Source organism: Primulina tabacum, chromosome 1 (assembly GCF_025594145.1).
Source record: "Primulina tabacum isolate GXHZ01 chromosome 1, ASM2559414v2, whole genome shotgun sequence".
NCBI lineage: Eukaryota > Viridiplantae > Streptophyta > Magnoliopsida > Lamiales > Gesneriaceae > Primulina > Primulina tabacum.
In genome coordinates this window covers 49,788,598-49,910,493 of record NC_134550.1, presented here as the reverse complement: position 1 = coordinate 49,910,493, position 121,896 = coordinate 49,788,598, and the positions used below count along the sequence as shown (strand labels likewise).

Here is a 121,896-nt window from a genome sequence, read left to right as displayed (position 1 = left end):
TTAAATAAAATAATAACTAAATTTATCAAAGAAAGGAAAATAATAAATTAAAATGATAATTAATCAACTAGAATAAAATGAAGAATTTATTATGAGAAAGATCCGATTCAAGGGAGTTCTACTATTTAATTATATCACTGTTTATCGGCAAACAAATAATTTATTCAAGTTGTTCCAAGCAGTTAACCTTAGAATTATAGGGATAGCTGCTAAATTTCTTGTGTTTTCCTAAAATAATTGACTGAACCCAACATCCAGTCAAAATTTATTAATAATCAACTGAGCACGATAGCGTTCTATATTAATTAAAAATAGCATTTCTGTTTTGTGAAAACAGTTAATCCTATAATCTAGCAATCGAGATAGCTGCAATTGATAGATCGAGTTTCGTTGATTTATTTAGATTAAATATATTATGATAGCACAACACATCTCATCTATGCTACTCGTGTATCAATCGTTCATGACAATTACGGATCACTTAATTCATGGTTAGCAGTAGAAAATTCTTATATCGAATTAAATTGTCAGATTAATCGATATACAATATTCATAGAATTAAATCATAAATCAGCAAATACTTGGAATAACAAGAATATTAAATCTAAGAACGAATAACTCATAATGATAAATTAAACAGTAAAAACAACCCTTAAAATGAAATAAAACTCAGCCTAGAGTTGTGGAGAAAATCCTTGCGCCTTTCTTTTCTGCTCTTCACGTGAGTTTTCTTTGGAGAAGGTTGAGAGAATTTTTTCTTCTGAATCTAATCTTGCCGCCTCACTCTTTTCGTGAATGGTATTCAAAGCAACAAAAGAACAAAAAAATATGCCATGTACGTGAGGTAAGTAGTGGCAACAAAGAAATATTGGGTCCAACACGTATGAAAGCCCAATAATCTAAAATAATAACATAATAACTAAAATTAAAAGATACTTAAAAAATATCCTCCAAGAATGTAGAGTTTTTTCCATAAAAAATTATATCTTATATTTATTATCTTGATAAGAAAATTCATCATTTCTCACTAAGCAGCAGATGAGCAGTCACAAGATGTGATCACGCCTTATCCAAAAACCACTTCTGAATTTTTCTGTTTAAGTTTTCCACTAAAGTCATATCGGAAACTTTAATTGTGACATAAAATCACCATTTTTCGCCCAGATTTATCGCATGAATAGATAACTTTACCATACAACAAAATCACACAAAAATGTGTCAATTAAGCACGTTGGAAGTGGTAACAATGAGAGATATGACAACAAGTTTTAAGGCTTGAACCGTGGGTTAAGCAGGGGCGAATCATGGTTCATGAGGGTAAATTAAATATAAAAAGTCTATATTTAAAGCTTGGGAATTTTATGTTAAAGTTCGAATTTAATTCAGGATTAAAACACATTACGAATTTATAATTAAAGAATAAATAAAAGTCATGGATTTAAGTTAAATAAAAATATGAGAAATTTAATTTAAGCTTAAATAATTATTTGGGATGGTCTAGAGTCAACTGAAATAAGAAAAAGTCAAAATCGTGAAATTTTACGTCTAGGGGTAAAACAGTCATTTTATACCTAAAAATGTTAGCCGTAATGGCAGTGCCATGAATGTTGTAAAATATTTTAATATGTTAATTTTAAATGTTTATGAAATTTTATGATGAAACGTTAACGCTAAAAGATATGTTGCATGCTTGGTTTAAAAGAAAAATGATTATTATATGCATGAATTTTATAAAGTGATGAAAATATGAAATGTTGAAGGAAGTGAAGTAATTGTGACTAATACAATGATATGTAAGGCCAAGGCTCAGTTCACGGGTGAGAGTATCGTTGATGTCCCCGGCGCCCAGTACTATGGTTACATGTAGGTGAATCCACCGACCTTCAATACGAATACAAAAGTCACAATTAACGATCTGAATTCAACGAAAAAGAAAACGTATATGTATATGGCGATATGGGATATGTTTATGATGATATGAAAATGTTTATGTTTATGCATGTTCATGAAATGTATATGTTAAGTAAAAGTATTTTCACTGTTGCATGTAATTGTATACATATTATTTGTTATCAAGATTATGGTTTGCTGAGTCATTAGACTCACAAGGTGTGATGGATGTAGGTGAACATGATAATAATGAAAATGGAGGTTTTGATGGTTGATCTTGCTGGACTGAAGGTGCACATAACCCGAGGACCAGCGCTAGTTTTCCGCATTTAGGATTAAAAGTTTATGTTAAAGATTTTTACGACTTTTATTATGTTTGTGAGTGGTTTTTGAGAGGTCGTTAGTATTGGCTTTATTTTAAAATATTGCTAAGTTAGGATTGGCAAATGTTTGACGATTTTATGTTTTGGATTCTTGCTTTTGAATTTTCAAATGTAGTTGGTTGTTTTATTTTAAAAATGGTGCATAATATTTTAAGTATATGTATACATATATCGGACGAATCATGAGGGTTTTAAGAAAAAAAATTTCTAGTACTTTTTAAAAAAAACGAGTAGTGGACGTTTCAAATTCGATCAGAGATAATTCTCTCATCGGCTTGTTGTAGCCTACCTGTAACTTCTGCATTTAGGACAAATTTATTGAACTCGTTTAGAAACATTTCAAGGTGTTTCCTCAAATGTCTCTGCATTTTTATGATGACATCGATATCAACAATGTCCATCTCTTGTTAAAAAAATCTGCAAGAATATTTTTATATGATTTAATAATCACAATATCAAAAATATAATTTTGACATAACGCTTGTCATCTTAATAATCTGGCCTTCTCGGGTTTAGATTTTATTCTATTCTTGAAGAAAGCTTTTACCTGTGTGTTATCAACTTTTAAAGTAAATTTCTTTGCAAGTAAAAATAATGGTCATTTTTCAAAAGCCCTTTTTACTGCATAATTTTTTTTCGTTGATATGTCATCTTATGGCTTCTGCATCTGAGAAGAGTCCACTGCAATATCTGCATGGATGTTCTCCTTCTGGTGTGAGCTTGGTTAAGACTGCCGCCCATCAATGATCACTGACATCTGTATATAATATCAGATTATCTTCATCCTGGGGAATAGTCATTTTTTGAAGATTTTTACAAAACTCCTTGAGTTATCTAAGTCCATGTGTGTGTTTATTCGTCCACATAAATTTCTCATCTTTTATCAGTAATGGATTGAACATTTTCTTGTGTTTTGCTAGGTTTTTAATGAACATCCCAGCAAAATTAACAACTCCTAGAAAACTTTGAAGTTGTTTCTTTATTTTTAGCTCGTTTGGAAAATTTTACACATTTTCTACTATATGATCCTGTAAAATTATTCTACACTCATCGATTTATTTTCCGAGGAATTTTATCTTTCTTGTGGCAATGACTGCTGCTTTCTTTTCAGATAAAACCAGTCATTATTTTTTACAAACATTAGATAAAATCTCTAAATGTTTAATATGTTCTTCCATATTTTTAGATGCGATTAAAAGATCATTAACATAGACAAACATAAATTTGAAATAATCTTTAAAGAGATTATTCATTCTCCTTTGGAATACTTGGGATGAATTAGCTAATCTCATTGGTAATACTTCTCAGATACAGTGTTTTTGTGGTGTGGAGAAAGTTATGAATTTCTTGCTTTCTTCTGCATCCGAATCTGATAAAAACCAGACTTACAATCAAATTTAGAGAATATCTTCGCATTGTGTATGCAACTAATTATATGTTTTCTATTAGGTTTAAAATACCCATACAGAATCTAATTAATTTCTTGGTAATTAATAAATAGTTTGGGCTTGTTCTTTTTTCTCACCATGATTTCTTACAAGAAATCCTAGGCCGCTGTATGGCGAAATTCCTGCTTTAATTAAACCAAGGTCCAGATGTTCCTTGATTATAATCTGCATAGCCTTTTGATCAATTATGGTCATTGGGATAGGCTTTAATCGGACAAATTCGTACTATTTTCCTTCCTTGTTTTTAAGGCAGACTTTTAATTGATTTTTATCTCACCATGTCAAGGGATCTTCATTGTAATTTTCTTTGATCCTGTTCTTAACATCTTCTAATGATACCTTAAATTCAAAATCTACCTCATTCTGATGTAGAGCTATCTTGAGGCATTCTATTTCTTTTGGTTGGAGCTGTTTATCTGCTATTAATTGAAGAATTGTTTCTTCAAGCTATCTAGAATCCTTCATTTTTGGGTTCATAAGTTTTCCCTTGTCACCACACTTGCTGCGAAACTGAAGTGGTAATTTTCTGTAAAACGCCTCTCTTAGTCTCTAGACTATGATTTTGTGACCACAAGGTGTTGTGAACACTAATCGTCTAGTCTCATTTTCTTGTGTGTAGAACTTAAAAATTTGTAGGAAATTATTTCTCAGTAGAATGTCAGCTCATGTATCATGAAAATAAATCGGTGGTGTTTTTACCTTATACTAAGGCATTTGTCCAGCACCTCCGATCATGATTTCGTCATTTTAATCCCTTTACATAAGATTAAAGTACTTTTGAAAAACTATTCCAGCAATCTTAGGTAAATCTTCTTCTAAATTATTTGGAAAAACTCCTCTTTTTACTGTACAGATTTCAGCGACTGAATCAATATAAGCAGCAAAATATTCTGTCTTATATTGTTCGTATAATATTCCTACTGAAATGTATATCGATAATGGTCTTGTGGTCATTGGATTTTCCACATTTTATCTTCAGCCGTAAACTTCATTCAATGTTCTAGATGTTTTCAAGGTTTATGTTCCTCAAGAAACTCTAGCTCAAGAACCAATCGATCTGGTTCTTTTCTTGCAATTCCTTTGATATGAACTTCCAATTCTCCGATATTGATCATTCCTTGGTAGTTTCCTATCATATGTTGTTCTAATAGTATATGGTACTACAAAGAAATTGATTCATTTGTTTCGTAATATCAAATATTATTCTATTTCCTTCCACCCTTCTGGAATATCAAAGCTTTCCTATTTTCAAAAATCTTTTTAGTGCATGTTGGGTTTTTTGGATAGGTGTTTTTTCCCACCTGTAGCTCGTAATTCTATCTCCTTGAAAATACAGTCTTCTTGATTCCAATATAAGACTTAGATTTCTCTGTAGAATCGGTTTTTCTTGTATTTGGATATATGTTTCCTGTATTAAGGGAAACTCAACTCTTTCTGGATAAATTGTCTGAGCCACTTTTCCAAATATCTCAGGTATTTCAATAAATTCATTTCTAATAAAAAATTCTGATAATGTGTATTAGATAGAGCATATGAATTCTGATAGGTAATAGAATACGATTTATTACCCTATTTCATCGGTCTTTTCTTCTTTGAAGTTCTGATGCAACTTCAAAGCTCGGATGAAATTTCGATATGCCAGGTTATAGGCGATTCTTGAATAGATTACTCCTACAATTTTTCCTACACATAGATTTCTTCATATTGTTCCCAATAATGAATCTTGAATGTTACCCATTCGTTTATCTCATATCGTAATATCAATGGGTGAATCTATTCCTTCTTTAAAATTAGCTTTTATCATAATCTGGATTGCTCCAATATGAATCTAAGACATGGTTCGTGCTACTTCTATCTTGAATTTTTGCAATTCTCCTTAATTTCTTCAGAAGGAATTAGCTACATCTACATTATATTTCCTAGTAAGTTCCATAGGAATTGTCATTTCCCTTATGAAAACTTTATAGAGTAGATGATACTTTATGTTTCTAAGGCCAAGACTTCCTAAGAATTTTTCTACATGTCCTGCAGAGGATCCTTGATGTATCTGAAGACTAGAATTTTCTTTCATGATCCTTTGGACCATGTTATGGTTTATAGTTGTCTGGCTAAAGAAATCAGACAAATCTTCATGTGTTTTGCGATGAAACACCTCTTCTTCAGTCAGATTCCGAATCAGTTCAATCATATTCTTCCTGACTTAAAACTTCTTCTTCTTCATATATACTTTCGTCTGAGGCAATATCCTCAAACCGGTATACTTGAATAAGATCCTTTTAATAAACTGCTTCTTCAATATCCGGGGTCGGATCGAAGTGTTTAATACATTTTTTTCATTTTCTGGACAGTTGGTTGAGATATGACATCTTGCTCCACATGTCTAACAGTTACAATCCTTAAAACTTTCATCAGCTCGAGTGTGAGCTCTTCTGAAAGTTTTCTTTGTAGGTGTTGTTGGTCCACTTCTTTGCCCAGATTTATAAGATCTGGCTTTTTTTCTGGACCAAACTGTTCTTGGTTTCCAAGAACTTCTTCCACTTCTCGCATAAGGATGAGTTCTAAAACTTTTCTTTTTGTCTTTGTGGTTTACTTCCAATAATTTTTTGAAGATTTTTTTCCTTACAACACAACTGAGTACGTTTGTTAATACCCTTTAAATGTTTGTAATTCTTTTGTAATGCTGTTAGATGACATCATTCTACCAATTTTCTTTTGAGGAAAGAGGCTCTTCGTGCCAAAGTATCTGGATTACTCGGGACATATACCCTTATTAGCATTTCTCTTCAGGGACTTGACATCTTGGCGAAGAAAAGTTGAATTGTTATATCTTCTTCAACCCCTGAATTCCATATAAATTCAGTGAATAACATAATATAGTCATCCACTAAACATATATCATGTAATTCAAGACTATACAAAGCTTGAGTGTATTTCTTTTTCTTATATGTGCCCCGACTATTAAAATAGTATATCCCTATAAATTCTGCTTTAAAAAGGATAGCCATTCTTCCGGTTATCTCGTTAAGAGATTCTCCGGCTAGGACTGATTATTTGGTTTCTACCGAAGTCATATCCCAAGAAATTTTAACTGATCTCATAAGACTCATTTTTATAAGTTTAATGAATCCTTCTCTATTGAGATCGAGTGTGCCTACTGCGATTCTCATAGTGGATGTCCAATCATCTATGAGATCCTCTCTGTTTCGAAATCTAATACATCTAGATTAAGCATAACCTCATAAGGATATATATGTTCTAAAACATATTTCTCATAGGGTATTTGATGAAAAGGAATTTGATTCTTCCTTGACCTTGTTCCCGCTGGGTGTGATTCTCCACCAGTGTAAAAGTCTAATTGGGATTCTCTCATGTTTATATTATGAGATCTCACACTTTCTCTTGGTGATTATTGTAAAGATGACCAGGTTATGGTGGGTTGTTCACCTCCAGTTGTGTTCACCTTTAGATCTACAACCTTGATATTTGCAAAAGATTCTGCAAGGTCTTGGAGATCTTCTAGACCAATCCTTTCTAAAGTTGTCATCAGATTAATTTCTTTTCTGAAACTGTTTTGATTAGATTGATCATTTTCTTCTTCAGTTAAAGGTTTTGGCATCAATTTGGACTTCTCTTTTTTATGTAATAAGGGTTCAATACCAAATGATGGTGGTAACCTTCCTTCTGAAGTTCTTCTACTAGAACTTGGTTGTTGTTCTAGGTTTTGAATTCTTGTTCGAATATCCTTTAATATTCCAAGAATTTTCTCTTGGTTTTCAAGGATTTTCTCTACATTTTGTGGTATATAGTACAACGTATTGTCATAATTCTGTATTTTTTTTTGAATTTCTCTGAGATATCCAGAAAGTTTAGAGGAATCCAGGTACTATTTCTAGGAACCTGTTATTTTGAATCATAAGTTTACCTTAGGACTCTGATAAGTTTCCTGGTTTTCTTGATATCTAACCTCGGTTAGATCTTCTTGCTTCAAATATTCCAAAGATTTGAAATAAATCATGTAAATAATTAATCTCGAACATGGGTTCGGATTCATATTATTTCAGTAAATTCTCCTTCCTCAAACATTTAGTTACATAATAATAATAAAGTTATATATTTGAAATAATTATACCTCGGCTCTGATACCATTTCTGGCCCAGGAAAATCAATCATTTATTTTAACATATCTAAAGGTATTTTTGTCATTTTTATTATATTATGGAGTTTAAAGAAAGTTTTTTAAGTATAAAAAATTAAAATAAAGTTAAATTTGGATTTAGGGATTTGTTGCAAACCCATGTTTTAACTTTTAATGATATGATAAAAAAATTATTGGAATCAATAAACCTAGGAGTATATAAAAAAATGAGATACTAAATATTATTAAATATTGATATTTGATTATATTGGAATAAGTGAAAAAAAAAAGTCTATATATATCCGATGGGATATAAATGCTTTTTATTGATACAAAAACTCTTATGAAATCATTTCACGATTCAAATTTGTGAGACGGATATCCGATATAACCTATGAAAAATATTACTCTTTATGTCCGAAATATCATTTTTCACTTCAAAGTTATCATATTTTGCATTTGATTCAAAATTATAATGAAGGATTTAAAATCTCTTATGTTAGCTACGTATATTTTTTGATTTAGTTTCAAATTCATTTATCAACAACGTCATTTCAATTCCATGATTTCAAATGATTTGATTTAAAATCATCTCAAAAATCCAAATCCATCAATCCAAATTCAATGCAACCTTTGTGTTTTGAAATTCAAATTTGTTAGGAGATCTACTTAAAAAATAATATAAGCTCCCTTTATATAACTACTCTGCCTACGCAATTTATCGAAAAATATTGAAGATGAGGCAGTTGAAATGGTCGTCTAGATCATGCGATTATCATGAATATGTATTAAAATTTTGAATTATAAATCGAAAGAGAAATTAGTTTAGGGCATACACAACACAACTTACTTTTAATAAAAACAACCTAAAACTCAATATTGTTCTCGAAGTTAGTTGACTACACAAGGTTTCGTAGCTTGTGTGCTCATATCGCATGATTCTTGTCGCCAAAAAATTGGTGCATTTCATACTAAAATGGAAGAAAACGATTGTTAACACATATTTGGTTGTGTAGATTTTATGTTATTTTGCATCGTACATTAAAAAAAAGATAATAATTTTTATTTGAATAGGTATCATGTGAGACGATTTCACATATTGAGTGCAACAATTTTCTCTGCTTGGTAAATCAATTGAAACGTAGTGCTTGACTTGTTGTACTATTTTAAATATTTGAGTTGCATCATTACTACTAATTATAGTTTTTAGTAAATCGGCAAGATTTCGGTCATACAATTTGTATCATAACTAACGTCACGAGTTTGATTCTCATTGATTGAAATGAGTGCAATTATTGAGAGGAAGATTGTTAGGTGCGATAATTTTCAATGTTGTGCAGAGCAATCGAAACGTGATATTTGAGTTGTTGTACATTCAAAAGATTTGAGTTGTAATGTTTCAATTAGTTATAACTTTGGTAAAACGACAAACACTCGTTTCTACATTACATATCAAAATCTGTTTGACGAATCGACTCGATCCATACATGTAGTGAAAGTAATAATTTTGACATAAGAATAATTCTATTTTCATGGTTTCCGATGGTCGAGTATGAGATCTGTCTCATAAAGTGATTAGTGAAACGATCTCACATAATTTTTTATGATTATTTTTTAGGTTTTACATAATAAATAATTTATGCTCATGACTATATATCCAAGGGCCTAAAAAAAATGTAGTTATTAATATATATTAAAAGTATAAAAAATAATTATGAGAAATATTATTCGCCCACCAAAAAATTTTATGTTGTCATTCACAACCGGATTATTAAATCTTAGGTCCATACCTGTATATCTAAGATGTGCGTCAACCTAGCTAGCGTATAATTTAACTTATACTTAATAATAACAATTTTTAAAACACCTCTTCTTCACGTATTTAACATATTATATTATTTTTTTAATAAAAATATGAGTGTTAAATAGAATAAATACAGAAGAGATGAACACAACAATCTCGTTATCTTTAATAAGTGTTTGAGTCGAACTTAAGAATCTATATTCATGAGATGTGTCGATCGATCCATATTTAAAAGAAAAAGTAATATTTTATATTTAATAAAATAATTTTTTTCAGTGATCGTATCAACTAGAAAATTCGTCACAAAAGTTTTTTCTTGAAACCATTTCGTAAAAGTTTTTGCATGTTTTATAAGTGAGTTTAATAAGGATAAGTTAAGTTGCATACTCGTTCATTTCAAAGAAAATTATAAGCTCATCATCCACTCGCCTCTCGTTAAAAAGAAAAATAATTAAAAATTAATAAATGTTGAAAATAAAAATTGAAATTATTGAATGTTGAAAATAAGAGTGTTAAATATTGAAAATTTGTGTGTGCTGATAGACGTAATGATGTATTTATTTTTAGATTACTTTCAAAGAAATTTTATAAATAGAGCTTGATAAAATTTTATAAAATGTGTAGTTTAATATATTTTGTGAGTTTGAGATTTTTATTTTTTACCGTAAATTTTTTTTAACAATAAAATATGTATTTAAATATATCTTGTGAGTCTGAGATTTTACTTTTTACCCTAAATTTGTATTTTAACAAATTTTTTTTTTGTTTTATAAAAATAAATAAATTCCACCGAAACTTCAAATACTCGTTTGCACGCCAGGCTGGATTTAGCTTTTAGGCTTTGAAATTCAAATAAAAGGATCCAACTTGAATCAACTCCCTAAACACCCTACGCTACGCGTTTGATTTGGTTGTCATTCACAGCCAGTTAGTAAGCAATATCTGACTTCAATCTTACATTTCTTTGCATTATCAAAATAACCAAATTATGCTTTCAAAATAATAACATAAAAAATTCTAATTTTGATTTTTATATTTAAAAATTTGCAATCTAAACTAACATCTGTTGTCAAAATTATATCTCAATAAATTTTTTTAAAAACATTGGACAACTTTACTTATTTTATAAAGATTGTTCATAAAATACTACACTACGTTGATATTATGTTAACGCTACATCAATATCACGTCAGTCTCATGTCGAAAATTGTAAACGGAATAAGATTGAAATTTACCGAAAAACAGCATAAAAAAATAAAATTGTAATTCTCCATTGCAATAACGAGGATAACCAAATTATAAATAGGCCTCTACAAATGAAAACTTTTCAAATTTGACATAGAATTATTATTATTCAGCCTATAATAACGCTTCTACACCAAGAACCACACGCTTAACTTTCGCAATAAAACATCAAAAAACCTTTCAAAAACCAAAAGCGAGAGGAACCCGAGTCCCTGAAAAAAAGGGAAAACTCCTCTCTGTCTCCATTTTTCTCGAAAGAGTCTCGAAAAGAATGGAAGAAGATGGTGATGGGGGAGAGGACTTGACCCCATTCTGGCTTCAAAGCAACGCCAATCTCCCCCGAGCACACCAGCTGCGCCTCCGCGCCTCCTCCGTCTTCTTGAGCTCGGGGTTGGTGGTTTTCCTTCTGCTAGTAACGGCTGTTATCTTCTTGGTTTTTGTTGTACCTTCCACTTTATCTTTAAGTTCTCAGATCTTTAAACCAAATAGTGTAAAAAAGAGTTGGGATTCTTTGAATGTTTTGCTTGTTCTAGTTGCTGTGGTGTTTGGATTTCTGAGCAAAAACAAGGATGAAGATAGGTATTCTTTTTCGTATTATGGTGAAAATCAAGAATCTATCGACAGCAAAAAAAATGAAACCCAGAAATCAAATCCATCAACTCCTCACCACTGGTATAATTCCAACACAATCCAAGGAGAAAAATCGAATCTTTCAAGTTCAGATCGATGGTATGATTATCCAGATTTTGAGAGTAAAGTGGAGTACAAAAATCCAATCTTGAGGAAAAATAGCAGCTCTTACCCGGATCTGCGTGAATTTTCATCGACCCGTTGGGCTCATGAGGATTTTCATAGGAGATTTGAGGATGATATGAATGTGGGTACTAGTAGGGTTGTGGATCCAGGTCAACTCCACCGCCGCCACCGGAGCTTGGAGGAGGTGGACTATCTGAGAGTTCCGTCACAAACCAAGACTGTTTTCGTCGACACATTGGTGAATAAGTCTACGTTAGCCGGAGGTTTTCCACGTTCATCCCATCCCCCGCCGTATCAACCGGTACTACCATCATCGCAGTCGCTGGGGTTACAGGAGAAGCCGAATCGTGCGCAAGAAACTTCAGTGGCACGTAAGGAGAGATCACGCAGGAAGATCGAGAAAGAAATGGAAACCCTTCATACTGTTTCAGCTGAAAGGACTCCTCCGCCACCCCCTCCGCCACCTCCGCCTCAGCAAAACCGCAGCAAAAGTGACAGGAAAAGAGGAGGCTCAGGTGGAAACTCCAGCGCCACTAAAGATTTTCTGAACTCTCTTTACCACAAGAAGAAGAAGAAGCAAAGGCAAAAGAGCGTTGATAATTTGGATTTTCTTCTTCACCAAACTGAAGCTCCGCTAAGCTTCCAGCTTCCACCATCATCGCCGCCGTCCCCACAGCCTCCCTCGGTATTCCAAAACCTGTTCTCATCCAAGAAGCACAAGAGAAAGCGGACAATTACGGTCACAGTCAAATCACCTTCTCCAGCGCCACCCCCAACCCCTCCAGAGCCTCCGACGCCACGAAATGCTGAACCGGAGCAAAATGCCAGTTCCCGAGAAGCACCATTCGCCATCCATAAGCCGGAAAATTTCGAGAATTTGGCGGAAAATTCGAACGGCGGCGGAGAATCTCCTTTAAATCGTGTGCCCCCTCCACCGCCGCTACCGCCGTTCTTAAAAAAACCGGCATGGAAGTTCGTAGTTCAAGGTGATTACGTCAGGCTAGACAGTGTTAACAGCTCCCGAAGTGGGTCTTCGGACCTGGATGAATTGGATTCTGACAACGCCTCCGAAACCGGCAATGTGACGGCGCCGACGCATCCGGCGTCGTTGTTCTGCCCGAGTCCGGATGTGAACTCAAAAGCCGAAAGTTTCATCACAAATTTCCGGGCCAAATTGAAGCTTGAGAGACACCATTCCGTCAACAAGTCGAGAGAATTGGGCTTATCTAGTTTGGGCCCGGGTCCTGGCCCAAGTCAGATTTAATTACCTTTAGTTTTATTGTCTTATTTGTTATATATTTTATATTTACACTCCATTTCCATTTCTTGTTATTTACACTCTATTTGTGAACAAATTTGACACATGAAATAAAGTATAGATAAGACAAATTAGAATGTAAATATCATCAACTTCCATATTTGTAATAATTTTGGTTCTTGCTTTTGCAATAAAAATTTAAAATTGGTTGTTGAATGTACATGCAGCATATTTTATATATTATTAATGGGAAAAAAAGAAAAAACAAATGGTTTTTTGTCTGTTTTTTCTTTTGTTTTTGTTGTTATTGTTAATAATTAAGTTTGATAGATACATGTATATCAATATATATATATATATATATATATATATGAATGCCAAATATATGTGGAGTAAGTCTCTTGTGAGACGGTCTCACGAATCTTTATCTGTGAGACGGGTCAACTCTACCGATATTCACAATAAAAAGTAATACTCTTAGCATAAAAAGTAATATTTTTTCATGCATGACCCAAATAAGATATATGTCTCACAAAATACGATCCGTGAGACCGTCTCACAAGTTTTTGCCATATATGTGAGTACGTTTTTGAATATGGAATATGTTATTTGGATATTATTGAATTTATGATTTACAAAAAGCAATTTTATAAGATTTGATGATATTTATATTAACATATAGGACTAATCTTGGATTATATGTTTGGCAACTGGCCCACCCAAACATACAAATTCAGGAAAATAATTATTATTTGTTTGCATATAATATACAATAACTAAAAAAATAAATAGAACACTTAAAAATAATATTAGTATATTACTAAAAAAAGTAGGTCTATTGTGAAACGGTCTCACGAATCTTTATTTTTGAAATAGGTCAACTTAAAAATAATATTAGTATATTACTAACATTAAGCAATATTCGTGTATGATGCACTAACCATCTTAATTAGGTCTGCCAATTTTCTCAAGTGAGAACTCTAACGCATATCAGCAGCTCCTGGAAAAGTACTTATGCTTAAGTCCACGCCCTATGTGCAATATCACTCGCATGAGGATTATTCAATTCATTGTTGCGTTTACATGAATAACCAACAATATTAACTATAAAAGAGCCATCAATTTCACATAATCCCCCTAAGTTTTGTGAAGTTTGTGACACTATATGAAGATAATGATGCATGTATTGCTCAAATGAAAAAATGATACATAAAAAACGACGGAACTAAATATATTATCCCTATGTTATTCGCATTCACCCAAGAGCTTAAAAGAATAAAGATATTGATATTCGTTACCTTCAATCAAGTGAAAACTCATCAGATCTCTTCACAAAGACATTTTATACGATAATATTCAGAAATCATATATATAATATTGGGATGCACAATCTACGAAATTTGTGAAGAATCGTTCGTGTTAACATGAGGGAGAGTTTACGTGACTGCACTTTTTTTCCCTTACAATGATTTTTATCCCAATGAGTTTTTCCTTAGTAAGATTTTTAACGATGCAGTATAAAAACACATAATGAAGACAATCATTATATCATGATCATCATTACAAGGGAGAGTATTGAAATTATTGAATATTGAAAATAAGAGTTGTAAATAAATATTGAAAATTATTGTGTGATGATATATGTAACGATATATTTATTTTTGGATTATTTTCAAAAAAATTCAATAAATAGGTGTCTCAATTTGTGAAGAAAACACACAGCTTAAGTATTCCAATGAGAGAAGGGAATCACCCGAACCGCTCTTTCTCGGCGAGAGTTTGGATAAGGTTAGCACGTCAGTAAAAACGACGACTTGTCCTCTCACGTGGGATTTTATTATTATATTTATTTTATTGGTTTTATTTATGTTATATTTATTTAATTTTGAAAAAAAAATTAGGCATTTCAATTTTTTTTTATAAAAAATCGATATAGTCTTTAATAAATTATAAAAAATATATAATTTCCTTTATTACTAAATAAATATATATCTAGATAAATCGAACACCATTAATATTTATAACGAGAGTTATATTGAGATTATATTATTGAAATTAAAGTGTATTTAATATAATTTTATAATATCGAAAACAATATATAAAATAACTCTAAATTTCATATCGAGCAAATTGAACCAAAATTTTTGTGGACGAGTAAACGTATTATTATATAAAAAATTAAATTTTAATGAACATTTTGGAGTATTAATTATATTTTTGCCTTTATATATATTTTGGTGTTTATTAACAAAAAGATTAATTAAAAATAATTATGATCATGATTAACAATTAATTATTTAATTTTCGCCTAAAAGACGAATCCACCAACAGATTCAGTGGAGAAGGCTCTCTCTTCCCCCTCTTGTGCCAAACTACATTGACGAACTCTCTCTCTCTCTCTCGATCTCTGTCGCTTGTTCGCATAGATTCCTCGACTTACACCCCATGAAAAACGCCTCTTGGCCGGTGAAATAGATCTCTCCCGGAGAAATATCCCTATCCATGACGTTAAAATGATCGATTATGCGGTAAGAAGATTCAAGGAATGCTAAGCTTGTTTCCTGAAGCGAGAAAGATTCCATTTCTGGTGTACCCGTGAAAGATATATAATCCCATCTCTCAGTAAAGGGATTGGCTTCTGTTTGATTTTGGATGATTTTTACTCTACATATATGCAGATATTTTTCGCGGTTATAGATGTTTTCTTGATATAGAGGCGGAGAGTGGGTGAGGGGTTTCGATTCTTCTTGGGAATTGGAAAGAACTGAACATAGTGGAGAAAATGAATTTGAGAGGTGCTGAGGAAGAATCCACGGCACAAGAAATTCACATTCCAGCGGATATTGAGTGGCAAAAGCTTGACAAAGCGAAGTTTTTCTTCCTGGGTGCGGCTTTATTTTCTGGTCTTTCCGCAGCCCTGTATCCGGCTGTGGTACTGAAAACCCGACAGCAGGTCGCTCACTCGCAGGTTTCTTGTATAAGAACCTCGATTTGGATATTGAAACACGAAGGATTTCGGGGATTTTATCGAGGATTTGGGACCTCTTTGACGGGAACAATACCTGCTCGAGCTCTGTACATGACCGCACTTGAGGTTACCAAAAGTAACGTGGGCACTGCTGCCACTAGGCTAGGATTTCCCGAGACTACTGCATCAGCGATCGCCAATGCTGCAGCTGGATTGAGCGCTGCCATGACGGCCCAAGTGGTTTGGACGCCAGTTGATGTGATAAGCCAGAGACTAATGGCGCAAGGCGGTTGTGGAGGAGCGAGTAAGAGTGTTTCGAACCCATTACCACCTTGTAAATACCTAAATGGGATTGATGCATTCAAGAAGATTGTTAATACAGATGGGATAAGAGGATTGTATAGAGGATTCGGTATATCAATCTTGACTTATGCACCATCTAATGCTGTGTGGTGGGCGTCTTACTCGGTGGCTCAGCGGCTCGTTTGGGGTGGAATGGGGTGTTTTCTTTGCAAGAAAAATGAACATGGGCTTGAAAACAAAATCTTGAATGTTAATACTAATAATTCCACTGATAACAGGCTAAAGCCGGATGCTAAAGCCGTGATGGCAGTACAAGGGCTAAGTGCAGCCATGGCTGGTGGTGTATCGGCTTTAATAACTATGCCTCTAGACACGATCAAGACACGGCTGCAAGTTCTAGACGGTGATGAGAATGGGCGGAAGGGGCCGAGTGTGGGTCAAACGGTGAGGAATTTGGTGAGAGAGGGTGGGTGGATGGCTTGTTACAGAGGGTTGGGTCCGAGATGGGCTTCCATGTCCATGTCTGCGACCACGATGATCACTACATACGAGTTCTTGAAACGTCTGTCGGCTAAGAACCACGAGGTCTTAACATGATCGATCAATGATGCATTCCAAGAACACAAGACTAGCGTAAAGGAATAAGTTTCATTCCTCTTCTTGGTTATTCTAAGCTCACTACCTAACTTTAGTATTGTTTGATCCTTGTTAAAAGTTCCTAGCACGTTTTGCCAGTGAAGATTCCAATCACTTGTGTAGCTATTAGAGAAATATTTCATAAATTTTGCATTTCATGATCTTGAGAATTAGGTGTGCCATCCACTTCTTCTATTACTTAATAATGAAGTGGAATTCTTCAAGTCTTGATCGTGGGATTTAATTGGGGTTCTTTATCGTTTCCTAATTCACAGTAAAGTAGTTTTTCATATAATAATTCTTCAGTCTTTGTATGGATCTCTCTGCCACCAATCTTATTGGAGTCAAGCTGATGAGTAATTATTTTTAAGGGATTTAAAAAGGTTTAAAGGATCATTGATTTTGATGACAATCAGGGATTGTTTATTGGTTGGAACATTAATCTAAATCTTGGCCAATCATAATAGATGACGATGTCCTTTAAGCATAGCGGTGGTGGGTGCAAGAAGATATTGCATTAAATAATTATCGATGGGGCCTATGTGTGCCTGCAAGTTGCAACTTGAGCTCTACTTTCCAAGACACTGATTAAAATTATATTATCCAAACCTTATCTTAATGTCAATTATTATATGTAGAGAAATAACAATATAATTTTAAGTGGATCAATGACGTAGGGATATTTGAATAAGTGTATTGGTTATTAGCATGTCGTTCATGGCTGCCACCTCGAGAATCAAGAATTATCATGATAGCATGGCTAAAAATACAAATATGCAATATGTTGAAACAATCGCCCTTAAATTGAGAGATTAAAGTTCACAGTCGAAAAGTTATAATGGGCTCGATGACCATATTGATATTATTATCCTTATCCTTGAGTCATGAAAAGCCCGGCAAAAGCACCTACATTCGTTGGTCAACCACGTTGGAATAAAATATGCCAAGAAAGATCCAGAAAAAACAGAAATCCTAACTTAATAAAGACATGATAGTTCCACAAAATGGACTGATTCAGCCTACATGGAAATAATACTGTACTACCAAGAGTTGAATCCCCTCTACCCACACGTACTCGTGCATAAGCTGACACTAATTTTAACAATTAAACAAGAGAAGTAGGCAGAGGCAGCCGTTGAAGTTTCAAAAGAGTAGAGAGAAAGAGTACTACAAGTAGAATATGTTTGACAATCTCTAAGGTCGAGATCTCTTGTTGCTGCATGAAGGGCATTTGTATTGCTTGATATGCTCGGCTCGCGCAGGTGTAATCTTCACACACTTACCATGGAACCACTTCTCACATAAGTCGCAGCATATCCAGAATTCATCCGATGCATAGTTCTCCCCACAAGCTCCGCAGAGGGTGTCTCCATGCTCGTCTTCTTCTTCATCATCCAATCCCTCTTCTTCGTCTTTTGTCTGCAACTTTAAAACTTTTTCCGAGGCATCAGACGCACGCTGCAAGCAAACGTAAAAAGTGACAGCGCCACAATGAAGAGCATTGCATTGTCAAACAGATTAAACCTGTTCAGTGTACTGAGCTCAAATCATGCTCAAAACTGCAGTAAATTGAAGGAAAAATAAAAAAATCTAACTCAACAGAGCGTATGCCCAATCCTTTTCTCACCATTTTAGGGTTTGATTTGGATTTGTTGCTACTGTGATTAGATACTGAAGATTTCTCTTTCTGTTGTTTCTTTGCAGCGCCAGTAACGACTTCGAATACAGTTGGGAGCTCATTGATCATGTTGAAGAGTCGCTTCCTGAATGAAGAAATACAGTGAGATTATACATGATAAACAAAGGAAACAGACGATTTAATGAAACTACAGAACAAATCTTGATAAGAATATAAATCAACTGAAATTGAAAAAATTTCTCTCCGACAAATTACTAAATTTAGCCAGAGGAACTATGAATCAACATTGACCTTCAAAACAAGTGGAAACATGAAAAAATTTGACATCAGAGCCAATTATGAACGTAGTTCAAAAATCAACATGTATTAAACATGGAAATGAGCATCCACCTGTCAGATTTATCAAATCCAAATCTAGCACCAAAATAAAAAGCAACGGCAAGCAACCAAGCATCACTGTGGACAGCAACAAGGGATAACCAGTCTTTTTCTTGCATCCCATCTCTAGCAAAGTTGATGCCCAGAGCGGGCTCAGGAAGTTCAGGAGGCACTTCTTCAGCAGGCAAATTGACCTCCCATTGTTCACTAGGAAATCCGTACAAGCACAAGTTCTCCTTCTCTGTAAAGCCAAACATGAAATGATCAATACTGGATGAATTATATACAAAGGAGAAGTAAATAAACAAATTAATTTTAGAACAATAAGGAGCATCACACACATTAGGTATCAAAACACTGTAGAATTGAAAGTTTTTACTAACCAAACTAATATACCATGCTTAACAGTCATTTATAATAGTCCTACAGCAGATTACCCAAAACCAAGAAACTTAAAAAACAGAAACCGCTGTTAGGAACAACAAACAGAAAATAGAAGGAGAAAACAGAAAAATAATATATCAAGATTTATGCAGAAAACATCGTCAAATAGAATAGGGAAAAACCATGGCAGCAATAGAAATTGTATGCATCTTTTATGACAGCTTTGGTACAATTACAAGAGATATTTATTACATAAATACTAAATCCTCAGGCTACATAAAATGTAACGAAAATACTAACATACCCTTCAATAATATTCACTAGGCAGCAGTCCTTCAAATAGATTCCCCAAATTCTATCAACCACTTGATTTATGATTGAAGGTTTCAAAAGAGAAAAACTTCTAATCCATTACTCAAATTGCTCGGCTAAATATACTCGTGTGTTCCTTTCAAATTCTTAAACCATTTATTTTAAGTTTTTCTTTCAAACCTAACATCACATTTCAAAACCTCGAAAATTGAATTGGTTTGAAATCCATACATCCAAATAAGTTTTCATATTAAATCCTTGCATCTAAATGCAGGATCCAAGAATTTTTTAAAAAATTTCAACATCAACATGGAGCCAGGCACCACTATTACGCTCAGATAATATTAAACTGATAATGAAATGGATCCATTCCACCCTCAACATCAAGAGGAACACATCAATCACCTAGAGCAACCAGACTACAAAAAACACCCGAAAATAATTAAGCAAAATGCATATCCCAATGCCAATGCCAATATTTTCACAACTAAATTCATGAAAACAAGAGTGTTTTGTTTTCTTCAGAAAAGTATATGGTAAACACATGACAGGCACTTATAAATCAATAAGAAAAGTACAACAAAACTAATTTAAGACCACAACGAAAGTAACATCTCGTTAAAAATAACCGCAGACCAGGATCACACTGCTGATAAAATTCTTCAACATCTGCAAAAACCAAAGGAAAAAAAAAATCCCACATCAAAAATAGAACAACAAATCGAACAAAAAGAAGTGCACAACAAAAACTTACCAGTAGTGAGAGCTTTGATAAGGCCACCCCGTCGACCCTTAAAATCCCGAAAGACTTCTTCAACAGTACGTGGATTGTACCCTGCCTCCATTGCTTTTCCTCTGTTCTTCGTTCAAGTCCAGCTCAACCAAATTAAGGGAAAAAAAAACAGCTGAAATAAGCCAATATAACAGAAATCTGAGCTTGTAAACAGAAAGAGAGGTGCAAAAATTCGTGGGGTTTGAGCGTAGTGGATAAAAAATAAATATTTGAAAGAGAGAATCGAAGGAGAAGGGGGAAGAAAAGGACGCGAGGAGCGAGAGATGAGGCGGATTTGAATCTGGCCGAGGAGGAGGGGTTTAACTACATTTGAGAGTGCGGTGATGAGTCCGAAAACCACAACATTTATAGAAGGTGAATTTCCTATATTGCCCCTTGCCAATTGTGTTAATTTTTTTTTAAAAAAAATAAATTGTCTTCAAATTTTAAGACAAACATTGGAATTTAAAATTATATATATGTTTTCCCGAAATTAAATTGCCTGTAAATTGGTCCATGATTCGTGCCATTTTTATTACAAAATAAAAATATAATATAAATTTTTACCCACAAAATACTAATGCTATAGATCGAACATAACAAAAATAAAAAGAATTAGGGATTTTTTATTCAAATAAATTAGCTGAAAATTAGAAGCGAGTAGTATGCCAAACTTTTTCAAAATTAATTTAAGCAAAAGTTTGTGTGAGACGGTCTCACAGGTCGTATTTTGTGAGACATGTATCTTATTTGGGTCATCCATGAAAAAATATTACTTTTTATGCTAAGATTATTATTTTTTATTGTGAATATCGGTAGGATTGACCCGTGTCACAGATAAAGATTTGTGAGACCGTCTCACAAGAGACCTACTCATTAATTTATAACATATCGGAAAAAAAATTTAAGAAGAACTAAAAAAATTGAATCTTTTATAATTGCAAGGCAACTAATTAGTAGACGTGTGGAATTTAAAATTAGAAAGAGCATATAAAAGAAATTTCTTTCACTTTAAATTCGTCAATAATTGAGTAAATACTATAAATTTGAGTAATCTTTTTTTTTTTAAATAAAAATTAGTAGCGAATCTAGCAAAAAGTTCATCTTCCACAATTCACACCGACCCACCGCATAACACACATTGTGATAAATAAAAAATAAACAAAGATTTTAAGGCAAGAAGTACGATTCAATGTGTAATTCTTGTAGTGTTATTTTTTCTGAGCTCAATAAAAACTTTTTTTATTATTCATGTGTCTTTTGATAAATTTATTATTCCTATGCGTTTTGTAAATTTTTTTCTCAATATAAAGTTATTTTTATTAGGCATAGTATAAACAAAAACTTTTTGTATTTACTAAATTTATTATATAGTATTGTAAATTGGACAAATATAAAACATATTATCTAACTCATAAGAGTTATTGATGTGATCCGAGTAAATCAGGTGAGCAAAGTCGGGGCGATCTGCCGGACAATGATATTAGTGTTTAAGGAAAATGAGTAAGGAAAGAATATATCTTGTGAGGAAAATATATCCCTGTAACCTTGGGCTTCTACCGTGACCTGCAAACAATGAAATGAACTCGTGAATGGGCGTCGGAGGAGTGTCTGGCGTATCCACTCTGATGCTTAAGTCAGCAGGTGAAGAAGAAAATTAAAATGGCTTATATATGTGTAAATATACATAAGTGCTTGAGAATTCAAAGTTCCAGAATTTGTAAATGGGATTGATACCTGCTATTTATAGGATGAAATCTCATGATTACCTTGTTTTCAGTATCCACCTGCTAAGTATGGCAAGGGGGCTGCCAATACCTGTTTCTGATGACTTCTCTGACACGCCAAATTCATGTTGTTCTGACAGAAACGATTGCCAAGCATAAGGTAGCTCATACTGGTACATTCGAGTGTGACGCACTTCTCGAGGTAGCCCGGGTAGAAGGTTCCCGTGAGTTTGTATGAGAGTCCGGGCTCTTGATTGGCTGGGGAGAAAATATCCCGGGTAATCCCATGCTCGGCTGCCGAAGAAAGTGATCTGCATATTGATTCTGCTTTGGGTTATCCATTTAGTTTCCCGGATCATCCATGACCCGGGCTCCTATGGAGTATCAGTTATATTAAAGAGGAAGATTTATTTTGAGTTCGACATTTTTGAGGTGTTCATTTTCAAGAGAAGCAAGATCAACAACTGATTTAAGCTGAAGAAAATAGATGAATATTTCTCAAATGCTCACATTGGTTGTAAAATCTTGTTGATCATTACAGTTACAATATTAAATATGGAAAGAAGTTTCTTAAAGTTAAAGTTCATCAATTTTTTAAAAAAATTTGAGAGAGAAATTATTGACCAACTTAATGAATTTTTTTAGTTCTAAAAATGTAAAACACATTGTTTTTTAGTGATCATTCTCAATTTGTTTGATTTTATTTTTCAATTATAATATAAATATTTTGACTGTTGCCTATTGTTTGACTTATTATATTATCTGTAGTGTATTGATTTAACTTGAAAATGTTATCGTAAAATTAAAAGAATATGAATTACATTATAATTTATAGATTTTTAAAAAAAAATGCAGACATATACCCAAATTTTTTTTATGTAGTGAAAGACATTGCATTCCAATATTATGTTTTTTAAATAATTGTGATTTGAAATTTAGCTCTAACTTTCGTAATTTCAACAGAAAAATCAAAATCTGGAGATACTAAGAAGTTGGACAGAACCAACCTCGGATCAAAGCGTTCATTTTAAAAGGGTATCGACCAATATCTATGTACACAATAAACCATAGCAGGGGGACATGCCGGTGGATTACAAGGACATCAGAAGGAAGACAAAGTTGATTCTTGAAACTGAGAGATCTTACATTGCCCAAAAAACGAAGTGTAACTACCCGAAACAAAGGGATAGATATACCAAATTCTTCCATGATTTAATCAAGAGGAATAATAAGAGGAACGCCATAGTTGCATTACATGTCGGCAGGAGCAGTTATTGCATGTTGGGTGAATTGGCTGAATTCGTTGAATAAAAAACGTGGGATGCAAATATTGGCTTATAATTGTCAAAATAAGGCACATGGATTTCAGACAGAAATAACGCGTTTTTAATGCGTTTTCACACTGACAGAGGCTCTATAAATAGATATTCCCCCTTCATTCTGAAATCATCACTTTTTCGAGTTTTCTCTCATCCTATTAGTTCTATAATATTTGTGAGGGGTTTGTTCTCCTGTATTAAGAGAGTGTGTGTTCTCTTTAGAAACACATTGAGTGAGTTGTACAACACAAAATATTATAGTGAAATTCTTTTCATATTGCCCGTGATTTTTACCCAAATAATTTTTAAGGGTTTTCCACGTAAATCTCGGTGTCCAATTTATTTTTTATTTTCAGGTTTATTATCTCAAATTACCACAAGTGGGACCAACAAGTGGTATCAGAGCCTTGATTTAAAATTCTTAAAATTCTGAGTATGCTATGTGGTTGCATGCCTAAACTGATTTTCCACATCAGAAAAGATTTTTTGAGATTTTTTTATTAAGACGAGATTATTTTGTTCAGTCTACTAAATTGTTGTAGACATAATGGCAGGCAGGTACGAGATAGCAAAGTTCAACGGAATCAATTTTATACTGTGAAAAATAAAGATACAAGCAATTTTAAGAAATGAGAATTGCTTGGCGGCTATTGGAGATAGACAGTTGAAATTACGGACGATGGAAAGTGGAATGATATGAATGACAATGATGTTGCCAATTTACACTTGGCTATAGCAGACGAAGAATTGTCAAGTATCTCTTAGATAAAAATAGCCAAAGTTATCTGGGATACTCTGACAAAGATGTACGTGGTCAAGTCGCTACACAACATGATTTTCCTAAAGAGAAGGCTTTGTACTCTTCGGATGACCGACCATATCAACACACTAAATACTCTATTTGCCCAACTCAATTCCATGGGGCATAAAATAGGGGAAAATGAACGTGCGGAGCTTCTACTTCAAAGTCTGCCAGATTCATATCATCAACATAACTAACAATATTCTCATGGGCTTTCTAAAATTCGACGATGTCTTAACTGCGGCTCTCGGAGAAAAAAACCGGCGCAAGAATAAGGAAGACATGTTGGTAACTTCGAAGCAGGCAGAGGCTTTAACGATGATAAGAGGAAGATTTATGGACCGTGACTCCAGTGGGAGCCAAATACGGGGTAGATCAAAGTCGAGAAGTAAGAAAAAAATATTTACTGCTTTAAATGTGGCGGTAAAGGGCACTTCAAGAAAGAGTGTACGAGTATCGAGAAGAATTCTCAAGGAAATGTGGCCAGTACTTCAGGCAGTGGTGAAATATTATTCAGTGAAGCAGCAACAGTTGTAGAAGGCAGACACAAATTTTGTGACACATGGATTATGGATTCAGGAGCGATGTGGCACATGATGTCTCGGAGAGAATGGTTTGATCATTATGAACTAGTCTCAGGATGATCTGTATTCATGGGAAATGATCATGCCTTGGAAATTGCTAGGGTCAGTACTATTAGAATAAAAATATTTGATGGCATCATTCGCACCATACAAGAGGTACGACATGTGAAAGGACTGACGAAGAATCTTTTGTCCTTGGGGCAATTGGATGACATCGGGTGTAAAACCCGTATCGAGAACAGGATCATGAAAATTGTGAACGGTGCGCTTGTGGTTATGAAGGCGGAAAAAGTTACTGCAAATTTATATGTACTTTTGGGAGAGGCACACAAAGAGATGGAACTAGCTGTTGCATCAATTGGTTCAAGAGAAGAATTAACAGTGTTATGGCATAGAAAGCTCGAGCATATGTCAGAACGAGGGTTGAAAATTCTCTCAGAACGGAAGCTGCTGCCGGGACTTACAAAAGTGTCACTACTTTTTTGTGAGCACTGTGTTACCAGTAAACAACACAGATTAAAGTTTGACACTTCTACTGCCAGGAGCAAAAGCATACTGGAGCTGATTCATTCGGATGTTTGGCAAGCACAAGTTGTATCCCTAGGAGGAGCGAGATATTTTGTCTCGTTCATTAATGATTTCTCTAGGAGATGTTGGGTGTATCCAATCAAAAAAAAATCAGATGTTTTCCAGATCTTCAAAGATTTCAAAGCGCGGGTTGAACTTGATTGTAAAAAGAAAATCAAGTGTCTGAGGACTTGACAATGGAGGAGAATATACCAGTGACGAGTTTGATGCATTTTGTCAACATGAGGGCATCAAAAGACAGTTCACGACGGCTTACACACCTCAGCAGAATGGAGTGGCGGAGCGGATGAATAGAACCTTTTTGGACAAAACAAGAGTTATGTTGAGGACTGCGGGTCTAGACAAGTCATTTTGGGCGGAAGCAGTCAAAACCGCTTGTTATATTATCAATCGTTCTCCTTCAGTGGCGATTGATCTGAAGACTCCGATGGAGATGTGGACCGGGAAGCCGACAGATTATTCTCATTTGCATACATTTGGAAGTCCTGTGTACGTTCTGTACAATGAACAAGAAAGATCGAAGTTGGATTCGAAATCCAGAAAATGTATCTTCTTGGGTTATGCTGATGGAATAAAGGGGTTTCGTTTGTGGGATCCTACTATTAACAAGCTTGTCATCAGCAGGGATGTTATCTTCGAGGAAGATAAAGTAAAGGGAGACAAAGGCACATTGAATTCAGAAACTACTATATTTCAGGTGGAAAATAAGACGGACAAATGTCAAGTTTCTTGTGAAGCAGTACTAGAGCATGAAGAACAAGAACATATTGAGTCTGAGGTTTCCAATGTGAGGCAGTCAACTCGAGACAGAAGACCACCAGGTTGGCTTTCAGATTATGTCACTGAAAGCAATATTGCATATTGTCTATTATCAGAGGATGGTGAGCAATCGAGTTTCCACGAGGCTACTCAAAGCTCGGATGTATCCTTGTGGATGATAGCAATGCAAGAAGAGTTGAAGGCATTAGACATGAATAAAACTTGGGATCTTATTACACTACCACAAGGGAGAAAATCCATTGGAAACAGATGGGTCTATAAGACCAATCATGATGGTAATAACCAAGTGGAGCGGTATCGTGCTAGATTGGTGGTAAAAGGGTATGCTCAGAAAGAAGGCATTGACTTCAATGAGATTTTTTCTCCTGTGATTCGACTTACAACAGTCAGAGTAGTGTTGGCATTGTGTGCGGTGTTTGACCTACATCTAAAACAGCTAGATGTGAAAACGGCATTTCTTCATGGAGATCTTGAAGAAGAAATCTATATTCTCTAGCCAGAAGGTTTTGCGGAAAAAGACAAAGAGAACTTGGTTTGCAGGTTGAATAAATCTCTGTACGGTCTCAAACAGGCGCCGATGTATTGGTACAAGAGATTTAATTCCTATATCATGAGTCTTGGATACAACAAATTGAGTGCAGACCCTTGTACATATTTCAAGAGGTCTGGTGATGATTATATTATTTTGCTGTTGTATGTAGACGACATGTTGGTAGCAGGCCCCAACAAAGATCAGGTCCAAGGATTGAAGGCACAATTGGTTAGAGAATTTGATATGAAGGACTTGGGACCAGCAAACAAGATTCTAGGGATGCAAGTTCACCGAGATAGAAGTAACAGAAAGATTTGGCTTTCCCCAAAAAATTATTTGAAGAAAGTCTTGCAACGCTTCAACATGCAAGATAGTAAGCCAATATCGACCCCTCTTTCCTGTTAACTTCAAGTTATCCTCCGAGATGTGTCCTAGCAGTGAAGCAGAGAGGATGGAGATGTCTCGAGTATCATATGCATCAGCAGTGAGAAGTTTGATGTTCGCCATGATCTGTACAAGACCAGACATTGCTCAAGCTGTGGGAGCAGTTAGTCGGTATATGGCGAATCCTGTACGAGATCATTGGATCACTGTTAAGAGGATCCTTAGATACATTAAGGGTACCTCAAGTGCTGCATTATGTTATGGAGGATCAGATTTTACACTCAAGAGCTATGTCGATTCAGATTATGCAGGTGATCCTGATAAGAGAAAATCTACTACTGGTTATTTGTTTACACTTGCAGGGGGAGCAGTAAGCTGTGTTTCAAAACTGCAAACAGTTGTGACGTTATCTAGAACAGAGGCAGAATATATGGCAGCTACTCAAGCTTACAAGGAGGCAATATGGATTAAAAGGTTATTGGAGGAAATCAGACACAAACAAGATAATGTTTCTTTGTTTGGTGACAGTCAGAGTGTCTTGCACATGGCAAGGAATCCAGCTTTTCATTCCAGGACGAAACACATTGGAGTCCAATTTCACTTTGTACGGGAAGTAGTAGCAGAAGGAAGCGTGGATATGCAGAAGATCCATACGAAAGACACCATAGCTGATGTTCTGACCAAGCCAGTGAACATTGAAAAGTTTGAGTGCTGTAGATCCTCAAGTGGCCTAGCAGAAATGTAAGCAGCAGGTAATGGCAATAATGAAAGGATGTGTATATATGTGTTTGATTCGCAATCAAATCTCCAAGTGGGAGAAATGTCGGCAGGAGCATTTATTGCATGTTGGGTGAATTGGCTGAATTCGTTGAATAAAAAACGTGGGATGCAAATGTTGGCTTATAATTGTCAAAATAAGACATAGGGATTTCAGAAAGAAATAACGCGTTTTCACACTGACAGAGTCTCTATAAATAGATCTTCCCCATTCATTTTGAAATCATCACTTTTTCGAGTTTTTTCTCATCCTATTAGTTCTATAATATTTGTGAGGTGTTTCTTCTCTTGTATTAAGAGAGTGTGTGCTCTTTGGAAACACAATGAGTGAGTTGTACACCACAAAATATTATAGTGAAATTTTTTTCATCTTGCCCGTGGTTTTTACCCTAAATTATTTAGGGGTTTTTCACGTAAATATCGGTGTCCAATTTATTCTTTATTTTCGGGTTTTATTATCTCAAATTATCGCAAATTGGACCAACGTTACAGAGACAAGATGGTACTAACACAACTGATTCGAAGGAAATTTATTGCCAATTCTTGGAGTTCTATAAAGGTCTTTTAGGGTACAAAGAAGATAGAGTCTCGGTGCAAAGAGACATTTTAGCAGGTGGCCCATGTGTTGCTGTTAGTGATCGGGAGAGATTGACAAAATCTATTACATTGGAGGAAGTTCGAGGAGCACTGTTTGAAATTGATGAAGACAAAGCTCCAGGTTCAGACGGGTATGGTTCTCAATTCTTTAAAGCTTCTTGGAATCTCATTGGTTCTGATGTTTTTGCAGCTGTCCAAGAATTATATTTGAACGGATGTCTATTGAAGCAGTGGAACCATTCTATCATTACATTAGTACCGAAATCGACTGAAGCTACATCTGTTAATGACTATCGGCCCATCACTTGTTGTGCGGTATTCTACAAAATTATCTCTAAAGTGCTAGTCGATAGATTGAAGCAGATGACTAGAGGTCAGATTGATGAGGCTCAAGCTGCATTTATCCAAGGCCGATCAATTGTTGATAACATCCATTTGGCACAAGAGCTTCTTCGGAAGTATGCTCGCAAATGTGGCTTGCCTAGATGTGCTCTTAAAGTGGATATTCAGAAAGCTTATGATACAATAGATTGGGGTTTCTTGAAAGAGGTATTCAACTTCCTTAATTTCTCGTACAGATTTATAGGATGGATCATAGAATGTGTTTCTACTACATCATATTTCATTGCATTGAATGGACAATACCATGGACATTTTGAAGGTAAAAGAGGGCTTAGACAAGGAGACCCTCTTTCCCCTTTCTTATTTACACGTTGTCTTGAGGTGTTATCTCGATCACTCAAAACAATGTCACGATCTCCAATGTTCGGTTCTCACACGAAGTGTCTTAATACTCATATCACACATATGGCTTATGTGGATGACTTGCTTCTTTTCTCTCGTAATGATGTACAAAGTGTCTCTATGGTTATGAGTTGTCTCACAAATTTTGAGAATATGGTGGGATTGAAAATTAATTTCTTGAAATCTAGTATCTATATGGCTAGTTTAGACACGGAGGTGCGACATGAAATTCTTGACATCACAGGCTTCCACCTCGGCGATCTACCATTCAGATATCTTGGTATCATGTTGGCTTCGAAAAAACTAAGAACTTCTGATTATAGCATCTTGGTGGATAACATTGCTGCCAAAATTAGATCATGGCCCCGTCAATCTCTCTCCTCCGCTGGGAAGTTGGAGCTTATCAGGTCGGTGGTACAAGGGTATGGATTGTTTCTGGTTATCGGTCCTTCCACTCCCAATTAATATTATAGATGCTATCTATGCTTTATGCCAGAAATTTGTTTGGCATACCAAGCGTCCGCCTGTTGCTTGGAGCTTGGTGTGTCGACCTGTTGAGGATGGGGGAATGAGACTGAAGAATTTGAAATCTTGGAATTATGCGTTGTTAGCCAAAACATTGTGGAAAATACATTTTAAAAAAGATTGTCTCTGGATTAAATGGTTGAACCACACTTATAGCCACTTTGGTAATATCTGGGAATGGAATGGGCTTAAAGAAGATTCCCCTCTAATTAAGCAAATCCTTCATATTCGAGACATAATAATTTCAAAGGTAGGATCGACGAATGATGCTATCTTGTGCTTGAACAAATGGTTCAGGGGATATCAAGAGCATATGAATTCTTTGTTCAAAAAGTTGGTAGATGGCCTTGGAAACCACTGCTGCAAAAACCGTTCATTCTTCCCAAACACAGATTCATTCTCTGGTTGTTTGCTCACTCAAAATTCCTCACTCGGGACAGACTTGATTTTATCACAGATAAATCGTGCATGTTGTGCCAAGCAGACAATGAATCGGTAAGCCACATTTACTTAAAATGCAAAATCTCGACAGAGGTGTGGTGGGTTTCTTCGATGCTTAGCATGAACTAGTAAATGGGTTCTTCGAATGCGCTATCGAAGGCGCTCCGAGGAGTGTATCGAGGTAACTCAATTATTAACAAGATGAGACATATTGCTCTTGTTGCTACTATTTATCTACTTTGGAATCCAAGAAATAGAGCAATGTTCGAAAATGAGAAACACGATGTTGATGCTATGATTAAGAAGATAAAGATACTGTCCTCTCGTTGTATCCCTAGTGCCATAGGTTTGTTTAAGCAGGATTGTATGTGAGTCTATGTTGTTTCTTATTGTGTGCATGCTCCTGGGGAGACTCAGTGTAATTTTGTTGCTTTACTTTGATGTTACTTTGATGTGTGCTATGTCCTGAGAATGCTCAGTCTACTTTTATAATTACTCACATTTTTACCAATTTTAATGGAATCCTTTCACTAAAAAAAATTTAGATAAATAAACCATAGCAGGGTAATGGAAGTTATCATTACTGCTCAAATAAACCATACGAGAGTCACATTTGAAAGGAAAATCACATTATTTATTGGGAATTCAAATGTAAAATTTGAAATGTTCCCAACAAAAGATGAGTTTTTCCATTGATAAATATAAATTTCCAACAGTTAGCAAGAGTGAATCATACATGGTTGTGCTTGGATAGCACAACCTAAGTGTAAGCCATCGTAACTTTCGGCATGTGTGCGTTTGTCTATACTTATATGCGAATATGTGTCTAAGAAGAAATAGAGAACATCCTCAAAATTTCCAAGGAATCCAGCTATACCACAAAGTCCAAAAAGACCTTTTAATTATCCCTAACCAAACATTTTTGTTGTATCAAAAGGAGTTGAAAGGTCTTTGCTGGGAATATCCCTACAGCTCATCATCTGACAACCATCAAAGAGAGAATAGTTTCGAAGGAAAGAATGTTTTCAAGTAGCATAACTGAACAAGGATTAATTTGAAGGCAAACTGAAAAACAAAATAAAGACGAATTAACTTAGGAATAGTAAAAAGTGCATAATAAAATAGAATACGCCAATACATGATATTACAACAATTTGTTCCTCATTGCTTCATTTATAACTATATCACAAAACCTCGACATTAGAAACATTAAAGTAAAACACATGTACACTTGATAATATAACTCGGGCCACCATGTTTGAATGAATTTTCTACCATCCTTTATTAAGACAACTCCCACAATTACCAAACAGTAAAAACGTCACAATAAAGCCTTGGTGCTGATTACACCTGCATCATAAAAAACATAAAAAGATCATCCAACAAGCCGTAATGTTCTTGTCCCGATCTAGTTTAAGGAGTAAGTGAAGGAGAAAAAAGGCCAAAATAGTAAACAAATCTGAGAGTGTCCAAAAATGTACATGAAAAAGGTGAAAAAAGGATATAAAATCATATCAAAACATATCTTGAAATCGAATAAACCTAGTGGAAGTACAATAGCAGAGTACACTTCACAGAATTAAGCTTTCGTGCCGCTAAGTATTAAATTAGCTTTGATACAAACCTAGTCTCTGCACCTGACAAGTAAGCCTCCGGAGTCATCGTGTGTATGATGTGATGCTTTAAGCCATGGGATATTTAATTGTCTCTTCATCTTTAGGGCGCCACATGGATTTTTGGGCACACAACATTCCTTCCTTATCTTTAGAGTACGTCATGCGAATATCCCACTGCAGTGACTTGAACAAGTTCTCGAGTTCATTAATTATGTCGATGGTGTCCCTGATTATAATATTTCCACCAGGTCTCAAAATCCGATCGACCTCAGAAACCAAAGCCATGAAATTACACCTGTCACCCGAATGATTAGAACAACCCTACAACACAAGTATCTAAATCAAAACATTGAGTCTCACTCGTACTTTGCTTTGATCTTCGAGAAAAGATGATCAGCATGGAGAAGATCGTAAGATCTTGGGTAAGTACTAAATGATTCACACCAGTCATGATAAATTCCGAATAGACCTCGTTCATATATAATGGGTAGTGTATCAGGAGCATCTACAGAGATGATATTCATAACCCACAAATTCAACTCTTTCAGAGCGGCAGCAAATCTGCATAGTGAAGTCATCATTAGTACAAGCTATGTGATAGTGTGTGAATTGTGATAGGAGAATGAAATAGATTTATGCAACTGAAACAAATCAGTAAAAACCTGAATGATGAACAAACACTCACGGAATGTTCTGGCACATCAAGTAAAATGGAAAGACTGAAATTATTGAATCTAAATATGTTCAAAATAGCAAACATACTGCTATAATTGAGCAATCCTCAATATGCTAATAGTGGTTCTCCAGGAAGAAAAAGCTCAATTACAAAGAAAGAAACATACTATGGGGTCACAAGTTTGAACACGAAGAGAATATGGTAAAAAGAACATCAAGAACCTGTTGATTCCTTTAAACTTAAATTATATGTGATAGGGTGTGATTGTCGTTCCTGGCTAAACAATGAACTCGAGAGGTAATGAATGAAACTTTCCTTGAAGTATACATTACGAACCAGCTGGTTCTTTGGTATATTATTCTACTTACCCTCCATAGACAGCTCGCATGTCCATGACATTTCTCACAGTAGACCACTTTATTCCCAATCCACTTAGATATGATTTACTCACTACACGTTTCCAGTGTTTTATATCAGCTGCAAAATCTTCTGGAGCTGGCTTCCCATACACTCCAACCTGGGAAGACAACAACCAATAGGGTGTTTTCCCCAACCTGGCAGGCCACAGGTCTGGCCATTGAGATCCGCGTTCTGATGAAGCAACTGGCACCTTGTGCAAACATGCTTGTAAAGGTACATTCCTGAACGTATAAAATAAGCTAGCATTTGAGATTATCATAAAAAAATAACTAATAGAAAACAGATGTATATATACAGCACTGTAACACATTTTAATGAAATTGATAGGAGGTGTCAATATTACTTGTCGTATCACGTTGTTTTAAGTCCGTTGTTACATGGTTTTGTTGTGTCAAGTCCTTATTTCGGTTCATTTATTTGACAGTTTGTGTATACGAGCCACTATTCACTTGAATTGGTTGTTTTCTAGGCAAAAGTGGCAAAAAAAGGTGGTGGAGCGAAATGTTTGGCAGCAGAGGTTGTGCTAGGTCCGTAATCGATGAAAAGTTTGGTTGTCGACAGAACAGATCGTGCCAGGGCCTGCAAAATTGAACGCCCCAGCGCCACCTGAAGGAAGAGAAAAGAAAATTTCAGAGCAACGCGAGCTGGGGCCTGTAAAAATGACGACCCAGCTGATTTTTGGCCAAGAAGGAAATAAAAGGTGGACTCTTGGGACATAGAGATCCGGTACAAGCAGCAGCAGCAGAAGAGAAGAGGGAGAAGAGCACAAGCCAAGAACTCACACAACTTTTTCTCCTTTTCTATTTGTTGGGATTAAGGGGTTTGATTTATGTGAAAACCACGATTTTTTTTCATGTAACTATTTATTTAATTATAGACATATATAAGATTGTATTTTCGAAATTTCGATATTATTGTGAATAATAATAAATTCAAAAATATTAAATAATACACGGTGTTCGAAATTTTCAAGCCAATAAATGCATTAAATTCGAAAATCCAGTACACAATAATCAATAATTTTGAAATTTAGCTTAAAATGTCAATCAAATTTGGAAGAAAAGATTACATGCTTGACAACTTTTGCCCAACAAGTAAGTTAGTTAATTCAATAAAGTACAGGTACGTCATGAATCTGCACAAGAAAGCAGTCCACGTTCAACCACCAAAGCCCATACATAATTTCGAAAATTGCATATACTTGGGGACCAAGTTTTCGACATTGGCAAGGTAATATGTATGGAAGAAATATCAACCGAATTATCGTAAGCTTTGCACCTCACCACCTATAAATATCACACCCGTGTCATTCAAAATTTACACCATTCCATCACTCTATATTTTCGAAATTCTCTCCTCAAGTGCTGTCAAATTTTTCGAGTCAAAAGTTCTTTCAAGTATCGAAGTGTTGTCCATGTTAGGAAAATTATTTCCATCGCTTTAGTGCTTACAATCTAATCTTCACCGTTCAGAATACGCTATCGTATATTCTGAATAACATATCCAAACTTCAGTAAAATCCAACGGTTATTTTTTTGTATATAGCTTCCGCAAGAAAACTGCTCCGATTCTAGGCTAGAATAACATAACTACTGTTTTTCATCCTTAAACAGGTCAAAAAACCTTCCAAACCCGATCTCCACCGTTCACGATTTATTTGACTTACTTTTGGACGCATTGTGCAAGTTTAAGTCCGATCTCAAGATTCAATAAGTTGCAAAGGATTCTGCAAGATGACTGATTTTCGGCCGAAGTGCGGCTGCGTGTTCAAAATGCCGTTTGCGTGATTCTTCTGTGGTTTTCGAATTCTTCAAGCGATACTAAGGTAAGTGGGCTTGCTTTAGAACTATAAATTTCATTTACGGCTTATTTTGTTTTCTAAAGTTTCGGTCGAACATTATTCTTTCCCTTCTTGTGATACGATACACCATGTTTTGGTACTGTGAGGGATCAATTAGATATAGGTGGGAATCCCAACATGCGATAAGATTATAGCCCTTACACGATGAGATTATAACCGATAAATGGGCTAGCCTCTTAGAGGAGTAAAAATTAGGAACTGATAAAAGTAGACTATGGAAAGTAGAAAAATCTCAGTGTCTAGGCCAATTTTATGTTTACGTTTATGCTCATGTTATATTTATATGAACTATGTTATGCATGATATGATATTTTTCGAAGATCATGTCTATTTGTTATGTTTGTGCTCGATCAGCCCCCACTTGCTGAGTGACAACCATCAATCATCCTTTGCTTTCCTTCCCCGGAGAAGTCTGAAGAACAAATCGAAGAAGAAGAAGAACAAGCTTAGTTTTTGGGCTGATAATAGAGAGAAATCGAGAAGTCCATGTTAGTCATGTTTCATTTTAAGTTCTTATTTAATTCAAGTTGTACAATGCTTTCGGAAGTTTATTTATGCTTTCAAACTTTTACGTTGTAAAGAAAGTGTCGATTATGATTTATAAATTGGTTCGCTAGACTTTGATATACGAGACTAATCGTTTTCAATTGTATGGTTGTTAAATAGCGCCGGTGTCGACTAACGACGACTTAGGGCATGTCATTTAAGTGATATCAGAACCTCCAGGTTGGAAAAAAAATTGTCAGATTTTGGCAAAGGGCCGAGGCAGTCTCGTCCAAAACGGCCCAACGAGTAATAATCACAACCTTGTGTGTTCTTTCATCTAGACATCCGAAATCGCGTTTTTGCCGTTTTAAGAAAGTTCCGTAGAGCTAATTTTCGTAGGGAATTCCGAATTCGATTCCTTCGGTTGTTTTGGACCACTCTTGGCGTATGTTTTCAATCAATATGTCAATCCTTGAACTTTCTGTTTTTGAAAAATTTCTCAAAAAATCCCGTTCTATGTGTTTCTTGACTATTTGTCGAATTTTTATGGAATTGTATTAGAGATACAATTATTATTTGTCTATATTGTTGGGAATATACTTATCAGAGATGAGTTGGCTTAAACTTCCGACTTAAGATGAAATATTTGATTCGGGAATGATAAATTATTTATGAAAAATTAATATGAGAAAATCTGATATAAGAATTATATAATAAATTTTGGATTAAGTTTGGGTTCTTAAAAATGCTAAACACTAACTTTAAATATATAGAATCTTGAATATCTTATTTAAAATGAATGTGAAAAACAATAAACTTAGGTTAAGAGATTTATATTATTTTGGGATAACTAGTAGGCTATGACCTTATGTAAATAAAGTAAGTAATATCTTGTATATCGAGAAAGTATAACACAATAAGTTTTTACCTTTTTATGGTAAGAAGAATGATTCAAGGAGAATGACATTCAATAAACTCCTTTGTATTAGAGTACGCTATGCTCGTGGTCTTGATGAAAACAAGATTTAGTAAAAGAATAATTATTTGAGGATTAGTTTCTTTCGTACAATGTTAAATGAAATTTTATTTCATAACGACTAGGTTATAATTTTCGAGATTTAAGTCTAACATGCTATAAATTGAAAATGAGTTAAGTTCAAGAATTCATATGAGTTTTAAGTTTTGAGATATTAATCGTGATAATTTCAAGATATAATAAAATCGATATCGATTCGCATATATTCAGTGCCGGTTTGATTCAACTCACTTTGGTAGATTTTGACGTCATTCAAAAGGATGGATTGGTTATCTAAAAGCAATGCAATAATAGATTGTCGGACTAAGAATGTCAAACTCCGAACCCCAAACCAAGAAGAAATCATGTGCCATGACAATGCCAAGAAACATAAATATATTTTCCGCTTCCCAGACTTGTAAAGACATGAAATCGGGCAAAGAATTTTACCTAGCAATGATGAACGAAGTGCAGGAAGGAGTTAAGCTGAAGTTGGAAGATATTCCAGTAGTACGAAAACTTTCGGGCGCATTTCCAGAAGGGCTGCCTAGAATGGTATTGGTCCGTGAATTAGAGTTCGAGATAAATTTAGTACATGATGTTGTACCAATCTCCGAGTCACCCTACCGAGTGGCTCTATCTTAACTCAAAAAGCTAAAAGAATAACCCCAAGAGTTGTTAGACAAAAAGAAGATTCGACCAAGTGCATCCTCTAGGGGAGCTCCAGTCCTATTTGTAAAGAATAAGAATGAAAGCATGGGATTTTGAAGTATGAGAATTTGTATCGATTATAGAGAACTCAATAAGATCACAATCAGTAATAAATATCTTATTCCAATGATAGACGATCTTTTCGATCAACTTAAAGTAGCTACTGGCTTCTTCAAGCTCGACCTGAGGACATGCTATCATCAGCTAAAGATCAGAGCAGAAGACATCCCGAAGATAGCCTTCAGAACAAAGTACGAGTATTACGAGTTCACGATAATACCATTTGGATTGACAAATGCTCCAATAGCTTTCATGGACCTCATAAATAGAATTTTCAAGCCATTAATTGACAAATTCATAGTGATATTTATCAATGATATCCATGTCTATTCTCCCAGCAAGGAATACCACAAAAAGCTCCTCCACCTAGCTCTACAAACATTACCGGAGAAAGAGCTCTATGTCAAATTCAAGAAATGTGAATTCTAGCTAAGAAGTATGACTTTCTTAAGTCATTTGATATCGGAATCAGGAGTATCCGTTGACTCAAAGAAAGTAGAGGCAATTCTAGATTGGCCAAGCCTTAAGAATGCGACCAAAGTGAGAAGCTTCCTTGGTTTAGCAGGCTATTACCGGCAGTTCGTCGAGAGCTTCTCTTCAATAACCGTATCACTGACAAAACTAACACAGAAGAACACAAAATTCTATTGGAGCGAAAGATGTGAAAAGAGATTTCAAACATTAAATGAGAATCTTGCACACAGCGTCAGTGTTGGTATTGCCTATGAAGGACAAAGATTTTACCATCTACAATGACGCATCAAAGGAAGGTCTATAATGCGTGTTTATGCAAGAAGGGAGGGTCATTGCTTATGCATCGAGACAGTTGCAGCCGCATGAGCAAAACTACCTTACTCAATATCTCGAGTTGGCAGCAATGGTCTTTGCTTTGAAATTTTGGAGACACTACCTTGATGGTACCAAGTCTGAAATCTTCACAAACCACCAAAGCCTCAATTATTTGTTCGCTCAAAAGGAATTGAATATGAGATGAAGACAGTAGATAAAGTTACTCAAGGGACAATGACTTGAGACAATTAGCTACCACCCCGGCAAGGCAAATAAGGTAGCCGATGCTTTAAGTCGGAAAAACATGAGTAATATAAACCTATCATCACTCTCCACGCAATCATGCTTTCGGGAAACAGTCAAGTTAAATCAGAATTGAGACATGACACCAGAGAAGTTCAAAGAACAAGCCAATGACGGAAAGACATTGGTTTTTCAAGTGAACCCAGACGAATTCCTATGGATGAGATGACGATTGTGTGTGTGTGCCAGACATCGACAATCTTCGACAAGAAATGATGTCAGAGGTGCATGAGTCAAAATTTTCGGTTCATCCCGAAAAAGGATTAGAAAAGCTCGATAAAAAATGCACTTGTCAAAATTTTTAAAAAGAAAACTAATAATGTAGACACTTGGTTGAGAATATAAACTATCATCTCACCAGGCAGCATTTGGATCATCTGAATCTGGGCAAAGTGGTGGATCATTTTCCAACCTTTGTTCATAACATTCATTTGAAATAGGCTTGCGATATACTGCAATCCCCACTCCATTAACCATGTCCTTGGAAATTGATACAACATCCCAGCACATTGCTTTGGTGAGTTTCTTCATGGCTGTCAATATTTTGCAGATAAATGTATATAAGGTTAAAAAACCACATCAGCTTCAAGGGATAGCAAATAGCACATGTACCTTCCCAAATTCCAACATCTTCAGGAAGTGTCTGGTAAATGGGAGTCGCTGACCAAACAAAGAAACCTCCAGGCCTTAGTAAACGGTTCAGCTCCAACAGAAGCTTACCACCTGAACATTGTTATATGTCATTGATGTCCCGTGAGAACCAAATGAAGTTAATCGAGTATTAGCTAACAAAGTAGTAACATATACAACCGAAGAAAGAATGAAATTTTTTATGCCCAAAAAATAATCCTTTTATATCAAATATTAAGCTCAAACACTCGTGCAATAGTCAAAAAATATTTCTCAAGTACAGAAAAAATTACCTTCAATATGCCAAGGTACCCTACAACGTGCACAATGTACAACATCAAAAACTCCTCCTGGGTATGTAAGTCTTTTTGTACCCATAACAGCACAAATAGCAGGTATTCCTCTTTCAAGTGCAAATTGAACCTGAGCTTCATGCTCATCTTTCGGAGCCAATGACATGGTTAGCACATCTCTGTCAAAAAGAAACCCCCCGAAGCTAGCAACTCCACATCCGACATCCAAAACAACTCGGGAGCGCTTTCCCCAGGCAATATCAGGCACAGACTACATAACAGTCAATAATAGAGAACTAAATGTCAAAACAACTTTGAGCAGAAAAGCCACACCATAAGAATTTCTTTTGGGATGCACCTATGAGTATCAACGAGGTCATTTATAACTAAAAATTATACCACATGAATATATCACATAATTCAAATATTTCTATGCACATGCCTCATATCATACCTGACATTGTCAACAAAAGCAGTAAATTATTTATCATGATTCAGAAAAGAAAATAAAAATGTCTAATGGTCACTAAACCAAATACAAGCCATATGACAAATATTTGCTATTGTGAGATAAACTGACCAGCTAATTTCCTCGTGTGCTGTAAATTAAGTAAAATGAAGAGAGATACATTACATATTCAGGCACTTACAACATTTTACCTCTTGTATGACATCAATGTAATGAAGAGCACCATGTTTAAATTGGGTGCCACCACCAGGGAAGGTAAGGTGTTCACCAGTAACTTTAACCCAATTTTGGTGTCCTTTAACTAGTGCAAGCTTGATATGAGGGACATTACGGTACCAAATCTATCAAACCAAGCAAAAGAAGTCGATGTAAATGAACCAAAAAATACGGGCACCATAATAATCTCTTTCTTAAGCACTTTACCTTTTCCCGGCTAGTAGCCCATTCGATTGGGTATTGGTATCCATCTGGAAGTGGAACAAGGCACGTCGGAGGATCATCTGGGCAATGCCTCTCCCTGTGTTCGTAGTGCTTAGTTGATGGAAGCTGTCTGATCACAGCCCAGTTGTCAAGGCATGGAATGTAATCTGTCCCCGCAGAAGTGTTGCAAAGCTTCCAGTGGTAATATTTTTTATTCTCCAACTCTGATGATTTTTGGGCTTCATTCTCATTCTTTGATTCCAACGCCTGAGTTGAAAAGACTCCATTTTGAGTTTTAGATTCTTCCAAAACCTCTGCTTCAGACTCCTTATCTTTCTTGTCTACCAACCGCATCTCCCCATCTTTTGTCTCTCCAGAACTTTTACCCGATTTTTCCTCTGTGTCAACAGCATTGGTCTCATCAGTCTCTACAGGTTCTGATTTTGACACCTTAGATTCCCCATTTTCTTTCATTTCTTTTTTATTTTCTAATTCAATTTCTGATCCTCCTTCTCTATTTCCATCTTCAGACTTCTCTTCAGATTGATCTTCCAGCTTTTCCTCAGTGTTCACATTGATCTCTTCAAAGTTCTCATTCTTTTCCTCCTGATTTGAGTTCCCATTGGTGTCGCCTTTGGTTGCATCCTCAGGCAAATCACCTGGGTTATCCTCAAACTGCTTAGACTTTCCATCATCAGTCATATCATTATTATCACTTGCACTATCACTACTCCTCTTCGTTCCTGGCATCATCAATACTGTCGCTACCACTCTCTAAAACATGGGTTTTCACATCCTTCTTGTTCTCCACAGAAACATCAGTGTCTTCAACAGGAACCACAGTATATGACATCATCATCCACACTCCAATTAAAAGAAGGGCTACGGAAACCACAATTGCAACTGTTGAACAGTATCCAGATGACGGTTTTCTCCCATCAACTCTGGAGTATTTTCCTGATGCCATATTTCTGTTTGAATACTTCAATTAGTCAAGGAACAAATTATTCATACACATACAATGTAACCACATTATACGACTGATTCTCAAATTTAAGAGGAGAATGTCAACTAACATTTAGGAAGAGCAAGGCACAAGCAAAGAGAGTTTTTTTTAGGACAACAAATAGGAAAAAAATCAATTCAAAATTAGTTCTTAGTAGGGTTAAAATAAATTGAGCCAGCTCATTAACATATTTTTTGAATTCGAGCCGAGGTAGAGTTGCGCCGTAATTTTTCTTGAGTTGAACTCAGGCATAGTTCACTTTGTTTAATTGCTCACGAGACTTGATAAAGATATGTATATACTTGTATATGTAAACAATAGTATCCTTTCACAGCAGTCTTGCCACATCCATTGCATTTAGCAACATTCATCTCCATTACCTTCTGTATTTCAACTTATCTCTTTAAAATAATATGGTGCTTCTCCTTCTATCTATATTCACCCTCATCGTCACCCCATTATGCAGCTTCAGAAAACAAAAATGTCATGACAATTATCTCAGCAGCCTCTCTCCCACCACACTTTTGGCCTGGCAGTGTAGTATATTAAAGGCCGATGGAATAAAAAACGGAAAAACGAAGAGGCATAAACGCCTTCAATAAAATATTTATTCAAAGCTTCAAAAGCTGAATTAATCGGTAAAAATTGATTACAATCTCAAAGTTTCTGCAGAATATATAGAATAGCTCACACCTAATGATAAGATATCAATCTAATTTAAATAACAAGATAAAAACAAACTTTTTATTTATCCTAACAACCTTATCAACCTAATATTCTTATCAACACTTATCAACACTCTCCCTCAAGCTGGAATGTACAAGTTGTACATTCCTAGCTTGTCAACCATTTTTTCGAACAATGGCCTAAAAAGGCCTTTTGTTAGGATATCGGCAGTTTGTTCCGAAGTTGGGGTATATGCTATGCTGATAGTTCCTTCATCTATCTTCTCTTTAATAAAGTGTCGATCAACTTCAACGTGTTTAGTTCGATCATAGAGCACTGGGTTGTGACATATGCTTATCGCAGCCTTGTTGTCGCAAAATAGTTTTAATGGCATACTTGCATTCATTTTCAGTTCTTCAAGTAACATTTTCCACCATAAAGCTTCACATATACCATGAGCCACTGATCTTAACTCGGCTTTTGCGCTGCTCCTTGCTACTACTGATTGTTTTTTACTCTTCCAAGTTACCAAATTTCCCCAGACAAAAAAAAAATACCCTGATGTGGATCTTCTATCACCCACTGATCCGGCCCAATCTGCATCAGTGAATATTTCAACATTTCTTGCTTCTGTTTTCTTGAAGAGAAGTCCTTTTCCCAGAGTCCTCTTAAGGTACCTTAAGATTCGATAGACGGCTGTCATGTGTTCTTAAGACGGGGCATGCATAAACTGGCTTACACAACTCACTGAAAAAGCTATGTCTGGTCTAGTATGAGCAAGATAAATTAGTTTCCCTACTAGGCGTTGATATCTTCCTTTCTCCACAGGGGAACCATTTTCTCTCAATTTCTGATTTGGATCCATAGGTGTGTCAGCTGGTTTACATCCTAGCATTCCTGTCTCATTCAAAAGATCAATCACATATTTCCGTTGAGATACCGAGATTCCAGATTTGTTTCTTGCCACTTCCATGCCAAGGAAGTACCTCAATTTTCCCAAATCTTTCATTTCAAACTCAGCTGCAAGTTTCAGTTTCAGCCTTTCCATTTCATGTAGATCAACTCCGGTAAGAACAATGTCATCCACGTAAACAATAAGAATCGTTATTTTTCCATCTTTGTGTCTGTAAAATAGAGTATGATCAGTATGAGCCTGTAGAAATTCAAGTTTTATAATCACTTTGGTGAACTTATCAAACCAGGCTCGTGGAGATTGCTTCAGACCATAGAGTGACTTTTTTAACCTGCAAACTTTACCACTCTTCCTTTCTTCATCAAACCCAGGAGGTAGATCCATGTATACCTCTTCTTCTAGATCCCCATTCAAAAAAGCATTCTTTACATCCAGTTGATATAGAGGCCAATCTAGATTTGTTGCCAAGGATAATAGAACTCGTATTGTATTGATTTTTGCAACTGGTGCAAAGGTTTCTTGATAATCTACACCATAGGTTTGTGTGTATCCCTTCGCAACCAATCTTGCTTTGTAACGTTCAACTGAGCCATTAGCCTTGTATTTAATCGTGAAGACCCACCTACAACCAACAGGGATTTTGTCCTTGGGTTGTTGAACAATGTCCCAAGTTTCATTCATTTCCAATGCCCGCATTTCTTCGAGGACAGCTTGTTTCCATCTGAAATCGTTTCAAGCCTCTTGGATTGTGGATGTAACCTTTGCACTTGACAGATTAGAGATTAATGCCTGAACCGAAGCTGATAGATGTTCATATGCCACATACTTAGCCACTGGATATTGTGTGCAAGATCTGGTTCCCTTTCGTAATGCAATAGGGACATCTAAATCTGGACATGAGACATCATGCTGTGGATCATCTAAAGTATCAGGGACATCTAAATATGGACATGAGACATCATGCTGTGGATCATCTAAAGTATCAGGGACATCTAAATCTGGACATGAGACATCATGCCGTGGATCATCTAAAGTATCAACCGACCGAACCTCCGAGTTGGAGACTTGGCTGCCAAGAATCTTTGGTTCTACCACGGTATCTGGATGTTTCTTTCGTGAGAAGTGTAAAGGAAACGGCTGTAGTAATTCTCCCCCTGCCGTTGACAGATTTGGAGTAGGAAGATTCCAATGATACTCCAAAGTATTGGGAAGGACTGGTTCTGAATTTGTGTTCTCTGTATTATGGAAAGTGGTAGATTGTGTTTTTGGAAAGAATGCTTGTGTCTCGAAGAAGGTAACATCCCGAGAAATAAAATATCGTTTTGTATCAACTGAATAACACCGATAACCTTTTTGGGTCGAAGAGTATCCTAGAAATATGCATTTATGAGATCGAGGATCTAATTTACTCCTATTTTGATCGTGGATATGTACAAAGGCAGTGCATCCAAATACTCTAAGTTCTAAGGAAGATGACAGCCTATGTTCTGGATAGGATTGATGAAGACGATCAAGAGGAGATTGAAACTCTAAGACACGGGAAGGCATTATATTTATCAAATAACATGCTGTTAGAATGGCATCCCCCCAAAAATATTTAGGGACATGTGATGTGAATAAGAGAGCACGCGCTACTTCCAATAAGTGACGATTTTTCCTTTCTGAAATTCCGTTCTGTTGAGGTGTATTAACACAAGAACTTTGGTGAATGAGACCATTCTCACTTAAAAATTTGTTAAGCACGGAGTTGAAAAATTCAGTTCCATTATCTGTACGCAATATATGAATAGTAGCATCAAATTGCGTTTTGATCATGGAATAAAAGTTTCGAAAGGTTTGTTCAACCTCCGATTTTTCCCTTAAAAGATACACCTAACAGACACGAGTATGATCATCAGTAAAAGTAATAAACCATCGCCGATTGGAAGTAGTAGATACTCGAGAAGGTCCCCAAATATCACTATGAATTAGAGCAAACGGTTTAGATGATTTATATGAATTAGGAGGAAAAGGAACACATGTATGTTTTGCCAATTGACAAATTTCACATTGAAATGAGTCATTATTTCGAAATAAATAAGGAAATAACCGTCTTAAATACAAGAAATTTGGATGTCCTAATCTGGAATGCAACAATAATATGTATTGTTTGCGAGAAAGAGGAGAATTCCCAACTGCTGTTTGAACATGGTGACTCACGATAGATTCATCCCGAAAATAGTAGAGACCTGAGTTTGCATTAGCACTGCCAATCCTCTTCCCCGAGGTCAGGTCCTGAAAAATACAAGTAGATTATGTGAAATTAACAGTACAATTCAAATCCTTTGTAAGTTTGCTGATGGACAACAAATTGCAGGACAAATTAGGAACATGCAAAACATCCTTAAGAACAATCGAATGGTTGAGTAAAATAGTTCCTACACCATGCACAGGAGTATATGATCCATCGGCAATTTTAACCTTTTGGTGACTTGTACTGGGAATATATGATAAAAACAAACTCTTACTGGAAGACATATGATCCGACGCCCCAGAATCTATGATCCAAGTCTCACTTTTTGTAGTTAGGTCACTGAGGGCTGTGAATTTGGTACCTTTCTTAGCCAAGTTGGAACATCCATTAGCATCAGAGAAGAATTTACAGAGTTGCTCCATTTGCGTCTTCGAGAAGCCTGCTGCAGATTGGTTTTCATCTACATCCGAGTTGGCTGAAGCTTGAAGTCCCCTTTTTTCTCGGTTTTTGAATTTGTTTGGGACCCAATTCGCCGGTTTACCGTGTATTTTCCAGCAAGTTTCAACAATATGATACGGTTTTTCACAATGTTCACACCAAGGTTTACCATTCTTCATATTAGGATCAATACGATTTTCTGAAGTGCGTGTGGCGAGGGCCGAATTTTCAGTGAAAGGTAATGTGTGAAGCATCACCCTTTTCCGGTTCTCCTCTCTACGAACCTCTGCAAAAACCTCATCGATTGATGGTAACGGCTTCATCCCTAAAATACGCCCACGAACCTCGTCTAAACTTCGATCCAGCCCAGCGAGAAGGTCATAAACTCGTTCCTTTGCCACCATCTCGCGATACAAGATCCCATCGGCTGGATCTTTCCATTCACAGACAGTGAATAGATCCATTTCATGCCACAATTTTTTGAGTGTGTTGAAGTATTGAGTGACAGCACCATCTCCTTGCTTCAAGTTTCGAATCTGATTACGTATTTCAAACACTTGAGAGGAGTCTTCAAGGTCAGAGTACGCCAAAGTCACAGCATCCCAAATATCCTTAGCAGTGAGATGGAAGAGGTATATTTCACTGATACTTTCTTCCATCGAATTGATAAGCCACGTCATCACCATTGAATTTTGAGTATCCCTATTTTGATAGGTGGGATCCGTGGCAGAAGGTGGTGAAATGGACCCATCAAGATACCCAATTCTCCCTTTGCCTCGAATCACCAATTGAATGGAACGAGACCATTGAAGAAAGTTTTTTCCGTTTAGTTTGTGATTCGTAATTTGAAGAGGTGCAGATTCAAAGGTATGAGGGGAAGGAATTGCGTTTGGTCCAGAGATCGTGGAAGAATTTTCCGATCTGGAGGCGTTATGGCTCCCGGAATATGCCGTTTTAACCATCGGTAGAAGCCTTCAATTGTGCTCTGATACCATAAAGGCCGATGGAATAAAAAACGGAAAAACGAAGAGGCATATACGCCTTCAATAAAATATTTATTCAAAGCTTCAAAAGCTGAATTAATCGGTAAAAATTGATTACAATCTCAAAGTTTCTGCAGAATATATAGAATAGCTCACATCTAATGATAAGATACCAATCTAATTTAAATAACAAGATAAAAACAAACTTTTTATTTATTCTAACAACCTTATCAACCTAATATTCTTATCAACACTTATCAACATATATATAAAAAAATAGGTCCTTTATTTTGTATTTTGGTGGAAAACAAATATCCAACTAATAAAGATTTTTACACTTCTTGTCTATTCAAGTGATAATAGCATGTACTTTTGGTTCGAGTTTTAGTGAATAATTAAAAAAATGATATCCATGTTCATAGTTTCAAACAACAAAGCTTCGATCCAAACATTGGAATATTCAGGGGAAAAAAAGGCTTCAATCGAAGACTGTAATGTTAAAAAAAGGTGGCCTTTGAAAAGGCCTTGAATGTGTTTCGATAAGAACGAGCCGAACTTGAACTCGAACTCAAAATATCTGTCTTTTCAAGCTTCGGAATCAAGCTCAAATATGCTCTAATCAATTCGAGTTCGAACTTGACCCCAAATTTTATGAAATATTCAACTCAGTTAGATTAGTTGTATCCCTAATTCTAAGTCTCAATACAAGTTCAAACCAGGTTCCATGTCTGGAAATGTAGGCGAAACAAACACTAGTAATCATTTCAAAATCATAGAGCAGTAAGGTAATTGCAAAAATGATAAACAGAAAGAGAACTAGTAAAGGGGCCTGAATCTAAGTTTGATGGAGGTATCGCATAGAAAACATTTCTCTGCATTTATGTTCCACGTCAAGGGAAAATAGATATTTTATTACGTGGCCAAAAACTTGAATGAACAGAAAGAAATCGCCGATGCAAGCCCCAGAAAAAATATGCAAATCTCTAGCTACGGACTCATATGATGGTGAAATGTCATTGTTTATACTAATTGCTCAAATAAAACGATGAAAGTACACAACCGGCTATATGAGTGAACTAGGAAAATATCCTGTAAGAGTCTCAATGAATTTTCCGCTGATTCACAGAGTAAATCGTAAGTCCAAAATTTATTACCACATTTTAGACTAGCCTAGATGTTTCGTAACAAAGTGAGTTGTCACTACAAGAACTCATGTTTCGTAACAATAGAAATTGTCAACAAAAATCCCAGTTCAGAAAGGACACAATTCAAGATCAATTAAACTCAAATGTCAAGAAATTTAAGCTAGCAACTTGAATCTAACTTGGGAACACACAGACCCCAAAAAAACACAAGATACCTTGCTGCTCAAATAAATCTAAGAACAGAGCTTATAAAAGCACAAAGCAGCAAACATCAACGGACCAACAAAATCAAACTGAATAAAAAAGACGACTTCCCTATCAAGATCGCTTCAGAAATCACTCACCAAACCAGAACGGCGACTCTAATAAGGTAGCTCAACGGTAGTCTACGGCACAACCGTGGTAACGGAGTTCGTATCGCTACGTTAAAACGGTGCTAGCACCTATGCAAGAAGTGATTCAAGTCCCAGATTTGATTATTCAGGTGTCCAAAACAAGTACTGGATCCGCCACCGCGGCGGCGGAGCTGACGGCGGTGATAAGTGGCTCGAAATTCGATTGATCAAGAGCTGAGACCATGGAGAAGAGCGGAGGAGCGTTGAAAGATGTATGAGCGAGCGGCTTAGGATATTTTTCCAAATGTGAACACTCTTTAATTAGTTGTCAATACAGTTACCGACACAGTTCTTCTGCTGTTTTATTAAAATTTATTAAATAAACAAATTATATATTAAATTAAATTTGGACATAATTCTTTTCAAGTACTATTTAAATTCTTAGAATGAGTATTTTTTGGAATTTGAAAATTTAGTATTTTTATATAAATGATTAGGATAATGAAATTTTAAATTAAAATTACTATCATTGTCTATAAAGTAAAACGAGGTGTTTTGAAAATCTCGGTTTAAAATGAATGACATTTTTCTAGTTTAATTCTAAATATAACGTTTCAGGTTTTGTCCTAAATATTTCAAAAAAACTTCCGAAGTTAATTTTTATGTCTATTTGATAGTTAAAACTAACATGAATAACTCACATGACACTTCCACTCCGTAAAAGCCTAAACCCCAAATCAGATGTCCTAATTTCCATTTCAATTTCGAGTATGGAGCTGCAATAAAATAAAATGATTAAGATCTTCAATTATTTTTCGGTGTGAATTTAATAGCATATAATGAGACATTTACCTTAACCTATGTGACTAGTAGAACTGTTGGGATAGGCTATTAATTTGCTCGTTTTGGTATACGGTGTATTCAAAGGCATGATCAACCGATCATTCTGACTGGTTTCTCTGCACTGAACAAGCTTATGAAACAGGAAGTATATAGCTCAAACATGCAACTTGGAGGACCCAAAATTATGGTCACAAATGGAATAGTTCATCTCACTGTTTCTGATAATGTTAAGGGTATATCACAAATTTGAAGTGGTTAACATTTGTTCCACTATACTCTGGTAGTCCACTCCCCTATTTGACTTCCTCGGATCCTCCTGAGAGACCTGTTCAATATCTACCTGAGACCTAATGCGATCTCTCTTCAGCTATACGCGGTACTATGGATGCTAATGGGAAATGGCTTGGAGGCATATTCAATAAGGATAATTTCATTGAGACACTCGAGGTTTGGGCAAGAACTATTGTGACCAGCCAATGTCAACTTGGTGAAATACTCGTAGGAATTACTCTTGTCGAGGCTCAAACTTAGATGCCAGTAATTCTTGTTGGTCCTAGACAACTAGATTCTTGTGAAAGGGTCATCCCACAAGCAGGTCAGTTGTGGCATCCTAATTCTGTCGCTAAGGCCGCTCAAGCAATATTGAACTTTAATCAAGAAGGAATGCCACTGATCTTCATGCTCGCCAACTAAAGATGCTTCTCAGATGAGCAAATGGATCTCTTCGAATGTGTCATCCAGACTGGATAAGAAATAGTGGAGAACTTTCAGAGTTACCGACAATCCATTTTCATATACATTCCTATAATGAGAGAGCTTCGGGGTGGTGGTTGACAGTAATATTAATCTAGACCATATGTTGAGGAAACAACTAATTAAGGAAATATTCTTGAGCTAGAAGGTATGATTGAGATCAAATTTCGATCTAAGGATCTGTTAGAATGCATGGGTAGGTTTGATCATGATCCAATGAAACTGAAGCTAAAATGCTTGGAAGATGGAAGCTCTGGAACACGTGAAACCATGGAAGACCTACAAAAAGCAAATAAAATCTCGCGAGAATCAACTTTTGTCAGTTTACACTCGAGTAACTTTAAAAATAAATATATAAATTTGTATTATATATACTATTTTATTATTTATTTTTATGTTTTTCGAGTATAAGTATTATCATATTTAGGGAAAAAACAAACGAGATAATGTTTTGATATAATTGCCCTATCATTATACCCACTTATATAAATACCATTGACGCACACTCATATATTGTGGTCTTTTACCTACTTGCTTGAAAACCAAACGTGGGATTAAAAAAAAAAAAGAATTTGAATAGTTGAACCCGGGCTGTGGCCCGGCCCTTTAAGCGCAACAAATGGACGAGGAGAAATGGAAAGATAACTTCACAATCCAACAGTGCAATGGCTGGTTCTGCTTCCACTCTCTCCGCCTTCTGCTTCGCTCAACTATCTCCGACCCTTGGCGCTTTCAAGAACAAACAGTTCGGTTTTCAATCACTGGAAAAGAGCTTTTCATTCACTTGTTTTTTTTCCAAGAAGAAACGGCTGGGTTTCATGGACCAAATTCTTGATTATATTGAAGGTGTTCCACTTTGACTGCCTTTGGAATTTGAAGATTTTCAACTTCCATTCAACGAGTTTTTGCTTATCGAGTAAATTACTGGGTTATATGTGTATTTTTGGGGATCTTGTCGATATTCACTCTTTTGTTTTTTTTGATTGATAAAGGGGGTCCAAAGTTGAGAAAATGGTATGGGGCGCCTGATCTCATGTCAAAGGATGAAAATGCATTAGAAGAAGATACCCCAGGTTCTTTTTCTCTTCTCCCATATTATATTTGTATCTTGTAAACAACAATTGTATTCCTTTCCATGTATGTGAACGAGACAGTGGCGGAGCTTGAACCTTATTTAGGACGCGCAACTAAAATCATAAAGTTTATGGGCAGTACATGCATTTTTATGGTAAATAGTATACAAAGATTATACAATAGCTAAAAGAAAATCGGAGACTGTCATGGGGTGAGCCCTCCCCTGGTTTATGGGCAGTATGCTGATTACAGTTTCAACCCCAGTCCCAGTTTATGGGCAGTACACGTGCTTATTATTATTTTATTGAGATTGACTCGTATCCATTTCTTTATATTGGACGCAGAAGAAGAGGAAATCAGAGATGCTGTATTAGTAACTGATGGAGACAATGAGATTGGTCAGGTGATGCTATGTATGCTATGCAGTAAAAGATTTGCTTAGTTGCGAGCATTTGATCCGAGCAACCTAATTATAGTTTCTTGAATCTAAGGTTCGTGTTTCTTACTTCTACAGATGGTCATACTGTCACTCATAGTCAAAAGAGTTCAAGTAAAAACTCTAGTGAAGGATAAGCGAGTTTCCATGGAAGCATTTGGCACTTACGTTGAGGTTCATGCCTCCACATCATTCAAACAATATTTAGATGGCTTCTGACATTTCTATTGTTATGCTCGATTTTCCCTGATTCTTATGTATTGTTCTGAAGCCCATGGCTGGAGATGCAAAGGACAAGACATTTCTGAAAAAAGCTCTAAGAGGTGTTCGTGCATTGATATGTCCGAATGTATGTATCAGACTCTATGTTCGAGAACTGTGTTGATTCTTTAACATAAATCTTTACCGTCCATCTCTATTTAGGAAGGATTCTTATGTAACATAGAGAGCTGGAAAGGTGTAGAGCATGTGATATTGTTATCTCAGGTATCTTCATATCATTATCAAATAATTCACGCAGCAACGTAAGTTAACATATCCTGGATGTTAAGTGCTTGAAATTTTCAGTTGCCTCTCTATAGGGATACGACTGGAATTCTAGCAGCCATGAATAGCAATGCAAAAAAACTAGCTGAGCAAGATGAAAGTGTTGCAAAGGCATGTGGAGTCCCCTACACAATAATCAGAACTGGTGCCCTAAAGAATACTCCTGGAGGAAAGCAAGGTTTCAGCTTTGAAGAGGTACAGTAGAGGTTTCGTAAAAAAATCTTGAACAAAGCAGGTCTAAAAAACCATCTCCTGTACATGATTCTTGATTGATCAAGATTTTTTTGTCACAAGGTATAACTACTGTTCATCTTTTGAATTTCACGAGTTTTTTCTCCCAGTACAGCTGATGATAATCGTTGTGTTAGACGATTTGTTTGGCTGAACTTGAGCCTTTTGTGAACGGTTAATCTTTTTGAACGGTTAATCTGTTTTCACAAGATTTAAAACTATGACTTCTGAAAGGATCTTGGCAATTTATTATTTTCAAAAAAGAAAAAGAAAAAAGAAAAGAGCTTTTTCACGATTCTCTAAATTTATATGTCAGGGCAGTGCAGTGAAAGGATCCCTGAGCAAAGAAGATGCCGCATTCATATGTGTAGAAGCCCTCGATAATGTCCCACAAAGAGGATTGATTTTTGAGGTTTAATAATTATATTTTCTTAAACTTTGTGGTTTCTCTTATCTAGGACTGATACTGCTATAACAAAAACTATTATTGTTGCAATTGATGAAACTTGCACTTGAATTTCTTCGGTTCTATTTGTGTAAGTTTAATCAATATGTCTTTTCTCGTATACGCAGGTGGTTAATGGCACAGAGAGCGTTTCCAGTTGGAAAAATTGCTTTGCTACGTTGATGAACAAGTCACAGGAGTAAATGTATATTCTTACAAGGTTGGAGACCAAATGAAGATTAGGGTCGATTCTAAATATGACCTCGGTTTACAGAACAAGTACACTCTTCAGATGACAGCAGATTTATTTTGGGATAACTTTGGATACGAATCCGAGGAGCATGTCCGAAAAATGTTCTCCAAATGAATCTAGATATGTATCGTTCATTCTGATTAATACCCGACTTTTGAAGTCTTTCTTGAGCAGTGTTGCTATTCTAAACAATCTCTGTTACGCATGACCAAGTAGAAGTGCAAATACATGTATATACCTGGGCTGTGGAAAATATAAATTGTGATATTACTAAACCATAGAAAATGGCTTATCCTCACGTAAAAATCCAGGGCCACCACAAATTTGATACGGAATATGTGGGTTTATAAAGATACTCCACCTAGAGATGGATTCAGGATTTTTTTCGGAGGAGGGAAACAGACAGCATGGGGTAATTTATCATAATTGATGGATGAAACGTAGATTTTAAGAAGATTATAATATAATATTTGAAATGTTGAATCTTCATATCCTGATTCCAATCTGGGGACAGAGGAATGCTATGTTCCAGTACAAAGATAGTTGCATAAACTACAAAGGCAAACTGTATTAATTATTCTCTGTAACCATCAAGATTCTGCAATTTTCACCAAGAAATTGAGTTTTAACATCCAAGAATATACCAGAACCAAGAACTCTGAATCAATTGCTGGACCAAATCCTCTTCTGCCCGACTCTTCCATCCGATCTAGTCATCCCAGCCGATTCTCCTTCCGAAGAAACATCCATCGATTTAGTGAATGAGTTTGAAAGATCGGCATAAAGATCAACCACCCGTCTTATATTGTTGTTGAGCTCTCTGATCAATTCCACATTTCGTGTCAAATCATCCGGGATTTTGGCTTCTTGATTCTGGTTGATCTCGTTAATTAACAGCCGGTTTTGGTCCAAAATGTTCTGGACCTGCACGAAATTCTTCTGAAACGTTTGAAGAACCTTGCCCTCGATCTGTACACCATCGTTAGCAATGCCTGAAAATAGATCGTCTGCCATCACCGATAGGCCACTCTTTCCGCTGTAATGTAATTCAAATCACTGCAAGAAAAGCTTTAAAAATGTTCCATTTAGTTCTGTAAAACAACTAAAAGTACAATGGCTCAGAGTATCATTTTTCACATAGCTCACCTAAAGAATCAAGAAAATGTTCAATTTTTTTTTAAAGAACACCCAAAGAAAAGACCATCAATAAGATTCTTCCGAAATCCAAAGTACCACTCAATCTCGGGTAAATATTAAATAAAAGAACTGTTTGATTCAAAGAAGCAAAATAAAGGGAAAAAATTATGCAAACTAAAACATCTTCAAGTTTTACGCATTTATTAGATTTTCAGAAATTTGTAAGCTTCGCGACTAAATACAATAATCAGCCGACACTAATTCGTATTGCAATTTGAATCAGATGAATTGGAGGAATACAGTCAAAACCTCGAAAATCAACCAGAATAATGAATAAATACCAAGAATTCAGAAACCCCACGTGCCTTCGAGATTCATAATTAAAAGAACAGCAACAGTACCAAGCACCCAACAGCTTGAGGACAGATGGAAACCAAGTTAATTCCCATGAAATTCTCTATATTTTACTTTAAATTCAACTCTCTCTTTTTTTGGGATTTTCCAAGCAAGTGCATAGAATCAAAACTCAACCACCGTGGGATTTAACATAGGCACTGAAATCATGATGAACAAAACGGAAAGAATACAGAGAATATAATTAATTTGACAATTAAAAATAATAATAATGGAAGAAGACCCTCCGTGTGTGTGCACGCGTGCGCGTGCGCGTGTGTTTGTGTTCTATTTCATCCGCGGAATTTGTCCTCCTTTCATTCATTGCCTCTCCCAATCTTGTGTGTACGTGGTGCAATTGATATATAATTAATTTTTCTCGATAAAAAAGAAAACGATATATTTAAAATTCAAGTATAAAAAATGATCCATCTGAGACTTGGAACTTATAAATTAATAAAAAGAGACATTTAAATTTTGGAATAATAACTAATACCTAAGAAACATAAATTCATAAAAAATCGTCCAAAAATGCCATAGACGTCATTTCTCGACTAAATAGGCTAAAGAGCTACAAATGAATTTATAATTTCATGGTTAAACTTGAACTTTATGTTTATCATCTCCTGGTTCATCTCTTACCTTATGTTTTAACCAAAAAAGTTATATTATATAATAAAAGTTTCAAAACTTGAACAAATCTTTTGTTATCTCATGTAATTTCAAGTTACAAACAAATATAGAACATATCATAGTAAAGTCATGATCTAACAAAAATAACTTAATCTGTCATTCGGACTGATAAGAAATTGACAAAACTTGTTTGAGACGGTCTCACGGATCGTATTTTGTGAGACATATATCTTATTTGGGTCATCCATGAAAAAATATTACTTTTTATTGTGAATATCGATAGAGTTGATTCGTCTCACATATAAAAATTCGTTAGACCGTCTCACGAGAGCCCTACTTTAAGAAATATTGTAAAAATTGAAATTTAAAACTAAAAATTAAAAACAGAAATTAAACTTAAAAGTTGTACAAATAATCAATTATATTATTAATTAAAATAACTATTTATTCAAAAAGTAAAATGATCAAGACCCAAATTAATTATGAGAGGTTTATACTAAGTAATTTGGGTAGACCCGATGTCTGCATTCACATTCCGTATATTTAATACATATGGTATTTACCTTGCATTTTGTATATGAAGTGTCGAATGCATTAAATTTTAAATACAAAGAATATGAATGTCTATTATTTGTGTGTTTTGAGTAGATTGATACGAGAATTAGATAAATTATCGTTGTATTACCGATTTACATTGATTGTACTTTATCAGCCTATCGAGAATCAATATCAATACTCATATGCATCAATGATTAAATTTAAAACTATTTGAATTGAGATTCAATCTTGTGTTTTGTGACTAGATTGATATGAGAATTATGTTTGAATTCAATGTCCAAACATCAAATCTTACTTGGTTTGTGAGTACTCAATTTCTATTCGATAATGATTAATTTCTTAGAAATAAAGAGCAACTATTTTAAAATCGTAATCAATTGGTTTTTTATTTTTTATTTGGATGCATCGTACTCAATTGGTGTTTAACTTCAATAGCCAAATTATATCACTTGATTTGAGAGTCGGTGGGGACCCGGACGCTAATCATCTTATTAATCGTCATTGGGACTAATTTAATAAATTATAATAAATAGGGTCTAAATTTTTTTTTAAAATGCGGAACGTAATGGCATACATCTTAACATACACGTCAGTATTAAAAGTACAAATCTTGCACTATATACAATCAGTCTCAACTAAGGTTTAACAACTATATAACAAGTGTTTAAACCCTAACTCTAGTCCAAGTCCGTAGTCTCCACTCTAACTCGATCTTTCTTCACCTCTGTGACCCTGAACCTGTCCCACCTGTTGCCATGCACACATACAGACAAGACAACAGCCGGATAACTCCGGTGAGATATAAATATCCCAGTATAAACGATGTATCAATGCAATCATATAAAACATATATAAAAGCATAAACAATCATTAAAACATGTATCCAATCTGACTACATGAACCAATACGAATATGTATTTAAGTCAATGACTTATTATCTTCTCTCAACTTATTTCTAATTTAGGGATCCCGATCTAATTTAGACTTTGGTATGCTGTATCGAGTGTCTACAATAGACGTCGATCTACATCTAAGCTCATCGATACACCGTAAGTCTAGAGTCTACGCGGTTCTGACAAAGACTCGGCGGTTCTGCCCTAGCTAGGCTGATCTGCCCTAGACTCAAACTCTGGCTCTGCTATAATTCAATAGACTAAACATATCAATCTGCTAATCTGCAAATATCAATGCAATAAAATAAAGTATGTGATTTTGGGAAACTCAAGTCAAACCTAACTCGAGTTGTGCAATCCCGAATCAACATTTATTTATACCTTTCTTTCTGTCGCTCTGATACAATCGAAGTCTCGACTCAAAGCCTGTCAATGTTCAATCTGACAATGACAATATCAATATTCTGTATCAATATTCTAATCAAATCGCAACATCTCTGTTTTATCAAATTCTGACGGTACAACAGTACAATCTTGCGATACTGATAATACTATATCAGTCTATACCAATTCCAATCATTTACAATCAACCACCGTACAAAACTAATATCAATTCTAGTCAATCTCCTTCTGAAATTCATAACAATTCCATATTCAGTCCGTTTCTTAATCTGACTTTGATTCTACGCTTGTCTAACATGTCAAGAACCACATATATGACGTGTATTCAATTCTAACAACATCATAATTTCAAAACATGTCAAAACGTAGTAAAACTTACGTCCTGTAGTAGCCTGCGTTGATAGGAACACAGTTCCGAAGTCGGATTTAAAATCTAACGGACGGATTGATCGCAAATCGAATTCTAAAATTCAAAAGCTATTTTCCCTCGAAGCTTCCGTTTCTCCTTTCTTCTGAGGATTCACGTTTGTATATATATATATATATACAACCAACGTTGCATAATTCTCCACATGTCGATTTTTCCTTTTGCATGTCTCGCGCATATGCGCGACATTACTGGCGCATATACGCGAGACCTACTGGTCTCGGCCTTAGCAGCTCGCGCATATGCGCGACATTACTGGCGCATATGCGCGATGTCTTCTGGACCTCACTTACATAGGCTCGCGCATATGCGCGACATCTTCCGCGCATATGCGCGAGGTCTTCTGCCTGTTTGGCGCATGTGCGCGCATCCGGTCGCACGTGTGCGCCGATGCTACTGTCCTCGCACACCAATTTTCACACGCGATCTCATTTCGTGCCTTGGTTAGCCCTTTCATAATTATCTCGATTAAAAATCAATAATCGTAATTTAGCACGATATAAAATCTCGGGCATTACATTTCTCCCCCCCTAAGATACGATTTCGTCCTCGAAATCACAGGCATTCAATCGTATCAATAAGGAGTATATATACAAAACTGTATAATAAAATTTACATTATCGAAATAACTCTGGGAACTCTTGTCTCATATCTGATTCAGTTTCCCAAGTGGCTTCTTCAATGCCATGACGAGTCCATTGAACTTTTACAAGTGGAATGGTCTTTGTTCTGAGCTGTTTTTCTTTACGATCAATAATGTGAATCGGTTTTTCAACATAGCTCAACGTCTCATCCAGTTCGGTCTCGTCTGGCTGAATAGCATGTGAAGCATCAGGAAGGTATTTCCTTAATAACGATACATGAAAGACATCATGTATCCCGGATAATGAAGGCGGTAATGCGAGTCGATAGGCACGATCTCCTATCTTTTCGAGAATCTCATAAGGCCCAATATATCATGGAGACAGTTTTCCTTTCTTGCCAAATCTGACAACTCCTCTGAAAGGTGAAATCTTTAAAAATACTCGGTCTCCTGCCTCAAATACCAACGGTCTACGTCGAACATTGGCATATTTGGCCTGTCTGTCTTGTGCTGCCTTCATATTCTTTTGAATTAGCTTCACTTTTTCTGTCATATCTCTGATCATATAAGGTCCAATCTCAGGCACTTCAGAGATATCATCCCAATAGAGAGGGGATTGACACTTCTTTCCGTACAACGCTTCGAATGGTGCCATCTCAATACTCGTCTTATAGCTGTTGTCTTACGAAAACTCACAAAGTGGCAATGCATCTTGCCAATTAGTGCTAAAATCAAGCACCACTGCTCTCAGCATATCCTCCAATGTCTGGATAGTCCGCTCTGACTGTCCGTCAGTCTGTGGATGATATACGGTACTTAGATGTAACTTCGTACCGAGAGCCTGCTGCAAGCTCTGCCAGAAGTGCGAAGTAAATCGAGGATCACGGTCTGATACAATTGACTTCGGCACTCCGTGCAATCTGACCACTTCTCTGACATAGATATCTGCCATCTGGTCAAATCTGTACGTCATCTTGTACGGAATAAAACATGCGGATTTGGTCAATCTGTCAATCACGACCCAAATCGCATCACAACCTCGGAAGGAACGCGGTAGCTGCGTCACAAAATCCATGGAAATGTGATTCCATTTCCATTCAGGAATGGACAAACTCTGTAATAAACCTCCTGGTTTCTCTCTTTCTGCTTTCACCTGCTGGCAATTCAGACATTTGGAAACAAATTCGGCAATGTCAGTCTTCATTTGTTTCCACCAGAACTGTCTTTTCAAATCATTATACATCTTTCTGCCACCAGGATGAATATTGAATCGACTGTTGTGCGCTTCTGACAATATCTATCGTTTCAAATCTGAAACATTCGGCACAACCAAACGATTATTTACATACAAGACGTTATCACGTACCTGATATTCCGATCGATGTCCTGTTCTGACCATTACTATTGATCTCTGTACATTCTGATCAACTTTCTGAGCCGCTTTAATCCTCATAATCAGCTCTGGTTCTACTTGCACCGTATAAAATTTCAACGGTCTATAATCTGTTTCAAATGCTAATCCAGACAAACAACAGTCTTCTATCAAATTTGAAACACCGATCGTCGACAAGGATAAAGAACATACCTTTCGACTTAGTGCATCAGCTGCTGCGTTAGACTTTCCTGGATAGTATTTGATTTCACAATCAAAATCCTTAAGCAAATCAAGCCATCTTCGTTGTCTCATATTCAATTCAGACTGTGAAAACAGATATTTCAAACTCTTATGATCAGAATATATCTCAAACTTTTCTCCATAAAGATAATGTCGCCATATCTTTAATGCAAAGACAATGGCTGCCAATTCAAGATCATGGATTGGATAACGAGTCTCATGTGGTTTAAGTTGTCTTGAGGCATAAGCAATAACATGCCCTCGCTGCATCAGAACAGATCCCAACCCTCTGTGAGAGGCGTCGCAATAAACCACAAAATCACCAGTACCGGAGGGGATAGTCAACACCGGAGCACTGGTCAATCTCTTTTTCAACTCCAGAAAACTGGTCTCGCATTCTTCAGACCAAACAAATGGAGCATTCTTCTGAGTCAGCTGAGTAATTGGTTTAGCAATACTTGAGAAATCTTTAATAAAACGACGGTAATATCCCGCTAAACCCATGAAACTGCGAATTTCGGGCACTGACGTCGGTCTTGGCCAAGAAATCACGGCTTCCACTTTACTGGGATCCACTGATATCCCATCTCCGGATATAATATGACCCAGAAATACTACATGTCTTAACCAAAACTGACATTTCGACAGTTTAGCATATAATTTCTCAGTCCTTAAAATTCGCAACACAGTTCTTAGATGCTCAGCATGCTCACTCATATTCTTTGAATAAATCAAAATATCATCGATGAAAATAATCACAAAATCATCGAGATATTTCTGGAATATACGGTTCATCAATCCCATAAATACAGCTGGAGCATTCGTCAAACCAAATGGCATGTCAATAAATTCATAGTGTCCATACCTGGTTCTGAATGTTGTCTTTGAGATATCAGAATCTCTGACTCTCAGCTGATGATATCCAGATCTCAAATCGATCTTGGAATATACTGAAGAACCCTGCAACTGATCAAACAAATCATCAATACGAGGCAAAGGATATTTATTCTTTATCGTTGCCTTGTTCAGTTGCCGATAGTCGATGCAGAGTCTCATCGAACCGTCCTTCTTTCTTACAAACAGTACTGGAGCACCCCAAGGAGAAACACTCGGTCTGATGTACCCCTTGGCCAGTAAGTCTTCCAGTTGATCCTTTAATTCTTTCAACTCAATTGGTGCCATTCTGTACGGGGCTCTAGAAATTGGCACTGTACCTGGCATCAATTCAATGCTGAAGTCTATCTCTCGAACTGGAGGTAATCCCGGGATCTCATCTGGGAAGACGTCAGCAAACTCACGTACCACTGGCAGGTCTGCCAATGATGGACTCGACTTCAGTACATCTACTGAATAGACAAGGAATCCCTCTGCTCCTTTCTGTAATAATCGATTCATAGATAATACGGATATTAAGGGAATTCTCGATCTAGAACCCTTACCGTAGAATTTCCACTCTTCAGCCATATTTGTTCTGAATCTCACTATCTTGTGGAAACAATCCACAGTCGCCCTGTACTTGGTCAGCATATCAATACCGATAATACAATCAAAATCTGACAAGCCAAGTACGATGCAATCTAATTCAATCTCATGCCCGTCATACTGTAGTACACAATGTTTTACAGAATTTACTGATATCAAACCTGTCCCCAAAGGAGAAGAGACAGATACTACAGTAGCTAAAGACTCTACAGGCAATGCATGACTCAATGCAAATTGTTCAGAAATAAATGTATGTGAAGCATCGGTATCAATCAATACATAAGCAGGGTAACCACATAAAGAACAGTTACCTGCCACAACGACATCTGGTGCTTCCTGGGCCTGCTCCTCGGTCAAAGCGAATACTCTGGCCTGCTGTCTAGGAGGCTGGCTAACAGTCTGGCTACCTCCTGGCCTCTGCTGTGACTGAGCTAGCGCTGGCTGGAATGTATGAACGGCAGCTGATCGTCTCTCAGTCTGTGCTGCTAATCCCGATGACTCGGCTCCCTGAGATCTTTGGGACCCTCTCTGTGGACACACTTTAGCAAAGTGTCCCGGCTGTTTACAGATGTTGCAACTACCAGTTACTCCCTGGCATTGCTCAGTTGCATGTCTTCCTCCGCAAGTCTTACAATAAACTCCAGTGTAACTCTGGCTCTGTCTGGAACCACCGGAGCTAGAAGAACTACTGCCAGATTTCTTAAATTGCTTTCCTCTGGCTTTCAAAAATTCTTTCTTCCCTCCACTGCTGCCGCCAACCTCGAATCTATGAGGTGGTTGATGTGGTCTCGGTGCTGGATGCACAAATGAAGCCCCTTTCTGTCTCATCAGACCGGCTTCTGCTCCCTTAGCTCTGTTCAGGGCGTCAGTAAAGTTATTCGGTCACCTTGTGTTCACCAATGTGAAAATATCTGGGTTCAAGCCATTGATGAACTGATCAGCAGTAGCTTCCTCGCTGTCAGCCACATGTGAAGCAAATTTCAACAAGGTGGAGAACTTGGACACATATTCTTCTATGTTCATCTGTCCCTCCCTTAGATTAGCAAACTCTGCCCCTTTGTCCTTCCGGTACGATACTGGAAAGAATCGTTGGTAAAATTCAGTTCTAAATATATTCCAGGTAATAGTCGTACCTCTATGCTCCATGGCTCTCTTTCTAGTAATCCACCAGTCCTTAGCAACATCGTGTAACTGGTGTCCAATCAATCGAACTCGCCGCTCATCTGTATATTCCAATGAATCAAAAAGCATTTCAATATCATCAAGCCAACTCTCGCATTCCACAGCGTTCTCAGTTCCTTTCAAAGTTGGCGGGTGAAATGACTGAAATCGTTTCAGTAACGTTTCCGTTGGAGTCGGTGTTACATCCATTGGAGGATTTGATGTACTACCCTGTTTTGGAATTCGTCTGGGAGGCATATCTGGTTATCAACAGAATTAGTAACGCAAACACAACAACCAACTTCAGTCCTCCTCTGATCATCTTACTGCTGATCTAGAATCGGTGCTGATCCATTCTCAATAAAACATATTACTATATCAAATCAGATAAGCAAGTAACATGTATTAAAGCAGTAAGACATGCTAGCATTCAAAAGCAGGAAAGAAACACTCAATCTACCCCGCTCACTAGCCTCTTCTATCTTAATCTAAATGATCTATCGCTCTGATACCACCTGTTGTGGGGACCCGGACGCTAATCATCTTATTAATCGTCATTGGGACTAATTTAATAAATTATAATAAACAGGGTCTAAATTTTTTTTTAAAATGCGGAACGTAATGGCATACATCTTAACATACACGTCAGTATTAAAAGTACAAATCTTGCACTATATACAATCAGTCTCAACTAAGGTTTAACAACTATATAACAAGTGTTTAAACCCTAACTCTAGTCCAAGTCCGTAGTCTCCACTCTAACTCGATCTTTCTTCACCTCTGTGACCCTGAACCTGTCACACCTGTTGCCATGCACACATACAGACAAGACAACAGCCGGATAACTCCGGTGAGATATAAATATCCCAGTATAAACGATGTATCAATGCAATCATATAAAACATATATAAAAGCATAAACAATCATTAAAACATGTATCCAATCTGACTACATGAACCAATACGAATCTGTATTTAAGTCAATGACTTATTATCTTCTCTCAACTTATTTCTAATTTAGGGATCCCGATCTAATTTAGACTTTGGTATGCTGTATCGAGTGTCTACAATAGACGTCGATCTACATCTAAGCTCATCGATACACCGTAAGTCTAGAGTCTACGCGGTTCTGACAAAGACTCGGCGGTTCTGCCCTAGCTAGGCTGATCTGCCCTAGACTCAAACTCTGGCTCTGCTATAATTCAATAGACTAAACATATCAATCTGCTAATCTGCAAATATCAATGCAATAAAATAAAGTATGTGATTTTGGGAAACTCAAGTCAAACCTAACTCGAGTTGTGCAATCCCGAATCAACATTTATTTATACCTTTCTTTCTGTCGCTCTGATACAATCGAAGTCTCGACTCAAAGCCTGTCAATGTTCAATCTGGCAATGACAATATCAATATTCTGTATCAATATTCTAATCAAATCGCAACATCTCTGTTTTATCAAATTCTGACGGTACAACAGTACAATCTTGCGATACTGATAATACTATATCAGTCTATACCAATTCCAATCATTTACAATCAACCACCGTACAAAACTAATATCAATTCTAGTCAATCTCCTTCTGAAATTCATAACAATTCCATATTCAGTCCGTTTCTTAATCTGACTTTGATTCTACGCTTGTCTAACATGTCAAGAACCACATATATGACGTGTATTCAATTCTAACAACATCATAATTTCAAAACATGTCAAAACGTAGTAAAACTTACGTCCTGTAGTAGCCTGCGTTGATAGGAACACAGTTCCGAAGTCGGATTTAAAATCTAACGGACGGATTGATCGCAAATCGAATTCTAAAATTCAAAAGCTATTTTCCCTCGAAGCTTCCGTTTCTCCTTTCTTCTGAGGATTCACGTTTGTATATATATATATATATATACAACCAACGTTGCATAATTCTCCACATGTCGATTTTTCCTTTTGCATGTCTCGCGCATATGCGCGACATTACTGGCGCATATGCGCGAGACCTACTGGTCTCGGCCTTAGCAGCTCGCGCATATGCGCGACATTACTGGCGCATATGCGCGATGTCTTCTGGACCTCACTTGCATAGGCTCGCGCATATGCGCGACATCTTCCGCGCATATGCGCGAGGTCTTCTGCCTGTTTGGCGCATGTGCGCGCATCCGGTCGCACGTGTGCGCCGATGCTACTGTCCTCGCACACCAATTTTCACACGCGATCTCATTTCGTGCCTTGGTTAGCCCTTTCATAATTATCTCGATTAAAAATCAATAATCGTAATTTAGCACGATATAAAATCTCGGGCATTACATTTCTCCCCCCCTAAGATACGATTTCGTCCTCGAAATCACAGGCATTCAATCGTATCAATAAGGAGTATATATACAAAACTGTATAATAAAATTTACATTATCGAAATAACTCTGGGAACTCTTGTCTCATATCTGATTCAGTTTCCCAAGTGGCTTCTTCAATGCCATGACGAGTCCATTGAACTTTTACAAGTGGAATGGTCTTTGTTCTGAGCTGTTTTTCTTTACGATCAATAATGTGAATCGGTTTTTCAACATAGCTCAACGTCTCATCCAGTTCGGTCTCGTCTGGCTGAATAGCATGTGAAGCATCAGGAAGGTATTTCCTTAATAACGATACATGAAAGACATCATGTATCCCGGATAATGAAGGCGGTAATGCGAGTCGATAGGCACGATCTCCTATCTTTTCGAGAATCTCATAAGGCCCAATATATCATGGAGACAGTTTTCCTTTCTTGCCAAATCTGACAACTCCTCTGAAAGGTGAAATCTTTAAAAATACTCGGTCTCCTGCCTCAAATACCAACGGTCTACGTCGAACATTGGCATATTTGGCCTGTCTGTCTTGTGCTGCCTTCATATTCTTTTGAATTAGCTTCACTTTTTCTGTCATATCTCTGATCATATAAGGTCCAATCTCAGGCACTTCAGAGATATCATCCCAATAGAGAGGGGATCGACACTTCTTTCCGTACAACGCTTCGAATGGTGCCATCTCAATACTCGTCTTATAGCTGTTGTCTTACGAAAACTCACAAAGTGGCAATGCATCTTGCCAATTAGTGCTAAAATCAAGCATCACTGCTCTCAGCATATCCTCCAATGTCTGGATAGTCCGCTCTGACTGTCCGTCAGTCTGTGGATGATATACGGTACTTAGATGTAACTTCGTACCGAGAGCCTGCTGCAAGCTCTGCCAGAAGTGCGAAGTAAATCGAGGATCACGGTCTGATACAATTGACTTCGGCACTCCGTGCAATCTGACCACTTCTCTGACATAGATCTCTGCCATCTGGTCAAATCTGTACGTCATCTTGTACGGAATAAAACATGCGGATTTGGTCAATCTGTCAATCACGACCCAAATCGCATCACAACCTCGGAAGGAACGCGGTAGCTGCGTCACAAAATCCATGGAAATGTGATTCCATTTCCATTCAGGAATGGACAAACTCTGTAATAAACCTCCTGGTTTCTCTCTTTCTGCTTTCACCTGCTGGCAATTCAGACATTTGGAAACAAATTCGGCAATGTCAGTCTTCATTTGTTTCCACCAGAACTGTCTTTTCAAATCATTATACATCTTTCTGCCACCAGGATGAATATTGAATCGACTGTTGTGCGCTTCTGACAATATCTATCGTTTCAAATCTGAAACATTCGGCACAACCAAACGATTATTTACATACAAGACGTTATCACGTACCTGATATTCCGATCGATGTCCTGTTCTGACCATTACTATTGATCTCTGTACATTCTGATCAACTTTCTGAGCCGCTTTAATCCTCATAATCAGCTCTGGTTCTACTTGCACCGTATAAAATTTCAACGGTCTATAATCTGTTTCAAATGCTAATCCAGACAAACAACAGTCTTCTATCAAATTTGAAACACCGATCGTCGACAAGGATAAAGAACATACCTTTCGACTTAGTGCATCAGCTGCTGCGTTAGACTTTCCTGGATAGTATTTGATTTCACAATCAAAATCCTTAAGCAAATCAAGCCATCTTCGTTGTCTCATATTCAATTCAGACTGTGAAAACATATATTTCAAACTCTTATGATCAGAATATATCTCAAACTTTTCTCCATAAAGATAATGTCGCCATATCTTTAATGCAAAGACAATGGCTGCCAATTCAAGATCATGGATTGGATAACGAGTCTCATGTGGTTTAAGTTGTCTTGAGGCATAAGCAATAACATGCCCTCGCTGCATCAGAACAGATCCCAACCCTCTGTGAGAGGCGTCGCAATAAACCACAAAATCACCAGTACCGGAGGGGATAGTCAACACCGGAGCACTGGTCAATCTCTTTTTCAACTCCAGAAAACTGGTCTCGCATTCTTCAGACCAAACAAATGGAGCATTCTTCTGAGTCAGCTGAGTAATTGGTTTAGCAATACTTGAGAAATCTTTAATAAAACGACGGTAATATCCCGCTAAACCCATGAAACTGCGAATTTCGGGCACTGACGTCGGTCTTGGCCAAGAAATCACGGCTTCCACTTTACTGGGATCCACTGATATCCCATCTCCGGATATAATATGACCCAGAAATACTACATGTCTTAACCAAAACTGACATTTCGACAGTTTAGCATATAATTTCTCAGTCCTTAAAATTCGCAACACAGTTCTTAGATGCTCAGCATGCTCACTCATATTCTTTGAATAAATCAAAATATCATCGATGAAAATAATCACAAAATCATCGAGATATTTCTGGAATATACGGTTCATCAATCCCATAAATACAGCTGGAGCATTCGTCAAACCAAATGGCATGACAATAAATTCATAGTGTCCATACCTGGTTCTGAATGTTGTCTTTGAGATATCAGAATCTCTGACTCTCAGCTGATGATATCCAGATCTCAAATCGATCTTGGAATATACTGAAGAACCCTGCAACTGATCAAACAAATCATCAATACGAGGCAAAGGATATTTATTCTTTATCGTTGCCTTGTTCAGTTGCCGATAGTCGATGCAGAGTCTCATCGAACCGTCCTTCTTTCTTACAAACAGTACTGGAGCACCCCAAGGAGAAACACTCGGTCTGATGTACCCCTTGGCCAGTAAGTCTTCCAGTTGATCCTTTAATTCTTTCAACTCAATTGGTGCCATTCTGTACGGGGCTCTAGAAATTGGCACTGTACCTGGCATCAATTCAATGCTGAAGTCTATCTCTCGAACTGGAGGTAATCCCGGGATCTCATCTGGGAAGACGTCAGCAAACTCACGTACCACTGGCAGGTCTGCCAATGATGGACTCGACTTCAGTACATCTACTGAATAGACAAGGAATCCCTCTGCTCCTTTCTGTAATAATCGATTCATAGATAATACGGATATTAAAGGAATTCTCGATCTAGAACCCTTACCGTAGAATTTCCACTCTTCAGCCATATTTGTTCTGAATCTCACTATCTTGTGGAAACAATCCACAGTCGCCCTGTACTTGGTCAGCATATCAATACCGATAATACAATCAAAATCTGACAAGCCAAGTACGATGCAATCTAATTCAATCTCATGCCCGTCATACTGTAGTACACAATGTTTTACAGAATTTACTGATATCAAACCTGTCCCCAAAGGAGAAGAGACAGACACTACAGTAGCTAAAGACTCTACAGGCAATGCATGACTCAATGCAAATTGTTCAGAAATAAATGTATGTGAAGCATCGGTATCAATCAATACATAAGCAGGGTAACCACATAAAGAACAGTTACCTGCCACAACGACATCTGGTGCTTCCTGGGCCTGCTCCTCGGTCAAAGCGAATACTCTGGCCTGCTGTCTAGGAGGCTGGCTAACAGTCTGGCTACCTCCTGGCCTCTGCTGTGACTGAGCTAGCGCTGGCTGGAATGTATGAACGGCAGCTGATCGTCTCTCAGTCTGTGCTGCTAATCCCGATGACTCGGCTCCCTGAGATCTTTGGGACCCTCTCTGTGGACACACTTTAGCAAAGTGTCCCGGCTGTTTACAGATGTTGCAACTACCAGTTACTCCCTGGCATTGCTCAGTTGCATGTCTTCCTCCGCAAGTCTTACAATAAACTCCAGTGTAACTCTGGCTCTGTCTGGAACCACCGGAGCTAGAAGAACTACTGCCAGATTTCTTAAATTGCTTTCCTCTGGCTTTCAAAAATTCTTTCTTCCCTCCACTGCTGCCGCCACCCTCGAATCTATGAGGTGGTTGATGTGGTCTCGGTGCTGGATGCACAAATGAAGCCCCTTTCTGTCTCATCAGACCGGCTTCTGCTCCCTTAGCTCTGTTCAGGGCGTCAGTAAAGTTATTCGGTCACCTTGTGTTCACCAATGTGAAAATATCTGGGTTCAAGCCATTGATGAACTGATCAGCAGTAGCTTCCTCGCTGTCAGCCACATGTGAAGCAAATTTCAACAAGGTGGAGAACTTGGACACATATTCTTCTATGTTCATCTGTCCCTCCCTTAGATTAGCAAACTCTGCCCCTTTGTCCTTCCGGTACGATACTGGAAAGAATCGTTGGTAAAATTCAGTTCTAAATATATTCCAGGTAATAGTCGTACCTCTATGCTCCATGGCTCTCTTTCTAGTAATCCACCAGTCCTTAGCAACATCGTGTAACTGGTGTCCAATCAATCGAACTCGCCGCTCATCTGTATATTCCAATGAATCAAAAAGCATTTCAATATCATCAAGCCAACTCTCGCATTCCACAGCGTTCTCAGTTCCTTTCAAAGTTGGCGGGTGAAATGACTGAAATCGTTTCAGTAACGTTTCCGTTGGAGTCGGTGTTACATCCATTGGAGGATTTGATGTACTACCCTGTTTTGGAATTCGTCTGGGAGGCATATCTGGTTATCAACAGAATTAGTAACGCAAACACAACAACCAACTTCAGTCCTCCTCTGATCATCTTACTGCTGATCTAGAATCGGTGCTGATCCATTCTCAATAAAACATATTACTATATCAAATCAGATAAGCAAGTAACATGTATTAAAGCAGTAAGACATGCTAGCATTCAAAAGCAGGAAAGAAACACTCAATCTACCCCGCTCACTAGCCTCTTCTATCTTAATCTAAATGATCTATCGCTCTGATACCACCTGTTGTGGGGACCCGGACGCTAATCATCTTATTAATCGTCATTGGGACTAATTTAATAAATTATAATAAACAGGGTCTAAATTTTTTTTTAAAATGCGGAACGTAATGGCATACATCTTAACATACACGTCAGTATTAAAAGTACAAATCTTGCACTATATACAATCAGTCTCAACTAAGGTTTAACAACTATATAACAAGTGTTTAAACCCTAACTCTAGTCCAAGTCCGTAGTCTCCACTCTAACTCGATCTTTCTTCACCTCTGTGACCCTGAACCTGTCACACCTGTTGCCATGCACACATACAGACAAGACAACAGCCGGATAACTCCGGTGAGATATAAATATCCCAGTATAAACGATGTATCAATGCAATCATATAAAACATATATAAAAGCATAAACAATCATTAAAACATGTATCCAATCTGACTACATGAACCAATACGAATCTGTATTTAAGTCAATGACTTATTATCTTCTCTCAACTTATTTCTAATTTAGGGATCCCGATCTAATTTAGACTTTGGTATGCTGTATCGAGTGTCTACAATAGACGTCGATCTACATCTAAGCTCATCGATACACCGTAAGTCTAGAGTCTACGCGGTTCTGACAAAGACTCGGCGGTTCTGCCCTAGCTAGGCTGATCTGCCCTAGACTCAAACTCTGGCTCTGCTATAATTCAATAGACTAAACATATCAATCTGCTAATCTGCAAATATCAATGCAATAAAATAAAGTATGTGATTTTGGGAAACTCAAGTCAAACCTAACTCGAGTTGTGCAATCCCGAATCAACATTTATTTATACCTTTCTTTCTGTCGCTCTGATACAATCGAAGTCTCGACTCAAAGCCTGTCAATGTTCAATCTGGCAATGACAATATCAATATTCTGTATCAATATTCTAATCAAATCGCAACATCTCTGTTTTATCAAATTCTGACGGTACAACAGTACAATCTTGCGATACTGATAATACTATATCAGTCTATACCAATTCCAATCATTTACAATCAACCACCGTACAAAACTAATATCAATTCTAGTCAATCTCCTTCTGAAATTCATAACAATTCCATATTCAGTCCGTTTCTTAATCTGACTTTGATTCTACGCTTGTCTAACATGTCAAGAACCACATATATGACGTGTATTCAATTCTAACAACATCATAATTTCAAAACATGTCAAAACGTAGTAAAACTTACGTCCTGTAGTAGCCTGCGTTGATAGGAACACAGTTCCGAAGTCGGATTTAAAATCTAACGGACGGATTGATCGCAAATCGAATTCTAAAATTCAAAAGCTATTTTCCCTCGAAGCTTCCGTTTCTCCTTTCTTCTGAGGATTCACGTTTGTATATATATATATATATACAACCAACGTTGCATAATTCTCCACATGTCGATTTTTCCTTTTGCATGTCTCGCGCATATGCGCGACATTACTGGCGCATATGCGCGAGACCTACTGGTCTCGGCCTTAGCAGCTCGCGCATATGCGCGACATTACTGGCGCATATGCGCGATGTCTTCTGGACCTCACTTGCATAGGCTCGCGCATATGCGCGACATCTTCCGCGCAGATGCGCGAGGTCTTCTGCCTGTTTGGCGCATGTGCGCGCATCCGATCGCGCGTGTGCGCCGATGCTACTGTCCTCGCACACCAATTTTCACACGCGATCTCATTTCGTGTCTCGGTTAGCCCTTTCATAATTATCTCGATTAAAAATCAATAATCGTAATTTAGCACGATATAAAATCTCGGGAATTACAGAGTCCCTAACATCTTCCCAATAATACCTAATTGGTACAAAAGAATCGACAAATATTATTGAATTGTATCCAAATCGGGTATAAATTTAATAGCCCAACACAGTCCGATCCACTAGCACACAAGTAGGTTCATTATGCACTATCATAAGTATAACGAAATATAGTTGCCTCTAAACTAATATATATAACTTTTACCCTAGTAGTAAGCGTTTGATCCAAACAGAACGCAAAAACAAAAGTTAATCAGATTGGGATCAAATTTGGGTATCAAAAAACCTAAATGAAAAATGTGTTGATCATGCTTCTGTCGCCGGTGGTTCCTACAAGGGTTCTATTTGGTGGCTTTGGATAAAAGGTTATCTTGTTCTCACCTTCTCTATTTCTTTCGTCCTTGTGAAGTTTTCAGAGGATGGTTTTTCTTCATCTTCTCTACTATGGCCATTCAAAATGTGGGGAAGAAATAATATAAATTTCTTTTTTATTTCAATAACATAATATATAAGTAGGGACGGACCGATGCTTGACCCGTCCTAGGCTGCAGCCCAGCCCAATTTTTTTTTTACAAGGAGTTATAGAGATTCGAGCCAATTTTAATTTTTTTTTTGTAAATATATATAGAGATTTAATCACAGTCTAATTTTTTAAAAGATATCACGATGCAAATAACTCATAAAATTTAATATCTAGAATACCTATTTAACTTTCACAGTGAATAAATATAGATTTTCGATATTTCAAAAGGAGTTTGGTGCAAATAACTCATAAAAGTGATAAATTTATTTTATCAATTCTTTTATTTAATAGAATTTAATTTAGAAAGTACATTTAAAATATATTAAAAATAGTTTTAAAATGTAAATTTTGAATCTAAGTGAAACTTGTCTTATATTACACGGGTTACATAATAATTTAAATAATATATAAATTTTGAAAAATGATATTGATTAAACTTCTTTTTTGAAAATTAACTCTTCTATTTCGAATACGCTAGGAACATTAGGCTTTTTTTTAAAAAAAATACCAATATCATTTTGCTAACTATTTTCATATTAATATCTCATATTTGATATAATATATATATATATATATATATATATATATATATATATAAATATATAAATTAACTTATTATATTAAGTTCAAGCCCACCTCAACTTTAATTTCTGGATCCGTCCCTGTATATAAGGGTAGAATAGGTCTCTTGTGAGACGGTCTCACTAATCTTTATCAGTAAGACGGGTCAACCCTATCGATATTCACAATAAAAAGTAATACTCTTAGCATAAAAAGTAATATTTTTTTATGGATGACCCAAATAAGAGATGCGTCTCACTAAATACGACCCGTAAGATCGTTTCAGACAAATTTTTGACATAAGGATATTATTGAGTTTTAAAATATTTTCAAGTTAATATGGTATTTTTGGATCCAAGAAGGAGCTAAAACAAAGAAAAATAGAGAGTATGACCTGAAATTTTTTAATCTGATATAGAGACTAAAGAACAAGTAAAACACGTCCTTGAAGATTTAACTCGATATTACTGTCAACAAAGTTAATATGAAAATTTTACAATCCAAAAATCTCTACAACATTCCAAATTTATCATTTATTAATATTACTCATACAAATAAAATTTTTTATTGTTTCCGTATTTATTTTCTCGAGAAGTTTTCATAATTTTTAGATTAAATATAATTTTTTAGTATTCCACAAATTTGATTTCAAATTACTATCAAATTTGATTACACCATAAATATTTTTATTCGTTTAATAATAATGTGAAACAACATTTTAATTTAAAATTAAATAATATGCTATTAAATTTGATAGCAATTTAAAATCAAATCTGTCAAATAGTAAAATTTTCTATTTAATCTAATAATTATTATCAAATTATATATGTAATAAAATTAAAATAATATTAAAATATTAAATTTTCATATTTTAATCTAAATAAAACATTAATGGACTAAATGTATTTAAGGTGAATATTTCTAATAATAATTTTGAAAATATTAAAAATTAAAATGTATATAAATAATACAATAAAATAGTATATTTTGAATGTTTTAGAAGTTTTTGGATTAAATATATTTTTAGTAAATAATGTTTTCGAATATTAAAAATACGAAAACTTTTGAAGGAAATATTTAAATCTATAATTTTTATAAGTAACGGTAATATGAGTAGGTTTTGTTGTGAGATTGTTTCACGAATATTTATTTTTGAGACGAGCCAATCTTGACCATATTTACAATAAAAATTAATAATTTTGGCATAAAAGTAATATTTTTTTTATGAGTGGTATAAATAGAATATTTATTTCACAAAATTTATACGTGATACTGTATCACATGAGTTTTTGTGTATTAATAAAAGTAAATTTGGAATGTTGTAGATAATTTTTTTAATTAAAAAACCTTTTTAATTAATATTTTAATGAAATATGTAAGATACGTTCAATCGTTAGGCTGTTACTTTCACATTTATGTGGGGTTTCTGTAATTGTGATAAAATTGTCAACATAATTAATCATAAGAAATCTACAAATATTTTTAAAAGAAAGAAAATATTTAAAGAATAGGTCTCTTGTGATATGGTCTCACGAATCTTTATCTGTGAGACGGGTCAACCCTATCGATATTCACGATAAAAAGTAATACTCTTAGCATAAAAAATAATATTTTTTCATGGATGACCCAAAAAGTAATCTGCCTCACAAAATACAACACGTGAGACTGTCTTACATAAGTTTTTGTCATCATTAAATTCATAAATCATTACATCAACCTATATAATATACTTTGGAGTCTATCTAAATCATTTTCGATTATTTATATCGAAATTATCTGAGGCTAATACATTTTATCACCTAACTTGATGCTACATTGTCTCAACCTTAATAATCAAATATCTTCAGTGCTAGAAAACTTCTGGAAAAGATTGAATTATTATTCGAGTATTTTGTATTCTCCAAAAAATTTAATCAAACAACATCAATCATTTGAGCCAGCTAAAGCTCATCTAGCGTATTTTGAAATTCTTCTCTTCGTATAATTTTTTTCTATCGATTTCTATCAATATTACTTATTCTTTATATAGTGATAAAGTTGAGGTATTACTCTGTTCGTATGAGTTGAGACTTTGCGCTGAGTTGTTGGAGGTCTCATTATCGTATCCTGGGAAATAATTATTCTCGTGAATCTCAGTTGGAAGGAAGAATATGTTCTAAGAAAACTATAACATATTACATGTTTCGTTTTGGTTTCGATTTTTCCCTCAAATTTTATATTTGCATGATCCTTGTACATAAATTTCAATATCTCATGCCGTTTTTCTTTCTATTTTATTCATTAAGTTATATAATAAAATCTTAATGTATTAATCAGACCATATTCAAGATTTCGCATAAATATATTTGACAAAAACTTGTGTGAGACGATCTCACAGGTCGTATTTTGTGAGACGGATCTCTTATTTGGATAATCCATGAAAAAGTATTACTTTTTATTGTGAATATCGGTACAAGAGACATGCTCAATATATTTTGGCTAACATCACTGATAAATATGCGACAACCAAAAACATTTTCAATAAACATAACATTTGAGAATACGAACCGAAAAATTTAATCGTTGGATTATTTTAAAATTTTTCTCAAACCATTCAAATTCAAATTCAATTTCGAATTACATACAAATTCTTGCCTAATAACATCAATGACCAATTATTGATGAATGTAACGATAAAATTAATAACAGCGCCTCAGACCATGTAATGAACAAATGTATTCCGCCGTAGATTTCTCTCCCCATCTCTCTCTACTGCTCATTCATTTATCTCTTTCGTTCATCTGTTACTGAGAATTGGTTTGGAGGAAAACAAATGAAGGGAGAACTTTTCTCAAATCCCGAATGTTGAATTGGAGTGGGTTTCTCAATGTAAATTTCCAACCCTTTTGTTGATCAATTCAGTTACCGTAATTTGAAGAAGAAATCGCCGTCTGCGGATGGTTCAGAATCTGGATCTCTTTGTTAATTCTTGAAACCACGTGAAATTGAGGAGCCCCATTTCAATTCAATCACGAATTGTTGTTTATTGATTCGTCTGCGTTGTGATGCTCTGACTCTCCTGTACAACAGTTTTAACTTCAATGAAATCGCCGTTCGGGGTTCAGGTTTTGGATACTTTATGTTAATTCTTTGAGATCACGTGAAAGTTGCGAGATCCAATTGATCGGAATTCCTAGTTTCAAACCCTAGAATTAACCCTTTCTTCTTGTTAATTTTTTTATGCGAGTTGGGCGTAAAGAAGCATTCTTTACCTGAAGACATACGATTGACGTTGATTGATTGCATGGAGTCCCCATTGTTGACTTTGTTCGTTGCGTCTTTGGGGCTTCTCTTTTGTTATTTTACCATCATTGTGGAATCTCAACAATTTCCGAATCCCCCGCCGGGAATTTCTCCGCCACCTCCACCTCCACCTCCACCTCCATCACCGCCGCCTCCCCCTCCACCTTCTCCCCCGCCTCCACCTCCACCTCCGCCACCGCCTCCACCACCGCCTCCCTTTTCATCTTCTCCTCCACCGCCATTTCAATCACCACCACCTCCTTCCCCATCTCCTCATCCTCCTAACTCACCACCCAATGCAACCTTGGAACATACCAACCACCATAAATCCCATAGGAACTTGAGACCGCCTCAGAGGAAAAAGAATCTCAACACGGGGGAGAAAATTGGGTTGATGTTTGTAGTGGTTGCAGGAATCCTGCAAGTGTGTGTGGTGGCATTCTTGTTGGTCAGTAGAAGGCAACTTTTGAAGGCCGAAAAGGGCTATTGACGGATAAAGAACAATGCATCTGGATACCAAATCTTACCATATGCAATTTTTAAACCGTTTCAATACATTTTTCTTGACCAGAGCTTACTTCATTGGCTATGAAATTCGTTACTGTGAGTATTGGGGCAAATGTGAGGCGTTTCATCAATAGAATCGAGGATACTGGAATTTTGGTGGTTGAGTCTTGGGATACAACTTCGTAAATTGGTAACTCTTGATCGGCAATTGACAGTGTTTTTGTTGATATTTTATTGTTTGATTCATTTCTTTTGTTGGTTAACATAGCTTATGGATTGAAGTTGAAGATGTGTATACTTTTTCTCAGGCACTGTATTGTGTATTTGTGTTTGAATAATGAATACAATTGACTTCAGTTCTAATTTTTCATAGGATTTGGTGCTTTTACACTTCTACCTTTTCACTTGCTAATTGGTCACAGCTTCTTGCATATACTGATTGAATGATATGGTCGCTTATTCATAATAATATATGTGGAGCCACGCTTACCAGTTTCTTGAGGGGTGTTCACAACATGTGTTTTGTAATAGTAGAATGTGGTGCATAATACTCAATGTAACAGAGGATGTAACTCTTAGTTTTATGAAAGATTTGTGCTGCTTTTCATCCTCATTTGTAAATTGTTTTGATAATCAAATGTGAAAACTTTTTATGGAAGTTTTAAAGTCATGAAATTGTTGTTTGATCTTTTTCCAGTATTTTTTTAGCTTGGAAATAATTAATTCCTGCGTGCTTGTATAATCTCTCACATATGTTTCCAAAATTATTGTTGATGCTTCATCCTTGCTTTCTATTAAATTTCTTTATAAATGGGAAGCAAAGTTCGTCCAGAAATGTTGACGATGAATGGTTACCATATTTAAGATGACAACTTTTATCTTACAAAAGTTAGAAGACCATTTCAATTGATGAGGTCGCATCATCTAGGCTTGCTCCTGAGGAGGACAGTTAGCTTGAGGCAAATAAGATTCTGGAAAATATGGTTATATTCTTGTTTAAGCCCGGAACGATTTCCTGCATAATGAACTCTTGGATGATACATGTCACTGTACAGACAACTTCAGAGCCACAAGAAATAAAAGCAAATCGTGCCACCTTTCTTCTGAGGCAAATCACACAGCCCTAAATTAAGAACCTCTCCAGATTCTTGCCTCTGGCAATTTGTCGTTTTATTTCGTTTTCCATGTTCTTGGAGAGATGATTTTGGGAAAATGTTTTTGTACGAATTGGATGAACTTTTCAAATGATTCTTGAGTATCCTATTTATAGGGTGAGTTATTTATGTAAAATTCTTGGACATCAGAATTCATAACCTGCATAATCCACCTGTATGATCGTTGATCCTGATGTCTTGGCCATTGGGGTCGTGATTTGGCTCCTTATGTTTTTTCTTTTGGGGTTCTCTCAGGGGTTTATTTTTGCTTAGTAATGATTTCTAATATGTCGGATTTATGATTAACCAAAAGTACTGTTGTCCAACTAAAAAATTGTTAATGTTACTGTTGTCCAACCAAAAAATTGTTAATGTTTTGACATTGTTCCGTTGTCCACTGAGATTTCAAAGATCTGAGTCGGATTCAATAAATTGGTCAACTAAAATAATAAATCTCCGTCCTTTCGTTAATAAGAGTTTTTCGAAACGTTATGATGTCATTTCTATTTGATTTTTTTTTTTAATTTGAAAATGCCCTAACTTTTGATGATAACAAGCATCATCGAATTGTTTTAGGGTTCAATAACTATTTGTATGTATTTACAGGTTTCTAGCTAGATGCTATGAAGTCAAGCAGAACAACAAAGATTTAAGTTGAACCGTACTAATCTATGCATCCTAAAGTCAAGTTGCACTTCAAGCATTATGTGTGTTAGTATTATTATAATAACAAGAGTTGCATTAATTTGACAAAAATACATAGCACACAATTTTTAAATTAAACGATGAGAAAAATTTCCGAAATTAAATCTTCATTTTGAGTAAGATTTGAAATGTATGTTAAGATCATTAAAAGAAAAATTACACTAGTTATGGCCTTGAGCCATCATGCAACTTATCTCTTCATCGGTTTTAGAGCACATAGACTTGGATGAAGTTACACTCACATCGATATATATCATTTTCTTTGGTCTCCTTAACATAAAAAAGATAGTTGCATGATAGACTTGGTAAATGCAAAAGATATATCTTTTCATTTGAATTGGAAATATTTGAAATTTAATTTCTTTCTAATCAAAGAATCCGATGGACAGTTGATTCCCGCTTAATACACTTTGAATGGTTGAGATTTGAAATTTATTACAACACCTTTGATAGCGTTGGACATGATGGCTTAAAACGAAAAAAAGAAGAAGGAAAGATGCTGCTGTTTTCCCTAGCTCATCGTATTCTGACAGTTGTGGGTAATCATGAGCTGGATACATATTTTGAGGGAGGCTTAACCACGTGACAACCCCGAATCCTAGGCGATAACTCACGAAGCAGAGATAAATATCATCAATGCATTAATTTGCACAAGTTCTATTTCTTGATTTATTTGTTATATTTTCATTGCAAAGCTTACATTGACAGGTGTGTTCAATGAATTCTCGTAGAAGCCAAAGCGAGAAGGTGGTGTTTTTCCTTTTCTTTGCCTAAGAAAGTCTTTCCTCCCGCTGTGATGTCTGCTTTCTTATTCTCACCAGTGAATTGTGCTTATGGTTATTTAAATATGACATTGGATTTTTGGTTCTCAGTTCTCGAGATCTTTTTCTGTATCTCTTTAAACAAGAGGGTATACACTTTGCTGCTTGATTACACTGAAAGATGCGACAATTGTAATGTCTAATAAAGCTGGATTAATAACAAACAGCATGGAGTATCTAAGCTGTTTTGCCACAGTGTGTCTATGTTATTTCTGTATTTCACAACTAGATCTTGCTCGGTGAGTATATTCTAATATAAGTGATTAAGGGTGATTGAGTGAACGCTAATTATTCTATAGAAAACTAAACGTAAATTTGAAATTCTTTTGTTTACCAATTGCCCTGCTGCATGCTTTTGCGTCCTTGGATGTTTTAATACTAGTCTTACAAATTCATAACCATCAGCTACCATGCGAGAGGATGTTACAAATTATGGTTGCCCGTTTCCCATGGCCATTAGCTTAATTTCTCGAGATTAGTGTTATTTTAACATTTATAGCATGACGTACATTATTCCGACCATAAATTTATCTCTTTCTTTCTCTTTCTTTTTAAAAAAGGAATCTGACCATTTGCTCGTTTCTTTATGTTTCAGCATGTCTTGTGACAACCAGCAAAATTTTAGGTGGCGCTTTGATGGCGGAAAATGTTGGCCGGAGAGTATTTTAGTTTCAATTTACCAAATTGAAGCTGAGAGAATTAGATCTCCAAATTTTGTTATGCAGTATGTAAATTTTCTTTGAATATCTTTGAATCAGAACACATCGATATTTCTTTTTCTAAATTTAATTTATTGAGATTTCCAAACATGGACTGACGAACACATGGTACTTACTGAGTGCCATGTATTAAGATGTAGGAGTAGCTTCCTTGAATTATTTGACAATTTATGAGATTCTTGAAATATTTTGGCAAGATGTCCTAGTTTCTCGAAATTTTGTACTCAAACTTTTGTGGTTGTCTTAATTTAACATAATGCATCAAGTCTTTTTCATAATAGTTTTTCTTTTTTTTTCTTTTTTTGTATCAGAGAATGCAATGCCTGAAGAAGAAATTTTATTTTCATTTCCCAGATTATGTTCATTTAATTATCTGGAAGGTATATAATCAACTGTTACAGAAACTTATGCACCCTGGGGCATAATATTTTGTTTGTTTGTTTTTGTATCTAAATGATTTTCTTTCTGTTTATTTTTCATGCTTTACTGAATGATTGAAATGCAATAAATTTTATTGGACATATGCAATTCCTAGACCACCATCATCTGTTGATCAAATTTGGTTGTGTGCATGGTGGGGTGAGTTGTTTTTTTAGCAATCAAACATAGAAAATACTTCTTTTTTATTCATATAAAATCGGCGTTTTGATCTATATACTCATATATTTGGATCTTTTGTTCGATTCTGATATGTGTTTTGGTTTCACGTAGCTCCGATGTGGTCTGCAGTTGTTTTTAAGTTGACGCGTTTTTGTTTTGCATGCATGTTTCTGAGCAGTATTGTTGTTGTTGCTGCTGAATTGGATTCAAGTCTTAGTCTTGCTTATATGGATATGAAGTCTTTTTAAAAATGTAAGAGTAGATATTCTAGTATTGAAACTGTGGTTTTAATTTTGCCAAGCAAGGTATTGATGTATCAGAAGATGCATTACCAGAGAAATTTGATCCAACAAGCAGGATACTTTAAAAGTGATATGCATGTCTCATTTTTAGGGTTTTTGGTTTTGTAAACTAAACTTGGATAAAGAGTTTGTGGATTATGACTACTTTCTGTTGAATAGCTTGGAGATTATGACACATTTTGTTTGAATTGTAGTGCTTCTTGATCAATTGTACTTTCACTATCTTTGAATTGGTCTGTTCATAAGGTTAACTGATAGATAGTTCCATGTGTTGCTCAATTTTTTTTAAATTAATTAAACAATTGATGATTTTAATACAATAGACAATGATTTTTAAATTGATTATTTAAAAAAGACAACGATTTTAAAATGATGTAAAAACAACGTGTCATTGTAAAATACAATGGTTATAAATTGTTTTAGACTTGATGTGTAACACAACCAAAGATTACAATTTTTATCACTTGTGGAATTATTGCCTTTCAATTGAAAAGAAAACGGTTTAAAACCGTTGTGGAACTGTAGTCTATCATGTTAAAATACAACAATTTAAAATCGTTGTCAAATCATTGTCTTTTGTCTTGAAAAACAACTGTTTAAAATCGTTGTCTTTGACTGTATTTGTAACAACACAAGCTTCGAGAATAGATTTTTTTTCCCTCATAGACAACAGATTTTAAATACTATTTTCTATGAGTAATTTTTCTTGTAGTTTCATTTGACAACGGTGGAGAAAGTGGTCAAATTTTGACTCAGACCAACAAGCCGGGATTTCTGAGCAATCGGTTAACATATAAGAACTGCACCATACTTCCACCATATCCACTCCTTCCTCATCTCGTCACAATCTCATAGGAAAAGTCGAGGAAATTTCTCCAATTCTTCCGAAGTTTGACACTACAACCGAATTGTCCATAGAAGCCACAGGGGATGACCAGCCGGAACATAATGCATCAAAATTTGATGATGTTGGTCATCCCAACGAAGATGATGATGAAAATGAAGAAATAAAAATAGTGCTCTTTATTCCCAAATGGAGATCAATTCACAAATTGGCTGTTGATGTGGAAGTTTATCAAATCTCTTATGCGGTTGGTTTTGTTACTTGTCTCACACCGGTTGGATAAAATATTTAGGAGTTACATATATGGACTTGGACAATCTTTCTCCTTTGAGCTAGCTTTTGGAGTTGAGTTAGGTCCAAATCTCAATCTTAACATAAGTCACAATCTTAAGATGGTATTAGAGCTCAGGTTCCACCGTTATGTGTTAGATTGCCCATTGTTGGGCCACTCATTCTGCCCATAATTGGATCATTAGTAAACTTCACGCTCCAGATGTCCATTCCTAGACGTGAGAGAGTGTGTTAGTTGTTCCACATCAGTTGGATAAAATACATGGAATTTACATATATAGACTTGGACAATCCTCCCTTTTTGAGCTAGCTTTTGGGGTTGAGTTAGATACAAGTCACAATCTTAACATAAATACCAAGTTGTTTTGGAAAAATCATCCACTATTGTAAGAAAATATTTCTCACCAACCGTTATGTGCAGGAGCATGGAAGGAACCCCAGATGTCAACATGAATCAACTCAAAACAGCAAGAAAACTTAGATGAGCTCATTGAAGGAAATTGAAGTCTCGTTTGCTTAGACATGGGACAAATGGAACAATGAGGAAGACTTACAGATTTCTACATAAATGGAAGCAATTGCATTCTAGATACAAGCATGTGTCCTAAACGTTTATGCCAAACAACATTTTCATCAGAAACATTAACCACTGAACCGTTATTATGAACAAAATAATTACAAACAGAATCAAGAGATGGAACGAAAGGTACTAGGCTGAGATTTGAGCTGGAAAATAATATTGTGTCAAGGTGACAAAGTCCATTGAATTCTTTACCAATCCTCATTAATCTCCCAGTCTTTAGGTCCTAAAACAAGCAAAAGTGGGGGTAAAGTGTAACAAAACAATTGTGATCCTTGGTAAACTAGGATATTGAAAGTAGATTGAAGTTAAAATTCGGCATATGCAATACGTGGTTGAGGGTGATGGAATCAGTGAGTAAAACATATCATATCCTACTGACAAGAGCCTTGCTACCATTTAGCAATCTTACAGACCTAAGAAATGTTACTATAGATTCAGAGCTGCACAATATACTAGAATCACCAACAATATGTGCATTTGCACCAATATCAATTATCCATTGGAATGAAAGTTTCGAATTAGCAGGTATACATGCCATGTTCACAACTGGTTCAGCTGGAGATTGAACTTTGTACGTTCCAAGCATCTTTAAAATTTCGGCATACTGAGCTGGTGTGAAGATTGAACTAGTGGCGTACTGATGACTTCTGTGTTAGTCATGGGCGAACTCTCTGCTAGTACAACATCAGTTAAGTTTGCATACGATTTCTGATTTCTAGGAATATCCTTGCAGACTCTTTTATTCTGTCTTTTCTTTTAATTGTTGTTAGCTTTGTACAGCTTGTGACCCGGAGGATATCCAACAAGTTTGTAATAAATTCCTTGGTGTGACCATTCCAGTGACAATAGTCACATGATAATGTATATCTTTTTTTATTATCCAGCTTGCCTTGTACAGAGAAAAGGGATGTTGATGGCAATTCAACCGTAGAAAGTGTGACCTATGCGATTCTTCTTTGGATATAATTGAGAATGCTAGACCTACAAAAGGCAAGAGGGCTCATGATCAAGACTTGGCTTCAAATTTGGGCATAACTATCATTGAGTCCCATTAAAAATTGCAGAAGCTTTTGTTGCTGATCATGTGCAATGTATTGTATCGCAATATCACATTCACATGACGGAAATACAATCAATGATGAATATTCATCCCACTACTGCTTCAACCTACAACAGTAACTCGATACAGTACTGTTGCTAGCCTGCGTCAACGTCCAATTTCTTGGTGCAGAGCAAAAATCTGTGAGCCATTAAGTTTATCGTATTGATCCTTGAGATCATTCCAATCAGCAGATGCATCAATTGCGTAAACAATTCCCTCAAAAATTTCTTTTGAAAATGAATTCATGATCACAACAACACTAACACATTGCATCTCTCCCATTGATGCAAAGTTGGTTGTTCAAGAGTAGGCTTCTTACACGTACCATCGATGAATCCAGTCTTATTTTTAGCATGTAATGCGATTAGCATTGCTCGACTCACACTCCATAATTATTCAGATTACATTTAAAAAAATGAGCTACCAAAGTTGCATCAAAAAGGAAAAAAAATTCTATTTATACTGAACTAAAAAAGAAATGTGTATTTCACTAAAAACGTGCTTTGTGTATCCCTCATCTACCAACAGCTTTAAGAACTTTAGGAAACAATTGTTGGATGAAGTTATCTTTCTTCAAAAGTCTATGGCCCTCATTCTTTGACAAGATAGTTGCCCCCCAAGACTCACAACAATAATACCTTTGCATCCCTCTGTTCAAATCACTCAAACATAGAATAGGCTTGAGGCTATAATCGCCAATGTTCAAACTACCATTGACAGCCAGTTGCTAGAAATATTAGATTATACGCAGCGTGGTGATAAATAAAAAAAGAGAAAACAGAGATAAATCAAATAAATAAGAAGAATGAGGATACGAAGAACAGGCAGGAAGAGGCCTGGAAAAAGGTCGAGGAAGATAGGAGGAGGAAGAATATTCAAGATCAACACCAAAAGAGCCAAGGTAGTGGAAGTGCCGATGGAAATATGATCAGCAACCAGTTTATGAACTAGTATAGCTTATGCAGGTGTAATAATCTTTTAATACTTTTGTTTTGTAAAAATGTTATTAACTCAATGAAATACATTATCTTTTATCATATATCGTTCATACTGGTGTATTGTATTATCTTTGTTTTTCAGGCTTAGTTTTGTCGTCACAAAAAAAGAGAAAATATTTATATTGTAATTCCTTAATTTTGTGATAACAAATAGTACTAACTGTTATGGGGTCCAACCACCATTTTTATGTGTATACATGTTTCGAGCCGGAGTTCAAGAAGCCTAGCCGCATTGCCTTCTAAAATCAGGTTGCTTAAGCTTGATCATTTAAGTGCTCAACCAGATGATATGTCTAGTCGGGGTGGGGTGTTCAAGCTGAACTATTTGATGATATGTCTAGTCGGGGTGGGGTGTTCAAGCTGAACTATTTGATTTTCAAACCAAACATTTTCAAGCCCAACTGGACTTCTCAAAACTCAGTGCATTTGGTCTTCAAGGTAGACTTTAAAAAGTTCAAAGCAATACTACCAACCAACTCTGTTATATCAAAACATCTTTTTGACCAATTAAGTACAAGAAACAAGGCTATCAGAAGACCAGAATGTGTCTCAATAAGACAGAATAATTACAGTCTTCTCTCTTATAATTATCAACTTTTCAGAGCCGTTTGTTTCCATTTTTGGTAAGAAGCCAACAATAATTTAATTCAGTGTACGATGAATCAAGTAAGAACAGAAACAAAGTTTCTTTCGCATCAAAAAAAGAAAAAGTCGAATGTTGCAAGGATTTGAACGTTGGAATCAAGAGCAATTATAAATTGAGAGGTTTTTTTTTTTTCATTTTAAGCCCTCGGAAAACGTAACAAGTCTACAAGTTCTCAATTTTCATGATCTTCGAGCACCCTTACTTAACATATTCTCAAACCGCTCATTTGCCTTCACTTTTCAAGTTTATTATAGATCATTAATAATCAACCATGGCTTCTCACAACTTCTCAAGCCGATCATTACTAATTGTCAATAGTGTTCACCTATTGAATCGCATGATTCTAATATTATAGTTGTATTTTGTTTGAGTTGTATTATGAGTTTCAATTTAGACAAATGATAAGTTCTAAATTGAAGTAGGTTTGTACAAGCTGTTGTAAACCAAAGTTTTCTAGTGATTTTTTTTTTAAGTGGAAGAAGGGAGAAGTAGAAGGCATATTAACTTTCGAACTTCCATAAAATCTCTTGTGTTGGTTACTTTACCGCGCTTTTTACTTTCCTGTTTTCATTACTCTTAATCACTTTACTATATTATTATCCAGATCTAGTCGGACCTTTATGCACTTTGACAACAATTTAAAGTGGTCCAGTGGTATCAATCCAATCGAGAAAAGAACTTTTACAGTTAATAGCTGTTGAGTCCGGATTGAGAATCATCCCAAGCGCAAATATTTTTAAAAGAGTTTCAAGAGTTTATTCACCTTATTTTCTAAACTCTAAACCCGATCCTAACAATGATTTTGATCAAATATTTTTTTTATCTTCATCACATTATGCAACCCGTCAAACATCAAATCAATCTCTTACATGTTTATATAATATTTCATGTTAATTATTATGGATTTTAGTTCACTAAATAATGATATAATTTTAAATACATTCTACTTTGTATTACTAATGTCTAAATAAGTAAGATGTGTATTTAAGATATGATCTATTATTTCATTGTAAACAACAAAACTGTAATCAAAATCCATATATTTCAAATCCATATCCCCAAATGCACCCTTAAGTTTCAAAATGATTAAAAGTATTTATTATTCATGTTAATTAAGTTAGAAATATGTAATTAATAAAATTTATTTTCGAAATATATCTTCGAACATTTAACCAAAGATATGTCAAGTGAAAAAACCCTAACGATTCATGGCCCTTTTGTCTGATCTATTCAACTCTGCACAGATAATTCTCTGTCTTTCTAAATTTCTCATGCTGCCCCTTGCAGCAACTTCAGTGCCTTTATCTTTGCTGAATAAACCACCTTTCTCGATACATTGCATATGAATTTTCTACAAATATCTTCTATAAATTCTTTGTTCCCTATTTAGGATTTGTCACATAGGTTTCGACCAGACTCTCTAGCTACTAACCGACTTGAGTTGATATAACTGTTGTTTAAATCCTAAAGAAATTATTGTGATCATCATATTAAACTCTCCCTGCCAACAACTATCATTACTCATCCTTACTACATGAATCATCAATGTATATCTATCATACTTACATTGTGCCCAAAGACTAATATTTTCATCCTTCACGAAATTCATCGTCGTTCCTTGATTGATGCAATAAGTTTTGATTGTGAATTCTCCTTCTTTCTTCGAGTTGAAAATGAATTCTAGCTTTAAATCTGGAATTACATTTTCCTTCTTTGGACCAAATGTGAGATAATATTCTAATCTTTCCTCATCATGATCAGAATCACAAACTCTTCTAAAGCCATTTTCACTTTCACAAACATCATCCTCATCATCTTGTACGAACTCATTTGAAACTTTTCTTTCATCAACAACATTTTCCCCCTTAGTGAATTTACATTATGGTTCGTAACCGAAGATGACTTTGGAGTATTTTGGCTTTGGAGCATTTCATTTTCTAACAACTCACTGTCACTAATTTCAGGGCCTCTAAGTTCAATGGTTGAGCCATTCCCTTTAGTTTTAACCAGCAAATAGACATAAGGTTCAACTCGGGCATTTTTTTGAAATGTTTGGAATGTTGAAATATTTAGGACTAAACCGGGAGAGGGTCCTAACATTTGAGATTGAACCGGGATTTCCACCACTCTTGACAGATGTTTCCTACTTTGGTCGTTAATCTCCGATTTGGTCATTAGTTCTAACATCCTCGATTGGATACCAATTGAAATAAAGCCGCTAGGACATTAAATTCGTAAACAACATGAATACAAACTGTCATTACGAACGTAAAACCAACATTTTTGTACAAAAGGGAATGCGAAATAAAGTTGAAGGATCCAAACTAAATACTAAAAGGAACTGTGAACAAAGAAATTTGACAAAATTGCAAGCTAAGTAAGATGATTTTCTTAATGGAAACTAGAGAAATTATATTCTGCAGATTTTGTCTGGAGATTTTTCTAGATGATTGAGTACTGATGCCGTTTGCTAACCATCCTCCTCCTTTTATTTCCATAACTTTACGGTTAATTACTCCCCCCTTCTCCACTTATTGGTCTTGCAATCAAGACCCATGGAATGATCAAATTTTAACTGCCATCTAAATCATTTGCTCCAAATGATGAAACGGGCTGGAAAATATTTATGGCTAACAAAAACATATGCTGAAATTCGATTACCTAAACGATCGATCACTTGTTACAAGGAGGTGATAAACAATGAACTTTTGGGTTAGTTTGAAAAATGACTTTGGTCAAATATTTTTTACAACCTTCGTCACATGATGCAACCCGTTCGGACAAGGTTACTTTGATAGACACGAACTTTTTTTTTTTTTTAAAAAATTTTACTTTCTTTGTATAGCTAGACGTCAATGAAGGGTACGTTATGAAAAGTGAAACCCTTTTATCCTTGAAATCGTTGGACTCGTATAGTAGAATAAAATGTATTTTGAACATTTATTTGAATTAATTTAATGAAATATCATACTACAATTAATATATAATAATAATAATATTTTTATACCAACAATGATGTATGAACCCTAAAGCGACATCCAATCATAGACCCCATGTCAGGTCGTGGCCAGTTCCTCGCTGCAGAAACCACTTAGCATGATGGTATAATTTTCAGGAAAGCCATCTTGGATACAATATTAACATGTTATTTTACCAAAATCAAAATAACATGTTTTATTATAAGGAACTAAATTAGGATTTTACTAGGATTATTAATTTTGAATTTACTTCCACATTTATTTTATTTTAATTTAATTAATAAAAATTATTTAGATTTCAAAATGATTAAAATTATTTATTATTCATGTTAATTATGTTATAAATACTTAATTAATCAACTTTATTTGCTAAATATATCGCCATACATTTAACTAAGCGAAACAACCCCAACGACTCCTGATAATAACCGTTATAGTTATTTTTGTTTAATGATAATCGTCCAACGAACACTACAAATTAAATAAAAGAATTTAACGTATGGTCGACTTGCAACGGTGATACTACCCCACTGTAGTATCTAATTAACTCGTATCGAATATATAATGTAAATATTAATAGTTCTTAAGGTTTAATATCTAAAATAGCGAAAGTAATAAGAGTAGGTCTCTCGTGAGACGGTCTCACAAATCTTTATCTGTGAGACGGGTCAACCCTACCGATATTCACAATAAAAAATAATACTCTTAGCATAAAAAGTAATACTTTTTCATGGATGACCCAAATAATAGATCTATCTCAGAAAGTACAACCCGTGAGACTGTCTCACACAAGTTTTTGTCAAGTAATAATTATTTATAATAAATTAATTCCTAATAATTTATTTATGTATAAAATATAATTTTACAATATTATATTATTTTAAAATAATTAAATTAACTAATAAAGTAAAATAAATTAATTGTCTAAAGATATTGATTCAGTTATAACAATGAATTCAATATAATTTATCACATTAACATATTCATAAATTTATAAGTAGATATTTTATGGCATAAAATAATTAATGATAAGAAATATTATAATAATATTTTTTTACAGTAAAGTTATAAGTATAATTTCTGATAACGTTTAATAAATATTATTCTTTTAGTTATTATTAGGGTTTGACTTTTGACACTTGTCTCCTACTTATCAGTCCACAAATTAATAAGATTATGTAATAATTCATACATAATCTTGACACCAAGAATGAGTAAGAGAAATGAATAAGAGCATTTAAAGACTTCCTATGTTGTGTACAATGTTGACTGGAATTTGGTCAGAAACCCCATTTTTATACAGAATTGAATTATTTGTTTTTATTAAAAAAAATCGAGCTTTTAAAAGGAAAGTAAATTACAGAAATTCGTAATCTTTCCAAAGTCAATCATACACATTGCATAATCTACAATGAAGAGTACACACAGCCATGCATTGGCTCCTATAAATACATCCCATCGATTTTCTATACTCCCCACTCTAAATCTTGCATCACTAGTTATATTGGGTACTCAAATGTACACTACCTTTCCCTTGAATTGATTTCAATCATTTTCATTTCACATTTCGCTTTAAAATAATGACTTTTATGATAAGGATCTCGCAGCAAACCGATCATGTCGGAGAGCGTTATCAAAAAGATCTTTATTAAAAATAATGATTTATATAACCTTTTGATCTTCGCTTTATGCATCACACATATATTAACGAAAATTAAATATGATTCGAATCTTTAGATTTTATAATGTTTGGAGATTTAGATTTATGTCTATCATTAATGATCAACTGTTTTACATTTCTTGTGTAGAGAAATTATTTGGAGATCATGGCTATGTGGGATTTTGGTGGCGTTTGGGGAAATGAAGGAACGAGCATTCCAATGGCTTCATTCCATGCAATGGTGCATGAGATTCATGTGTTGGTTGTGGATCATGAGACTGAATCACTAATGAACACTGCTAAGATGCTGGAAATGTGCTCATACCGAGGTACACAATTTATTCTAATGTTGGAGAAAGCAAATCTATCTATCTATCTATATATATGTGTGTGAAATGATTCTATTCTTTGGATGACAGCACTGAAGGCTAGTATTTGACTACATGAGACAGATCTCTTGATTTGATCTCATGTGGGACAGATCTTGATAATTGGTATTTGCAATGTGGTTGACGCATACAAAACCAATTTTTAGTGTGTATTTTTATTTTTGTAATTTTGGTTTTTCATAATTCTAATTCAGTTCTGCTTTTGTATTTTCTGATTTTAGGTCTGTTTCATGAAGAATGTTGATATAACACTATACATATCAATGTCATATCGCTAAAAGGACTAATATTAACTAAAAACAAATATAATGGACTAAAAGTGAAGTTCGACAACCTCAAAAAAACAAATACACAAGAACGAAAATGCTATTTTCTCCATAATATTTCTATACTATACATTAAACTAAAACCCCTTGTTGGTATGACCATATTATCACACAAGAATAAAATTACTATCATACCCTCACAAAAATTAAATTTGACAACTATAATATTATTCCTATTTATAATATCAATTAAATCAATTACAAAAAAAAATGATTATAATCCAAAGAATTTTTTTTTATAAATAAATAAACACGTGCAACGAGACATAATATAACATAATGCATCTTATCCATGAAGTAACCTACTCCATAATTTGCCTTTGTTGTTTCAGTTACATTTGTTGAACTTGCTTCTGCTGCCATATCAATGATCTCAAGCGGAAAGGCCAAATTCGACATTGTGATGGCTAATGTCAACTCGCCAGACCTGCATGGATTCAAGCTTCTCCAACTCTCTGTCAACATGGATTTACCAGTCATTTGTAAGTATGTGTGTGTGTACCTAACTTTATAATCATAATGATTCTCTCTCTATATATAGTTTCATTTCATTTCATTCAAAAAATATAATTTTCATTTTGCTGTTTTTAAGTAATGTCGGCGGACGATAACGCGTTCATGGCCATGAAAGCTCTGGAGAATGGTGCCTTCCTTTTCATCAAAAAACCTGCAACACTTGAGATCCTGAGGTGCCTGTGGCAATATGTTCTCAAGGAAAAAACCCGAATGGTTCGTGAAAAAGAGAGACTTCCGGAAGCAGCAGCAGCCGCGGGTAATTACAAAGTACGAGGTATGGAAATCTATAACGGAGAAGATTACAACGGTCATAACTATAACTATGGAGGCAACAACGGCAACATGATGATGATGATGAACAATAAGGGTAAATTAGGCAAGAAGTTAATGGGGCAAAAGGGTAGTTGGCGCGAGGATGGCATATATGGTCCGGAGAATCATATGCTTGGGGTTAATAAGGTTAGGAGAAAGGTGTGTACGGAGTGGACTCAGGATCTTCATGCGAAGTTTATGGATGCTGTTAGGACACTTGGTGAAGGAAGTAAGTTTCTTGCCCTTTTTCTTTGGTGTCCCATGCCAGTTTTTAATCGTTTCGAAATTTTTTTACATCGGTAAAATAAATTTTGTAGATATCGTTTCGATTCTTTTATATATATTATTACTATAATATTGGCTTAAATTCACGTGTTGTTAACATATTTCAATGCGTAGGATGCTTCCCGAAAGAGATTCTTGATCTAATGAATACACCTGGTTTGACAAGAATGCAAGTTGCTAGTCATCTGCAGGTTTGTCCCGAGTGTGCATGCAGTGACATATTACAGATCATTTTATCTAACCTTTTTCTATTTTATACACCTAGAAATGTCGGAATGACAATTGGCGATCACCGGATGAAAGGAAATCCCAACAAAACTCCCCTCAAGCGTCTTCTGATCTCAATATGTCCAACTACAAGCCAAGGCGATTTGGGTCGATGCCCCAGTTGGCTAAGCAAGAATCTGAACCAAGATCGACCTCTGAAACCGAGACCCCGGATAAGGCTGAGAATGGAAAAATGGGACTTCCGCCAGCAGCATACGAGCATCCACCGCAGCCCGGCCTGAATGGCAAATCCCATGGCATCAGGAGGCATCCATCTGATGACTTCTTTAGCTTTACAGATATGGATTGCTTGATGCAGAACTTCTCTGGCGTGACACAAGGACCTGTGATGAATCCTCAGACTTTGGGGCCAGGCCCATATCACTTTAACCAAGTTTACCCACAGCAGGTCTCAACTAAATTTACTCAAATTTGAACTAATTAATCAAATGAAAGAGTAGTCCTAGATATCCAAAAAACTTTTCTGACAATTTGAATAAATATTTCTTACAAAAACAACCACAAATGTGAAGCAATAATGTTATTAAAACCGATCAAACCTCGAAGCATGTGTTTGTGTTTTTATATACATATATAGTCCGTTATTAATATATATATTATTATTTATGCAGAATTCAGTTGTTCCAGGCATGGATGGAAGATGCCATTGGAGTTCAGTGGCGACAAACTTCGAGAGTGACGGCTCAGAAACCAAAGACAACGAGAATAACTAGATTTGCTTGTTTAAGAAACACTATTTGAATAAAGTATGCAGCGATATCACAGCTTGCATGCAAGAATTTTATAATAATTTAAGGACTGGTTTGACAAGTATTCAGTCCTCCGTTTTCATTTTCTTGGACACAAAAACTTCAAATTTTATTGAATAATGATGAGACATTGCCCGCTGAAACTCGGATTCTTTTTATCTCTACATTCTTAGATTTTTCAATCAATACTTTACTTTCCATAACAGGCATGCAGTGTGCATGGTGAGTATTAACTTCAAGTCTGACAGAATGTCGAAAACTCACACGAGTTGGCCGGATCGGAGTACGCTGTTAGGTACAAGAAAGCAAAAAATAAAAAATAAAAAAACAATATATAGAGAAACCGTCAAACCAATGAAAGCTCCCTCCCCTCCATACATATGTTATATCTGGCTTGGGTTAGTTGCTTGGGTCATGGGGTGTATATCTACAACCTCTTATTCGGTCGTCATTAATGGTGATCTTCTGATCCTGAGGTCCATTTTAAAGTATTTTAAAGCAATTTTCTGCTGTAGATTTAAATTTAATAAATATTATTTGATAATTAATTGTAATTCTATTAATTGAGCCTCAATCAACATATAACTAAACTAACTAAAATTTGTATTCAGTTTCAGTCAGCGATTTTATGTTAAAACCGAAATTTCGTGAAAATTTAATGTTTTTAAATCTAATTAAATTCAATTAGTAATAAATGAAATCTATTTTTATAAATAATAATTGAGCTGTTAAATAATTCTTGAAATATATATTTAATATATAAGATTTCACCACGACTGAAAAACGTCGTTCAGATAATTAATTGTAATTTAACACGTATCAACAACGTGGAGTTTGGTGTCATTCTCTGAATTAGAATTATTCCACGGTCATTAACTAACCATTAGAACTAGTTGGCAAATTTTCGTAGTTTTAATTTATTTGGATTTATTATTTTCCTTTATCCAATTTAATTGAATTAGTTAATTTAAGTTAAGTAATCGAAATTCTTATCGATTTATATGGGAACTGTTGTGAAAAGTAAAAATTTATGGTAAAAAGTAAAAATCTCAAACTCTTAAAATTTACCAAACTACACACTTTATAATATTTTTCTCTCTACTCAATTGTGAATTTCTTCACAAATGGTGAGCCTATTTATAGAATATTTTACAAATAATCCAAAAATAAAATACATCATTACCTACACCATCACACACAAATTTCTAATTTTTACAACTCTTATTTTCAACATTCAAATATTCAACATTCAAATATTCAATACACACATTTTAAATATTATTTTTCAACACTCCCCCTTGTGATGATGATTATAATGATTGTCTTCATTACGTGTTTTTATACTGCCTCGTTAAAAACCTTACTAGGAAAAACCCATTGGGATAAAAACCATAGTAAGGGAAAAAGAGTGCAGTCACGTAAGCTCCCCCTCATGTTGACACGAACAATTCTTCACAAATTTCGTAGATTGCGCATCCCAATATTATATATGTGCTTTCTGAATATTGACGTAGGAAGTGCCTTTGTGAAGAGATCTGATGAATTTTCACTTGATTGAATGTGACGAACATCAATACATTTATTCTTCTCTAGCTCTTTGGTGAATGCGAAGAACTTAGGAGGAATATGTTTAGTTCTATCGCTTTTTATGTATCCCTCTTTCATTTGAGCAACACATGCAGCATTATCTTCATATAGTATCACAGGCTTCTCGTCGAATGATAATCCGCATGAGATTTGGATATGTTGGGTCATTGATTTTAACCACACACATTCACGGCTTGTTTCATGTAGTGCAATAATCTCGGCATGATTTGATGAAGTTGTTACGAGCGTTTGTTTCTGTGAACGCCAAGAAATTGCAGTGCCTCCACGAGTAAATACATATCCAGTTTGGGAACGTGCCTTGTGTGGATCAGATAAGTATCCAGCATCGACATAACCAATTATACTTGGATTAACATCTTTTGAATACAAAAGTCCCAAGTCTGTCGTTTCTCGTAGATAACGGAATATATGTTTAATTCCGTTCCAGTATCTCTTTGTTGGATATGTGCTAAATCTTGCCAACAAATTTACGGCAAAAGATATATCAGGCCTTGTACAATTTGTAAGATACATAAGGGCATCGATAGCACTTAGATATGGTACTTCTGGACCAAGAATATCTTCATCATCTTCACATGGACGGAATGGATCCTTTTCTATGTTTAATGATCTAACAACCATTGGAGTATTTAAAGGATTTGATTTATCCATATTAAAACGTTTAAGGATCTTTTCTGTATAATTTGTCTGGTGAACAAACATTCCACATTCTTTTTGTTCAATTTGTAAACCCAGACAATACTTGATTTTTCCAAGATCCTTCATTTCAAATTCTTCCTTCAAGTATGACACAACTTCTTGAATTTTCTTATTTGTTCCAATGATGTTTAAATCATCAACATATACAGCAATAATTACGCATCCGGATGTTGTTTTCTTAATGAAAACACAAGGGCATATTGAATTATTTACATATCCCTTTTTCATCAAGTGATCACTTAGCCGATTATACCACATTCGGCCGGATTGCTTTAACCCATATAACGATCTTTGTAATTTCACAGAATAACATTCTCTGGGTTTTGAACTTTGTGCTTCAGGCATCTTAAATCCTTTAGGGATTTTCATATATATATTACTATCAAGTGATCCATATAAGTAAGCTGTAACAACATCCATAAGACGCATTTCTAAATTTTCAGATACCGCCAAGCTAATCAAATACCGAAACGTAATTGCATCCATCACGGGAGAATACGTTTCTTCATAATCAATTCCAGGCCTTTGAGAAAAACCTTGTGCAACAAGTCGAGCTTTATATCTTACTATTTCATTTTTCTCATTTCGCTTTCTAATAAAAACCCATTTGTATCCAACAGGTTTTACACCTTCAGGTGTAAGGACTATAGGTCCAAAAACATTACGTTTATTTAGCGAATCCAATTCAACCTGGATGGCTTCTTTTCATTTTATCCAATCATGCCGATTTTTACATTCACCAAAAGATTTTGGTTCATGATCTTCATTATCATTTATGATGTCGATTGCCACATTATAAGAAAATATATCATCAATTTCTTCTATATCTTTTCGGTTCCATATTTTTCCAGTATTAATATAATTGATAGAGATTTCATGATTCTCGTCAGTTTGTGGTTCTGACAGAACATTTTCATCATCATGTGTTTTTTCAGGAACACCAATCTCTATTTTGTGATCATCATGTGTTTCTTCAGGAACATCATTCTTTATTTTGTGATCATCGTGTTTCTCTATGAATTTTCTTTTTCGAGGATTTTTATCCTTGGAACCGACTGGCCTTCCACGCTTCAGGCGTTTAATGACATCATGAGTATTTTCAATTTGTTTCTTCGGAATTTCAATTCGAGCAGGGGCATTTGCAGCATGTATATATGATTTAGTTACCCCTTTTGTGTCTGCAAATGCTTCTGGTATTTGATTTGCTATTCTTTGCAAGTGCACAATTTGCTGTACATCTTTTTCACATTGTTTTGTTCTTGGATCCAGATGTAACAATGATGATACATACCATGTAATTTCCTTTTCGGTATGTTTTTGTTCTCCCTCTAACATTGGGAAGATTTCCTCATTAAAATGACAATCAGCAAAACGTGCTGTGAACACGTCGCCTGTCTGAGGTTCAAGATATCGAATGATTGATGGACTATCATAACCGATATAAATTCCAACCTTTCTTCGAGGTCCCATTTTCTTTCGTTGCGGTGGTGCAATAGGCACATACACCATACATCCAAAAATTCTCAGATGAGAAATGTCTGGTTCTTTACCAAATGCAAGCTGCAATGAGGAGTATTTATGATATGCACTTGGTCTGATGCGAATTATTGAAGCAGCATGTAAAATTGCATGTCCCCATATAGAAATAGGGAGCTTTGTTTTCATAATCATTGGTCTAGCAATCATTTGCAGACGTTTAATCAATGATTCAGCCAATTCATTCTGTGTATGTACATGAGCAACATGATGCTCAACAATGATTCCCATAGACATACAATAATCATTGAAAGTTTGGGAAGTAAATTCACCAGCATTATCAAGTCTAATTTTCTTGATTGTATAATCGGGAAATTGATTCCTCAATTTTATTATTTGAGCAAGTAATCTTGCAAATGCAACATTTCGAGTTGACAATAAACATACATGTGACCATCTGCTGGAGGCATCAATCAAGACCATAAAGTATCTGAATGGTCCACATGGTGGATGGATTGGTCCACAAATATCACCCTGAATACGTTCAAGAAACATTGGTGATTCAGTTTGGATTTTGGCTGGTGATGGTCTTATAATAAGTTTTCCAAGAGAACATGCTTTACATTGAAACTTATTATTCTGAAAGATCTTCTGGTCTTTCAGCGGATGACCATGTGTATTTTCTATAATTCTTCGCATCATTGTTGAACCAGGATGTCCTAATCGATCATGTCAATTGGTTAATATTGAAGAATTATCTAATACCATGTTTGATTCAATGAGACTTATATGTGTATAATGCAATCCAGTAGGGAGCATTGGTAGTTTTTCAATCACATATTTCTTTCCTGATATATATGTGATAAGACACATATATTTCTCATTCCCTTCATTCATTGTTTGAGTATCATACCCATGGGAAATATATCATTAAAACTCAACAAATTTCTTTTCGATTGTGGTGAATATAAAGCATCATTGATCAAAAACTTTGTACCATTAGGTAACAAAAATTGTGCTTTACCACATCCTTCAATCAAGTCTACAGGACCTGATATTGTATTCATCGTTGTTTTTGTTGGTTTTAGTTCCAAGAAATATCTTTTATCTCGGAGGATAGTGTGCGTTGTACCACTATCGGGTATGCAAACTTTAGCTTTGCTCATAGCATTTTCATATTTGAACTTAAAAAAAAATATGCAATGAAATAAGATTACTGACAATACATATGTAAATATAACACATATCATAATTGTATAATAAAACATTATTATATGAATACATGAAAAATAAATTATTGTACATTTATATTCTACCATTATATTGTTCATTCTCAGAGAAATCATTGAGAAAATCAGTAGCATCAATATTGTTCATTTCTATCCCACCAACATATTGATCATTTCCAGAGAAATCATTCATAAAATCAGCAACATCAAAATGAGTTGAATCACTCAAACGATCACTGCGTTCAGTGAAGTTGGTCTCTTTTTCTTTCCCCTTTATCGATTCTTTATAGAGCTTGCAAAGGTGCTCAGGGGCTCGACAAATACGAGACCAATGTCCTGGAGTGCCGCATCTGAAACAAGAACTTTCAAATCTTTTCGAGTGATTTTCATTAACATTCATGTTCTCATGATGCCTTTTCTGTGGGTGGTTCGTGACGCCCTTTTGAGATGAGTTATAAAAATAACTATCTCTATTGTTTTCAAAACTACGGCCTCGACCACGACCACGGCCAATTCCACGTCCACGACCACGTCCTCGACCTCGACCTCGACCAAAACCTTGTCTTTGAATTTGATTTTGGTTTCCAGGTTTAAATTCATTTTTACTCACAGCATTTACTTCTGAAAATGCTGTTGATCCAGTGGGTCGGGACTGATGATTTCACATTAATAGCTCATTGTTCTTTTCCGCCACAAGAAGACAGGCGATGAGTTCAGAATATCTCGCAAATCCACGCACTCTATATTGTTGCTGTAAAGTTATATTTGATGCGTGAAACGTGGAAAATATTTTTTCAAGCATTTCCGATTCTGTAACCTCATGTCCACAAAATTTTAGCTGCGAGATTATTCGATACATCGCTGAATTATAATCACTGACTTTCTTAAAATCTTGGAATCTTAACATATTTCATTCATCACGGGCGGTCGGAAGTATAACTTCTCTTATATGTTCAAATCTTTCTTTCAATCCTTTCCACAGAGCCACGAGATCTTTTTCGATGAGATATTCACATTTTAAACCTTCATCGAGATGTCGACGCAAAAATATTATAGCTTTTGCTTTTTCTTGTGATGAAGATATACCATTTTCTTTAATGGTCTCGCTTAGACCCAATGACTCAAGATGCATTTCTACATCGAGAGTCCATGGCATATAATTTTTTCCCGTGATGTCGAGCGCAACAAATTCGAGCTTTGTCAAATTTGACATGGTGGTACTAAAAAAATTACGATGTATTTTATTAGTTAATGAATATTGCAATACAAAGTAATAGATAAACAACAAGTACAAGCATTTGTAAAAATAAAGAAAACACACGAGGAGGATATTCTCCGATAAATAAAAGACTTGTGAGTATGATAACCAAAATAATTAAAAATAACCTTAAGAAAGTCATCTTCTTTTTTCTTCGAAAAATTTGATGAAGAATAATTTTTAGAGAATAGAAGAAAGTTGGAGTGATTGAAAGAGTTTGTGAGATCATATTTATAGGGCAAAAACTAGCCGTTTTGTTACCGTTTATGACCGTTGGTGTACAAAAAAATAAATGTATGTATTTGTATAATTTTATGGTAATGGTGTATATAATATTAGTCATGTTTAAATAATTATGTATATCATATCACATTATTATAATGATGTGTCATAAGTTATTTTGTTTAAAAATCTTATAGGCTTTTATACTTGTCGTATCCCTTACCGGGAGTGTGGGATGTCGTCTTAACATCCTCCCAGGATTTATAACAAGTTTTTGAAAAATTTATTTTTATTATTTCTAATAATAACATTATATTATATATTAAATATATACACAATAAATAAATAACAGTAAAATAAATATTATTACTTTTGTTACCTTTTTCTTCTGTTTGGAGCTTGGAAAAGTATGAAGGACTTTTAGAGCTTCGTGCTGATAACGTGTTGTGAAAAGTAAAAATTTATGGTAAAAAGTAAAAATCTCAAACTCTCAAAATTTACCAAACTACACACTTTATAATATTTTTCTCTCTACTCAATTGTGAATTTCTTCACAAATGGTGAGCCTATTTATAGAATATTTTTACAAATAATTCAAAAATAAAATACATCATTACCTACATCATCACACACAAATTTCTAATTTTTACAACTCTTATTTTCAACATTCAAATATTCAACATTCAAATATTCAATACACACATTTTAAATATTATTTTTCAACAGGAACGACTCGTACTCCAAATCTGATATATTAAAATTTGATTTAACGAACTTGCTAATTTTGCTCGGTGTCTATCTTGGTCTGTTGGCAACAGTGGGGGCTTAAGAGCAGAGCCGCCCAACATTTGGGGGCCCAAAATGTTATAATATAAGCATAAGTGGGGATAAACGAATCATTTTATACACATATAATATATTTAAAAAAAAATCAACACAAAATTGAAATTATTGAATACTGAAAATAAGAGATGTAAATATTGGAAATTAGCGTGTGATGATGTATGTAATGATGTATTTATTTATATATTATTTTTAAAAAATTCTATAAATAGGTATCTTAATTTGTGAAAAAACACAATTGAGTGGAGAAAATTTTATAAAGTGTGTAGTTTAATATATTTTGTGAGTTTGAATTTTTTACTTTTTATAGTAAATTTTTTACTTTTAAGATGTTATCAGCACGACACTCGAAGGATCTCCATAATATCATGTTATTATATAAAAAGAGTTTATGACACCTCATTATAATAACGTGATGTGATTATATTATTACACAGCTTATATATTTTTAATATGTTACTATTTATTTATTGTATATATATATTTGAATAATATCATGTTATTATATAAAGGAGTCAATGACACCTCATTATAATAAGTGATATGATTATTTCACTGTGTATATATTTTTTTATTGTGTTATATAATAATTATATATATATATTTGTATAATGTCACAATATTATATAAAAAGAGTCTCTGACATCTCATTATAATAATGTGATATGATATACATAATTATTTAAACATGATTAACATTATATACATCATGTTATTACCATAAATTTTACGTATACATACATTTATTTTTTTAAGATTTTGTAACAGTCATAAACAGTCATAAACAACTAGTTTTTACTCTATAAATATGATTTTACAAACACATTCAATCACTCCAAACTTACTCTTCCTCCCGAAAAATTTTCTTCATCAAAATTTTCGAAGAAGAAGATGATGGTTCTTTCAAGGTTATTTTGTATAATTATTTTTGTTATTATACTCACTAGTATTGTATTTATCGGACAATACATGCCTCGCTTTTTTTCTTTATTTTTAAGAATTCTTGTACTTATAGTTTATCTATTACTTTGTATTGTCATATTAATATATTAGAACTTAACTAATAAAATGCATTGTTATTTTTATAGTACCACCATGTCAAATTTGGCAAAACTCGAATTTGTTATGCTCGACATTACGGGGAAAAATTATATGGTATGGAATCTCGATGTAGAAATGCATCTTGAGTCATTAGATCTAAATGAGACCATTAAAAAAATGGTATCTCATCATCACAAGAAAAATCAAAATTTATTATATTTTTGCGTCGACATCTTGACGAAGAATTAAAAATGCGAATATCTCATTGAAAAAGATCTCATGGCTTTATGGAAATGATTAAAAGAAAGATTTGAACATATAAGAAAATTTATACTTCCGACCGTCTGTGATAAATGTAATACGTTAAGATTCCAAAATTTTAATACAGTGAGTGATTACAATTCGACAATGTATCGAATAATCTCGCAATTAAAATCTTGTGGACATCATGAGGTTACGAAATCGAAAATGCTTGAAATTTTTTTCCACTATTCACGCATCAAATATAACTCTACAACAACAATATAGAGTGCGTGGATTTGCAAGATATTCTGAACTTATCGCATGTCTTCTTATGGTGGAAAAGAACAACGAGCTGCTAATAAGAAATCATCAGTTCCGACCCATTGAATCAACAACATTTCCAGAAATAAATGTTGTAAGTAAAAATGAATTTAAACATAAAAATCAAAATCAAAGTCAAAGTCAAAGATAAAGTTTGGGTCGAGGTCGAAATTGAGGTCGTGGTCATGGATGTGGACGTGGAAGTTGTCGTGGTCGTGGTCGCGCCATGGTTTTGAAAACAATCGAGATAGTTAGTTACTTCTATAACTCCTCTCAAAAGGGCGTCACGAATCAGCCATTAAAAAGGCATCATGAGAACATGAGTGTTAATGAAAATAACTCAAAATGATTTGAAAGTTCTTGTTTTAGATGCGGCACTCCAGGACATTGTTCTCGTATTTGTCGAGTCATCGAGCACCTTTGTAAGCTATATAAAGAATCAATAAAGGGAAAATAAAAAGAGACCAATTTCACTGATCACAGTTACTGTTTGAGTGATCCAACTCATTTTGATGTTGTAAATTTTCTGAATGATTTATTTGAAAATTATCAATATATTGGTGAAATAGAAAAGTAAAATATTTTATTTTTCATGTGCTCATATGCTAATGTTTTGTTGTATAGTTATTATATGCGTTATATTTTTCAATAAATTACATATGTGTTGTCAGTAATTTTTTTCATTGCATATTATTTTTGAAGTTCAAATACGAAAAATGCTATGAACAAAGGTAAACAAGGAACTAATCCCATGAAAGTTCGCCTGATAGTGGTACAATGCAGACTATTCTCTGAAATAAAATATATTTATTGGAACTAAAACCAACAAAAAAATTTTGAATACAATATTAGGTCCTGTAGACTTGATTAAAGGTTGTGGTAAAATACATTTTTTGTTACCTAATGATACAAAATTTTTGAAAAATGATGCATTGTATTCAGCACAATCGAAAAGAAATTTGTTGAGTTTTAATGACATATATTCCCATGGGTATGATACTCAGACAATAAATGAAGAAAATGAGAAATATATGTGTCTTACCACATATAAATCAGGAAAGAAATATGTAGTTGAAAAACTATCAATGCTCCATACATGATTGCATTATATACATATAAGTCCAACTGAATCAAACATGATAGTTGATAATTCTTCAATATTATTTAATTGGCATGATCGATTAGGACATCCTGGTTCAACGATGATACGAATAATTATAGAAAATACACATGGTCATCCGTTGAAAGACAAGAAGATCTTTCAAAATAATAAGTTTCAATGTAAAGCATGTTCTCTTAGAAAACTTATTGTAAGACCATCACCAGCTAAAATCCAAACTGAATCACTCATGTTTCTTAAACCTATCCAGTGTGATATTTGTGGGGCAATTCATCCACCATATGGAATATTTAGATATTCTATGGTATTGATCGATGCCTCCAGTAGATGGTCACATGTATGTTTATTATCAATTCAGAATGTGACATTTGCAAGATTACTTGCTCAAATAATAAAATTACGGAATCTATTTCTCAATCTTACAATCAAGAAAATTAGACTTGATAATGAAGGTGAATTTACTTCCCTAACTTTTAATGATTATTGTATGTCAATGAGAATCACTGTTGATCATCATGTTGCTCATGTACATGCAGAAAATGGATTAACTGAATCATTGATTAAACGTCTACAACTGATTGCTAGACCAATGATTATGAAAACAAAACTCCATGTTTCTATATGGGGACATGCAATTTTACATGATGCTGCATTAATTCGTATCCGACCAAATGCATATAATAAATACTCCTCATTGCAGCTTGCCTTTGGTAAAGAACTAGACATTTCTCATCTGAGAATTTTTGGATGTATGGTAATGTACCTATTGCACCGCCTCAACGAACAAAAATGAGATCTCATAGAAAGATCGGAATTTATATCGGTTATGATAGTCCATCAATAATTCGATATCTTGAGCCTTAGACATGCTACATGTTTACAGCACGTTTTGCTGATTGTCGTTTTAATGAGAAAATCTTCTCAATGTTAGAAGAGAAAATAAACATATCGAAAAGAAAATTACATGATATACATCATCATTGTTACATCTGGATCCAAGAACAAAACAATGTGAAAAATATGTACAACAAATTGTGCACTTGCAAAGAATAACAAATCAAATACCAGATGCATTTGCAGACACAAAAGGGGCAACTAAATCATATATACATGTTGTAAATGCCCCTGCTCGAATTGCAATTCCAAAGAAACAAATTGAAGACACTCATGATATTATAAAACGAACGAAGAATGGAGTGTCAATCGGTTCCAAGGATAAAAATAATCGAAAAATAAAAATTATAGAGAAACATGATGATCACAAAATAGATAATGAAGTTTCGGTAGAAATACATGATGATAAAAATGTTATGTTAGAACCACAAACTGATGAGAATTGTGAAATCTCTATTAATTATATTAATACTGGAAAAATATTTAACCGAAAATATATAAAAGAAATTGATGAGATATTTTCTTATAATGTGACATTTGACATCATAAATGACAATGAAGATCACGAATCAAAATATTTTGGTGAATGTAAAATTCGACAGGACTGGATAAAATGGAAAGACGCCATCCAGGTTGAATTGGATTTTCTAAATAAACGTAACGTTTTTGGACATATAGTCCTTACACCTGAAGATGTAAAACCTATTGGGTACAAATGAGTTTTTATTTTAAAGCGAAATGAGAAAAATAAAATAGTAAGATATAAAGCTTGACTTGTTGCACAAGGTTTTTCTCAAATGTCTGAAATTGATTATTAAAAAACGTATTATCCTATTATGGACGCAATCACGTTTCGGTATTTGATTAGTTTAACGGTATCAGAAAATTTATAAATACGTCTTATGGATGTTGTCACAGCTTACTTATACGGATAACTCAATAGTAATCTATATAAATATATATGAATATCCTCGAAGGATTTAAGATGTCTGAAGCACAAATTTCAAAACTCAAATAATTTTATTTTGTGAAATTGCAAAGATCATTATATGACTTAAAACAATACGGGCGAATGTGGTATAATCGCCTAAATGAACACTTAATGAAAAAGAGATATATTAACAATTCAATATGCCCTTACGTTTTTATTAAAAGAAAAACAACATTCGGATGCTTAATTATTGTTGTATATGTTGACGATTTAAACATCACTGTAACGAATAAGGAAATTCAAGAAGTTGTGTCGTACTTGAAGTAAGAATTTGAAATGAAGGACTTTGGAAAAACAAAGTATTGTCTGAGTTTGCAAATTGAACAAAAAGAACGTGAAATATTTGTTGACAAATCAAATTATATAGAAAAGGTCCTTAAACGTTTTAGAATGGCTAAATCAAATCCTTTAAGTACTCCAATGGTTGTTAGATCATTAAACATAGAAAATGATTTATTTCGTCCATGTGAAGATGATGAAGTAAATCTTGGTCCAGAAGTAACATATCTAAGTGTTATTGGTGCTTTTATGTATCTTGCAAATTGTACAAAACCTGATATATCTTTTGCTGTAAATTTAATGGCAAGATTTAGCTCATATCCAACAAAGAGATACTCTAACAGAGTTAAACATATATTCCATTATCTACGAGGAACGACAGATTTGAGACTTTTGTATTCAAAAGATACCAATCAAAGTATAATTGATTATGCTGATGTTGGGTACTTATCTGATCCACACAAGGCACGTTCTCAAATCGAATATGTAAATACTCACGGAGGCACTGCAATTTGTTGGTGTTCACAGAAACAAACACTCGTAACACTTCATCAAATCACGCCAAGATTATTGCACTACATGAATTAAGCGTGAATGTGTGTGACTAAAATCAATGACCGAACATATCAAAATCTCATGCGTATTATCATTCGACAAGAAGTCTGTGACTTTATATGAATATAATACTGTATGTGTTGCTCAAATGAAAGAAGGATACATAAAAAGCGATAGAATTAAACATATTCCCCCTAAGTTCTTCGCATTCACCAAGAGCTTGAGAAGAATAAAGATATTGATATTCGTTACATTCAATCAAGTGAAAACTCCTCAGATCTCTTCACAAAAGCACTTCCTACGACAATATTCAGAAAACATATATATAATATTGGGATGTGCAATCTACGAAATTTGTGAAGAATCAATCGTTTTAACATGAGGGAGAGTTTACATGACTGCGCTCTTTTTCCATTACTATGATTTTTATCCCGATGAGTTTTTCCTAGTAAGGTTTTTAACGAGCCAGTATAAAAACACGTAATGAAGATAATCATTGTATCATGATCATCATCATAAGGAGGGTGTTGAAAATAAGAGTTGAAATTATTGAATGTTGAAAATAAGAGTTGTAAATATTGAAAATTAGTATGTGATGATGTATGTAATGATATATTTATTTTTGGATTATTTTCAAAGAAATTCTATAAATAGGTCCCTCAATTTGTGAAGAAAAACATATTGAGTTGAGAAAATTTTATAAAGTGTGTAGTTTAATATATTTTGTGAGTTTGAGATTTTTACTTTTTACTGTAATTTTTTTTAGTTTAACACTCTTATCATTTTCTATTTCTAGTTCTTCTCCGTGCCCTTTCAAGCTTTTGTTCGTCTATTTTAAGTTTTTTCCTATTTTTATTTTATTTATATTTCAATAATTAATAATATAATAGTTTATTGGTTTTTTTAATGGACATAAATTTTAGTTTTTTGGAGGACATTTTAAGAGAGAGATATTTTAAAAATGATATAATCTAACTCAAAAATATATTATTTGATTTCAATAAATTAATTATATCATGGCTGTAAATTTTATTTGCAATAAATTAATTTTTGCCAATAATCAACAATTGCGCAAATTTCCTTATATTTCTTTGATATTTTGATGTCATGTTTATAAATAATTTATAATTATGAAGATTTATTGAAAATAGTTTAATTAATGTTTTAACTAAATGTTATCATAACATGTAAATAATTAATAGTAGGTCTCTTGTGAGACGGTTTCACGAATTTTTATTTGTGAGATAGGTCAACCCTACCGATATTCACAATAAAAAGTAATGTTCTTAGCATAAAAATTAATACTTTTTCATGGATGACCCAAATAAGAGATTTGTCTCACAAAATACGACCCATGAGAGCATCTCACACAAGTTTTTGCAAATAATTAATATCTTCTTCGCTAATCACTTTTGATTTCAATAATACTATTTTGTTTCTTAAAATAATCTTATAAATTATATTAGTTCGTTAGATATATTTTTAAAAATATTTATATCTTCCTTCTAATGATGATATAAATTTAAATTTTTATATGTCAATATTAAAATATCTCTTTGTTTTATTATTGAATTAATATCTAAAATATCAATTTTTTATATATTAAATTAATTTGGATGTTTTTTCAAAAGGAAAATTAATTTGGATGTTGATAGCATGATTCTTGGCTTTTAATTAATATACTAAATATAATAATATTAATGTTAGATTTTAATTCTTTCATTTTGGTCCTAACAAATAATTTCTAACTATTATAAGACTCAACTGCCATTGATGTATTTACAAGTGTTGAACCGGAGTTATAGAAGCCTAGTCGCGTTGCCTTCTAGAACCAGATTTCTCAAAGCCGGATCATATGAGGATTCACCTGGATGATATTTCTAGTCGGATTCTTCGAGCTTGATTATTTGATTATCAAATTGGATATTCACACAACCCAAACAGACTCTGCAAGATTTAATGCAATTGGTCTTCGAGATGGACTTCACAAAATTCAAAGAAATCCTACCTTCCAGTATACTATAAATCAAATAAAGACATAGACAATGTAAGATCCAAAATTAAGACGACGTAATCCAACTGCATGCGAATCTAGGAAATAATGAAAAATAAGTAATAATTGATTTTAATTGCTAATTAATTATGTGACATACTTGTTCATATGTTAAATGAGATTTTTATTGTCATCATGCATAAAATTGTATTTTTAGGAATATTCAAAGTGACGATCGAGGAACGGGGACCGAGGGCTGAAAAATGTCAAATGTTTTTATTAAATGATTATTTTTAATTATTTAAAATATGGTAGATGCTTTTCATAATTTTGAAAATAGGGGGTGTAGAGGTGATTTTATACGCCGGGACGTAAATTTTATCGGTGTTGGTTTTTCAACTAAAATACGAATTTTTTGGCAACCCGGCTAATAAATTCACATATTTGCTAAAAGAAAAACTTTGTTAATATTTTAATTATGTCCTAATTAGACTAATGGGTCTAATTAGATGGCTTAATAGGCCTAATAAGCCTTGAAGGTGATTTAGTAGTATATAATGTATTAATTGAATTGAAAACCCTACACTTTTTGCATAAACAATCGGCCACCTCTCTTAAAAAGCTGAAACCATCCCTAACCCCCTCAACCCTCACGGCACACACACTCCCAATTGGCTAGGAATTTTCGAAAGTTGCAAGCAAAATCAAACCAAGGTTCGCGTCCCGTTCTTCGTCGTCAACGGATATTCGAGCGTTTATAACGCAAAGGCACACCCTAATCTCCCTTTTCTCATCATCATATCATATTAATGTTTAAATTATTGGATGCATGAAAAACATGAAAGAAAAACAAGTGCCACTTTTCTAGATTGTCGTTTTTGGATCATAGCATGATATGTTAAGCAAGGTTTTTGATTCTTAAATCATGATTGTATGTTGTTTAAGGACTGCCATGATTTAGGCCATGATTTACAAGGGTTTACACGTGAGTTAGGGTCCTGTAAACACACCACACACGCTGGAAATTGAAGAGAACCAAATAAAACACAACAGTGCTGTCATGGGAAGAACATGGGTTCGGTTAGGGGTCCTCACGGCTGGGCTTGGTGCGGCTCCTGTCCAGGGGCTAGCATGGGGCATGGGGGAGACAAGGTCAGAGTCCTAGCCATGCTAGGACTCGAGCTGAGAGGCGGCGAGGAGTCCTTCGCATGAGGGACTCCTACCCGAGAGGGTTCTAGCCATGCGCAGGGGGCGCTGGTTTTCTGGGAAAAGGGGCTCGGTCCAGTGGGCTGGGCTGGGGCATGGCGTGACCGTAGGTCCCTAGGAGAGTGCACCACTGGATGGTTCGAGGGCCGGGTGATTGGCTAGGTCCTAAGCTCAAGATTTAAGAGTCCTAGTGTAATGCAATGTCTCGGCCAGCACAGGTTCTGAATATTGTGCTTCGGTTTCGAGTCCAGGGGCTTGGCCCGTGAGTTCTTGTGGGTCAGTAGAGTACCTAAGCATGTTGGTAAGGTCCTAGTTCAATATGGTTCGGGGGTGACTCGATAAAATTAAGAGATGGCTCGGGGTCGAAGTTTAGGTGTCAATTTGAGTTTTTAAATAAAGAAAAATTGGAAAAACGGCTCACGGGGGTCGAGTCGTGGTTCATAAGGGCTAAAATAATATAAAAAGACTAAATTTAGAATTTAGGAATTTTATATTAAAGTTTGGGATTTTTCGGGATTAAAACACCGTCAAAACAATTAATTAAAGATAAATGAAAAAGTCTAATATTTAAGCTAAATAAAATTACGAAAAAAAAATTCATGTAGGCTTAAATAATTATTTGGGACATGTTAGAGTCATGAAATCAAGGAAAAAGTCGAAATCGTAAAATATCGAATCCAGGGGTAAAACGGTCTTTTTACACCTATAAATTAGTAAAGGTCATGGCAGTGCCCTAAATGCTATTTTTATGATATTATGGTTATTTTCAAATGTTTATGAAATGTTCATGATTAAATTATTATTTTTAAATGTCTAAGAGATTTTTATGATTTAAGGAAGACATTTAAAAGACATGTTGCATGCTTGGTTTCAAAAACAAAATGTTATGTTATGTATGATTTTTATAAAGTGGTGAGAATGTAAATGTTGAAGGAAGTGAAGTGATTGTGACTAATTCATTAATGATGGCGATGTCGTGAGGGTGATGGTCCCAGTGGGAGCCCGACGATCGTGTTTCCATTATTGCGAATATGAGGTTATGAGGATATGAGGTTTGAGGTAAGAATGGGAATATCGTGAGGGGAGAAGGCCCCAGAGGGAGCCCATTTATGGGAGAAGGCCCCAGAGGGAGCCCAACGATCGTATTTCTATTCGATCATGATAGGCCAGGGCCCAGTTGACCGGTGAGAGTGTTGCTGGTGTCCCCCGCCGCCCAGTACTGTGGTTACATGTAGATGGATCCATCGACTTTTGAGGTTTGAGGAAAGTCACAATTAACGATCTGAATTCAACAAATAAAAAAGAAAAGGAAAAATGTTTATGATCATGAAAAATGTTTTATGTCATGTCATGTTGAGGAAAAAGGAAAAATGTTGAGGTTTGTGAAATGCATGTCATGAAAATGTTTATGTTTAAGTTTATGCATCATGAAAATATTTATGAAAAGGGTCATGTTTGAAGTTTATGCATTTTCATGAAAACGATATTTTAAGTACAAATATTTTTCACTGTTATATGTTGACTGTATTACGTATTACTTGCTATAAAGATGATGGTGTGTTGAGTCTTTAGACTCACTAGGTGTGATGGATGCAGGTGAGGATGAGGGAGGACTTGACGGATGATTAGACTGGACTGATGGCGCACACAACCCGAGGACCAGCGCTTCTATTATTCCGCATTATGACTTTTGACTCATGCTTTATGATTAAAGATTTTTAAGATTATTTATTTATGCATTTGAGAGATTTTTGAGAGGTTTAGTATGAGCTATTCTTTTCAAAATATTGCTTTTTAGGTTTGGTAAACATGCGACGATTTTATTTGATGACTGTTGCACTTGATTTTTAAAATGCTAGTGGGTTGATGTTTAATTTTAAAGGGTAAAATATTTTATAAAAATATTTTCATGTAAGAAAGGTACATGGCCGAAAATTGAGTGTTAAAAAAAAAAATTCTAGTACTTTTAAAGCAATAAAAAGGGCAGACGTTTCAGTTGGTATCAGAGCAAAGGTCCTGTAAAGGGTTGTGCCACCATCAGCCCCGGGAAGATCAGTCGTCAAGCCTCAATTTGTAAGTTTACATGCTTTATATGATTTAGTATGATGTTACCTGCATGATGATATGAATATTATGTTTATGATGCATGTTTATTAGCTTTTCGAGTATTTATGCTTTGCATGCTTAAATTGATAAAATGAATTAGGACATGTCAAATGATTAGAAAACTTAGATTTAATTGCATGTTGGTTACGTTAGAATTTGGAAAACATTCAGATAAAATGCCTCCTAGATGTGTACCCGTTATCGAGAATCAGGAAAAGAACAGTGTTAATCGCCGAGGGAATAGTCAAAGAAATGCACCACCACCACCACCTCCTCCTCCAGGGGATCCTGCTACTCGTGCTTTAGAGGGCATGGCTCGTCTCTTCGAGCAACAGTTACAGCAGCAGCAGTTACAACAGCAGCAGTTACAGCTGCAGTTACAGCAGATGCAGTAGCAGCAGCTACAGCAGCCACCTAGGCCACAGCAGGATATTTATGAGCAGTTCCGGAGGCTAGGGCCGAAGGAATTTTCTGGCATCACCGATCCATTTGCTGCTGAGAGTTGGATCCGATCACTCGAGGTACATTTTCGCTATCTGGACATGGGAGACGCCGACCGTGTGAGGTGCACTACTTATCTGCTTAGGGACGACGCTTCTTTATGGTGGGAAGGAGCCGAGCATGGTGTTGACCTTGCTACACTCAATTGGGCACAGTTCAAGACGAAATTCTATGAGAAATACTTTACTGCTGATGTCAGAAGCCGGATAAAGAGGGAATTTATGACTCTCCGTCAGGGAGACATACATGTTGCTGATTTTGTGAAGAAGTTTGATAGGGGTTGCCACTTTGTACCCCTTATTGTCGGGGACTGCGGAAGAAAAACTTAGGCATTTCAAGGATGTCCTACGACCTACCATTCGGGATAAAGTTATGATGATGCGTCCGAAGAATTACGCTATGGCAGTTACTTATGCATATCAGGCTGAGCAGTCCTTAAAGGACATTGACTTTGAGATTCAGCGCAAGAGGCAGCACTATCAGAATAACAATCAACCCAACAAGAAGCCAAATACTGGTCCTCCTAAACCTCAAGGGCCTCAAAAGCCCCAAGGTCAAATCAAGAAGCCAGCACCACCGAAGCCACAAAATCCTGGAGCACCAAAGCCTGCTAAGAGGCAACTATGCAAACAGTGCAGCCGCCCACATCTTGGCAAGTGTGAATGGGGATCATTTAAATGTTTCTACTGCAAAGAGGATGGACACAAAGCCAATGACTGTCCAAAGAGGAAAGCAGCTACTACGGCCCGAGCCTATGTTATGAATGCTAAGGAAGCAGAGGAAGAAGCAGACACTACACTCATCACGGGTAACCTAGTAATTTAACACTTTTATATTGCTTATTATTGCATGAAATGTTAAATTGGCTATTAGAATTGATTTGGGATCAAGTTTCAACCTAGAATAAATTAGGTTGCATGTACTACTTAGTTGGACTTGAGTGATGATTTTAGAAACCCTAGAAAATGATTTGAATTTTGTGCCTTATTTTATGTGAAGGATGAATTGATTCCAAATAAAAAGTTTTAGGGCCAAAATTAAAGAAAATCATAATTAAGGGGGATTTTGAATTTTTGGAGGGGTTAACATGCAATTCCGAAAATTAAAGGGGCTATTATGCAATAATTCGAAAATAAGGGACCTAAGTACAATTTCTGAAATCTTAAGGATCAAAATGCAATTCTCGAAACATGAAGGGCTAAATCAGAATTTCGAATAATATAGGGACTTAATTGCAACAATACGGAAATTTTGGGGTCAATATTGCAAATCTCATAAGTTGAAGGACTAAAGTGCCATTTAAAAAAATGTTTAAGTTCAACGCGCAATCTTCTTATAACTTTGGGAATTAATGATAGTAAATCCTTAAGATTCAACGCGAAAAGATATATAAGACAATTTTCATCGCAGGGAGGATCATTATTCTAGGTGTAGCTACCTATGCATTGCTAGATTCAGGAGCTACACACTCTTTCATATCTGAAACTTTCATAAAAAGACTGAAAATTACTCCTCAAGATATGGGTTTGGGTTTGAAAGTTTCTATTCCATCCGGCGATCAGATGCTCACGTCTAAGATTGTTAAGAATCTGGAGCTTCGGTTATTCAGAAATGTTGTTCGGGCAGATCTTATTGTGCTTCCTATGTCCGAATTTGATATTATACTTGGGATGGATTGGCTATCAGCAAATGGAGCATAGATTGATTTTCGACAGCGATCAGTATCTATTAGGCCACCTTGTGGTAAACCTTTTGTCTTTGAGGCGGCAAGAAACAAGCAAATGCCGCACGTTATCTCTGGTCTATGTGCGATGAAGCTTATTAAGCGTGGATGTCAAGCTTATCTAGCATGTGTCACTACTACACATCAATCCATCAGTCAGAAGTTAGAAGATGTTGATATTGTGAGAGATTTTCCTAGCGTCTTTCCTGACGACGTTTCTGGCATTCCACCCGATCGTGAAGTGGAGTTCTCTATTGATCTTATGCCGGGCACTGTTCCTATATCTAAAGCACCTTATCGTCTAGCACCTACTGAAATGAAAGAACTAAAAGATCAAATTCAAGAATTGCTAGACAAGGGTTTCATTCGCCCTAGTTACTCTCCATGGGGCGCTCCGGTATTGTTTGTGAAAAAGAAAGATGACAGCATGCGTCTTTGCATTGATTATCGAGAGCTTAATCGGGTCACTATCAAAAATAAGTATCCACTGCCTAGAATCGAAGATTTATTTGATCAGTTGCAAGAAGCATCGATATTTTCTAAGATTGACCTGCGATCTGGATACCATCAATTGAAAGTCAAAGAATCTGATGTTCACAAGACAGTGTTTCGCACGAGATATGGGCACTATGAGTTTATGGTCATGCCATTCGGGTTGACCAATGCGCCAGCGATCTTCATGGATCTCATGAATCGCGTATTTCAGCCATAACTGGATCAGTTTATTATTGTCTTCATTGATGACATATTGATCTATTCCAAGAACAGAGAGGAGCATAGCCGTCATTTGAGGATCGCACTGCAGGTATTACAAGACAGAAAGCTATATGCAAAGTTCAGCAAGTGCGAGTTTTGGCTTGACAGAGTGGCGTTCTTAGGCCACATCATTTCTAGTGATGGCGTGGAAGTTGATCCGAGTAAAGTTGAGGCAGTAAAAGAGTGGCCAGTACCGAAGAGTGTCACCGAGATTCGCAGTTTCTTGGGACTAGCTGGCTATTATCGCAAACTCATCAAGGGGTTCTCATCTATTGCAGTGCCTTTGACATCTTTGACGAAGAAAAATGCTAAATTTATTTGGGGATCCGAGTGTCAAGACAGTTTTGACAAGTTGAAGCGAGCCTTGATATCCGCACCAGTGTTATCTATGCCATCGGGGCAAGGGGAGTATGTTTTATATACCGACGCTTCTAAACTTGGTTTGGGCGCAGTTCTGATGCAAAACGACCGAGTTATCGCCTATGCGTCAAGACAGTTGAAAATTAATGAAAAGAACTACCCTACTCATGATCTTGAGCTTGCAGCAGTAGTCTTTGCACTAAAAATTTGGAGACACTACCTTTATGGGGAGAAGTGCAAGATATTCACCGATCATAAAAGTTTGAAATACTTTTTCACCTAAAAGGAGTTGAATATGAGACAGCGCAGATGGCTTGAATTGGTAAAGGACTATGATTGTGACATTAGCTACCATCCGGGGAAAGCTAATGTAGTGGCAGACGCATTGAGTAGAAAAGCAGCAGTTATCACTCATTTATCACTCCAAAGACCGTTGCAGTCCGAGATACAGCGGTTTGAGCTTACAGTGTATGCTAGGGGCGAGGCCCCTAATCTTGCCACATTATCAGTACAGTCGACTTTGAGAGACAGAATTCGTGATGGGCAGTCTACTGATGAGCAGTTGCAAAAGTGGATAGCTAGAGATGAAGCCAAGGGCCGGAATTTATATTCAGTAGTGGATAACTTGGTTCGTTATAGAGACCGTCTATGGGTTCCTAGTGATGATTCCTTGAGAAACCTTATTATGAAGGAAGCCCATGACACACCATATTCCATTCATCCGGGCAGCACAAAAATGTATAGAGATCTGCAGTTATTATATTGGTGGCCAGGCATGAAGAGGGACATTCTGAGATATGTATCCGAGTGTTTGACTTGTCAGCAAGTCAAAGCAGAGCATCAAAGACCAGCGGGAAAATTAAAACCACTCCCTATTCCCGAGTGAAAATGGGAGAACATCACTGTGGACTTTGTTGTGGGATTGCCAAAGACAGTTAAAGGATTCAATGCCATTTGGGTGATAGTGGATCGTCTTACGAAATCAGCGCATTTTCTACCTATTAAGACGACATTCACCATGGTTCAGTATGCCGACTTGTATATTCGGGAGATAGTTTGGCTGCATGGGATTCCTGTATCCATCGTTTGTGACAGGGATCCGAGGTTCACGTCGTCTCTTTGGAAAAGTCTGCATGCAGCGATGGGGACAAAGTTATTGTTCAGTACAGCGTTCCACCCTCAAACCGATGGTCAGTCAGAAAAAATTATACAGATTTTGGAAGATCTACTGCGAGCATGTGTTATTGATTTCCAAGGCAGTTGGGAACCAAAATTACCTCTAGTGGAGTTCACTTACAATAACAGCTATCAATCATCAATAGGAATGGCTCCTTTTGAGGCACTCTATGGAAGGAAGTGTAGATCTCCTATTCATTGGGACGAGGTTGGGGAAAGAAGAGATATTGGTCCAGATATGATTGAAGAGACAACTGAGCTGGTAGTCAAAATTTGTGATAGAATGAAGACTGCGCAAAGCCGACAAAAGAGTTATGCGGATAAAAGGCGAAGGGACTTAGAGTTTGCAGTGGGCGATCATGTATTTGTGAAAATAGCACCCATGAAGGGTGTTATGCGCTTTGGCAAGAAGGACAAGCTTAGTCCAAGATTTATAGGTCCGTTCGAGATTTTGGAGAGGATTGGGACACTAGCTTATAGAGTGGCATTGCCACCAGCGCTTGCAGGAGTTCACAATGTGTTCCACATTTCGATGCTGCGGAAGTACATGTCGAATCCGTCACATGTGCTTAATTATGAGCCTCTTCAACTACCTCCAAATATGACTTATGAGGAAAGACCTGTCCAGATTTTGGCAAGACAAGAAAGACGATTGCGTAACAAAGTCATTCCAATGTTCAAGGTCAAGTGGCTGAATCACTCGGAAGAGGAAGCTACTTGGGAAACCGAGAGAGACTTGAAGAGTCACTATCCAGATCTATTCGGTAAGTTCTAATTTCGAGGACGAAATTTTATTTAAGGGAGGGAGGAATTGTAAGGTCCAAAATTAAGACGACGTAATCCAACTGCATGCGAATCTAGGAAATAATGAAAAATAAGTAATAATTGATTTTAATTGCTAATTAATTATGTGACATACTTGTTCATATGTTAAATGAGATTTTTATTGTCATCATGCATAAAATTGTATTTTTAGGAATATTCAAAGTGACGATCGAGGAACGGGGACCGATGGCTGAAAAATGTCAAATGTTTTTAGTAAATGATTATTTTTAATTATTTAAAATATGGTCGATGCTTTTCATATTTTTGAAAATAGGGGGTTTAGAGGTGATTTTATACGCCTGGGACGTAAATTTTATCGGTGTTGGTTTTTCAACTAAAATACGAATTTTTTGGCAACCCGGCTAATAAATTCACATATTTGCTAAAAGAAAAACTTTGTTAATATTTTAATTATGTCCTAATTAGACTAATGGGCCTAATTAGATGGCTTAATAGGCCTAATAAGCCTTGAAGGTGATTTAGTAGTATATAATGTATTAATTGAATTGAAAACCCTACACTTTTTGCATAAACAATCGGCCACCTCTCTTAAAAAGCTGAAACCATCCCTAACCCCCTCAACCCTCACGGCACACACACTCCCAATTGGCTAGGAATTTTCGAAAGTTGCAAGCAAAATCAAGCCAAGGTTCGCGTCCCGTTCTTCGTCGTCAACGGATATTCGAGCGTTTATAACGCAAAGGCACACCCTAATCTCCCTTTTCTCATCCATCATATTATATTAATGTTTAAATTATTGGATGCATGAAAAACATGAAAGAAAAACAAGTGCCACTTTTCTAGATTGTCGTTTTTGGATCATAGCATGATATGTTAAGCAAGGTTTTTGATTCTTAAATCATGATTGTATGTTGTTTAAGGACTGCCATGATTTAGGCCATGATTTACAAGGGTTTACACGTGAGTTAGGGTCCTGTAAACACACCACACACGCTGAAAATTGAAGAGAACCAAATAAAACACAACATGCTGTCATGGGAAGAACATGGGTTCGGTTAGGGGTCCTCACGGCTGGGCTTGGTGCGACTCCTGTCCAGGGGCTAGCCGGGGACGTGGGGGAGACAAGGTCAGAGTCCTAGCCATGCTAGGACTCGAGCTGAGAGGCGGCGAGGAGTCCTTCGCATGAGGGACTCCTACCCGAGAGGGTTCTAGCCATGCGCAGGGGGCGCTGGTTTTCTGGGAAAAGGGGCTCGGTCCAGTGGGCTGGGCTGGGGCATGGCATGACCGTAGGTCCCTAGGAGAGTGCACCACAGGATGGTTCGAGGGCTGGGTGATTGGCTAGGTCCTAAGCTCAAGATTTAAGAGTCCTAGTGTAATGCAATGTCTCGGCCAGCACAGGTTCTGAATATTGTGCTTCGGTTTCGAGTCCAGGGGCTTGGCCCGTGAGTTCTTGTGGGTCAGTAGAGTACCTAAGCATGTTGGTAAGGTCCTAGTTCAATATGGTTCGGGGGTGATTCGATAAAATTAAGAGATGGCTCGGGGTCGAAGTTTAGGTGTCAATTTGAGTTTTTAAATAAAGAAAAATTGGAAAAACGGCTCACGGGGGTCGAGTTGTGGTCCATAAGGGCTAAAATAATATAAAAAGACTAAATTTATAATTTAGGAATTTTATATTAAAGTTTGGGATTTTTCGGAATTAAAACACCGTCAAAACAATTAATTAAAGATAAATGAAAAAGTCTAATATTTAAGCTAAATAAAATTACGAAAAAAAATTCATGTAGGCTTAAATAATTATTTGGGACATGTTAGAGTCATGAAATCAAGGAAAAAGTCGAAATCGTAAAATGTCGAGTCCAGGGGTAAAACGGTCTTTTTACACCTATAAATTAGTAAAGGTCATGGTAGTGCTCTAAATGCTATTTTTATGATATTATGGTTATTTTTAAATGTTTATGAAATGTTCATGATTAAATTATGATTTTTAAATGTCTAAGAGATTTTTATGATTTAAGGAAGACATTTAAAAGACATGTTGCATGCTTGGTTTCAAAAACAAAATGTTATGTTATGCATGATTTTTATAAAGTGGTGAGAATGTAAATGTTGAAGGAAGTGAAGTGATTGTGACTAATTCATTAATGATGGCGATGTCGTGAGGGTGATGGTCCCAGTGGGAGCCCGACGATCGTGTTTCCATTATTGCGAATATGAGGTTATGAGGATATGAGGTTTGAGGTAAGAATGGGAATATCGTGAGGGGAGAAGGCCCCAGAGGGAGCCCATTTATGGGAGAAGGCCCCAGAGGGAGCCCCGACGATCGTATTTCTATTCGATCATGATAGGCCAGGGCCCAGTTGACCGGTGAGAGTGTTGCTGGTGTCCCCCGCCGCCCAGTACTGTGTTTACATGTAGATGGATCCATCGACTTTTGAGGTTTGAGGAAAGTCACAATTAACGATCTGAATTCAACAAAGGAAAAAGAAAAGGAAAAGGAAAAATGTTTATGATCATGAAAAATGTTTTATGTCATGTCATGTTGAGGAAAACGGAAAAATGTTGAGGTTTGTGAAATGCATGTCATGAAAATGTTTATGCTTAAGTTTATGCATCATGAAAATATTTATGAAAAAGGTCATGTTTGAAGTTTATGCATTTTCATGAAAACGATATTTTAAGTACAAATATTTTTCACTGTTATATGTTGACTGTATTACGTATTACTTGCTATAAAGATGTGGTGTGTTGAGTCTTTAGACTCACTAGGTGTGATGGATGCAGGTGAGGATGAGGGAGGACTTGACGGATGATTAGACTAGACTGATGGCGCACACAACCCGAGGACCAGTGCTTCTATTATTCCGCATTATGACTTTTGACTCATGCTTTATGATTAAAGATTTTTAAGATTATTTATTTATGCATTTGAGAGATTTTTGAGATGTTTAGTATGGGCTATTCTTTTCAAAATACTGCTTTTTAGGTTTGGTAAACATGCGACGATTTTATTTGATGACTGTTGCACTTGATTTTTAAAATGCTAGTGGGTTGATGTTTAATTTTATAGGGTAAAATATTTTATAAAAATATTTTCATGTGAGAAAGGTACATGGCCGAAAATTGAGTGTTTAAAAAAAAAATTTGAGTACTTTTAAAGCAATAAAAAGGGCAGACGTTTCAGACAAAGTTGTATTTGCATTATAAAAATTAAAGTCAAAAGTTGCAATGATTTCAACGTTGGAATCAAGAGCAACAAAAAAATGGAAGTGTCTTCATTCATTTGAATCCACTGGTTCTCACATAAGCATATAAGCTCTCTATTTTCAAGATGTGAAGCACTTTTACTTGAAAAACTTTCAAACCGCTCTCAAGTTTATCTCAGATCATCAAAGATCAACCAGGGCTTCTCACAATCTCTCAGATCTTTCTTTGAAGACTGATTGCCAATAGTTGTTTAACCATTGAATCGGAGGATTTATATATTTTACAGTTGCTGTATTTGTTTGAGTTGTAGTAAGAGTTTAAATTTTTGCATGGTATAAGTCCTAATTGAAATGGATTTGTACAAACTATTATAAAAACAAACTCTTCTAGTGAATTACTTCCGAAGTGAAATAAGGAGAGATGTTGAAAGATTAAGCCTTATAACTTCCATAAAATATCCTTTGTTGCTTACTTTTTTCATTCTTTAATTTCTAGTTTGAATTGTTAAAAGCTTAAATCACTTGATTATATTTTCTCCAAATATATCCGCATTGTTTGTAATTTGAAAAACATTTTAAATTAGTTCAACTGTATCTGTCCAATCGAGAAAAGGACTTTTACAATTAACAATTGTCAGGTCCAGTTTGAGAACCATCTCAAGCACAAATATTTAGAAAGAGTTTCAAGAGTTTATTTACCATCTCTCTAAAATCTAAACATTATTTCAACAAATGATATCAGAGAGGGTTTATATAAACATATTCATGGATTCTTTTAACAAGATTTTTATGTTCTCAAAAGAAGATTATGGTGACTTAAAAATTGGTATGCAAACGCATCTTTTTGTTCAGGATTATGACATGTGGTATGTTATCACAGATGATCCCATTAAAATCCTCAAAGCTAATATCACCATTGCAATAACTGAAGTTGGAACTCAAATGGTGAAGAACCACTGGTTTGAGTGGATTACTGAGTACAAGAAGAAGGTCAATCTAGATAATAGGCCAAGGAAATTCTCTACAAAACTCTAGACAAAATCATGTTTAGCAAGATCAAGATCTGCTCAACTTCTAAAGAGATCTGGGAGAAGTTGACACATGTGCGAAAGAAATGACAAGACTAAAGAAAAACTCATTATTGTCATGCAGAAGTTTGACAATACCAAGATGAAACTGAGAGAAATCTTCAATAAATTTGATGAACGATTTTGTAATATTGTTATTGAGCTTGCCATTCTTGGCAAAGAATATACTGATCGTGAGTTTTCTTTGAAGTTAATGTGAGAGATGTCTTGAGAGTGGAAATTGAAGGCGATGGCTATGAGAATAAAAAAAGATCTCAAAAAGCTTGAGTTGCGTGATTTTTTTTGTAGAACTCAAGACATGTGAATTCGCGCTAGGCATTTCGGATTGAAGAAAGACCAACCACATCCCATCAAATCAAGTCTCTAGCCATAGCCATAGTTGCTCCAACGGTGAATGAAGAGCCTTCATGCAAGAATTTTGCATAACAGATAAAAAATGAGGCCATGTAATTATTTGTCAAAAAGTTGGTAAATCTATGCACAAAAATCAATCTATATTTGTTAAACATTATCATAAAAATGACCTAACAGATGATGGTCAAGCTTGTTTTAACCGTGGAAAAAATGGTTTTTTTTTTTTTTTGTTGCAAATTGCAACCGAACCAAGAAAGATGAGAAAAATCTTTGCGAGAAAAGAAGGTCCGAGGATGAAAAGAAGTCATTTAAAAAGAAATAGTACCAGAAAGTGCTTGTTACCGAGGAGAGAAAAAGTAAATGGGCTGACTCAAACTTTGAAACATCCTGTTCAGAGACTTGATCAAGTGAAAGTGATGAAGAATCAATTACAGAGCCGAAAACAGACAATAATGAGGTATTTGATTTTAGTTCTAATGAGTTTACATTAGAAGATCCTGTCACTATGCTGCATGAAATGGTTAACGAGTATAAAATATGAAGTTAAGGCATAAAAGGAAAGCCTAAGAGATAAGTCAAGTGACTTTAGCTGCATGAAGCGAAAAGAGCTTGATGGACTTAGGATAAAACTAAATCTGTTTGCAACTGAGAATGATAATATGAGAAAAATGTCCTAAGAAATTCTGAAAGAAAATAAAAATTTTTTCAAGTTGGTCAAGACATGGAACAAGTCTTTTACCTCATTAGAAAAGATGCAGGAGTTGCAAAATCTGGCTAGCAGTAAAACCGGCCTAGGCAACGAAAACCAACACTGAAGCTCCTCAGAGGTAAATATTCAATTGTTTCTGGACAAAGAAAAATCTAAAATGATAAATTTTGTATGGTATAACACGATATATGAACATGATTGGAAATTCAGACAAACCAAACTGTATCTTATAAGAACAATGCTAAGAGTAGGGGACTGGGCTACGTTGTTAAGATGCACAGCCCGCACATTTTTCTGGACACATATACGAAAAGGCCCATTAGAGTATTTCAAGTGTGGGTCCTGAAGGAGTTAATCCGATAAGACACGACTAGATTTTGGTAGAAACATATTATTTCACTGACTGCAAGTATAGAAGAAAACGAAAGTTAAAGAATCTACCTAGTATTTGAACAGTGGATGCTCTAAACACAAGACCGGAGATTTCAAGATACTTTCAGATTTTAGAATTCATTGAATGCAAAGGACCAAAAATCACCTTTGGAAGCAATTCAAAGGATAAGGATGTGGGTAAGACTAAGATTATCTATGACAAAGTCATTATCAAAGATGAACTGATAGTTGAAAAACTTTGCTGCAACTTGATTATCATTTGTCAATTATGTGAATTATTCTGTTGAATTTCACAAGCACGCATGCACCATAAATCTAGCAATGGTGATATCATGCTAACCGAATTAAGATAACAAAAAACCTACAAATTTAGTTGGTTTAATGAATGACTTACTGCTCTTATAATTTTTTTGCTATGCAGTTAATAAATACTAGTTGTAACACAAGCGGTTAAATCACTTAGATTTCAAATCTATAGTCCGTCTGAACAAGCAAGAATTGGTGATCAGACTGCTCAAAATTGATTTTTCTAGAAATAAGATATGCACTGGATGTCAGTTATGTTAGCAAGTGAGATCTACTTTTTAAAAACCAAGGGTGACTCCTCCAACAAATGTTTGGATTTACTACATATGTATCTCTTTGATCGTATATTAGTAAGATCTTATAAAGAATGAGGTACACTATAGTGATAGTGGATTATTATTCCAGGTATACATGGATGATCTTTCTACCATCCAAAGACCAGACAAGCGTTCACTTAGTGAAGTTGTAAAATTGATACAAAATGAGAAATCTCTTGTGATAAACAAGATAAGAAGTTACACGGGCACTGTATTTACAAATAAAACACTATCATATCATCTAGATGATCAATAAATCAAACATGAGTTCTCTGCTGCAAGGTCATATCAGCAAAATGGCTTAGCTGAGAGAAAAAATTGGATCTTAAAGGAAGCGACATAACAATGATTGAAGATTCCGGTGTACCTAAAAACTTTCGGCTGAAACATTTAATAGAGCTTGCTATACTTAAAACATATCAATAACAAACAAAATCACAGTAAGATTCCATATGAGATCTAGAATGACACAAAACCAGATATTTCATATTTTAAAGTGTTTGGCTGCAATTGCTTTATCCATAAGAATGTTATTATAAATTTGATGTGGATTTATTTATCAATTATTCTTTAGTTAGTAAATCTTATACAGTTTTCAGACAAATCACTAAGTGTTGAAGAAACCGTTCATATTATTTTTTATGAGG

At 35.3% G+C, this 121,896-nt stretch overlaps 7 protein-coding genes and 1 pseudogene across 17 annotated transcripts; 5 read left to right on the top strand and 3 right to left on the bottom strand.

Annotated features, from left to right (window-relative positions):
* The first annotated feature begins 11,176 nt into the window (after positions 1-11,176).
* Positions 11,177-12,925, top strand: LOC142511590 (uncharacterized). Its single transcript, XM_075619654.1, has one exon. The coding sequence runs from the start codon at positions 11,177-11,179 to the stop codon at positions 12,923-12,925; it is 1,749 nt and encodes a 582-aa protein (XP_075475769.1).
* Positions 12,926-15,243: 2,318 nt separating this feature from the next.
* On the top strand, positions 15,244-17,050 carry LOC142546221 (uncharacterized). The gene has a single exon (XM_075653825.1). It carries the CDS (start codon positions 15,702-15,704, stop codon positions 16,785-16,787), a length of 1,086 nt encoding a protein of 361 aa, XP_075509940.1. The 5' UTR covers positions 15,244-15,701; the 3' UTR covers positions 16,788-17,050.
* Positions 17,051-17,787: 737 nt separating this feature from the next.
* LOC142546233 (PHD finger protein ALFIN-LIKE 5-like) lies at positions 17,788-20,654 on the bottom strand. The gene is made up of 5 exons (XM_075653835.1): positions 20,294-20,654; positions 20,176-20,208; positions 18,856-19,084; positions 18,454-18,589; positions 17,788-18,284 (listed from the first exon to the last, which is right to left on the bottom strand). The coding sequence occupies exons 1-5, from the start codon at positions 20,382-20,384 to the stop codon at positions 18,021-18,023; spliced, it is 753 nt and encodes a 250-aa protein (XP_075509950.1). The 5' UTR covers positions 20,385-20,654; the 3' UTR covers positions 17,788-18,020.
* A 10,559-nt stretch (positions 20,655-31,213) lies between these two features.
* LOC142546201 (putative methyltransferase PMT26) lies at positions 31,214-47,900 on the bottom strand (annotated as a pseudogene).
* Positions 47,901-49,723: 1,823 nt separating this feature from the next.
* LOC142546150 (uncharacterized) lies at positions 49,724-52,321 on the top strand. Of its 3 annotated transcripts, XM_075653691.1 has the most exons (10): positions 49,724-50,021; positions 50,168-50,248; positions 50,594-50,652; positions 50,764-50,859; positions 50,957-51,034; positions 51,109-51,171; positions 51,253-51,426; positions 51,779-51,874; positions 52,036-52,156; positions 52,204-52,321. In XM_075653691.1, the coding sequence occupies exons 1-9, from the start codon at positions 49,841-49,843 to the stop codon at positions 52,108-52,110; spliced, it is 903 nt and encodes a 300-aa protein (XP_075509806.1). In that variant the 5' UTR covers positions 49,724-49,840; the 3' UTR covers positions 52,111-52,156; positions 52,204-52,321. The 3 variants fall into 3 exon arrangements, 2 of the variants coding, with proteins under 2 accessions (XP_075509806.1, XP_075509813.1); XM_075653698.1 differs by having other exon boundaries at positions 51,784-51,874; positions 52,036-52,321; XR_012820423.1 differs by lacking the exon at positions 52,204-52,321 and having other exon boundaries at positions 49,725-50,021; positions 51,253-51,525; positions 52,036-52,058.
* A 280-nt stretch (positions 52,322-52,601) lies between these two features.
* LOC142546161 (protein ELF4-LIKE 3-like) lies at positions 52,602-54,001 on the bottom strand. Of its 8 annotated transcripts, none has more exons than XM_075653725.1 (2): positions 53,639-54,001; positions 52,602-53,216 (listed from the first exon to the last, which is right to left on the bottom strand). In XM_075653725.1, exon 2 carries the CDS (start codon positions 53,172-53,174, stop codon positions 52,824-52,826), a length of 351 nt encoding a protein of 116 aa, XP_075509840.1. In that variant the 5' UTR covers positions 53,175-53,216; positions 53,639-54,001; the 3' UTR covers positions 52,602-52,823. The 8 variants fall into 8 exon arrangements, with proteins under 8 accessions (XP_075509840.1, XP_075509872.1, XP_075509889.1 ...); XM_075653757.1 differs by having other exon boundaries at positions 53,699-54,001; XM_075653774.1 differs by having other exon boundaries at positions 53,766-54,001.
* Positions 54,002-74,104: 20,103 nt separating this feature from the next.
* On the top strand, positions 74,105-76,618 carry LOC142546138 (uncharacterized). Of its 2 annotated transcripts, XR_012820422.1 has the most exons (2): positions 74,105-75,415; positions 76,154-76,618. XR_012820422.1 is itself a non-coding variant. In XM_075653674.1 (1 exon), exon 1 carries the CDS (start codon positions 74,720-74,722, stop codon positions 75,206-75,208), a length of 489 nt encoding a protein of 162 aa, XP_075509789.1. In that variant the 5' UTR covers positions 74,105-74,719; the 3' UTR covers positions 75,209-75,597. The 2 variants fall into 2 exon arrangements, 1 of the variants encoding a protein (XP_075509789.1); XM_075653674.1 differs by lacking the exon at positions 76,154-76,618 and having other exon boundaries at positions 74,105-75,597.
* A 12,176-nt stretch (positions 76,619-88,794) lies between these two features.
* On the top strand, positions 88,795-91,457 carry LOC142511544 (two-component response regulator ARR14-like). Its single transcript, XM_075619652.1, has 6 exons — positions 88,795-88,957; positions 89,676-89,825; positions 89,936-90,400; positions 90,571-90,647; positions 90,722-91,132; positions 91,356-91,457. Exons 1-6 carry the CDS (start codon positions 88,795-88,797, stop codon positions 91,455-91,457), a joined length of 1,368 nt encoding a protein of 455 aa, XP_075475767.1.
* The last annotated feature ends 30,439 nt before the right edge of the window (positions 91,458-121,896 follow it).

Coding starts and splice junctions, on each gene's coding strand:
- LOC142511590 (XM_075619654.1), top strand. CDS start 11,177: ATGGAAGAAGATGGTGATGGGGGAGAGGACTTGACCCCATTCTGGCTT.
- LOC142546221 (XM_075653825.1), top strand. CDS start 15,702: ATGAATTTGAGAGGTGCTGAGGAAGAATCCACGGCACAAGAAATTCAC.
- LOC142546233 (XM_075653835.1), bottom strand. CDS start 20,384: ATGGAGGCAGGGTACAATCCACGTACTGTTGAAGAAGTCTTTCGGGAT. Junction 20,209..20,293: donor TATCAAAGCTCTCACTACTG/GTAAGTTTTTGT, acceptor TGGTTTTTGCAG/ATGTTGAAGAATTTTATCAG. Junction 19,085..20,175: donor TTATCAGCAGTGTGATCCTG/GTCTGCGGTTAT, acceptor TTGGCTTTACAG/AGAAGGAGAACTTGTGCTTG.
- LOC142546150 (XM_075653691.1), top strand. CDS start 49,841: ATGGCTGGTTCTGCTTCCACTCTCTCCGCCTTCTGCTTCGCTCAACTA. Junction 51,035..51,108: donor GTGCATTGATATGTCCGAAT/GTATGTATCAGA, acceptor ATCTCTATTTAG/GAAGGATTCTTATGTAACAT. Junction 51,875..52,035: donor AAAGAGGATTGATTTTTGAG/GTTTAATAATTA, acceptor TCGTATACGCAG/GTGGTTAATGGCACAGAGAG.
- LOC142546161 (XM_075653725.1), bottom strand. CDS start 53,174: ATGGCAGACGATCTATTTTCAGGCATTGCTAACGATGGTGTACAGATC.
- LOC142546138 (XM_075653674.1), top strand. CDS start 74,720: ATGGAGTCCCCATTGTTGACTTTGTTCGTTGCGTCTTTGGGGCTTCTC.
- LOC142511544 (XM_075619652.1), top strand. CDS start 88,795: ATGGCTATGTGGGATTTTGGTGGCGTTTGGGGAAATGAAGGAACGAGC. Junction 90,648..90,721: donor AAGTTGCTAGTCATCTGCAG/GTTTGTCCCGAG, acceptor TTATACACCTAG/AAATGTCGGAATGACAATTG. Junction 91,133..91,355: donor ACCAAGTTTACCCACAGCAG/GTCTCAACTAAA, acceptor TTATTTATGCAG/AATTCAGTTGTTCCAGGCAT.